The 144,179-nt window shown below is 45.9% G+C and overlaps 1 protein-coding gene across 2 annotated transcripts; it reads left to right on the top strand.

Annotated features, from left to right (window-relative positions):
* Positions 1–39,353: 39,353 nt before the first annotated feature.
* asz1 (ankyrin repeat, SAM and basic leucine zipper domain containing 1) lies at positions 39,354–136,222 on the top strand. 2 transcript variants are annotated; one of them, XM_038780835.1, is made up of 12 exons: positions 39,354–39,478; positions 61,985–62,107; positions 80,117–80,228; positions 83,525–83,636; positions 84,026–84,160; positions 85,122–85,249; positions 89,497–89,572; positions 90,129–90,185; positions 104,307–104,419; positions 123,277–123,379; positions 125,073–125,186; positions 135,333–136,222. In XM_038780835.1, the coding sequence occupies exons 2-12, from the start codon at positions 62,029–62,031 to the stop codon at positions 135,480–135,482; spliced, it is 1,179 nt and encodes a 392-aa protein (XP_038636763.1). In that variant the 5' UTR covers positions 39,354–39,478; positions 61,985–62,028; the 3' UTR covers positions 135,483–136,222. The 2 variants fall into 2 exon arrangements, with proteins under 2 accessions (XP_038636763.1, XP_038636762.1); XM_038780834.1 differs by having other exon boundaries at positions 123,274–123,379.
* The last annotated feature ends 7,957 nt before the right edge of the window (positions 136,223–144,179 follow it).

The raw sequence follows: 144,179 nt of genomic DNA, 5'->3' as shown, positions 1-144,179 counted from the left end.
CACGTTCATGGTGTGTGTTATTTGTGGCGGTGCACAGTAGTGACCGTATGGAGTGTAGTGCATCAGGGAGGATCTCCTGCCAGCGAGAGGCTGGGAGGTTTCTGGACCGTAGGGCCAGCTGGACGGCCCTCCATACCGTCCCGTTCTCCCTCTCTACCTGCCCGTTTCCCCGGGGGTTGTAGCTGGTCGTCCTGCTGGAGGCGATACCCCTGCTGAGCAGGAACTGATGCAGCTCATCACTCATGAATGAGGATCCCCTATCACTGTAAATGTAGGCGGGGAATCCGAACAGAGCGAAGATTGTGTTGAGGGCCTTGATGACGGTGGCAGACGTCATATTGGGGCTTGAGATGGCGAAGGGGAACCTGGAGTAATCTTTGACCACACTAAGGATGTAGGTGTTGCGGTCGGTGGAGGGGAGGGGCCCTTTGAAATCCACGCTGAGGCATTCAAAGGGGCGGGAGGCTTTCACCAGGCGCACGCGGTCTGGCTGGTAGAGGTGCGGCTTGCACTCCGCCCAGACCTGGCAGTCTGGTGATTGTTCGTACTTCCTCGACGGAGTAGAGCAGGTTGTGAGCCTTGACGAGGTGGTACAGTCGTGTGACCCCCCCGGGTGCCAAAGGCTGTCATGTAGGGCACAGAGTCGGTCTACTTGTGCGCTGACACATGTACCTCCGGAAAAGGCGTCGGGGGGCTCGTTGAGTTTGCCGGGGCGATACAAAATCTCGTAATTATAGGTGGAGAGCTCGATTCTCCACCGCAAGATTTTATCATTTTTGATCTTGCCCCGCTTCGTGTTGTTGAACATGAAGGCTACCGACCGTTGGTCAGTGAGGAGTATGAATCTCCTGCCGGCCATGGTAATGCCTCCAATGCCGCACGGCTTCAATGATAGCTTGGGCCTCTTTTTCGACGGATGAGTGCCGAATTTCAGTTGCACGAAGGGTGCGGAAAAAGAATGCCACGGGTCTGCCTGCCTGGTTTAGAGTGGCGGCAAGGGCAACGTCTGAAGCGTCGCTTTCAACTTGAAAGGGGAGTGTCTCATCTACTGTGTGCATCCCGGCCTTGGCTATGTCTGCTCTGATCTGGGCGAAGGCGTGTTGTGCCTCGGCTGCAAGGGGGAATTGAGTGGACTGTATGAATGGGCGGTCCTTGTCCGCATAGATTGGGACCCACTGGGCGTAGTAGGAGAAGAACCCCAGGCAGCGTTTGAGAGCCTTGGGGCAGTGGGGGAGGGGAAGCTCCATGAGGGGGCGCATGCGGTCAGAATCGGGCCCCAGAAGTCCATTTTGGACTACATAGCTGAAGATGGCTAGGCGGGTCGTGCGGAACACACACTTCTCCTTGTTGTACGTAAGGTTGAGGAGAATGGCGGTGCGGAGGAATTTAGCGAGGTTGGCGTCGTGGTCCTGCTGGTCATGGCCACAGATGGCGACATTGTCTAGGTACGGAAATGTGGCCCGCAGACCGTACCGGTCGACCATTCGGTCCATCTCCCTTTGAAAGACTGAGACCCCATTAGTGATGCCGAAGGGAACCCTAAGAAATTGATAGACCGTCTGCCTCGAAGGCAGTGTATGGACTGTCCGATTTACGAATGGGGAGCTGGTGGTAAGCAGATTTCAGGTCAATTGTTGAGAAGATCCGGTACTGCACAATCTGGTTTGCCATCTTAGATATGCGTGGGAGGGTGTATGCGTCGAGCTGCGTGTACCGATTGATGATCTGGCTGTAGTCCACGACCATTCTGTGTTTCTCCCCCGTTTTTACTACTACCACGGGCTCTCCAGGGGCTATTGCTGGCCTCGATGATATCCTCCCGAAGCAGCCGCTAGACTTCGGACCTGATGAAGGTCTTGTCCTGGGTGCTGTACCGTCTGCTCCTGGTGGCGACGGGCTTGCAATCCGCAGTTAGATTGGCAAAGAGGGAGGGGGGGGGGTCACCCTTGAGGGTCATGAGGCCGCAAATGGTGAGTGGAGGTAGGGGCCCGCCGAATTTGAGGGTGAGGCTCTGGAGATTGCACTGAAAATCCAGGCCCAGCAATAGTGCAGCGCAGAGGTTGGGGACGACGTAGAGGCAGAAACCGCTGAATTCTGCGCCCTGGACAGTGAGATTGACCGTGCAGAACCCTCGGACCTGGACAGAGTGGGATCCGGAGGCCAGGGAGATCCGTTGGTTGGCGGGGTGGGCCACGAGGGAGCAGCGCCTTACCGTATCTGGGTGTATGAAGCTTTCGGTGGTCCCGGGGTCCAGCAGGCAAGAGGTCACGTGGCCGTTGATTTTCACTATCGTCGAAGCGGTGGCCAGGTTGTGAGGACGGGACTGGTCCAGTATCATCGAGGCGAGAACGGATGGCCGTCCGAGGTTTCAGATGTAGAGCATCGGCGACCCAGATCTGGCGTTCCAGCCCCGTGGGAGAGACAAATAGGCAGTGCCTGGGGGTCCTGTAGGGAACAAAATGGCGACGCCCATGGAGCGCACGTTGCGGGGGCGGGGCAATATGGTGGCGACCATGGGCCACATGTGGAGTGAAGGTGGGGATGGCGGCACCCACTGGCCACATCTGGCCCTGGGAGGAGAAGATGGCGGCGCCCACTGGCTGCACGTGGACCTGGGGGGAGAAGATGGTGGCACCCATTGTGCGTTCGACAGGGGGGAGGGGGCATTTGCGGGTGCGATAGCGGCGACTACGTGGGCCTGGCACACAGCTGCAAAGTGGCCCTTTATACTGCAGGACTTGCAAGTGGCGGCACGGGCCGGGCAGCTGTTGGCGGGGGTGCTTCTGCTGACCGCAGAAGTAACAGCGGGGACCCCCGGGGTGCGCGGATTGGCGGGCGGTGCAGGCATATTGAATCGACAGTGCCCCAGCCGGGGAGGTCGTTTGTGAGGTCCAATAGGACGAGTGGGCCGTGCGGCGAGCGGGGTAGGCCTGGACGTTACGAGATGCGACCGTCATGGAGAGCGCAAAGTTTTTGTCTCCGTTAGGTCGAGTGTGGCCCCTTCCAGCAGTCATTGTCGGATGGGGTCCGACACAATCTCAATACGAACGCGTCGCGCATGAGAAGATTGGAATGTTCAGTGGCCGTAACGGCCTGACAGTCACAGTCCCTTACGAGTGGGATTAGAGCCCGCCAGATAGACTCACCAGGGAGTTGAGTGCGAGCAGCGAGTACATGCCTGATGAAGAGCGTGTTTGCTTTCTGTGCGTAGTTCTCTTTTAGGAGTACCATCACTTCCACGTAACCTGGGGCGTCCTGTATCAACGGGAACACGTTGGAGCTCAACCTGGAGTATAAGACCTGAATCTTCTGAGCTTCCGTCGGCGTGGGGTCCGCAGCGTTGATATAGGCCTCAAAACAAGCTAGCCAGCGATTAAAGTCCTTTCTGGCGTCGGGCGAGTGCGGATCCAGCTGCAGGCGATCTGGTTTGATTCTGATATCCATCTCTTAGTAAATCTGACTGTAATAAATTGATGCACGATCAATTGCACGAAAGACTCAGATTAGTACAACTGTGGATTTATTACAGTCAGATGCGTGGCCTCCTACTGCAGCTGGCGAAATGGCTGATCAGAAGGAGGATACGCATATTTATACGGTTCATTGTGGGTGGAGCGAGCCGGCAGGAGCTACCGGCGAACCTGTCGTGCAGGTCCTACCTTACATCCCCTAATGCAGATGCACACAGTGATTCACCACAGGTACATGGAGGGAGAATTCCGAATGTTAACAAGCACGTCTTTTGGGACTTTTGGGAGGAAACCGGAGCACCCGGAGGAAACCCACGCAGACACGGGGGAGAACGTGCAGACTCCGCACAGACAGTGACCCGAGCCAGGAATTGAACCTGGGACCCTGGTGCTGTGAAGCAACATTGCTGACCACTGAGCTACTGTGCGGACAGGCTGGCAGAATGGGTGGACGCGCGGCCACTTAAATTTCATGCAGGGATGTGCAAAGTGATACATTTTGGCAGGGAGAATCAGGAGAGGCGATATCAAATAATGGATACAATTCTAACGGGCGTATGACTTTCGCAAGTATGTGAAGGAATAGCGAGGATGAAGAAGCGAGGGTGAAGAATTATTCTAGGGATGAGTGGCTTGAGCCACATGAATAGATTGGAGAAGGTGCGGCTGTTTTCTTTGGAGAAGAGAAGGTTGAGAAATCTGATCGAGATGTGGGGGGGGAATATTTTGCTCCCATTTTCGGATGCCGGGTTCCGCAGTGGGAGGGGAATCCTGGAGGGGGGGGGCCCAAAATGCAGTTTACGCCGACGGGATTTCCCATAGTGCCCCCCCCCCCCCCCTCCCCCCCCGCTAACGAAGTAACAGGAATAAAGTCGGGATCCACATCTGAATACATTTAAATGTCATCATCAGGCCTTCCTATTTGATAATTTCCCCCTCCCCCATTAGATAGTCCATTCACACCCGATGAATCATGACAGGTTTCCTAGGGTTTGCACCGGTCATCATGTGTGTCAATCACTGCCTGTCTGCATCTCATTATATACATGAGTGGATATTATGACACACCTGGCGAGCGGAGCCCCCTCAGAGGGTTCCAGATCAATGCATTACTCAGGAGTCAGAGGATCATGTCCTGGCACTGCCCCCTGACATGGCCCCTGGGCACTGTCCAGACAGTCCAGGATGGCAGTGCTGGGGCAGTGCCAGAGGGGTGTTTCTTGCATAGGCAAAGGGCGGGTTCCATGGGGTGGGAGGGCAGTGTTCTGTGGAGGGAGGGGGCATTTCATTTTTAATTTATTTGATCTTTTTAAAGCCCCCCCTCCTCATCTTTTCAAACCAAAGTTGCGGGCATGGCAGGCTAAATCAGAGCGTGACATTGTGGGACTTGCTCCTTCATTTTCTTACGGTCATGGGCCAAATGATCCAGTGGGGAAAGCTGCCTTGGGGGCTGGTGGCTTCCTCGCCATTTTTTCCACCCATTCCACCCATTCAAAATTAAGGGTGATTTGGACAGTGTAGACAGGGAAAAATAAGGAGTTGGTGAAGGGTCAAGCACTAGAGACAATGATTTGAAGTGAATGGCAAAAGAAACAAAGACAACAAGAGGAAGTATGTGGAGTCGGAAGAGTTGGATGTGACAAAGAGTCACCCAGACTCGAAGTATCTCTCTCCACAGATGCTGTCAGACCTGCCGAGATTGTCCAGCATCTTCAGATAGGATCGGGACGGGACTGCACAGCCTGTGAATGTGGTGGAGGCAGATTCAGGTATGGCTTTCAAAGAGAATTGGATAATCACATGAAGAGAGAAGAATGGCCAGGCTACAGGGAAAAGGCAGGGGAGTTGTTAGCAGAGGGCTAGCATGGACACAACAGGCCAAATGAGCTCCACCCACTCTATGACTGTATGATTACATGATTACCTCAATCAATACTGCCTTTCCTAAGACGTATTCCCCATAAAAATTAAAATAACAAAGGAATGAAAGGGGTTTATATTTGAAGTCTTCCATACCAAACGTAACTGGATGTAAATGTACACGTTAGCAAAAACTCACTGAGCAACTTGTAAATGGAATTAAACATTTCTCCATTTGTAAATTCTTACTTTGCTCCACTTTGGTTAGAAAAATGTACATTGACCTAAAGCGTCAAGTTAAAATATAACAGGTTCAGGACAGCTGACCTATTTACATTGAATTATGAGTAGAGGTTCCGGTCAAGCATATGTCACGAGCCAGCTGTTGCTTTGAAGAGAAAACAAAAACATACACAGCAAGCCTTGTTTATGCGGTGAAAGAAACAAAATTGTTCATCAGAGTAGCAACAGACTGTAACATTTAGCTCATATTAAAAAGTAGACTCCTGTGAAAAAAAGTATCCTAATAAATTGCAGATTTGTACCATGATGACTAAACATCAATTTGACAGTTTAATATTATTAAAGAACCCAGAATCATTAGCATATAAAGTAGTTTTATGTCATGTACAATGTTTTACTCCAGTGATTACTGATAGTTCTTTGGCCAATGCACCTGTTGATATTGTATTGAACCATCTATGGCAGGACAGTTCCAGGTTTTATGTCTTGTCAGCACTGAAGCAATTGATCCCTTAAAGATGCTACACAGCACCACCGCCAACTCAAATGTTATTCATGAAACCATTCATAGAACCAGAGGTCAGGATTTCTCGCTCCAGTTTTTTTCCGGGCAGGTTTGGTGACGGGAGCAGAAGATTTTGCGAGATGTCTAAATCACGTTTCACACTGATGTAAAAGCGTGACGGAAATGCCCCCCCCCCCCACCAGTGACGGAACGGGATTCCCAATGTCCAACATCGGGCACGGCATTTCCAGACATTAACATCGCATTATCAGGCCTCTAAGGCTGATTCATTCCCCCCCCCCCCCCAACAACACCCCCCCCCCCCCCCCCCACTGATGTGACCATAAATTCACGCGAGACACGATTGGAAGTAAACAGTGGTTTTAATAGACTTACAACTGAGCCTGCCTGCGACCAGAAGAACTGAGGGCAGGCTCACACGGCTGCAGCACTTTGTACTTCCGGTAGTGGGAGGGGCCTTGGGCGCAGCCATGGGCGGAGCCGAGGGTGAAGCCCTGTACAAGTTCCTCATCTCCCCCCTGTGGGCAGAACCGCGCAACAGTTCACAGACAGAGCCCACAAGGACACAATACAATACAGTGTGAATTACATTCACCACACCCACCCCCCCAAGAAAGCCCATTTACGTCGGCGTGAGGGTGAACCAGCATGAATCATGACTTTTTACTCGAGAAGTATGACAAGGGAACTCAGTCCCGTGTTCTGCACGGCCTGCAGTATGTGGGATTCCCTCGACGCTCCATACAGTCTGGATCACCACATTTTCAGATGGTGCCTACTTGAGAGATGGGTTTCCGAGCTTGACCATCAGCCGGTCCAACAGCGTTGCATCCGTCAAGCTGAGAGGTTTGTGAACAGCACGTTTTCAGAAGTGGTCACCCCTCAGCTTAAGGAAGTGCAGTCAGAGAGGGAATGAGTGACTACCGGTCAGTAGAAGGCGGGCAGTAGGTATTCAGGAAAGTCCCAGAGTGCAAAACAAGTTCTACATGATTGATCAAGGAGTCAATTACTGCAGTTAGGAGGGATGATATCTCAGTAAGCTCCTCAATTGAGACCATATGGATGAAAACTAAAACAAAAAAGGGCAACCATGTTGCTGGGAATGTATTATAGGCCCCCAAATGGTCATGGTGAGATAGAAGAACAGATATGTCGACTAATCTCAGTGGTGTAACAATAATAGGAGATTTCAAGTTCAGCAATATTATTTTATTTTACGTATTTTTTAAATTCAGATTACCCAATTCTTGTTTTTCAATTAAGGGATAATTTAGCATAGCCAATTCACCTTCCCCGCACATCTTTTTGGATTATGAGGGGTGAGACCCACGCAAGCACGGAAGTTCCCCACTATTAATTGGGATCGGCAAAGTCAAAAAACTTAAAAGGGGCAGAATTCTTAAAGTGCACCCAGGAGAGCTTTCTGAGCCAGCACTTAGAAAGTCCCACAAGGGAGTGGTTACTTGATTTAGTTTTAGGAGATGAAGCTGGGCAGGTGGTACAGGCATCAGTCTTGCAGCATTTCGGTAATAGTGACCACAACTCTGTAAGGTTTAAGGCAATTGTGGGAAAAGACAGAGATGGAGCAGAAATAAGGGCCGGGATTCTCCCCTACCCGGTGGGGCAGGGGACCGGCGGGATGGAGTGGCGTGAACCACTCGGCGTCGGACCGTCCCAAAGGTGCGAATTTCTCCGCACCTTTAGGGGCCAAGCCCTAACTTTGAGGGGCTAGGCCCGCGCTGGAGTGGTTGGTGTCCCGCCGACCAGCGGGAAAGGCCTTTGGCACCACGTCAGCCGGGGCCGAAGGGACATTGCCGGCCGGCGGAAGTCCGCGCATGCACCGGAGCGCAAACGGCTGCTGACTTCATCCCCATGCACGCGCAGGGGAGGGGGTCACTTCCGCGTCCGCCATCGTGAAGGCTATGGCCAACACAAAAGGAAAAGAGTGCCCCCATGGCACAGGCCTGCCCGCCGATCGATGGGCCCCGATTGCGGCCAGGCCACCGTGGGGGCACCCCCCGGGGCCAGAACGCCCCGCGCCCGCCCCCCCCCCCCCCCCACCCCCCCTCCCCACCCCCAGGGACCCTGGAGCCTGCTGGCGCCACCTGGTCCCGCCAGTAAGGTAGGTGGTTTGATTCCCGCCGGCGGGACTGGCATGACAGCAGCGGGACTTGGCCCATCGCGGGCCGGAGAATCGCCGGGGGGGGGGGGTCGCCGACAGGCGTGCCGCGATTCCTGCCCCCGCCAAATCTCTGGTGCCGGAGACTTCGGGACACGGTGGGGGCAGGATTCACGCCGGCCCCCGGCGATTCTCTGACCCGGCGGGGGGGTCAGAAAATTCCGCCCAAGGTTTCTGAACTGGGTGGGGGGGGGGGATGACCGATTTTAAAAAGATAAGACAGGATCTGGCCAAAGTGGACTGGGAACAACTAGGGAGATCTACATCAGAGCAGTGGGAATCATTCAAAAAGGAAATAAAGACGCTACAATACTAACATATTCCTGTAAAGGGTGGGACCAACACGTCCAGAGAACCCTGGATGTCAAAGGATATCCAGCATTGGATAAGGAAAAAGAGAGACTCATGGTAGACTCCAGGGGTTTGCTGAGAGGAGGGGTACTTCAAAAAGAAATTAGGAAGGCGAAGAGGAGACATGAGAAAACATGGGCGGGCAAAATAAAGGAAAATCCCAAGGTGTTTTATAAGTATATTGGGGGCAAGAAGGTGACCAGGGAAAGAGAAAGGCCCATTAGGTAGGTATAGAAAGCAAATAGGGAAACTGTGATATACTTGAACAGATTAGCATTGAGAGGGAGGATATGCCAGTTGTTTTAGCAGGCTTAAAAGTGGATAAATCCCCAGGCCTAGATGAGGTGCATCCCAGGCTGCTCTATGAGGTAAGGGAGGAGATTTAGAACAGCACAGTAGCATAGTGGTAGCACAGTTGCTTCACAGCTCCAGGGTCCCAGGTTCGATTCCTGGCTTGGGTCACTGTCTGTGTGGAGTCTGCACGTTCTCTCCATGTGTGTGTGGGTTTCCTCCGGGTGCTCCGGTTTCCTCCCACAGTCTAAAGATGTGCAGATTAGGTGGATTGGCCATGCTAAATTGCCCTTAGTGTCCAAATTTGTCCTTAGTGTTGGGTGGGGTTACTGGGTTATGGGGATAGAGTGGAAGTGTGGGCTTGGGTAGGGTGATCTTTCCAAGAGCCAGTGCAGACTTGATGGGCCGAATGGCCTCCTTCTGCACTGTAAATTCTATGAAATCTATGAAATGAAGGGGCTCTGATCTAATTTTAAAAAAAATAATATTTTATTACGGTATTTGAAATTTTTTATAACAGTAACATAAACAATGACATTAACATGGTAAAATAAACATTTCCCCCCCACAGCCCAATCTTCACGCACATCAACCTATAACCATCTGGGATGGCCACTTCCAGAATACAAAATGGACGCTCGCAAAGAATGTAGGGAACTGTGGACAATGTTAGGAAAACAAGCAGCCACAGTGTCTGACTGTATATTTGGGAAGCAGCTCCCAGACGGAATCGAAACTCTGGGTTGATTAGAATATTGATGGTCCATCTCCAGGAAACAGAGGACTAACAGTTGATACTGTTGCCACATGCGATTCATGGGGGCCGCCATCTTGGCCGCCATCTGCAACACCGCCCGACATGTGCGACCGACGGGGGCAGTCATCTTGGAACCACCCCAGCACCTCCGACCACGCCGGCTACCTGCAACTCAGCGTGGTCACCCTTGACCAGTTGCGACCCAAACGCCTCCGGAGCTCCATGATGACCATCCGGGTAAATGGACACGAAACACCTTGTCTGTTCGACTCCGGGAGCCCGCCAGGCCTTCAGCTGCATCAAGGCGGACATTGCCAAAGCCGCGATACCGCGCGGTGGACGAGTCCGTCCCTTTCCAGGTGCAGAGCGACGCGTCAGAGGTCACCCTTGCCGCTATCCTCAATCAGGCAGGCAGGCCAGTAGCAGTTTTTTCACATACCCTCACCGCCTCCGAAATTCGACACTCCTCGGTCGCAAATGAAGCCCAAGCATTCGTGGAAGCTGTGCGGCACTGGAGGCACTACCTCGCTGGTAGGAGGTTTACCCTCGTCACCGACCAACGATCGATAGCCTTCACGTTCGATAATACGCAGCGGAGCGAGATCAAGAATGATAAGATCTTGAGGTGGAGGATTGAACTCTCCACCTATAATTACAATATAGTATATCGTCCTGGGAAGCTCAACGAGCCCCCAGATGCCCTGTCCTGCGGCACATGCGCCAGCGCGCACGATGACCAACTCCGAGCTATCCACGATGACCTCTGCCACCCAGGGGTCACCCGGCTTCTCCACTACATCAAGGCCTGCAACCTGCCCTACTCCACTGAGGAGGTCAGAGCCATGACCAGGGACTGCCCAATCTGCGCGGAGTGTAAGCCGCACTTCTATCGACCGGATAAGGCCCACCTGGTAAACGCATCCTGGCCCTTTGAGTGCATCAGTATCGATTTCAACGGCCCCTCCCCTCCACCAACCGCAACACATATTTCCTCAAAGACATTGATGAGTTCTCCCGCTTCCCCTTCGCAATCCCCTGCCCCGACATGACCTTTGCCACCGTCATTAAAGACCTACATATTGTCTTCACCCTGTTTGGTTTCCCCACATATGTTCACAGTGACCATATGTTCATTCATGAACGACGAACTGCGTCAGTACCTGTTCGGTAAGGGCATCGCCTCGAGCAGGACTACCAGTTATTTATTTTTTTTTTTTTTAAATTTAGTGTACCCAATCATTTTTCCAATTAAGGGGCAATTTAGCGTGGCCAATCCACCTAGCTTGCACGTTTTTGGGTTGTGGGGGCGAAACCCACACAGACACGGGGAGAATGTGCAAACTCCACACGGACAGTGACCCAGAGCCGGGATCGAACCTGGGACCTCAGCGCCGTGAGGCGGTTGTGCTAACCACTAGGCCACCGTGCTGCCCAGGACTACCAGTTATAACCCCCAGGGAAACGGGCAGGTGGAGAGGGAGAATGCGACTGTCTGGAAGACCGTCCTCCTGGCCCTACGGTCCAGGTATCTCCCAGTTTCCCACTGGCAGGAGGTCCTTCCCGACGCATTCCACTCTATTAGGTTCCTCCTTTGCACAGCCACAAACGAGACCCCTCATGACCGCCTGTTTGTTTTCCTCAGGAAATCCAAATTCGCTTCCATCCTGGCTGAAGACACCGGGGCCCGTCCTACTCCGCAAACATGTCAGGAGCCATAAGTCCAACCCCCTGGTTGAGAGGGTCCAGCTCCTACACCAGTACGCATACATAGAACACCCCAACGGCCGACAGGATACGGTTTCCTTCCTGGGCCTGGCACCCGCAGGTTCCACTACCACCGCCACCCCAACTTACCCTGCCCAACCTACGCTGACCACCCTTACATGGCACCTGCACCCCCTCCCGCCCTCCATTCGCCCTTCACCGACCCACAGGAACGAAGCTCCAGAAGACACGCTCCCGGAGTCCGTGTCTGTGCCCGCACCGGCGACTTCACCACCCAGGCCTGCACGGATGAGTTCAACACCCGGGCCAGCTGCGATACCAGAGCTTCAGCGATCACAGCGCACGATACGGGCGCCGGGCAGACTGAACCTGTAAACCCTTCACCCCCCCGGACCTCAATTTTTTAACAGGGGGGTGAATGTGATGAACGTATTTTATTAACCATTCACCATGTATTACTCTGTATCACGCTGTTGCCCATGTGGGCTCCACCTATGGACCATTATACGCTATTGCATAGGATGTATCATGTTGGTGCCCTTGTGGGCTCCACCCCTGGCTCCGTCCCTTGAGGGGAGGTATAAAGAGCAGCAGCTCTGTAGGCGGCCACAGTTTACATCTACTCTCTGTTTCGCATGAATTGATGGTCGCATCACGGAATTACGCAAACACATGTAATTCAAATACCATTTATGTACAAAGTTATAAACAGGTTTTACTTGTTTACCTTGGTGCAGAGTCCTTGGAGAGAGAAACCTTGGTTTAGGGCCAAGCTGATAACTTTCTGCTCAGCTGAGATCCCTGGAAGCGACTCCCTTTTCGAGATAGACCTGACCCTTCCCATTAGCTACAGCAGCTGCACTCAAAGCACACATAAACACAATACCAGAAATGGAAGCACGTCCCTCAAGCCTGCCCTGCTATTCAATGTGATCATGGCTGATCCATGCCAACCTCAACTCCTTTTCTGTGCCATTTCCCCATCGCCCTCTATTTCTCAATCGATCAAATATTTATTCACCTACACTTTAAATATATCTAATGATCCAGCCTTGATGACCCTCCAGGCCAGAGAATTCCAGAGATTCACCACCCTCTGCAAGAAGAAATGTCTACGCACTTCAGTTTTAAATGACCAGCCCGTCATCTTGCAGCTGCGTCCCCTTGGTCGAGACTCTCCCACTAGTGGAAACATCTCACCATCGACCCTGACAAGCTCCCTCAGGATCTTATATGTTTGAATCAAATCACCCCTCACTCATCTAAACCCCAAGCAATACAAACGCAGACAATTTAGTCTCTCTTGATAGGACAACCCTCTCATCCCAGGAATTAGCCTTGTGAATATCCTTTGAACTGCCTCCACTGTTCCTATATCATGTTGTAGGTAAGGGGACCAAAACTGTATGCAGTATTCCAGGTGAGGCCCCAACACCCTGTACAATTGCAACAAAACCTCTCCCTTTTTAAACTTCAAGCTCTTTTCAATAAAGGCCAAAATGACGTTTGCCTTCTTAACTACTTGTTGGACCAGCCTGCTGTCTTTTTGTGATTCATGCACTAGAACATCTAGATTCCTCTGTCCATCATTCACCTGCAGTCTCTCTCCATTTAGATAATAATCTGCCTTTTAATTCCTCCTACCAAAGTGCATGACTTCACACTTCCCCACATTAAACTCCATTTGCCCTCTCACCCAATCTATCTATATCCCGTTGCAGAATCACAATATTCCCATCACAACATGCCCTTCCACCTATTTTCGTATTATCAGCAAATTTGGAAACCTTACATTCTGCTCCTTCCTCCAGGTCATTAATTTAAATAATGAACAATTGTGGGCCAAGAATTGATCCCTGCGGTACTCCACTAGTTACAGCTTTCCCTTCTGAAAAGGACTTTTTTTTTTCCCAATTAAGGGGCAATTTAGCATGGCCAATCCACCTACCCTGTACATCTTTGGGCTGTGGGGACAAAACCCAGGCAAACACGGAGAGAACGTGCAAACTCCACATGGACAGTGGCCAGAGCCGGGATCGAAACTGGGACCTCGGCGCCGTGAGGCAGCAGTGCTAACCACTGCGCCACCGTGCTGCCCTAGATTATTATTATTTTTAAAATGATCCAGCAATATGAAAACATGGCTTCATTTCCCGAAGCCTTAACCATGTTGGATGTTCAATTCTTCTTCCATTTCAAAGTCGTAGTAAAGCATATTCAATATGGTTCTCTCTACCTCCTACATGTATAATCTTTCTTCTTTTTTTCAGACTGATCTTTTGAAATGGTTGTTTGTGATTGTGTCGGATTCTCACCCAGAGTGACACTGCCACCTTGGATCTCACTGAAGCACTTCTCACAGAAGTGAAACCTGTCAGGAAGAAGATCATATTTGGGTGAACTGTTCTGATAGCTGAAAAATGCGGCATCACGAAGCGTTGCACAAAGCGATTTTCCATAACTGCACAATATTTGAGGAGAGAACTCATACTTCCGTCCACAGCAGCAGCCAAGAGATTTTGTGACTGGATGAATTTCCAGCTCAAAGACCTCAGCCAATTTTGGACCGTATTTATCTGCACGTGAGGTCTTGCGGTTGTCCAACCATGCATTGCTGAACATCAACCATATGTCTTCCACATACTACGAAGGCCCCCAGCACTGCCCAGTGGCCAGTTTGCATTTTATTTTTGATAAATCATAGAATTCTTCACTATGTCACAATAGTCTAGAATTTCTAAAAGTGAAGTGTTCATAGGTTGCCGGCATAACAATGATTCTGGATCCTGATGGTACAATGCTTCAAGTGTGGGCTTGCCTTACTTCCTCTGGGTTGAAGAACTTTCGGTGTGACTGGGGTGATAATGCCAATGACTGAGAGGTGCATTGGCTCCAGCCATCTCCTCCTCTTTGGGCCCTTGCTTAGTCTCAAGACTCTCTTTACTCCCTTCCTTCAACTGTGGACACTTCATTATTTTCAATAATATCATCTTAACCATGCCTTCAATATCCTTTTGAACCTGGGCCAACTTGAGTGGATTCAGTTTATATGGATGTTGCTTAACTGGATCAGAACTTCCTACATCTACATCATGTATAATCATGCTTGTTCTTCCTAATTTGTTCCCACAAATAGCTCCAAGTGAATGGAATAGCTCTTTCAGGTCATTCTGGTTTTACTCTGGAAGGTAGCACAGTAATTTATCTCATTGTCCATTCTAATTAATAATAATATAATAATCGTTTCTGTGAAAAGCCCCTAGTCGCCACATTCCAGTGCCTGTTCGGGGAGGCTGGTACGGGAATCGAACCTGCGCTGCTGGCCTGCCTTGGTCTGCTTTAAAAGCCAGTGATTTAGCCCAGTGTGCTAAACCAGCCCCACGTGGCACAATGGTTAGCATTGCTGCCTACGGAGCTGGGGACCTGGCTTTGAATCCCGGCCCTGAGTTACTGTCCGTGTGGACTTTGCACATTCTCCCCATGTCTGCGTGGGTTTCACCCCCACAACCCAAAGATGTGCAGGTTAGATAGATTGGCCACGCTAAATTGCCCCTTAATTGGAGAAAAATAATTGGGTACTCTAAATTTATTTTAAAATGAAATGAAAATGAAAATTGCTTATTGTCACAAGTAGGCTTCAAATGAAGTTACAGTGAAAAGCTCCTAGTCGCCACATTCCGGTGCCTGTTTGGGGAGGCTGGTACGGGAATTGAACCGTGCTGCTGGCCTGCCTTGGTCTGCTTTAAAAGCCAGTGATTTAGCCCAGTGTGCTAAACCAGCATCTGAGAAAAGAATATAACAGCAGGAAGGTTATGATGGAACAGTATAAAATCCTCATTAGGCCTCACCTACAGTACTGTGTGCAGTTCTGGTCACTACACTATAGGAAGGACTTGACTGCACTAGAAAGGGTGTTGCCTGGGTGAGAGCGTTTCAGCTATGAAGAGAAGTTGGATAGGCTAGGGTTATTTTCCTTAGAGCAGAGAGGACTGAGGTGGGAACCTCAGCGGCATGGTAGCACAGTGGTTAGCACTGTTGCTTTACAGCATCAGGGTTCCAGGATCGATTCCTGCTTAGGTCACTGTCTATGCAGAGTCTGCACATTCTCCCCGTGTCTGCGTGGGTTTCCTCCGGGTGCTGCGGTTTCCTCCCACCACCCCCGAAAGACGCCCCTGTGAGGAGAATTGGACATTCTGAATTCTCCCTGTGTACCCGAACAGGTGCCAAAATGGAGTGACTAGGGGATTTTCACAGTGACTTCATTGCAGTGTTAATGTAAGCCTACTTGTGACATAATAAAGATTATTATTATCAAGGTGTAAAAAATTATGAGGGATATTGGTAGGATAAATAGGAAGAAACATTTCCATTTGGTAGAGGGGTCAATAATCAGGGGGCATAAATTTAAGGTAAGGAGCAGGAGACTTGGAGGGGATTGTGGAAAAGCTTTTTCTCCCAGAGGGTGGTGGGAATCTGGGACTCGTTGCCTGAAAGGGTGGCAGAGGTGGGAACCCTCACAACATTTAAGAAACATTTAGATGAGCACTTGAAATGCCATAGCACACAAGGCTATGGACCGTGCGTTGGAAAAGGGGATTAGAATAGATAGGTGTGTGATGGCCGACAGAGACACGATGGGCCGAAGGACCTCGTTATGTGCTGCAAATAGCTATGACTATAGTGCATGCATTTATCATCGTCAAGATTCCTTTCCACTATTTGGTCTCATATAAAATGCGCCCAGTAGCACAATAGCTCCTCTATAGTTTCTTTACTTCAACCAAATATATTTGTTTTAACCATCAAGAACATTCGTCCTTTTTAACACCAATGTTTTCCTTAATCTTGCCTCTTTTTTTGACCTTTGCTATTTTTCTTGAACATCTGATTATTGAGCATTCAATCGATCCCCTTTTTGAGGGGGATCTTTCTTGTGGCACGACAGAATACTCTGACATGGTTATTTTGGCCTGCAGTTCTCCAACCTCGTGGACCACAATTCTTGCATTTACAGAGATGGAAATATTAGGCTCTGTAGTGCCACTGGTGCGAATGCTCCATAGGCGCAAACGTCAGAAAGGGACAGCTGAGGCAGTGTGGCATATTCAGGGTTGAGTATAGTTTAGGTGATGCGGGTTCAGCGCACTCTGCAAAAACTGAGCCATCTCTCCAAGGGCTGCCTGATGATATTTAAGTGCAAATAGGCACTAAAGTGGACAATGTCTGGGCCTCCAATGAAATTAACATCCCGGTGAGGTGGAGGTCGTGTCTCCGAGGGCGACAGCTCTATATTATAGGTAGTGCCACTGGGAGCGATGACTGTTCCCTGTGATACATTGAGCCCTTCAGCAGGGATCATTGCTGGATCCCTGGATGTAGCTAAGTGAGGTAGTTTGGGGGTCGCAGGAGGAGTTTGCTGGTGGAGTAGGGAGGGGTTCAGAGATAAGGATGGGGGGGGTTGCACATCGACTACCTTCCTACCCAATGCTGAACAATTGGGCACTGCATGCCTTTGAAAGAAGAACTACCCCACCCCACCACCAGCACTACTACCAGCAGCTGAAGGGCAGATTTCAGCAGGCACGGGAGATCAGTGTGAGTCAAGGAGAATCCCTGAGCCAGCACTAGAACATGTGGGGCTCAGGGAAAATGGCCTTATAATGGCTGAATAATGAGCCTAATTATCCAGTGTATGGGCCATGTTGGGCCATTCCTGCCACTGACTAAATGGGGGTCAGTATTCCCGGCAGTGGTAATGAGCAACGCGGCCTCCCCTGCAATTATGCAGCCCTGTCCGCCAACTAGCCGTCCCCAAGTGGGCTCCATGGCTGCAGCATATCACGCACCCACAGGAAACATGCAGAGAACGCAGACCGTGATGTTACTCTGCATCTGATTTGGCACAAGGCCTGTTAGTTTACCCTCTCAACACACTCTCAGCACAGTGTTCAGCTGCATGCGAGGCGACGCACCACACAGGAATTATTTAAATACATGGTGGATCTTTCAGACAAGGTGCTTCTGACTTTCTTTGGCTGCTGCAGAGGTAATGGAGAGACTGTGTTCAAAGCTGATGTAGGATTTATGCAAAGTTGTTGGATTCGGGGGAATGTCGTTGCAACTTACCAGGCAGGTCACAGGAACTTAAAGGCCTGTCAGCAGAAAGCCTGCCTGCTATCATTAATGGGGGCTATAGTTGCAGTTACTGGGCTACAGCTTGACAGGTACATGGAGTACAGCCAGTGCAGAGAAGAAGCTGTGCCTAGAGAGAGGAGGAGAGTTCTCAAAAGAGGGCCATACCCACCAACGGTACTCAAGGAGCTCGTCTCTTGTTTCCACGTAAGCTAGCAGCTGTGTCTGAGACAGTTACATTTCACCCCAGGGGTACTTAATGAGCCATGCCAACTCATATAACAGCACCTGCATCACACAATAGGACAAGGACAATGAAGATCATCGTTACCCTCAAATGCTAAGCAGATGGATTCTTCCAGGTGGGAGCCAGCGGACATTGCGAACAATCCACAGTTTGATGTCCATTCCTGCATCGGGAATGCTACACAGGCCCTGTACACCAGGAGAGGATAATTCATAGTCTTCTCTCTAACTGGGAAGAAGCAGCAGCTGTGGACATATGGCTGTGCCAGATTAGCAGGCTTTTCCATGGTGCAGCCTGCCATCAACTACACACACGCACACGTGGTGAGATGTACCAAAACTGCAAAGGATACCACTCATTCAAACAGCTAGTGAGATTTCCAGTGGTGCAGGGAGCCATTGGCTGCATGTGTGTGGTTCAGGGCGCGTCTCATATGAACTGAGACATGTACTACCACTCCCTGAACCTTCACTTGTTGTGTGCCAATGCACAGAACGTCGCATCGGCAATCCCGGCAATAATATTTGAGCTACAATGACAATCTACAGGGTAGCTGCTTGGTGACAGTGGCCAGAACCTGAACACCTGGCTCATGGCTCCCCTCCATCACGTAACCATGCATGTACAATGAGAGTCACATTGCCACTAGGAACGTCATTCAGAGAAGGTTGATTTCTGGGATGAAGAGCTTGGGCTACAAGAAAAGGTTGGCCAGATTGGGCCTACACCCATCGGAGTTTATTAGAATGAGTGGCGATCTTATTGAAATTGATACGAGTTTGATTGGGCTTGATTGATAAGGTAGATGCTGAGGAGGTGTTTTCCCTGAATCTACAACTGGGCCGCACAGATCCAGAATAAAAGATCGCCCATTTAAGGAAAATAATAATTTCTTCCATTTGGATCTCTCTACCTCTGAGAGCTGTGGAGGCTGAGCCATTGAATATATTGAAGGACAAGAAAGACAAATTTTTGAATTGTCGGTATGCTAAGGATTATGGGGAACAGGCAAGAAAGTAGAGTCGAGATCACGTTCCAATCAGCCACGATCTTATTGAATTGTGGATCAGGGGCTGGATTCTCCGCCCCGCCGGCAGGATGCTCCGTTACGCCGTCTGGTCAATGGGATTTCCCATTGTGGGACAGCCCCACGCCACCGGGAAACCCCCAGGCTGCCGGCAAAACAGAGCATCCCGCCGGCGGACAATCCAGACCCAGGTTCCTACATCTTACGCTATTATGTTTCTCAGCCTGGCTTGTTCAATTGAATAGTGTGACTGAAGCTAACAGAGCTGTAGTGGCTGGTTTAGCACAGTGGGCTAAGTAGCTGGCTTGTAATGCAGAACAATACCAGCAGCGTGGTTTCAATTCCCCTACCGATCTCCCCGAACAGGTGCCAGAATGTGGCGACTAGGGGCTTTTCACAGTAACTTCATTGAAGCCTACTTGTGACAATAACTGATTATTATTATTAGATAGGCCAGCAAGACTCAGTGAGTGATAAATAAAAATTGCCAGGTAATTCATTGCAGACACGATGGGCTCTTCCCCTGCCAATTCAAGTAGATATGGTTAGATACTAATAAGTGGTGACTGGAATCTAGTGCGGCATTGATTCATTTACTGTTTGGTAAACTGACGGACTGCCTATATCCCAAGTGCAGCATGTTGTGTAAACTACAGTTTAGCATTTATCCTACTGCTCCCAGAAGTCAAGAAAGGCCGCATGGAGTTCCACAATCATTAAGCCAAAATACATTGACAAAGATTTTTCTGATCAGTTTCTGGGCTTATGACAAATTAACTAGATGGTAGTCAGATAAAGGCACATGCTGAGCCACAGAAAGGGAGTAAATACCTCCAGGAGAGGCTGCACAACTGAATTCAAGAAAATAATCCTGAGTAAACACACAGAAAATCACAACTTTACCTTGTCCATATCTGTCCATTTCTAAGATGCTTAGTAACTCCAGGGTATCACTGTGACTACTATAAGCAATAGTTTGTCCAGGTGCAGGTTAGGTGGGTTACAGGACAAGGGGGATAGGGCCGGTGAGTGGGCCTAGGTAGGGTGTTCTTTCAGCGGGTCGATGCAGACTTGATGGGCCGAATGGCCTTCTTCTGCACTGTAGGGATTCTATGATTCTACATTCACAGATCAATATGATGTTCCTGTTTCACAGCCCCTACATGTTCGTCTTCCAGCAAAGTAATTTAGGGGAAGAATGTAAACCCAGATCACCATGGTGAAGGTTGGCACTGCTTCAAACCCCAGGCGAGTTGAATACTAACAATTTTATGAAGGTAGCTTTGAGAGGGGATTTTTTTCTGTTCACTATCTGCAGGGAAGTTCGAAACACATCAGTAAATAAGCTGTTACAGTATTGGTGTGAGTAGCAAACAGGTTAAATTGTTTTGATTGGAATGTTTACTTTTCAAATGATGAAGGTAGACAAGTGCCAAAGAGTGATAGCTGCAGAGATAATCATAGAATCCCTACAATGCAGAAAGAGGTCATTTGGCCCATCAAGTTTGGGGCAGCACGGTAGCATTGTGGATAGCACAATCGCTTCACAGCTCCAGGGTCCCAGGTTCGATTCCGGCTTGGGTCACTGTCTGTGTGGAGTCTGCACATCCTCACCGTGTGTGCGTGGGTTTCCTCCGGGTGCTCCGGTTTCCTCCCACAGTCCAACGATGTGCAGGTTAGGTGGATTGGCCATGATAAATTGCCCTTAGTGTCCAAAATTGCTCTTAGTGTTGGGTGGGGTTGCTGGGTTATGGGAATGGGGTGGAGGTGTTGACCTTGGGTAGGGTGCTCTTTCCAAGAGCCGGTGCGGACTCGATGGGCCGAATGGCCTCCTTCTGCACTGTAAATTCTATGACTACAAGTCTGCACTGACCCTCTGAAAGAGCACCCTAACAACGCCCAAGTCCCCAACCTATCCCGTACCCTCACCTACCACTAAGGGACACTAAGGGCAATTTATCATAGCCAATCCACCTAACCTACAACTCTTTGGACTGTGGGAAGAAACCGGAGGAAAGCCACACAGACACGGGGAGAACGTGCAGACTCCATGGTCAGCCAAGGCGGGAATCGAATCCGGATCCATGCAGCAGTGTTAACCACCGCACCTCCATGTCCTTACTCAGAGGACAGGGGCTAGGGGAGAGGCCAGATGGCAGGAATGGGGAGGGGCAAATGGACACGGTGGGCTTGGGGGAGTGGCTAGGCCACATGGGGTAGGGCTGGAACCCGTGGTGGCAGGGAGGGGTGAGTGCCCATGGGATGAGGCTGAGGGAGGGACCAGAGGCCCATGGGATGTGGTTGGGGAGGGGGCCAGGAGCCATGGGGTGGACCTGGGTGAGGGGACATGGGGTGGGGTGGGTGAGGAGCCATGGGGTGGGGTGGGGGAGGGGCCATAGGGTGGGGGAGGGGCCATGGGGTGGGGCTGGGTGAGGGGCCATTGGGTGGGGTGGGGAAGGGGCCATGGGGTGGGGCTGGGGGAGGCCAAGGGGTGGGGGAGGAGCCAAGGAGTGGGGCTGGAGGTGGGATACGGCAAAGGGGGCAGGGCTCCGGGAGTCTGGTCAGGGCAGGGCTGAGGGTGGGGTCCAGGGGGCGGGGTCAGGGTCTGGGGGGGGGCGGGGCTCAGGGAGCCAGCTCGGGGCTGGGCTGAGGGCCGGACCAGGGTCCAGGGTGTAGGGCCAGGGCCCAGGGGCGGGGTCAGGGTGCAGGGGGCGTGGTCAGGGTTTAGGGGCGGGGTCAGAGCCCAGGGCTCTGGGAGCCATATTGGGGCGGTGCTGAAGGGCGGGGTCAGTGTCCAGGGGGCGGGGTCGGTCCAGTGGCGGGGTCAGGGTCTGGGGGGCGGGGTCAGGGTCTGGGGAGCGGGGGCAGGGCCCGGGGCAGGGCCCGGGGCTCTGGGAGCCAGCTCGGGGTGGGGCTGATGGGCGGGGTCAGGGTCCAGGGGGCGGGGTCAGGGCCCGGGAGGGCGGGGTCAGGGTTCAGGGGTGTGGTCAGGGCCCGGGGCTCTAGGAGCCAGGTTGGGGCAGGGCTGAGGGCTGGGGTCAGTGTCCAGGGGGTGGGTTCTTAGTCTAGGGGGAAGGGCCAGGGCCGTGTGGGGGCGGGGTCAGGGTTCGGGGCTCTGGGAGCCAGGTTGGGGCAGGGCTGAGGGGCAGGGCTGAGGGGTGGGGTCAGTGTACAGGGGGCAGTGTCATGGTCCAGGGGTCCGGGTCAGGCACTGGGGGGCGGGGTCAGGGTTTTGGGGCAGGGTCTGGGGGCGGGGCCAGGGCCCGGGGCGCTGGGAGCCAGCTTGGGGTGGGGCTGAGGGGCGGGGTCAGGGTCCAGGGGGCGGGGCTCTGGGAGCCAGATTGGGGCAGGGCTGTGTCAGGGTCCAGGGGGTGGGGTCAGGACCCAGGCGGGTGGGGTCATGGTTTGGGGGCGGGGTCAGATCCCAGGGCTCTGGGAGCCAGATTGGGGTGGGGCTGAGGGGCAGGGTTGAGGGGCGGGGTCAGTATCCAGGGAGCAGGGTCAGGGTCTGGGGCGGGGTCAGGGGGGTGGAGTCAGGGTCCAGGGGGCGGGGTCAGGGTCTGGGGGGCGGGGTCTATGGGGTGGGGTCAGGGTCCAGGGGGTGGGGTCAGAGTCTGGGGGCTCTGGGAGCCATGTCAGGGTGGGGCTGAAGTGCGGGGTCAGGGTCCAGAGGGCGGGGCTCTGGGAGCCAGATCGGGGCGGGGCAGGGCAGGGCTGAGGGGCTGGGTCAGGTTCCGGGGGGTAGGGTCAGGGTCCGGGTGACGGGGTCAGGGTCCGGGGTCCAGGGGCAGGGTCAAGGTATGGGGGTGGGGGCGGGGTCAGGATATGGGGGCGGGGTCAGGGTATGGGGGCGGGGTCAGAGTCGGGGGCTCAGGGAGCCAGGTTGGGGTGGGGCTGAGGGGCGGGGTCAGTGTCCAGGGGGCGGAGTCAGTGTCAGGGGGTGGGACCGGGGGGCGGGGTCAGTGTCCAGGGGGCGGGCCAGTGTCTAGGGGGCGGGGTCAGGGCCCGGTGCTCTGGGAGCCAGGGTGGGGCGGGGTCAGGATATGGGGCGGGTCAGGGGTCAGGGTCCGGGGTCAGGGGCTCAGGGAGCCAGGTTGGGGTGGGGCTGGGGGGCGGGGGTCAGGGTCCAGGGCGCGGAGTCAGTGTCAGGGGGTGGGACCAGGGTCCGGGGGGCGGGGTCAGTGTCCAGGGGGCGGGCCAGTGTCCAGGGGGCGGGGTCAGGGCCCGGTGCTCTGGGAGCCAGGGGGCTGAGGGGCGGGGCTGAGGGGCAGGGGCGGGGCTGAGGGGCGGGGTCAGGGTTTAGGGGCGGGGTCAGGGCCCGGGGGCTCTGGGAGCCAGGGGGCTGAGGGGCGGGGCTGAGGGGCGGGGTCAGGGTTTGGGGGCGGGGTCAGGGCCCGGGGGCTCTGGGAGCCAGGTCAGGTCGGGGCGGGGCTGAGGGTCGGGCCTGCAGAGGAGGAGCTGTGATGGCGGCGATCCGGTGCGTGGCGGCTGGCGCGGAGCTTGACGACTCCGATGACGGCTGGTACCTGGGGTGTGACACGTACGACGACCTCCAAGTAACGGTGAGGCAACCGGAGAAAGAAGAAACTTCCAGAACCAAGGAAAGCCCCACCCAGAGAGCGCGAGTCCCCCCTCCCAGTCCCCATGGAGAGTGGTCTCCAGCCTGGGACATGGAGCAACAACCCTGGCACACACCCACTCCACAGTTATACTGCAGGGGACTACCCCACTAACACCTGGGGTGGGAGATAAATGTCCCAACTTTGGAAAAAGGGCATAAATATCCCCACCAAACTATAAGGGAGAGAGAAATACCTGACGCCACTTGGGGAGATATAAATGCTAGTCACCCAATCCACACTGTGACAAAAATGAGACCATGAAGGAGGCAGCAAAATCCTATAGACTCCATCCCATCGAGAGAGACGAGTACCATGTAGGACAGTAGATGGGCTGTACCAGGCTATGATGTATCGTACATGCCAAGGTTCACATTGTGGAGAAATAAACATATATATTTCCTGCTGGCGCCTTTAATGAGCGGGGGACTACACAGCCTAATCTTTATTCGCTGAGGAATGAAGTGGCAGTGAGCCATCACGCCCAATCCTACTACAGGAGGGAGAGTGAGCCCACTTCTCCCTTTCCCCCAGCACATGGTGAGAAATTGCTTCCATGTCTTGCTGGCTGGAGGGAGATTCATAGTGATGACTCTCCCACCCAGCCCACTCTAACAAAGATGGCAATAAACTATCTTAATGCAGTGAAGAGGCCTCTAGGACATTAGAAGCTTCCTTCCACCAAAATATGATATAAAAGTATTCTCGTGCATAGTTATTAATGGTGTCTGTGTCAGGTTCCTGTCCTGGTGACATTTTGCTGACCTAGACAAAAGAGTGAAGAGAGAGATACTAAAACCATTGCCCTGCTTCAACACACAAGGCAGGAAGACACAACGGTACATTTTAGCAGCACCATCTCAAACAATGCACACGTGCACAAGCCCAAACACACATCAGACACAAGGGAAGTAACAATGAGCTCACCATTAAAATGCATAGAAAAATAAAAGAATGACAGCTTTTCTTTAAGATGTTCAACCAAGATTGAACAGGTTCCCGTTTATTTAAATGCTGAAGATTCATTGTATGAAAAAATGGGTGTCCTGTCCAACATTCCGCCCTCAACAGATACTAAAAGAAAAGAGGATATTCATTGATTTCTTATTTTTAGGTTGCTACATTGCCTGCCTAATAATGAGCAAATTATATTCCTGTATTCTAAAGGAAAAATTAACCTGTTTAAGCAGAACTTCCAATAAAATTGTGAAGGAGCAATGTCTCCTGACTATTATCACTTCTCCATTGCTGTAGCAGTAATTTCTATCTAATAACTCATTGTGTAAAGTCTTTTTTCAGATATTTATATGTGTAAGATGCTCTATGAATGTAGTGTTTTATAAGTTAACAAGTATAATTTATTAGTTTTATTTAACAAACACCTTGTGGTATCGACTTCACTATGGTGACTGCAGTTTTAACATAATGTCTTCAGAAATGATGTATCTTGAATTGTATCAGCCAAATCTCTCTTGTATCAAGGTTAATCTGTGGACCCTTCCTCATATACCTGCTGCCTCTAGGTGATGTTGTCCTAGACACAAGATCTAAATGTATTTTGATGATGGCCAGTTTTGCCTTTATCCCTTTCTGCGGCATTGTAACAAGTTGTGACCGAGTGGAAACTGAACATCAGGGAGACCAAAGCCATTGTCTTTTCTTTAAATTTGTTCTTGGGATGTGGACGTTGCTGGCTGGGCCATCATTTGTTGCCCATCCCTAATTGCTCTTGAACTGAGTGGCTTGCTAGGCCATTTCAGTGGGGGGCAGTTAAGAGTCAACCACATCGCTGTGTGGGTCTGGAGTCACTTGTAGACCAGACCGGATAAGTAGGGAAGATTTTCTTCCCTGAAAGACATTCGTGAACCAAAGAGAAAATGCTGGAAAATCTCAGCAGGTCTGGCAGCAGCTGAAGGGAGAGAAAAGAGCTAACGTTTCGAGTCCAGGTGACCCTTTGTCAAAGTGAACCAGATGGCTTTTTACGACAATCGGCAATGGTTTCATGGTCATTCCAGACGTTTATTGAAATCAAATGTCACCATCTGCCATGGTGGAATTTGAACCCAAGACCCCAGAACATTGCCCTGCGGCTCTGGATTACTAGTCCAGTGACAACACCATCATGCCACCAGTTCCCTACAGTGGCCTTCCATAAACTCCATGGCTGTGCCTCCCTGACTGTATTGCATTCTCGTGGGACGTTTTGTCAGGCAGGACACAAATGTGAAATCTGGGCATTCCCATCAACCCAGAACTAAATTTCAAGAGCCACATCTTTCCCTCTACCAAGTCCACCTCCATAACCTTGCGTGCCTCAGGCTTTCTGCTGCTGAAAGCCTTGTTCGGGATTTTCTCAATTTCTCGATCATCCCTTTGCTGGTCTCCCATGCTTCAAAATCCATAAATTCCAACTTTGCCATAAAGTGTGTTTACGTGAATGTGGAACCAGGGCTGCAAGAGGACTTCACTTTTTTCAAAAAAACCTAGTGGGCTGTTCCAACAGGTGGCAGTGCAGTACAGAAAAAAAAACTTGTGTTTATGCACTAAGGGCATGCAATAGTTTTTCATTGTCAACGTATGCAGCGTCTCTGTATAAATACTCACCAAAAGATGCATTATAAATTGATAAGAGTATGATTCATGTCCACCTCCCCCCCCCCCCCCCCCCCCAACCCCCAAAAGCATTTTCTTTGGCCATATTTGAAATGATGCAGAAATGGGCAAGCGTAAAAAAGATGAGTTCAATGAAATTAGTGTCTTTACGTATCATGAGTGCTGCTGATGTGGTTGCTGCGTTGATTTAGCACATTTAAGCTTTGGGCATTCTTTTAAATTTTCAGCAGCAAACTGTTTTAATGACACAGTAATAGGATCGCTATGTTTTTGAAGATGAGCATGTCGGTGGTATGTTTGATACTTGTCAAAAAGGTATGTAAGCAAGGGACAATCATTAAAATGAATCGCAAGTGTGAGTGCCACTGTTCTCTATGGAAATTTCTCAATTTTCGAACGGAAGTAACCCATGAGCAGGCTACAATCATGTGCGTACAAAAATCAAGTCCCATTGAAATCCAGTAGAGACAGAGGGGTCCTGCTTTTCCTGTTCTTGCCCATTAAATTTTCTTGAGTTACTGTATGTAGACATGTAAGTGTATGCATATCTTAAACTTTCAATTAGCAACATTTGCAGATAGCTGTTCAATTCTCCGCCATTGGTGTCAGTTGCCTGCTTTTCCTGCCCTAATAATTCTTGATTTTTGTGGATGTAGGAGATAGGAAGTTGTTAACGGGTGTTGGGTAACAACCTTAGAAGATGAATGGAACCAGATATTTTCAGTAATCTACTGAAAACATTTCGGAGATAGAAAAGGAAATCTCACATTTTTCAGAAGTGAATATTTGTACTGATCTATTTCACGGGATCAGGTGTATGAAAATAGATGTGTATTTTATATAAAGAAAATGGCAGTTTTAACTCCATGAAAAGCTTTGCTGAAGAAATTAACATACTGTAGAAATATCATGCAGTTTGCAATCTTATGCGGTCTCTTGAGGCTACTCCATTTTGCTGAGTTCTACATTCATGATCTTATCTAGTTTGGAAGTTGTGCGTACTTACATTTGTTAATTGAAACATGAATGTTTTCTTCACCTCTGACCTGTGCCGTTCCTTGCTTTGCAATAGTTTTGAACTGGGTGTCATATAGCCAAATACTCTGAAGTTACTGGTTGCCATCTACAACCACCAATTGGAGTCAATAAAGGAATGTTATAAAAAATGAAACATGTTTGTTTCAAACACTAGCTTTCGGAGTACTGCTCCTTCCTCAGTGCTCCGAAAGCTAGTGTTTGAAACAAACATGTTGGACTTTAACCTGGTGTTGTAAGACTTCTTACTGTGCTCACCCCAGTCCAACGCCGGCATCTCCACATCAAAAATGAAGATTTTGGATTAGATAATATTTAATATGCTGACGTAGAAAGGCAAGGAGGCAATAATGTTATATTCAAATCCAGTGTTTTCTTTTACTTATTAGACCTGAGAAGTAGCTCCAGATCTGAAGTTGTGGCCTAGGGGTCCAGTTCCTCCTTGTATGGGAGTGTAATAATTAGTCACCTGTGTCACAGAGTCCCTACAGAAAGAGGCCATTCGGCCCATCGAGTCTGCACCAACCCTCCGAAAGAGAACTCAACCCAGACCAATCCCTGCAATTTTGGATGAAGTCAGGTTTACAGAGGATAAATATGAGAGGCTGATTTGAAATATTTTAGAATAGTCAAGTGTAGAGGTAACAAAGGCAGGAATGAGGAGTGTTGGTACTGAAGTTCAGCGAGCAGTTCCATTTAACATCTGCAAGACGAGCCCAAGCTTCTTCCTCTATTCACCCAACTCGGAGTGAAGTGGAGTGAAACTCCTTGGGATGGGCATGTGTGGCATGGTAGCAAAGTGGTTAGCACTGTTGCTTCACAGTGCCGGGGTCCCAGGTTCGATTACCGCTTGGGTCACTGTGTGGAGTCTGCACATTCTCCCCGTGTTTGCATGGGTTTCCTCCGGGTGCCCGGTTTCCTCCCACAAATTCTGAAGGACGTGCTGGTTTGGTGACTTGGACATTCTGAATTCTCCCTCAGTGTGAACAGGCGGCGGACTGTGGTGACTAGGGGATTTTCATAGTAACTTCACTGCAATGTGGATGTAAGCCTACTTGTGACAATAATGAAGATAATTATTATTATCTTTCCCCACTTTAGTTGGGCATAGCAGGAAAGTCAATCCAATGCAGTGCCAAAGTTGTTGAACACTGTGGATGGTTTGTAAAGTATTTAGAAAGTGAATTTTCTCTTCTCTGCTTTCTAAACATTTACGTTGTTGTTTACCACAAAAGAACTCTAGTGCCTACAAGTTGTAACAACAAAATAAGTTTCATTGTAGTTCTGGACATCTTTTAACATTGCTACTATAAATTCATTAGTGCAAAATAAATTCATTAGTGCAAAATGTATAACTTTGTAATGGCGTTAGAATTACACCTCCCTACCCTTGTATTACTGGTCTCCATTGTCTAATTTCTCCTTCACCTGAGGGCTATATTTGATCCTGAAGCCCATGGGAGATCAACTAATAATTAAATTTGCAAATAATATACTCATCATGTAAGGGTCCATCCTGTTGATTCCCTTATTTCCCTTTTTATTTTTGCCATTATCATGCATGGTTGCGTAATGGACATAAGGCGAGCAGGGGAGATGAGGAATCAAAACTTACAAAAGCTAACTTCAGACAGCAAAATTCAGACTTTGTGGCACCCAAGAGATGGGGTGAGACTCTGTTCAACTGGTTGGTTGGTGGCCAATGAATTGGCCTAAAGGCTGTATACTGCCCGGTAACAGGTGGTGATTAGATCTGCCTGAGTGTGATGATTTCTAGAGATCTAAGGAAAGCAGAGTTTGATTGCTGGGAACTAAAAGGGAAGTACCTGCTCTCTGTCCCTCGTGTTCTCTCCAAAAACACTGCTGTATTTTTGAAACTTCAGAGACCTGAATGAATCTACAGTGAAAAACTTGAGCTGGAAGCAAAGTTTGACGAGAAGAAAGGTGCGAGAAACAACCAGCTGAAATAAAGACTCTTATCTTTTTCTTTCACCCGTATTATTTTCACCCCTCTTGTTTGTTTGTCATTTGTGTGTGTGTATATAGAATATATAATATAGAGTGTGGGGGAAAGTTAAAGTTGGGGTGAATTAGGAATCAGATGATAGTTAAACAGTTGTATTTGCTGCATATCTCACTATAGTTCTTGTTAGAAGAAAAACATAATTCTGTTTAAATTTACAGACCTGGTGACTGTAATTATTGGGCAGCCAATGGCCAAAGACTTTGGGTATTTGTCTAAGAATTATATAATTCAATTGTGTTGCAACTGCAGGTCAATGGGGCTGGAATTGACCGCGCCCGAGTCCAGGGTTCGTAACAAGTAGTAGTAATCTGCATCTGGGCATCTAACCAAGCATCATTTTGGGTCCCTGAATAGATACTTAATTTGTAAAATTTTGAGTTGAATTATAAAGACTCCTATAGAACATGAATTTTTAACCACAAAACACAAACATGGCAAGAGCTACTTTGTTAAAATGATATTTTGCAAAAGACTTTTGGAGAAATAGCTTCTTTAAAAATGGGCTTCATTGAATACCAGTGGAATATTTCTTCACTCATGCTATCAGAATGGGCGAAGAAAAAATACATTTGTCTCATTGTTCTTTGGTTATGTTGAATTGGAACAGTGGAAAAATTGAGCACTTAGTCTCAACTTCCATGGACTTTGGAACAGAAGTGATTAAGGTGATTTTACATCTTATTACATTGTGGAATGATTTGTTGACATCAATGCACGATACAATTTTAACATTTAAACTTTGTTTTCCTCATTTTCCATCCAATTTAGAGAACGATTGGGAAGAAGCATGTGTTGTAGCTGTTCTCCTTTGTTGCTTGATTGCCCCCCACCCACCCTGTATATAAATGGTGGCTTGACATACGCTGGGGATCTCATTGGCTGAGAAATTTAAAGCTGAATATTAGCGTACAAGGTCAATATTTCAAAATCATTCTGTCATGGTTCTGCATCAGAGCTGATGTTGCAAAGTCGCAAGATATGTTCAAAGAACTATAAAATATATTAGAATGATTTTATGCTTGTATAAAGACCCATGGGTCTAATGCCAGAAATAATATAAACTACCTAACCTTAAATTTCAAGTCACCACCACAGTATTCAGTTTTCACATGTTCCGGATTGCTTTTGATGTGGTTAAAACTTTGAATGTAAATGCACTTCTCCATTCATTATTGCCTAAATTTAGTAGAATTTATGTTCATTTAGCAGGCTGGGCTAGCTGGATGCATTGGGACGTAGTTCCAAAGTCAGAAGCTACACATATGTAAAACCAAGTAGTAAGCGTGTGGTGTATTAAAAATTCTCAAGTAGGTTTCTCTGACTTAGCTGGGTAAACCAACAATTCATTGAGCAAAATACCAGTAGGCTGGGGCATGTTTGATCCCCATTCTGTGCTGAGTAAGGGCAGTGAAATCGTACCGCCTCTAGGTAAGGGAGAGGAAAATCAGCCAGATTTCCTGCAACCAACCACGCTTGCAAGGAACTGCGCATGTGTGGAGGTCACGTGAGATCTATGTCTGGTTTAGATGTGTGCCCAAGTTGGCTGATTGTCCAAGAGAATGTCAACGATTACTGTCTTGGCACATAACAAGAAAGGGCATTTGGACGAGGTACTTGAGGGTGTCCGCTTCTCTGGACTATGCACCAGCAAGAATCAGGTTTTCAAGGTAGGAGAATATTAATGGTAAAGAGGAGAAAGTTTTTTGTAATCTATGCATGGAGAGATTTGTGTAATTTCAGCATTTCATTTTGGACTCTCGAGGTGACCAGTTTTTTTTTTTTGAGACCACCTTTATCTTTATTTGCCTGCCTAATGACTGAGCCACTGCTGTAGAATGTGCTACTCGTGTGGCAAATAAGCTACTCGTGTGGCAAATAAACTGCTTTAATAACTGCTTGTTAAAATTTATAGTTAGGATGAATAAATTGTGAACCATTGTGAATATAATATCTTTGTTCATCAAAGGTAAAGCTTACTTTTACTGCTTGCTTTTCAAAAAACTTCAGATGTTTAATGCTTGTTTTAACTTTTGCCCACGTGTTGACTTCATCTATCAATCTTGTGGTTTATATTTTTAGAACTGCCTGATTCAGATTCTGGTACCTGTAAAATAACTTTCAGAGTTCACTGTGCTAAATTGAGCTTCCATATTCTCACAACAAACTTATAGATTCAAAGGAAGTCAATAGAACTACAGGTCTGCTGCCAGGATAAGCGAGCCAGATTTGGGAAGGCATCAGCTAGGGCTGGTGAACAGCTATTGGCAACTGATGGAAAAATTAACATGTCTTAAAATAAATGCAGCATATTTTAGATTCTATCTCATTCTAGAGCCTAGCTTTGTTACCTGTTGGAATTTTCGATCTTCCGGTCAATGTGATGCACTTTTCCTGCCGGCAGTGCACCCATGCCCGTAGATTTCCTGGCAACGTGTGGTGGCCTGAATGGGATATCCCACTGCCAGCAGGGGAAAGACAGAATCCCGCCGCCACCAAATGGCACGCCCCAAGAAACACGCGGCTGGGAACGGGAGAACCCCTTGCATTGTTTGTAATGATACAGCAGTGCAAGAGAAGACACAAAGGTTCCAGCTGGGAGAGTGAAGTTTATAATATATACTTAAAATTTTCATCTCTCACTTTATAAGTATACTTGTGTGTCAATCGTGAGCGCCCTAAAGGATTTATTTACATGCACACTAGTACATGTAGTCCGCTTGCTGCTACTCAATGAGCTGGCAAATTAGACTAACAGTACTACAGTAGTTTTATATTTGCTTGATGTTCTTGGCATCTGAAAGAAAGCTCTATTGCAGGTACATGTTTGTAGTTAACTATTGTTTCCATGCATAGTAGTTAAGATCAAAACCTGTTGATAATTTTGTCTTTATAATTTTGGAAGGCCTTCTTTGCCAGATTTGAGTAGTTTAAGTCTATTCCATAAGTAGTTTTATGATAGACATACCCAGTTGTTGTCTTAGTTGTGTACACTTTGTTTATCAGCATACTAAATTATTGCAAACATGCCAAGTACTCGCAAATCTTATGAATAATTGTCTGTGCTTTTCATGGATATCTGATGGTTTGTGTAATACAGTAATGTATTATAACGTGTATATTTACACATCTCACAAGGAGAGTTGAGTCAGTTTGGTGACATCCACAATTTTTACCTAATAATTCTAATTTATAATTACCCTTTTGTTTTGCTTGTTCCAGATGTGTAGTCATGCCAAATTTTATGGAAGAAAATACAAGAGGGCCTTATCTTATGTAGTAGTTTAATTAAAAAATGAAACCGTTTGCAACGCTAGTTTGATCTTTCAGCTGCGTACATAGTTGCTATAGCATGGCAAGAAGTACAAAATTGAATGACTTTTCCCATCATCAGCCCAAGCAGGATTTGGGCATTTAACTTTGTGTTATACAAAAAAAAAATCAACTCTATCAAATGATTGTATGTTTGACAGTGTTTTGTACAAGCTGCCATTTTGCATGACACATTGATTAATTTTACAGTATTATGGGTTTAGAGAATCCCAAAGTGTATCATGGAGTGCACCTGACCCACAACGTCTAATAGATTGTGGTATGGGAAGCACACTATCACTGGAAAAGTATTTTTTAAAGCAAAACAATGTTTATTCTATGAGCTCAAGTTAATCTTTTTTTTTAAAATAATTTTTATTCAGATTTTCCAACAACAAATTTTATCCCAACAGAGAAAAAAGAAAAAACAGAACCCCCCCCCCCCCCCCCCCCCCCCCCCCAATACAAAGCAAAATATTAACAACAAGAAAAAGTAATAAACATAGAATTGTAAGAACAAACCCCATTACCGACCCATAGTGTCCCCCCCCCCCCGGGTTGCTGCTGAAATTGACCACCCTCTAACACTCCGCCAGGAAATCAAGAAAGGGCTGTCACCGCCGAAAGAACCCTTGCACCGACCCCCTCAGGGCAAACTTGACCCTCTCCAGTTTAATGAACCCAGCCATGTCACTGATCCAGGATTCCGGGCTTGGGGCCTCGCGTCCCTCAACTGTAGAAGGATCCTGCGCCGGGCTACTAGGGATGCAAAGGCCAGGATACCGGCCTCTCTCGCCTCCTGCACTCCCGGCTCCGATACCACCCCAAAAATAGCGAGCCCCCAGCCCTGTTCCACCTTGGAACCAACCACCCTGGACAAGGTCCCCGCCACCCCCTTCCAGAAACCCTCCAGCGCCGGACAAGCCCAAAACATATGGGTGTGATTCGCTGGGCTTCCCGAACACCTCCCACACCTGTCCTCACCCCCAAAGAACCGGCTCAGCCTGGTCCCAGTCATATACTCCCTGTGTAGCACCTTTAGCTGAATTAAGCTAAGCCGTGTGCAAGAAGAGGATGAATTCACCCTCCCCAGGGCGTCCGCCCTCGTCAATCGCCTCCCCCAGCTCCTCCTCCCACTTCGCTTTCAGCTCCTCCACCGAGGCCTCTTCCCCCTCCTGAATCACCTGATAAATTGCAGAGATCCTGCCCTCACCGACCCAAGTCCCCGAGAACACCCTATCCTGAACCTCCCTTGGCGGCAATAGCGGAAACTCCGCCACCTGCCGCCTAACAAACGCCCTAATCTGCATATACCTGAAGGTATTCCCTGGACGAAGACCCCACTTCCCCTCCAACTCCTCTCGGGTCGCAAACTTCCCGTCGAGGAAGAGGTCCCCCATCCGCCTGATACCTGCCCTATGCCAGCTCAAAAACCCTCCATCTATCCTCCCTGGTATAAACCGGTGGTTCCCCCGTATCGGGGACCAAACTGAGGCCTTCACTTCCCCCCTATGACGCCTCCACTGACCCCAGATTTTGAGGGTAGCTACCACTACTGGACTCGTTGAGTACCTTGCCGGGGGAGTGGCAGCGGGGCCATCACCAGTGCCTGCAAACTCGTGCCCACACAGGACGCTGCCTCCATCCTCTTCCATGCGGCTCCCTCCTCCTCCATCACAAGTTAATCTTTTTAAAACATAGTGAACATCTTAGCAACCATCAATTCAAATACAACCCTAAAAGAATACAACACTAAATAATCCTTAATAAATTACCAAACAACATTCCGAAGACAAAAGAAACACCTTTTAACAGAATCACATCAGGTTTAAATTCGCTACTGAAAATGGTTATAATTCTGAATTCATCAAATGGTCAAGAGATAGTCTTTTCATGGCAGAGAGAACAACAGTACACCTGCTTTGTCTGGCTTCAGCTCCAACACTGAAAATAAAACCAAATAAACACAGACACACCCAAGCTTTTCTCAGTGAAACTAAAAAGCAGAGCCAGAGCTTAACTCCACCTACACTCTGACATCACTGCAGTAACATGAGCATTCAAACATTTCCTAAAGTGACATTCTCATGACAGTGTAAACAGTATTGATAAGGCTGGTGTTCCTCTAGCTTTCCTTTGACTGATTCAGTGTTATGCTGTATCTTAAGATATTTCAGGCAGTCTTGGGTTATCATGATCTTTGGAGATTAAATATCCTTGCTTTAACTTGAATCAGTTACCTTTAAATTTAATTCTAAGTGATAGCATGGTTAATTCTTTGCAAATTAGGCTTTAGGAGAATTTAAAGTAGGTATATTATTCAACATACTCTATTGCTTCTGCCACTGCAACTGACTGAGTGACAGTAAATGTGTGGCACTGATGCTACATAAGGGTGAATAATGGAGGTCACTGTCTTCACTTTGATTATTTGGTATAGAGACCAGAATTTGTAAATCAGTAGTATTGGTGCACAATACAACATTGCAGGATGGGACAGTAGCATCAAGGGTGGTGATTTAAGGTTTGAGGGGTAATTGGTAAAAGTTGGTATTCCATATCTTTCTTCACTTCCCTCCATCCTGGCTCCCTTAAATTCCATCATCACCTTGAAAGAGGCAAAGCAACAGAATAGAGCAGAAAGACATTGTCCCAGGTATTCATTATTGTGCGGCTGTCAGTGCTCACTGTTGATGCCGTGTAAATCTCACAGCAACTTCGACCATCTGCATACATGCAGATAGACACAACAAACCAGGGGTTGCTGTGAGTGATATCCTGCTCCACTGGGTTCACTGATGCATACTTTGCAGATGCATACAAATCAGAATCATTTATTTATCGAACGTGTACTATTTTCAGTGGAAAATCAACAAAAGCTTTCATTGTTGTTCAATCAGGATTAATAGCGTACTACGTAATTCTGAGCAAACCCATTGGCCCTGAAAAGCTCATTTTATACCTGTGGAGTCCCATTTCCCTTTAAACATTGCAGATATTAAATTAAATAGATGTATTTTTTAGAAAAGCTTTTGTTCCAAAATTGAAGTTTCTTCCTTAACCACATGTGTGTACCCAACCTTTCTTTTGCTTTCAGTTCAATGATTTAAATTCAAACAGACAAATTTGGAGCAGGAGTAGGTCACTCAGCCTCTCGAGCCTCCTCCGCCATTCAATAAGATAATGGCTAATGGCTGATCTGATTGTAACCTCAACCCTACATTCCTGCCGACCCCTGATTACCTTTCACCACCTTGTTAATGAAGAGTCTATCTAGCTATACCTTAAAAAATATTCAGACTCTGCTTCCAGTGCCTTTTTGAGGAGGATAATTCCAGGGACTCACTGTTAAGAACCCTCCTGATATTAGATGCAAAGATATCCCAAAACCCAGAAGGGTAACTTGGAACACCAGTTCTTAGTGGTGTATATTTTCAGTTTGACATACTGCGAGAAAAGATATGCAAAACCAGGGAGGAACAGTCCAGTCGTTTTGTGATCATTTAATAAAGAATATTTATTCATTTACAAGGGGAAACACGACGAGAAGGACTATAATACACTACAAGCATACACTATTATGCCAATGGCTGTACACATACAGTATCTCATGAAGTTACCCTTTTGTTCTCAACTACTATGTTTCCTGGACTCTGAGACGTCCCTTTTTCCCAAACAAAATCCAATATTAGCCATGAACTAAATCCGGCAGATAATTACCATGCACAGGTTATTTGTCCACGTCTTCAGTTTCAGCGAAGGCATGATCTTCTCTGTTCGAGTTTTGGATTTTAACCAGCTGCATTTTAGCAATAACTTGGTTTCAGAGGAGACCACTTTCTGCATCTAGGTGTGGTTATCATGGTAGTTGCCTCTACTGTGTCTCTTTCTCCAGTTATTGCACTACGGGTACATCATTCTTGATACCCACCCGGTGGACCCGGCCGTTAGCATATACATGCCAATTCCTTTATCTTCACTTTGAAGTCACCTCTTCTACACCCCATTGTTTTCCCCCCAGTCACATAGGTAAACACTTGTTTTTCTTACTCGTATGCTAATTCACATAACAAAACACCCCTTCAGACAGCTACACCTATCAATCCCCTTTCTTTATTTTATCCCAATTTCATTTGGTCAATTTGTAACTTGTGTCCCTCTAAGAGAATAGAATTCTCCTAATTTTTGTCTTAAATTTGCAACCCCTTATTTTTAAACAGTGACCCTTGCTCTAAATTCTCCGACAAAAGGAAACATCCTCTTCACATTCACCCAGTCAATACCCTTCATATCCTAAATGTTTTGATCTCGTGGCCTCTTATTTTTGTGACAATTTGAGGATTTCAGGAATATTGACTTTTAAATGTTCCGACAATTTAAAGTTAAAAGCCTGGGGTTATAGTATGTTTGACTGCAGTGGTTATGTTTTTAAAAAGTGTTTTGTTTTGCCAAGGCCTGGGAACTTCTAGGGGTGAGATTGCCCAGAGGAATGTGGTTTGAGTGGGAAAGTCCTTGGGAGTTGATCTGCTTTTCAGCCTGGGGTGATGAGGTCATTTGCTGGGCAGAGCCCAGGAATGCAGAGACGCAATGAAGAGACGCAATGAGTTTTTTGGAGAAGCCTTGGGAGAGAGACATGCTGAATTCTGATCTGCCTGACCGAATCTACAATTCTCTCACAATAGGATAATTGTAAAAGAGTAATAATATGTAAAGCAGTGTAGTCTTGTCTGGGGACAAAGGTGAAGCTGAAACACGCAAGGTGAACCAACATTTTGACTACATTCAGCCAGAGTCTGAAGGGGTTCTAACAGGAGCCAAATCTGTTTTATGAAGCATATATCACTCTATGCCATGCTAATTTTAAGATTGATTGAGAGGCACGTGTTTCTTTCCCTGGTGTTTAATAGGAAATTGAGTAGTGTTAAGGGGTTACATTGTAAGCTGTTCTTTTAGGTGTGAAATTAAAATATTTCATATTGTATTCATAATGTAGTTTTGTTTTAGAAATACAAAAGCCCTTTTTTCATGCAATTACTCCTGGAGCAAATCATTCTTTATGCACAGTCTTCCAAATAAACAAAAATATTGGGGCTTTTTTCCTGTATCCTAGTCACTGTTGGGGTCTGGTCTGAGATCTTCTGAACTCTATGCATACAAACCTAACCTCTCCAATCTGTCCTCATAAGACAACCTGTCCAGTCCTAGACTTAGCCCAGTAAATCTGCTCTGAACTGCTTATGCATTTACATCTTTTCTTAAACAAGGAAACCAATACTGTGCACAATACACCAGATGTGGTCTCACCAACACCCTGCACAACTGAAGCATTACCCCATAACTTTTGTAACCAATTCCTCTCACAATAAATGATGACGTTCTCTTACCGTTCTTAATTTCTTGCTGCAGCTCTATGCTAGCCTTTTGTGATTCATGCACGAGAACACCCAGGTCTCTTTCCACCTCGGAGCTCTGCAATTTCTCACCATTTAGATAATGCCTTTTTATTCTTCCTGCCAAAATGGACATTCACATTTGCCACATTATACTCAATTTGCCAAAGTTTTGGCCACTCACATAACCTATCTATGTCCCTTTTATGTGTCCTCTTTACAATTAACTTTCCTACTTACTTTGTGTCGTCAGCAAATTCAGCAAACATACCTTCAGCCCCTTCATCCAAGACATTTATCTAAATTGTAAAAGGTTGAGGCCTCTACACTGATCCCTGTGGCACATCGCTCTTCACATCCTGCCAACCAGAAAAAATAACCATTTATGCCAACTCTATTTCCTGTTTAGATAGCCAATCTTTAATACATATCAATATTTTACCCCCTAAACCATGAACTTTTATTTAATGCAATAAGCTTTGATGTGCACCTTATCAAATGCCTCTGGAATCTAAATACAGTACATCCTGGATTCCCCTTTATCTACAGCATATGTGACCTCTAAAGCACTCTAATAAATTGGTTAAACATGATTTCCCTTTCACAAAACCAGTTGACTCGCTTGATTGCATTGATTTTTTTTCCTGTGTCCTGCTATAACATCTTTAATAATAACGCCTAACATGTTTCCAATGGCAGATGTTAGGTTAACCCTCCTGTAGTTTCCTGCTTTCTGTCTCCCTCTCTTTTTGAGTAAAGGATTGCTTTGTTACCCTTCCAATCTAATGGAACGCTTCCCTAGCAATCTTGGAAATTTTGGAAAATTAAAACCAATGCATCAGCTATCTCTTCAGCCCACTTCTTTCAAGACCTTGGGTGAAGTCCATCAGTAACCGGGGGAACTTGTCAGGCCTACATACAAACGACTTGGCTCAATACCACTTTGACAAAGCTTTGACACAGAGTCATCGGACTTGAAACATTAGCTCTTTCTCTCCCTAACAGATGCTGCCAGACTTGCTGAGATTTCCAGCATTTTCCCTTTTGGCTCAATACCACTTCCCTGGTGATTGTAATTTTCCTTGAGTTCCTCCCTTCCTTCCATTTCTTGATTGAAGATATTTCTGGGCTGCTTCTTGTGTTCAGCTATAGTGAACACAGATGCAAAATACCTGCTAATTTATTTCACATAGCCCTACTTTTCATTACCAATCCCCCAGATACACAGTGATTTCCGTTCCCTGCTTTTTACTTCCTGCTTTGCTGTCTATGAGAATTCTTAATTTGTCCCTCAGACTGCTTCTGCCTGTCCAGTTGTTGGACAACATGGGCACACTGTAGAAAGGGACTAAATTGAAAGTGGACATTGAAAGAGAGGAAATCTATGCTCTAGAGCTAGCTGGCTGTGGACAGCTTTTTCGAGGTCAGTGCCAATAGCATGCCTTTGCGACGTGCGAGTCTGGGTCAATTGAACAGCGGTGACTTGCTCACTCAATGTTACTTTATTTCTCTAAATGCTTAGTAGATGTCATTCTGTTTTTTTTTCAGGCAGTAAAACTGATTCAGAAGTCGAACTATCAAAAAGCATAAGGAGAAAGGGAATGATAAGGTGACAGACACTTTGAAAGAAGCTTAGCATCACAAAAGCTACATCTGGTTGAACAGATTTTAAATTCTGGTAAGGAAAAGGTTCTTTTAGTTTTTATACTGATTTATTTTGGTTGCTGCTTTTTCAATATACTGAACGAAGCACTTTCAACTAGTTCTTCAAAAATAAATGTTGTTTTCGCTACCCAATGGAGGGTAGTATATGTGACATATAAAAACATCTCCAGGCAGCTATAGAGGAGATATTAGGACTACCAAACAGGTTTTTGGTTGCATAGTGCTGCCCATTTTCTTATTGTCACAACTTGGATCAATATAGTGTCTAGAACAAAAGTAGCATTCTCTTCCTCTTAGCTGCCCATTTGATGGTAAGGGCTGATTCCTCATAATGTTGTGAAGTTTGCAGCATGTGATTATAAAGTATGTCAAACATATACTTGAAGCTCTTCCCAATAGATGCTACTCAGTTAAATGTCTGATGACGGCATGACTCTCGTATGCCATCTCTGTAGTTGTGCTTGGGTTCCTGGCAGGACGAATGAGCTATTTTCGAAGAGGACACTCCCTGTCACTTGGTAACCGGCCTGTCTGGAATAAAGGCAGCACAGAGTACTGGTGCAGGATGAATGAAACGTGACTGCTGCTTGGACGCCGGGTCTCAAACATGCCCTAACGTGCTATCTGTGGCCGCAGCCAACCTGGACATTAGGAAGTGGAATCAATTTCAATTCGGAAAGACGGTGGTAGCACACAAAGCAATTTGGGTGCAGTAAATAGAAGCCTCAATGCCATGGAATGCCTTGCAATGAAGACAAAGCCTAGTGTTTCGTTATACAACAGAGAACAGCAAACTGGGAGATGTTGCTGATGCCACCCGCTGAAGCCTGTAATGACTCTATAGCACAAAGATGCCCTTAAACAGAGGCAGTGTCGCTGATTCCCTGGTTCCAGTCTGCAGCTAGTGACATAGCTTGGCAATAGCCATGTTGTGAAATGATGTCTGAAGACAAAGTAGAATAAGTGTTTTCCAAAGACCCACTGTGTCTATAGTATCCTGCAGAAAGCCCACCTTTTTCCAGATTATCTGCATGTGCCTGTCTTGGCTGATCTTCCTCAATTTCCAGCTCGAAAAGCAGATCTGCCAGACCACCCATGACTGTCAGTTACAATTTTGAACAGCGTATAATATAGTGCAGCACGGAGAAAAAGGTCCAAAATAGTAGTAGAAGGCAAAAACAAACAAAAGGTCTTGCAGTTAACCACACGCCGGAAAGGAAACGAGCAAATAAATTCTACACGGCAATGAACTCTTTAAGTAGCACTGTGAAGGGTTGTTCCTGCTTTCGTTCAATGAGTTTATCATATGAGCCGAACACTGAGTCAGACCGATTTTCCAATGGTATCCTGCAACCTGCATTCAGACCTTTTAATTAAATAACAATGTGACTTTTGACACATTGGTGCAGTGCACTCTAGTGTAAAATGAGTGTGATGCATAGTAACCTCCTCTATTAGACCCTATAGCCACGGTTTTACACCTACATGATGGATTTTTAGGGCCAGAGCCGAAGAAATATCAATGAGAGAAATGTCAGGAACACTTGTGATTTGTTCCTTGTGAAACAAATCAATGTCACATTGTATGCAGGCCAATTTTATGCTTAGATTTCATTGACCATTACTACCATAGGTCTTCAGTACGCTTTTGTGTTTATGTGGTGTTACGATCCAAGTTGATGTTATAACTGGGCGGGTTGTCTGTAACCTTTTTGTATAAAACGTTGAGGAACAGTGTCACGTAACCACTATTTAGTTTAACAACAAAAGAAAAAATAGTTATTAAACATGAACGAATTGGATTATAATACAATACTACTTTACTTCCCTTTAGCTTAACAAATACAAACAGATTTAGAGATAACGGATACAAGCAAATCTTAGCTACAATGGTCTCATTAACACAAAATGTCCCTTTTAAGCATACAAGATGACTCTGGTCAAATTCACATTCCACTCTGAACCCAAGTTAGTGTCTGTGCCTGTCTCTTCAGAAAGCCCCAGATGATTGTCACATGGGAATTCCAAATTCCACTCCCCAAACACACTTTAAATTCTTCTCTCTAATAATGCTTCTCCTTGGCAGTTTGCATTCTGGAAATCCAGTCCAGATTTACAAATGACACTTTCAAACAAAGCTTCCACCCTACTGTTAACAACAAATCCAGTCCAGGATTTCACACTAACCCCTTTAGGATTTATTTTACTGCCTGCTGTGCGGGAATGGGACAACTCATCGCCGCCGACTCATCGCCAGCCCAACTCATCGCCAGCCCAACTCATCGCCGCCGACTCATCGCCAGCCCAACTCATCGCCAGCCCAACTAAAAATTGTAATTCATGGTAAAAGCTGTCGGCGGCGGGTAACTTTTGAACGGCCCCGCACCAAGCATTTGATAGATAGACCGGCCCGGCGAACCAAGTTATATCACAGTTCAGACCGGTGGTATTTCAAATTTAATTAATGGTAAAAGCTGTCGGCGGCACCAACGCTGCTTTTACGTTGGCGCTCAGAGTCGGGAGATTTCCTAGCACGATGGGCCCACCCTTAAAAACTGTCCGGCTGCAGGTTGGATTTCGGTCAATGCTGGGTCGGGTTGAGGTAGGGAGTCAGGTGGACGACTTCAAAATTAATTTGGAGGCAGGCTGAGCAGAAGGCACTGCGTTGAGATAATTACAATAAAACATAAAACACCGCCCTTCAACCCTATGCCCAATCCTGGTTAACCTATCCAAACCCATGCCCCTGTTAACCACCGCTATGGGTCCTCAAACCCCCATGTCACCATGCCAGCTTCATGCAAATCCATGCAACCCCCCGTCCACCCCACCACTCTGTGCCGGTTATCCCCTCTATTGCCAATTTAGCAAAATAAGCTTGACAATTCCTTTATAGTTACGACAATTCCTTGACAGCTTTGAGAGTTCTTTCATAGTTCTTTGGCAGTTGGACTGTGTGTAAAAAGTGCATAATCATGTTCACTTTTACAATCCCAAAGACGACCTTACCTCTCTCAAAGGGGTCCCAGGGGCACTATCCAAACAGTACCTTACCATCTCCAAAGGCTGTCCAACTAAATCCACCAAGTTCAGACCTTCTCTTATTTGGTGTAATCTGCACACTTGGTGTTCAAACACTAAGCTGTCGGCAGCGGGTAACTTTTGAACGGCCCGCACCAAGCATTTGATAGATAGACCGGGCCGGCGAACCAAGTATATCACAGTTAAATAAGTCTTTTAACCTCCATTAATTTTTATTGAATTTGAAATACCACCGGTCTGAACTGTGATATAACTTGGTTCACCGGCCGGTCTATCTATCAAATGCTTGGTGCGGGCCGTTCAAAAGTTACCCGCCGCCGACAGCTTTTACCATGAATTACCATGAATTTCAATTTTTAGTTGGGCTGGCGATGAGTTGGGCTGGTGATGAGTTGGCTGGCGATGAGTTGGCTGGCGATGAGTTGGGCTGGCGATGAGTCAGTGGCGATGAGTCGGCCGCGATGAGTTGTCCTAGACCCTGCTGTGCAAGCTTTTGACAATTGCTTTAACTCTCAATTCTCAAATTGTGTTAAAATGACATCATGTTTCATCTGCGTCTGAATTCTACTGGCCCACTTGAAATCTAGTTGCTGCAAATGTCTCTTTAACTCAGAACATTTTGCTTAATCTTCCTTGAATTTTTCTGAACAATACCTTGGTCTATATTTTCTTAACTTCGGGTAGCTTAAACATTCTTTCTGTCCCAATTCACTGGTGATCTGGATTAGGGAAACTTGTGCTTTAGGAAGCCTTCCTCTTTGTAGCTCCCGTCCTGTCCTGTCTCTCTTCTGGCAGAGTTGAGAGATGTTCCCTCCCCAAAATCCTGTCTCCAGCTGCTCTCAAATTACCTAAATTAAAACTTAAAAGCTTTTTATCTTACAAGGACTTCTAGTTGCTAAACAATGACCACATGCTTGTGCCTTTTATTTATTTTTCACACTGTAGCCCTCTCGAAGCACATTAGAAACCCAGCTAAACCTTAACACAGATCCTGCCCATCAAACACTTTTGTCCAGCATGAATCTACCTATAGGTTTTACCCTTCCCAGCACAGAAGCATTAAATTAAATAAGCCTGGAACTATACCTTATTTCTAATGTTTAGCAATACAAATATCAAAACTATCTTTGCTTTCCTAACAGTGGTTGGGAGTCCATTCTGTTTTAGAACAACAGATTTTCTTCTCAAAGGCACGGTTAATTTCAGATTGTAAGAGTTATCGGTCTTGGATATTTCTGTTAAAGTTAGTTATAGTTTTGACCAAGGCCCGATGTGGTGGAAGCAATAATTCATTACGTAGCTGGAAAGTCCTACACAATTCTTAAATGACTGCAGCTGAATGGGGTTTATATGAAGGTAACGGTTTACAGTCTATCACTTCAAAGTCTGCAAAAGAAAAACGAGGCCACCGAGAAACTCAAAAAAACATTTTGGATTGGATTTGTTTATTGTCACGTGTACCGAGGTACAGTGAAAAGTATTTTTCTGCAAGCAGCTCAACAGATCATTCAGTACATGGGAAGAAAAGGGAATAAAACAGAATTCAATAAAATACATGAGAATACATAATAGGGCAACACAATATATACAATGTACTACATAAGCATTGGCATCGGATGAAGCATACATGGGTGTAGTGTTAATGAGGTCAGTCCATAAGAGGGTCATTTAGGAGTCTGGTGACAGTGGGGAAGAAGCTGTTTTTGAGTCTGTTCGTCCGTGTTCTCAGACTTCTGAATCTCCTGGATCCAATGGAAAGAAGTTGGAAAAGTGAGTAAGCCGGGTGGGAGGGATCCTTGATTATGCTGCCTGCTTTCCCCCCGGCAGCGAGAGGTGTAGATGGAATCAATGGATGGGAGGCAGGTTCGTGAGATGGACTGGGCGGTATTCACGACTCTCTGAAGTTCCTTGCGGTCCTGGGCCGAGCAGTTGCCATACCAGGCTGTGATGCAGCCCGATAGGATGCTCGATAGTGCATCTGTAAAAGTTGGTACAGGTTAATGTGGACATGCCGAATTTCCTTAGTTTCCTGAGGAAGTAAAGGCGCTGTTGTGCTTTCTTGGTGATAGCGTCGACATGAGTGGACCAGGATAGATTTTTGGTGATGTGCACCCCTAGGAATTTGAAACTGCTCACCATCTCTACCTCGGCTCCGTTGATGATGACAGGGGTGTGTACAGTACTTTGCTTCCTGAAGTCGATGACCAGCTCTTTAGTTTTGCTGGCATTAAGGGAGAGATTGTTGTCGCTGCACCACTCCACTAGGTTCTCTATCTCCCTCCTGTATTCGGACTCGTCGTTATTCGAAATCCGGCCCACTATGGTCGTATCGTCAGCAAACTTGTAGATGGAGTTGGAACCAAGTTTTGCCATGCAGTCGTGTGTGTACAGGGAGTAGAGTAGGGGGCTAAGTACGCAGCCTTGCGGGGCACCGGTATTGAGGACTATTGTGGAGGAGGTGTTGGTGTTCATTCTTACTGACTGAACACTTTTGCACAACATTTTTGCCTGTTTCAAGCTTTTAGAACATAGAACAGTACAGCACAGAACAGGCCCTTCGGCCCTCGATGTTGTGCCGAGCAATGATCACCCTACTTAAACCCACGTAACCTGTATACCCGTAACCCAACAATCCCCCCATTAACCTTACACTATGGGCAATTTAGCATGGCCAATCCACCTAACCCGCACATCTTTGGACTGTGGGAGGAAACCGGAGGAAACCCACACACACACGGGGAGGACGTGCAGACTCCACACAGACAGTGACCCAGCCAGGAATCGAACCTGGGACCCTGGAGCTGTGAAGCATTGATGCTAACCACCATGCTACCGTAATTGAAGACATCTGTGTTTTGTGCTACCTGACACAAGTTGTGCTTCTATTGTGAACACTAAAAGTGTGACTAATCCATTTGGAAATTAAGTCTGATTAAATTGTCTGATGTAACAGAAATCAATCTTCCTGAGGAGCAGCATGGGTGTGTAGTGGAAGCCCATGTGTAAAGTCCGAGACAATAAACAGGCCATTGTTTTCCCAGGGTGTGCTATCGGAAATCACTGTGTGCAGTAGGTCACACGATGAATCATCAGAGCAATAGGGCTTGCCTGTGGTCACCGAACTTTGCAGCACATCAGGCAAACATCTAAACATCTTGTATAAACCTCTTCAGATATAACCCAACAATATCAAATAGGCAATGTGTCCTGTTTGTTCAGAAGGTGGAGATAAAGAAATGTAAAACTGAAGAACTTGCAACTTTCTTTGAATCAGATATTGCTGCCTACTGCTCACAAAATTTTTATGCTTAAAGAAAACATTTAACTTATTCAGTGTTTCCTTGCAATATTACATGACTGTAAAATTCTGCTGCTCTGTCTGCTATTTATAACGTTCTCCCTGAGAAACAAATGCATGAAACGTACTGCCTCTAATCATTTAAAATAAAAAATATATAAATTCATGACAAAATGTCAAGTGTGTAACATATGTTTATTAAGTAATTTTTTGAGTATAACATTTAATATAGTTGAGAGGTATTGGGGGCGGTGGTTGTTCCTTCATTGAAGGACAGTGAATGGGATTAACAAAAAGCATATTCTGCCATGCTGTCACTGTTCAGTCACATAACCACTAATTAGTTTCAACAGCAAAAGAAAAAATATTTCTTAAACGTGAAAGAATTGGATTATAATACAATACTCCTTTACTTCCTCCCCTTTAGCTTAACAAATATAAACAGATTTAGAGATAACATGGATACAAAGTACATCTTAAGCTACAATGATCTCATTAACACAAAACGTCCCTTGTAACCATACAAGATGATTGTGGTCAAATTCACATTCCACTCTGAATCCAAGTTAATGTCTGTGGTTTTCTCTTCAGAAAGCCCCAGATGATTGTCACATGGGAGTTTCCAGATTCTACTCCCCAAAACACACTTTATGTGCTTCTCTCATAATAATGCTTCTCCTTGCCAGTTTGTATTCTGAAATCCAGTCAAGGTTTTACAAATGACACTTTCAAACAAAGCTTGCACCCTCCTGTTAACAGCAACTGCATGCTGAAAGTTGTAGCTGGTTAACCTCGTTGAATCAGTTCCGTTTGCTTGGGGACGCCGAAGTTTCGAAGTAACACCAGGCTTCCCATCAAAAACACTTGAACCTCAGGTATAGAAAATGCTATTGCGAAGGTAAAATCATTCATTTTCTTCAAATGCTTTGGTTTAAAAATAATTGTTACGTCCTTCATAAGTTGCAAAATTCTTCTGGAAGATGATCCTCTGATTCGATAAGAAACTACATGTTTGGAACATGGTTTACTCTATTTTTCTGATTGATTACATGTTTGATTTTAAACATACCAAGTAGTTATTTGTCATTTTTATGTTTGTTTATCCGCTGCCTTACCTGTCAGTTTTTTCTATTTTATAAAGATGGAACTTGACCAAATAGGCTGCATAAAGGATTATATGTGTAGATGTAATGTCGGAAGGTACCATGACAAACTCTCTCCAGATGCAAAAGTTATATGTAGTAATCTTCTGTCTTGTATTTATTTCCTGTTTGTCATGCTTAACCAACAGACTAGCATTCAGGAATAATGTTATAGCACTAGTAATCCCCAGGTGTCTGACCTAATAATTCAGGGAGTACAAGTTCAAATTCCACTTTGAGAATTTAAATTTAGTTTAACATATGTCCATGTGTGTGACGCACGTGCATGTATACACACACACACACACACACACACACACACACACACCCACCCCCCCTCCCCCCCCGGACTGGTTCGCCATGTTGACCTTTCTGTCCTGTGCTTCTCTGCAGTGAAGTTCAATGTTAGCTTGCGTCACAGCACCTTATCTTTCACTTAGGTACTTGAAAACCTTCTGAACTTAACATTGAGTTCGGCAATTTTAGACCCTAACTTCAGCTCCTCTTTGCCGGTTTCAGCCTTAACTAAAGCAAAAATTAGAAAATTAAAGTTTTTTGCTATTCTGCCGTTTACACCTCCTCAAGACCAATCTTTTGTTATAATTACAAAATTATAATAATCTTTTATTGTCACAAGTATGAAGTGAAAGGCCCCTAGTCGCCACATTCCGGCACCTGTTCGGGTAAATTTATTTGTCTCATGTCCACTCTCTTTATCTATTCCCACAAATAGTTCTGCAATTTAATGTTTCCTGCCTTCTGCCCAACCACAAACCTTTTTTTCCCATCCTCTCCCATTTACCTCCCAGAGTCCTGTTTTCAACGTGAAAAGTGGGGTGTTTCTAGGCACCTGCAGTGCCGAGAACGCTCCCGCTATCAAACGGGACTGTCATTTTTGGCCTCGGTCGGGAACGCCCCACCTCGGATCCTCTCGGACTCCCCTCAGCAGCCTCTTCCTTCACCCCCGGGCCCAATTCCTGGCATTGGCAACCTGGCACCAGGTACCTTGGCAGTGCCACCCTGGCAGTGCCCCTGCCAGCCTGACACTGCCACCCGAGCATCCTGGCCGTGCCCGAGTGGCACTGCCCGGTGCCAGAAGTGTCAGGGTACCACCCTGCTTAGACCCTGACCACCTGGGGGCCTCCGTGTCCTGGGAAACACCCCCCCCCCCCTCCACCCCACCTCACCCCACCCCTCTACGTTACCATCACACCTGCTCCATGTTTGTGTGGACCAGTGTTAAATATTGCCTTGCCGAGGTCCCCCAGATGCGGGCAGTTGTTCACGGGCCTTGGGAGAATCGGCCGCTGACATATTTAAATGAACCAAATGGTTCACTTAAAGATGTAGATCTGGATCTTGCCCAAGAGGGCAAGATACAGGATGCAGCATCTTATCAGATCTCGTTAGACCTCGCGAGGCATTCTGACCATCGCAAATCTCGCGAGTATCGTCACCAGCCCCCCCCCCCCCCCCCCCCCCCCCACACACCCCACCTACCGCTAACAAAGTTGAGCAGCACTTCAACTGCACTTGCACAGCCAACCCCATTCAGCCCGCAGCCATGGTGCCGAGACAACCGGCCCCAAGGTTTGGAGACGGGGACCTGGGAAGGCTCATATATGCGGTGGAGGACAGAAAGAATCGCTTGTTCCCCCGAGGGACCCGGAGGGTGAGCCACAAAGCAGCCAGTGCTACCTGGGACGAAGTGACAGCGACTGTCAGCTGGGGACCCATGACCAGGAGGACAGGCATCCAGTGCTGCAAGAAGATCAACTACCTGCATCGGGCAGCACGGGCGAGTTGACACTCTCCCACCGCCTCCCCTTACCCCCAATGCAACCAGCACCCCCCTCCCACCCCAAACCCTCCACTTGCCCCAACCCTCCCCTTCACCCCCCTCCCCCAATCTGAACGCACATGTGGCTAACGATGCACTCTGAGTCTGCACAGGAAAATCTCTCTCAATCGTTGGGAGAGGGTCCAGACTGGCGCAGGGGTGCTGGACATAAGAATCCTTATGACCTTTGAGGAACGAGCCCTGGAAGTTATGGGGGTTGGCTGAGGACAGAGCGGTCAACACACATCGCAGAAGTAAGGATACACCGGGCCCCACCCAGATGGACTGTCGCACGTGAATTATTATTGTCGTACAGATTGACCCATCCCTCCCAGAAACCCGCAGGTCCTCCAGCCGAAGGTGCCTGCCCATCCGGGGTGGCCCCCTCCCCCCCCCCCCCCCCCCCCCATGGGACCACCTCGGAGGAGAGTTCTGGGATGCCATAGTCGATGCGTCACAGCTGGCATCCCCACCCTCCACCATCACAGAAACGCGCACCTCAGTGGGCAATGTTAGTGGTCAGGCTTCTGGGGCACAATCTGATAAGTACCACTTAGTAGCTGTTGCACATCTGGTGGAGGCAGGACCCCCAGGCGAGGCAGCAGTCGAGGGCTACTGGATCCCAGGACCCAGCTGAGTCCCAGCCATATGCTGAGCCTCTGGAACAGGTTTACGTGGAGCAGATGGAGATGTTAGGGAGCAGCCGGGATGTTCAGAGGGAGATGTTGGTGACACTCCAGCAGGTTCGTAGCCGATTGGAGGAGTTGCAGAGCCTGCGGGTGCAGGATATGTCGTCGGTGTGGTGTGGCACCAAGGCCAACACCGCTAGGGTGGTGAGCGTAATGGACAGCCTCGTGCACGACTTCGGCACCATAAGTGATGTTGACCAAGGTGTGGCGTCGTCGGTGATGGCCTCGGTAGACTGTGCAACTTGATGGGGGATGTGACCCAGTACCAGGCTGACCTTGATGTCCCGCTCTCAGATGGGAATGTCCGAGGCATTGTTGAGCTTTCACAGTCACAGGTGGGCCGAATCACTGCAGAGGATGGCCCAATCACTGAGGAGCATCACCGAGGGCGTCAACACCATGTTGCAGACATTAGGGAGCCACCAGGGCTGGCAGAGCCAGATTACAAATGGGCAACAAAGACTCAGTCCAGCTGTTCCTCCATCCCGAGCTAAACCCCAGGACCCTATGGGCACTGACTGGGAGGAGAGGGTGCTTGCTGGCAACCTGGTTCTGTCCTATGGACTGGCGATGGTGACAGCCAGCTCCTCTGAGTTCCAGCCCTCTGACAAAGCCTCGACCCACAGCCAGCACTCGGAACGGGAAGGCATGGCTGTGCATGTGCCACCGACAAGTATGCTGGGACCCTCCAGCCCCAGAGCCCCCCATAGGACGCTCACCAGGAGCATCAAAGGCCACGGGACAAGGTAAGCAGCTGGCTGCCTCCACCTCTCATGTACATCCTGAGGATACACCTAGACGTTGTGATAGAGCAAGGAAGGTCAAGCACATCGAGGATCACTGAGGGCACGTGGACAGGGGGGGTGGCTGGTGAGGGTAGGTGGGGAGATAAAGTATGGAGTATGTGTCAGGGTGGGGGGGTTTTGGAGGAGAGGGAGGGTGGGGATAGTGGAGCAGCACCATCAGGTGGGTGGGGCAGTAGTGTAAACTTGTACAAGTAGCATTAAAATATCCTCACCACAACCAATCTTTGTTCCACGATGCGGGCCGACCACCAATCCCATTCCGCCAGATATGGGCCGCTTCCCGCACCTGACATGCTCTGCTCATGTGGCCAGGGCTGGTCCCCATCCCCTTGGTGATCGAAAGTTGGTGCTGCCTCCCACAGTGTTCAAGCACAGTGTCCATGCATCAATACAGTAAGAAGTCTTACAACACCAGGTTAAAGTCCAACAGGTTTGTTTCAAACATGAGCTTTCGGAGCGCAGCTCCTTCCTCAGGTGAATGTCCACATCTCCACATCCATGCATCAAGGTGTGATTGGGATGCTGGGCAATGAGCCGCACATGCTACATGGCCCGTCCACCCAAAGGAATCCACTTGGGATCACCTCACCAAGACTAGAGGCCTCCATGGTCTGTGGGAGTTATGGACAGTAGGTGGGGCAGACAGGCAGGGGCTAGGGTTGCTCCCGGAACAGGAGGTTGGCATGGCAGACTTATGCACATCTGCACCCCCCCCCCCCCCCCACAGTTTGCCCCTGGGCTCATTGTCTGTGAGCGAAGTTGGCTGCTTACCTCCTCCGCTTCTGTAGCAACCCATCCGCCAGGTTCATGATTTTTAAAAGGAATACTAATCAGCGCCAACATGACCACTTGATGGGAAGGCCGCTGAATCACATAATGACACTGGATGTCAGGCGGCTCCCGTTAATTGTATAGAAGTAGGGCTGAAGTGGTGGTAATTGGTTTCCCGATTTTCGCCTTCAGGAGCCAGTTGGTTGCATCGCAAACAGTTTGGCACCTGGCGCGGTTCTCATTTTTGGCCTCCCCCGTAATTCACCGGCATCGTTGCGCTCAGGTGAGAGCGCAATGAGGCCGGAGAATTGCGCCTGATGTAAATCAGGTTCACTAATATTCAATGCTGTTAATACTTAAAGGTAGTGGCCAGCTAACAATGGGAAAAGCATTGTGGGCTGGCGAATTTGATCTTTTTCCATTTGGAGAAATTCCAATAGGTCGGACAGCCAGTCTGCAGCTTTAGGTGGTGCTGCTGACTGCCGTCGAGCAGGAATCTATGGCAGGCGATCAGAGAGGCAAAGGCAAGGGCGTCGTCCGCCTTCCTCCCATGAAGACCGCCATTTTCGGGCATGGTTGTACCCTCGCCCCTACCACTTTGGACATTGCTTCAAAGAAGACTGTCCAGTACCTAGAAAGTCTGGGTCAAGACCAGCACATGTGAGCGTGGTTGGCCTTGCCTCCTTGGCACCATTTACATCTGAACTTCACCTCCGGGAAGAACCTACTCATTCGGGTTCTTATTAAGTGGGCTCTATGTACCACTTTTAGTTGCATTAGGTTGAGTCTTGCGCGTGTAGAGGTGGAGTTGACCCTATGTAGTGCTTCGCTCCAGAGCTCCCACCCATTTCCATACCTAAGTCTTCCTCCCATTTTCTCCTTGTCGTGTCCAGTACAGTGTCGACCCCCTCTATTAATCGTATGTACATGTCACTACAGTTCCCTCCAACTAAAATGTCTGCATTCAGTAGTTCCTCTAGCAGAGTCCATCAAGGTGGTCGCAGGGTTCGTCCTTGTCTCCTTCCGTAGGCAGTTTTTAAGCTGCAGGTATCTGAGTTTGTTGCCCTTAGCTAGCTGGAATCTCTCCGTCATTTCGTCCAGTGTTGTGACCGTGCCATCAGTGTATAGGTCCCTGACTGTCAGTGCCCCCCCCCCCCCCCCGTCTCCCCTTTTTAAAGGTGGCATCAGTGAGCGCCGGGGTGAACCTATGGTTATTGAAGTGGGGGGCTTTGTCGGACACAAACATTTTAAAGAGCACCTCTAGCTAAACCTGAAAGCACTTTTGCATCGGCATCCTATCGAGATAAGTATAAAATTGAAGAAAGGGTAACATAAAATAGACTTGAACTGTTTTCATTAGAATGACCGAGGTTCAGTGGTGACTTAATCTGCAAGATTATGAGGGGCATGGATAGAGTGGATGGACAGGCACTCTTTTTATCTTCCCAGGGTGGAGGGGTCAGTCACCAGGAGGCATAGGTTTTAAGGTCCGAGGGGCAAAGTTTAGAGATGTGCGAGGCAGGTTTTTTTACACAGGGTGGTGAGTGCCTGGAACACGTTGCCAGGGGAGGTTGTGTATCTGGACAGATTTCCATCCTGTTAAAAATAGGAGTGAGTTCCAATCTAGGACCGATATCCCAGTTGATTTGAATCTGCTGTAAGCGGGATTGAAATAAATGAAATTAAAATCGCTATTGTCACAAGTGAGGCAGTTACGGGAATCGAACCGTGCTGCTGTCCTGCCTTGGTCTGCTTTCAAAGCCAGTAAGGGGTTGGATTTCCCCATGAATTCAGACAGAATGGTTTGCATTTATTTAGCATCTTTTAATAGTAAAACCTCGCAGATCATGAAACAATTTCTGATTGTGAGCTAATAATAGGGATGGGTTTTAAGGAGCAGAGTAAATGAAGTGAGAACGGTGGACAGTAGGTTTTTAGGGAGGGAATTCCACAGTTTTGGGCTTGGACAACTTGGAACGAAGAAAATCAGGGATGCGCAAGTAGTCAGATTTGGAGAAATGTAGATATCTCAGCAGGTTGGAGGATGTTACAGAGATGGGGAGTGACGATGGAGGAATTTAGAAACAAAAAAGATTTTCTCTTTTACATAATGGGGTGGCCAGGCAGACAGCTATTGTAAGTCAGTGGGCATAGGGATGATGTGTGATCAGGACTTGTTGGGAAAGGGCAGCAGAAATTTGAATGAGCTGAAGGGTACAGAGGCTGAAAGGGAGAGTGGGGGGAGGCTGGCCAGGAGAGCATTGGAATAATTGAGTCCACAGGGCATGGATGAGGGTTTCAGAGCTGCATATGCACTGGAGAAGGAGCAGAGGCAGGGTTTATATTACGCAGATTGAGGTACACAGTCTTGGGGACAGAGAAGGAATGGAGCTTGAAGTTGACCATTGTAACAAATCGGGTGCCAAGGTTCTGAACTGGATTGATAGACGTGGAATCAGATAAGAACCATTCCAAACAACCAGACAATGGAGGAGCGGTGAAAGCAGGAAACGCTCAAAAAGTCAGCAGTTTTAGCAAAATTAGTGGAATGCGAAACACAGCTAACGTTTCTAACTCCTGACTCCACAAATGCTGCCAGACCTGCTGGGCTTTACCGGCATTTTATGTTTTATTTTGCTTTTTATTTAATGTTGGAGAGGTGTTCGAGGAGGAGGATGATGTGGTGACCCATATCAAAGGCTACAAGGGTTGCGAAAGATGGCGTAGGGGAGGTGGGCGATGGTTCACCAGTGTCATTTGTGGAGTATAAGGGTCTGGCACATGCAGGGTTAATGTGGGACTGAGTACAGTACTGCCTGCATAGTAAGTTAAGAAGGCACATGACTGAGACCCAGGGGTTGGGCAGAGGCTGGTAAAGATCGAAGCATGGGGATAGCTCCTCCCCTGTATCCTGCACCGTGCATGTCGTTATAAAGACGTAGTTAACCTGCTGAAGACTCTGAAGACATCTTTAAGTGTCATCTTTCTGTAACCAACACCCCTCCAACAATTTGTGAATGTTTCAGTGCTGTAGCAGGGCCAGACGTTTGGTTGGAGGGATCAAAGCGTGGATTTTCGGGAATGATGGGCAGATTTGGGGAACGACACTCATTAAGGGACTTTGGGAGGAACCAGTGCAAAAGATAGGGAACTTGAAACACAAGTTTAAGTTGAAAACAAAACCACTGTTTTTTGCGATCCTTTCGGCTGGCTCATAATCTATTTACCCGAATCAGCCCCAGTCACTAGACGGGCCACATCCCCAGGTCAAAATGAAAATGAAAACTGCTTATTGTCACGAGTAGGCTTCAAATGAAGTTCTTGTGAAAAGCCCCTAGTCGCCACATTCTGGCACCTGTTCGGGGAGGCTGTTATGGGAATCGAACAATGCTGCTGGCCTGCTTAGTCTGCTTTCAAAGCCAGCGATTTAGCCCTGTGCTAAACAGCCCCAGTTTAAGAGTCCAATAATAATAATAATAGCTTATTGTCACAAGTAGGTTTCAATGACGTTACTGTGAAAAGCCCCTAGCCGCCACATTCCGGCACCTGTTCGGGGAGGCCAGTACGGGAATTGAATCCCGCTGCTGGCCTGGTTCTGCATTACAAGCCAGTGGTTTAGCCCACTGTGCTAAACCAGCCCCTTTAAGTCCACCAATCAATCGCACTGATTTAGAAAGGCCCTTCAAATTGCAATCATTTTTGTTAGAGGCACAGGCACTAGTGAGCACATTTTAAGTATTCATAACAAGAAAATATTTAATTTATAAGAAACTCCGGGGTGGGGGGGGGGGGGGGGGGGGGGGGGGTGGGTATGGAGAGGTGATTGTCGTGCTATGAACACCAATCAGAGCCTTGGTAGCTCTAAATTTGCCGATAGGCTCAAGAATGAGCAAGCACAACGGAACAACATTGGGCTCTGATTGATAGACACCCCTGCAGGCCGGGAAAACCGTTTGCCAGACATTGGGAGGTGGTGGAGCCTTGGAGCAGTTCAGACATGGATCTCCTGAATTGGTTCTGGATTTTCATTGAGTAAGCGTGCAAAGCAGCAGTCAGGTTTCTGACAATCGGTCTGGCAGGCAGCCTGAGGCAAAAGTGAGGTTGCCGATCTAACATGGCGGAGCGAGCCTACAAAGCCTTCAGCGAGGAGTGGGGGAGGCCATGGCCAACGGCTGTCAAGGGGAGCAGCGGGGCGCTCTCGACACTCAGGCCAGGGCTGAGAAGGGCAGGCGGGCAACCAACCAGAAAGAACAGAGGCCACTTAGCCAGATAGCCAGGTAGCCAGCCAGGGGCACGCAGTCATCGATTCTTGAGGCCCGGCCACCTGAGTGAGAGCCGGGAGGTGAGCAGAGCAGCAATCTAGAGGTGCGAAGAAGGTCAGGCAAGCACTGACATCGTGTCTCGGGGAATTGGGGAGCAGCGGCCAGTGGGAGCAGGGCAACTCAACCAGAGCCAGCGGACTTCCGGTTGCGGCTATGACTAGCTAAGCCGCACATTTGGAAGCTCCTGCAACAAAGGTGTTTTTGGGCCAATTGGAGGGCCCCAACGGCGCTGAAAAAACGAATCCCGGTGGGGGAAGGTCCCCTGAGGAGAACTAGACCGATTTTATGGTCGGTACCCGGAGCGGAGCGGCAAGAAAAACGGCAGCAGCTCCCCAAAAAAAGCGGGGGAAGAAAATCAAAATGGCGGCCGGCGGTGCACCGGAGGAGTGGAAGAAATGGGCGGAGGAGCAGCAGGCCGCTCTCCTCCGTTTTTTCACGGAGATGAAAGTGGAACTCTTAGAGTCCATGAACGCGACGGCCACCAGGTTGGTGGGAGCCCAGGCGATCCAAGAGGCGTCGATTAAAGATCTGCAGCAGGAGATGGCCGCGAGGGAGGAGGAGGCCACAGTCATCGGGGCAAAGGTGGAGGCGCACGAGGCACTCCACACGAAGTGGCAGAGCCGCTTCGAGGAGCTGGACACTCGGATGAGGAGGAAAAATTTGAGGATCCTGGGCCTGGAAGAAGGCCTGGAGGGGTCGGATCTCCCGGGATATGTGGCGGAGATGTTGAGCTCCCTGATGGGGGAAGGGGCCGGTCCGGCGCCCCTGGAATTGGAAGAGGCATACCGGGTCATGGCCAGGAGGCCTAGGGCAAACGAGCCCCCGAGGGCGGTGCTGGTGCGGTTCCAGCGGCTAAGTGATCGAGAGAAAGTCCTGAGGTGGGCTAAAAGGGAGAAAAGCAGCAAGTGGCAGAACTCGACGGTAAGGGTGTACCAGGACTGGAGTGCGGAGGTGGCAAAGCGGAGGGCCCGGTACAACCGGACAAAGGCGGTGCTACACGCGAAAAAGATCAAATTTGGAATGTTGCAACCGGCGCGCTTGTGGGTCACCTACAAGGACCAACATCATTATTTCGAGTCCCCAGAGGAGGCCTGGACCTTTGTACAGGAGGAAAAGTTGGACACGAACTAAAACCTGGGAGCACCGGCGGTCGTAGCCGCCGGGGGACTCTTGATTGTGCAAGTGGCCCTTTTCTTTTTCAGGCCAGGTCGGAACTGGGTAACAGTTTCGTGGAGTGTTTGGGGTGTTTTTTCTCGAACGGTTGACTTTTCTGAATATTTTGAAGGTTTCGAGTTGTTGGGTGTTTCTGTATATTTGTACTGTTGAAATCTCTATTGTGGGTCGTTGGCTTCTTATGGGGTGTTTTTTCCCGTTTCCAATTTCCCTTAGTTATTTACCCCTCCTACCCTTTTTCTTTGGGTGCTTGGGGGGGTTTTTTTTGGTTCTCTTTTTTCTTTTCGGGTTATGGTTATCTGCGGTTATTTATACTGTTTGATGGAGGGTGATGGTTGGGCACGCGGTTAGTTGATAGTTAGTTAATTATTTTGTTATTTAAGTATGTAGTTAAGTATTTATGTATTTAGTTGCCATTGGGTATTTGTATTTATAGCGTTAAGTTGGGGAGACGGGACGGGGGGGAGCGGGTTGATTATGCGGGTCTTTCTCGGGGGTTTTAAGGGGATCTTTCACGGGCGCAGATGGGGTGAACCGGGAGGAGTCGGAATGTGGCAGGAGCAGCCGGGTCAGCGGAGACCAGCTGACTCTCGGGAGTACGATGTGGGGTACATCGCGGCTAGGAGGGGTCCTAGCCAGGGGGGGGGGGGGGGGGGGGGAAGGGGAGGGGACTGGGGGGGGACACCGGGTTGCTGCTAGAAAGACCAGGGACGAGAAGGGGAGAGCCGGGGGGGGTGGGGGGGGGGGGGGGGCCATCGCTATGGGAAGCGGGTCAGAAAAGAAGGGATGACCCGGGGCGAGCAAGGGACAAGACATGGCTAATCGACAGGGAGTAGGGACGGGTCGCTCTGCGACCCGATTGATCACGTGGAACGTAAGGGGGCTGAATCAAAAGATCAAGGGTCTTCTCACACCTGAAGGGACTGAAGGCTGATGTAGCAATGCTGCAGGAGACTCATTTGAGGGTAGCAGATCAGGTCCGCCTGAGAAGGGGGTGGGTGGGACAGGTGTTCCACTCAGGCTTGGATATCAAGAACCGGGGGGTGGCGATTTTGGTGGGAAAGAGAGTGTCGTTTGTGGCGGCAGAGGTGGTGGCAGACAAGGAGGGCAGGTACGTGATGGTGAGGGGTAGGCTGCAGGGAGAGAGTGTGGTACTGGTAAATGTGTATGCCCCGAACTGGGACGACGCGGGTTTTATGAGGCGCCTGCTGGGCCTCATCCCGGGACTGGAGGCAGGGGGCCTGATCATGGGAGGGGACTTTAATACGGTGTTAGACCCTGGGCTGGATAGATCGAGTTCCAGGACGAATAGGAGGCCGGCAGCGGCAGAGGTGTTAAGGGGGTTCATGGAGCAGATGGGAGGGGTAGACCCATGGAGATTTGGTAGGCCTAGGGCGAGGGAGTATTCTTTTTTCTCCCACGTCCACAGAGTGTACTCTAGGATCGATTTTTTCGTATTGAACAGGGGGCTGATACCGAGAGTGCAGGACACGGAGTACTCGGCCATTGCGATATCGGACCATGCACCACATTGGGTGGACGTGGACATGGGGGAGGCGCGGGACCAACGCCCGTTGTGGCGCCTGGATGTAGGGCTGTTGGCGGACGAAGAGGTGTGCAGAAGGGTGAGAACGGGCATTGAGAACTATCTGGGTACGAATGACACAGGTGAGGTGCAGGTGGGGACGGTCTGGGAGGCCTTGAAAGCAGTGATTAGAGGAGAGCTGATCTCCATAAGGGCACACAGAGAGAGGAAGGAGAGGCAGGAAAGGGAGAGGCTGGTGGGGGAGCTCCTAGAAGTAGATAGGAAATATGCGGCGGCGCCAGAGGAGGGGCTATTAAGGGAGCGGCGTAGCTTGCAGGCCAGGTTCGACCTACTGACCACTAGGAAGGCGGAAATGCAGTGGAGAAGGGCGCAGGGTGCGGCGTATGAGTACGGGGAAAAGGCGAGCAGGATGCTGGCACACCAGCTTCGTAAGCGAGATGCAGCCAGAGAGATTGGGGGAGTGAGAGAGAGGGGTGGGGATGTAGTGCAGAAGGGGCAAGAGGTAAATAGGGTCTTTAGGGACTTCTATAGGGAATTGTATAGGTCTGAACCGCCGAAGAGGAGAGGGGGAATGAAGAACTTTCTCGACAAATTGGGGTTCCCAAAGGTACAGGAGGAGCTGGTGGAAGGGTTGGGGGCGCCGATAGAGCTGCAGGAGCTAATTAAAGGGATAGGCCAGATGCAGGCGGGGAAGGCGCCGGGGCCGGATGGGTTCCCGGTGGAGTTTTACAGGAAATTTGTGGACTTGGTGGGTCCAGTGCTGGTGCGAGCCTTCAATGAGGCGCGCGAGGGGGGGGTTCTGCCTCCAACAATGTCGCAGGCCCTGATCTCCTTGATTTTGAAGCGGGACAAGGACCCGGTCCAGTGCGGGTCCTACAGGCCTATCTCCCTCTTAAATGTAGATGCCAAGCTGTTAGCAAAGGTCCTGGCAACCAGGATAGAGGACTGTGTGCCAGGGGTAGTCCATGAAGACCAGACGGGGTTCGTGAAGGGACGCCAACTTAACACAAATGTTCGGAGATTGTTAAATGTGATTATGATGCCAGCAGTGGAAGGGGAGGCGGAGATAGTGGTAGCGCTGGACGCGGAGAAGGCATTTGACAGGGTGGAGTGGGAATACTTGTGGGAGACGTTGGAAAGGTTTGGGTTTGGGGAGGGATTTATCAAGTGGGTAAAACTGCTCTATTCAGCTCCGATGGCAAGTGTGGTAACAAACGGGAGGAGGTCAGAATATTTTGGGCTCCATCGAGGTACCAGGCAGGGATGTCCCCTATCTCCCTTACTCTTTGCATTAGCGATTGAGCCGTTGGCGATGGCACTGAGGGGTTCAGGGGGGTGGAGAGGACTGACAAGGGGAGGGGAGGAACATCGGGTCTCGCTCTATGCGGATGATTTGTTGTTGTATGTGGCAGACCCGGAGGGGGGAATGCCGGAGGTAATGGGGATACTAGCGGAGTTCGGGGACTTTTCGGGATATAAATTAAATCTGGGGAAAAGTGAGGTCTTTGTAATACACCCGGGAGACCAAGGGGAGGGAATTGGGAGGCTCCCCTTCAAAAGAGCAGTTAAAAGTTTTAGGTATTTGGGGGTGCAGGTGGCAAAGAACTGGGGGACCCTACACAAGTTGAACTTTTCCAGACTGGTGGAGCAGATGGAGGAGGAGTTTAAGAGGTGGGACATGGTGCCGCTGTCGCTAGCAGGGAGGGTGCAGTCAGTTAAAATGACGGTCCTCCCGAGGTTCTTGTTTTTGTTCCAGTGTCTGCCCATCTTCCTCCCCAGGGCCTTTTTCAAGAAGGTAACGAGTAGTATCATGGGGTATGTGTGGGCACATGGCACCCCGAGAGTTAGAAGGGTCTTTTTGGAGCGGAGTAGGGATAGTGGAGGGCTGGCGTTACCCAACCTTTCAGGATATTACTGGGCGGCAAATACATCGATGGTACGAAAGTGGATGATGGAAGGGGAGGGGGCAGCCTGGAAGCGCATGGAGAGGGCGTCCTGCGGCAACATAAGCTTAGGGGCACTGGTAACGGCACCATGGCCGCTCCCTCCCACGAGGTATACCACGAGCCCGGTGGTGGCGGCCACCCTCAAGATCTGGGGGCAGTGGAGGCGACACAGGGGGGAAGTGGGAGGTCTGATAGGGGCACCACTAAGAGGGAACCACAGATTTGCGCCGGGAAACATAGGAGGGGGATTCCAGAGCTGGCAGAGGGCGGGTATTAGACAACTGAGGGACTTGTTTATAGAGGGGAGGTTTGCGAGCCTGGGAGAGCTGGAGGAGAAATTTGGGCTCCCCCCGGGGAACACGTTCAGGTACCTCCAAGTGAAGGCATTTGCCAGACGACAGGTAGCGGGGTTCCCCGCGCTCCCCGACAGGGGGGTGAGTGATAGGGTGCTATCAGGGGTCTGGGTCGGGGAGGGGAAGATCTCGGACATCTATAAGATTATGCAGGAGGTGGAGGAGGTACCAGTAGAGGAGCTGAAAGATAAGTGGGAGTTAGAGCTGGGGGAACAGATAGAGGACGGGACATGGGCAGACGCCCTGGAGAGGGTTAACTCGTCGTCGTCATGTGCGCGACTAAGTCTCATTCAATTTAAGGTACTGCATAGAGCCCACATGACGGGGACAAGGATGAGTCGGTTTTTCGGGGGTGAAGACAGGTGTATTAGATGTTCGGGAAGCCCTGCGAATCATGCACATATGTTTTGGGCATGTCCGGCACTGGAGGAGTTCTGGAAGGGGGTGGCAGGGACGGTGTCGAGAGTGGTGGGGTCCAGGGTCAAGCCAGGATGGGGACTTGCGATCTTCGGGGTTGGGGTGGAACCGGGGGTACAGGAGGCGAGGGAGGCTGGAATATTAGCCTTTGCGTCCTTGGTGGCTCGGAGGAGGATCCTGATTCAGTGGAGGGACGAAAGGCCTCCGAGTGTTAACACCTGGCTAAACGACATGGCAAACTTTATCCAATTGGAAAGGATCAAATTCGCCCTGAGAGGGTCGGTGCAGGGGTTTTCCAGGCGATGGCAACCCTTCCTAGACCTCTTGGATCAGAGATAGAAACTGAGGCCATGACAGCAGCAACCCGGGAGGGGAGGGGAGGGCGGGAGGGGGGGGGGGGGGGGGGGGGGGGAGGGGGGGAAAACGACGAAGGAAGTACGGTAGCGGCGGTGGCACGGGCAAGGCCTGCCCGAGGACGCTGCTAGAAATGATAAGTTGGTCTGACTGTCGGTTCGCCGGCGGGGGGGGGGGGGGGGGGGGATGCGCGGGTAGGGGGGGGGGGGGGGGGGATTCTTTTTCTCTTTCTTGTTAAGTAGGGGGGTTTGACTTTGTGTTGTTATAATTTAAATGTAAATGTAGGGGGGGTTAAAATGTTTGTATTTTGAAAAATTCAATAAAAATTATTTAATAAACCAGAGCCAGCGGCCAGCCACGCAGCAGGACTGGGAGTGAGAGAGCTGGGCAGCAACCGGGACGGGCAGCGAGGGCCAGAGAGAGAGCAGAGGCCAGGCCACGTTAATTATACAAATACATTATAGTAGAAATGTGAAAACTGTAACATAACCACAATTTTAAAATGTACAATTAGATTAAATTCTACGTTGAAATATTCAGACATTGAGCAGTTCCTGGGAAACTGAATTGTGAATGCTTGGTTACGGCCATTATGAGTAAAGTGGAAATTAAACTGCAATTCTTCATTGATCTTTGTTGAAAGGTTTGTAAATGATCTCCACAGGGCATATGTAATCCCTCCAGCATGAATAAATGTTTCTTGGGGCATGAATAAATATTAGAAATGAAGGATATTAAAATAATTGTAGTAGCCATTCTGGAATATGAACTTTAGATTTATTTTTAAACCTGATGCTCTAATCTACAAATTTTACTCCAGGCATAGACGTGGAAACACGTTTTGGCTTTGGCTGGACTCCATTGATGTATGCTGCAAGTGTAGCTAACTTTGAAATCACTCGTCTTCTTCTCGACAGAGGTGCTAATGCAAGTTTTACTAAAGGTAAGAACTTTTTATTCTGAACTGCAGATTGACGACACTGCCTGTGCAGTTTATGTGACAAGAATGAAAGAACCAGCATAATTTAAATACAATTTAAGTGTAAACTGCAAAATGTGTTCAACTTCAGAAACTAGAACTACATTCTCAGTGGTGGACTGCAATTGTGTTATCATTGAGGGTGAGGTGTCTAATGTTGGTGCTTAGTTCTGCATGAAACAGTATGAGGCAAATCCTTAAAGACTGGACTGTTTTGAAGTGCTTGGTTGTGATTCAGTTTGTCAAGCAACAAGATGATTCAGCATGAATGACCGAAAAAGTATTTTCTTCGAATAAGCCTCGAAGAGCAAATATTTTGAAATCAAGGGCGAAATTCTCCGACCACCCGGAGGGTCGGTGAATCGCCTGGGGCCGCCGAAAATCCCGCCCCCGCCGTGGCAGAAATTCTCCGCCACCCGGGAATTGGTGGGGCGGGAATCACCCCACGGCGATCGGCGGGCCCTCCGCGCCGATCAGCGAGCCCCCTGCGGCGATTCTCCGGCCTGCGATAGGCCGAAGTCCCACCACTGGAAGGCCTCTCCTGCCGCCGAGGTTTGAACCATCTCTGGTGGCGGCAGGATCGGCGGCGCGGGGGGTGCCCCCAAGGTGGCCAGGCCCGCATTCGGGGCCCACCGACCGACGGGCGGGCCAGTGCCGTGGGGGCACTCTTTCTCTTCTGCCATGGCCTCCACCATGGCGGAGGCGGAAGAGAATCCCCCAGCGCGCATGCGCCAGTGGTGACGCCGCTGACGTCACCACCAGTGCATGCACGAACCAGCGAAGGCCTTTCGGCCAACCCCGGCGGCAGGTGGCAAAGGCCGCTGGTGCTGGTTTTGGCGCCAGCCAGCGTGGTGCCAACCGCTCTGGCGCAGGCCTAGCCCCAAAGGTGCGGAGAATTCAGCACCTTTGGGAGGCCTGACGCGGAGTGGTTGGCGCCACTCCGCTCGCCGGGACCCCCCGTCCCGCCAGGTAGAGGAGAATCCCGCCCCAAATCTCCACTAATACCTTTGCTGCTGTGTGTGATTGTGCAAATTACATTGGATTAAACAAAGATGAATTATGGATGTGGGTGACATTGAAAGTTGACTGATAGGAATATGTAATTTTATAGGATTCTTCTTCAAAATAAAATGGCATCAAATTTGTGAGGCAATGAAACCTAATGAATTACAATTAACGGAAAATGGAGACTGCCCATTGTGAGCGGGATCACTTATTTGGCAAATCTGCATATTAGAGCGAGACAGTTGGTCTTGAGGTAACTGAGGCATTGGTATCTCCTCGTAGACCTCTGGCGTGCTGTTCAGTACTCATCCTCGTTTGGTTAGATCGGGCCCAATGTTTCCCCAAATGTACTAAAGTCTCACAAATTTGTCTGGCCTCTAATTATCAAATGCCCTTTCAGCTCTGTGACTTTACTAAACAGTAATATGTTCTGGTTCCCGGCTTCCTCTTCGGTTACCTCCAGACGTCTTGGAAACTCCTCTTCATTTTTCTAATTTCCTTAACTAGCTAGATTTTAGATATCCGTCATCTGTTCTCTTAACCATTACTCCATGGTATGGCTTTTCTTTTATCAAGGCTGAGAGAAATGTTCCCTCGTTAGCCTTCTAAAACCAACTGCTTCCAGCTCCTTGGGCAGTCTATTCAGCATCAAGGATGACGTGCTTCTAGTCTGGGGACATGGGTTCTGCGGTGATTGAATAGTCTAATCCTGGATCCACACGCTCCGTTGCAGGTTTGGCAGGTGCTGTTTGCTGAGATGGGTGGGTGGAACGCTCTGTATTCTGTGCTTTCTTTCCGCTGTTTACGCTTCGCCTCCGAGTTCTACATCCTGCGATGCTCGAGGTGATTGGTGCTTTTGCGGATGCGTTTCTCCAGTTTGTACTTTCTACGGAAAGCGATTCCCATGTGTTGATGGAGATGTTGCATTTATTTAAGAAGGATTTCAGAATGTTCTTGTAGCTTTTCCTCTGCCCTCTGTTAGGATATGGTTAATCTATTCTGTGTTTCCTTTTTAATTCCTGTGCTGCTGACTGCTTTGATCTACAAACTTCTTGCTAGCTGCCACCACACTGAGATCTTTGCTTAAAACTACAGCTTTTAGTCAAAGTTGAAACACCCATGTTCTAATGGACCAGACCAGGGCTTCACTTTAGGTTGTATGGCAGAACCCGTGATGCATAGAATCATAGAATTTACAGTGCAGAAGGAGACCATTCGGCCCATCAAGTCTGCACTGGCTCTTTGAAAGAGAACTCTACCCAAGCCCACACCTCCACCCTATCCCCATAACCCAGTAACCCCACCCAACACTAAGGGCAATTTTGGACACTAAGGGCAATTTAACATTGCCATTCCACCTAACCCGCACATCTTTGGACTGTGGGAGGAAACCGGAGCACCTGGAGGAAACCCACGCAATGGGGAGAATGTGCAGACTCCACACAGACAGTGACGGAAGCCGGGATTCGAACCCTGGACCCTGGAGCTGTGAAGCAATTGTGCTAACCACTATGCTACCGTGCTGCCCCTCAGTTTGATAAACTCGTAAGCAACCAATCAGCTTGTTGGAAATCTGTGCCTTGGGCCGATTCTTTTTTGGGATTGGTGGAGCTTTTTAGAAACTTCTGGAGCAGGAGAAGCCTGCGCAATTTTGTCAGTTCTAAGAATAATTATCTTCGTGTCACAACTAGACTTACATTAACATTGCAATGAAGTTACCGTGAAAATTCTCCAGTCACCACACTCCGTCACCTGTTCGTGTACGCAGAGGGAGAATTCAGAATGTTCAATTCACCTAACAGCACGTCTTGTGGGAGGAAAGCGGAGCACCTGGAGGAAATCCACGCAGACACTGGGAGAATGTGCAGACTCCGCACAGACAGTGACCCAAGCTGGGAATCGAACCCGGGTCCTTGGCGCTGTGAAGCAACAGTGCTAACCACTGTTACCATGCCGCCCTTAAGATCCCAGCCCAGATGCACCTTAAAGGTGTTCTCTCTGTTCTCTCTCACTACCAGGGGCTTTTAGAAGCTGCCAATCAGACCTGTGAAGCCTCTCATGGTTAAAAGACAGAAACAGCAAATAGAACTTTGTAAGAGATCTCTGGAATGAGAAAGTTCAACCTGTTTATCCACAGGTCTGTAACACTCTAACTCTTTGTCTGAGGAACTGGTAAGAGCTCAAATTATAGCTTAAACTAAGAGCATTCTTTACAATGCAGCCGGAGTTGCTGCACAGAAATCAGGCAAACGAAAGGTTTGCAAAAGTTCTAATTCAAAGCCCAGCAAGATCTCAGGGAAGTCGATACTCCATCTGGTGGTAGAGGGTCAGAATTGCATCAACCTGAATCCTGTGTAAAACCCCACCTGATGGTAGAAGGACAGAAGTGCAGTGACCTGAATTTGGTGTAGAGCTGCTCCTGGTGGTAGAAGGGTAGAATTGCACCAAAGTGAATCTCTTATTTAAACCAATTCCCCAGAGGCCACAGCAGCGAAGTTTCATCTTTCCTAATCCTTCACTGCATGTTTGTTTTGTATGTGTCTAGATGGAGGGGGACGGAGTTTGGGGAATAGGTGGACTGGTGGACCATAGTGCCAATTATTTCCTTTAAATGTTCATCTTCTAATCTTGCTATAAATAAAAGTCTGTTAATGTTTTACTTATAAATCTGGTGTCTGTAACTCATTGGAGCAGTCAAAGGTTAAAGGTCTCAGAAAAACAGGAATTATTGGTTATGTTGGGACTCCAGGGTCTGTGGGGCTGGAACTGACTGCACTCGCTCAGTATTATAACACCTCCTCGTGATCGCATGCCATTGCGGAGTGTTGTACCTTTAAAACCTCTGATGCGTTCGACCTGTTTACTTACTCAAACGTTTTACTCAGATACCCTTATTTGCGAGATGAACAAAGGACAGAACAGGTTCACAGTTTAATGCAATTTTATTCACAATTCCTCAAGAAAATTTGACTCAGACTCACAGCTGAGCTTTGGGTTTTACCTGCACTTAGTAAAGGAGGCTATGATCACTCGATGTTGATGTCTTCTCTAGGTTCAAAACCCAGGGCCCTTTCTCCTTGTGATGGTTGTGTTCTTTGTCCTGCTACAAAGTTGATCACTTGTGTCTGGAAGTTTGTTACGTATTCATAGACTTTGAGTGGGTAATCACAAAGTCTATATCGCAATAACAGGTTTATGCCTTGACGTGGGTGCTGATGGCCAGTACCGATTCCAGCCAGGGTCCCAGGAGAGATTCTGTTTCTCGCTAATGTGTATCTTCTCAGTCTGTTTTCAGTACCATTGCAGCTGGCCACAACGGCTTCTAGCAGAGCTGTGAGAGCTGCCTTCTCTCTCACTCACTATCTCCAACTGCCAATGAATTCAGCTAAAACTAATAATAAAGAAAATTCCTTCACTCTGAAAGTGGTTCCTTGTTGCCGAGCAACGACTTATTCTTCTCTAGGCTTTTATTTACCCTTCACACTGCAGCCCTTTCCAAGCACAATAAAATCACAGTTGGAACGTAACCAATCCCCACACGTACAAACGCCTCTGTCCAGCATGGATCTAACTATCCTTCCACAGAAACATTAAACTAAAGACACCTAAAACTATACTGTGTTGCTAATCCTTACCAATACAAATTTAAATCCTTAAAAACTACCTTTGTTTTCCTAACCGTGTCCATAACTAATGGAAATAGGATCAATAATAGTAATAATAACCTTTTATTGTCACAAGTCTGAAGTTACTGTGAAAAGCCCCTTGTCGTCACATTCCAGGGCCTGTTCGGGTAAGCTGGTACGGGAATTGAACCCGCGCTGCTGGCCTTGTTCTGTATCACAAACCAGCTATCTAGCCCACTGAGCTAAACCGGCCCTCTCAAAATGACTTCTGAAGACTTATTATTTTGGTCAAGATCAGATTTCACCTGAGGTCACAGAACTGGAAGGATAGCTAGTTAATTCACTTTACCACAACGTTACTGATAATAAATGCAGCTGGTATTTATACCCAAAGCACACCAAGTTTTGAAATTGTGACACCGACCTCCAAAATAATAGGATTTATAATTGTTAGTTTCAAAATGAGAATAAAAGAGCACCAATGACAGCATATTTAGAGAGTATCGTTGCAATAGATTTAAGGTAAGGGGCAGGAGGTTTAGAGGGGATGTGAGGAAAAACCTTTTTACCCGGAGAGTGGTGGGAGTTTAGAACTCGCTGCCTGAGGGGGTGGTGGAGGCAGGGACCCTCCTATAATTTAAGAAGCATTTAGGTGTGCACTTGCGATCCCAAGGCATATAAGGTTATCGGCCAAGTGCTGGAAAATGGGATTAGAATAGTTAGGTGGTTTTGACCGGAACAGATGCGATGGACCGAGGGGCCTTTTCTGCGCTGTCCGACTCGAAAACTCTAATCTTCACTGACCCCCTGATGAACTGGTTCCTGAGTTTGCCCTTTCTTGTCACTCCACACATCCATCTCACCATCTGCTTCTTATTAGTATCCAGTTGTCATTCCTCTCTCGTTTTCCCAACTTTCTGTACTACACAACAAAACCTGTTTCACAGCTGTCTTGTAGATTCTTCCATTTGATTTCAGCAATACTTCTCTACCACATAACACTCCACTGCGTTACTTTAAGCTAATCCATTGCTTACTTTTCTTTATCTTTTTAAGGAGCCACTTCTTTATTTTGACGGTACTTGGTGTTTTTACTGGACTACCCAGTTTCTTTTCCAGAGTTTCTCCTCCTTGATGATTTTTCTCACACACAATGAAGAGAGCAGGAGGGCACGTCAGGAGCAGCACGAGGCATACCTAAAAATGTAGCTCCAACCTGGAGAAGCTACAACACAGGACTGATGGCATGCCAAACAACAGAAGCAGCAAACAATAGACCGGGCTAAGCGATTCCACAACCACTGGATCAGATCAAAGCTCTGCACTCCTTCCACATCCAGTTGTGAATGGCTGCAGACAGTTAAACAACTCGCTGGAGGAGAAGGCTCCACAAATATCCCCATCCTCAATGTTGGGAGTGTTGTGAATGGTGGCAGACAATTAAACAATTCACTGGAGGAGGAAGAGGCTCCACAAAAATCACCATCCTCAATGTTGGGGTTGCGCAGCACATCACTACAAAAGAAGGCTGACGCGTTGCAACATTCCTCAGCCAGCAATGCCAGGTAGATCCATCTCGGACTCCTCTGGATGTCACAGGCATCACAAATGTCAGTCTTCAGCCAGTTCAGTTCACTCCACATGATATTAAGAGATTATTCAAGGCACTAGATACTGTACAGGGAATGGACCCTAACAGTGTTATCAAGCAGCACTTGCTTAACAATAATCTGCTCACTGACGTTCAGTTTGCATTCCACTAGGACCTCATTACAACCTTGGTTTAAACATTGGCAAAAGGTTAGAATACCAGAGTGTGACTACCCCTGGTAGCATTGGTTCCTTGATGAGTGTGGCATCAAGGAACCCTCGTAAAACTGGAGTCAGTGGGAGAACTCTCTGCTGGTTGGAGTCATATTTAGCACAAAGGAAAGTAGTTGTGGTTGTTGAAGGTCAGACATCTCAGTTGCAGGACATCACTGCAAGAGTTCCTCAGATGGAATACTCTCCACTGGCTTGGATGTGTGCAGCTCCAACAACCCTTGAGAAGCTTTACACAGCCTACACACCATCCATAAACATGTACTCCCTCCAACACCAATCCACAGTGGCAGCAATATTTACCATCTACAAGATGGACTGCAGGAACTCATCAAGGCTTCTGAGACAGCAGTTTCCAAACTGCTACAACAACCAAAGGGCAAGGACAGCAGATGCATGGGAACACCAGCACCTAATATAATGAAATATAATAACCTTTATTGTCAAAAGTAAGGTTACATTAACACTGCAATGAAGTTACCATGAAAAGCCCCTAGTCGCCACATTCCGGCGCCTGTTCGGGTACACAGAGGGAGAATTCAGAATGTCCATTTCACCTAACAGCACGTCTTTCGGGACTTGTGGGGGATAACCAGAGCACCCGGAGGAAATCCACACAGACACAGGGAGAGACCCAAGCTGGAAATTGAGTTTGGGACCCTGGCGCTGTGAAGCAACACTATGCCGCCCATTGCAAGTTCCCCTCCAGGCCACTCACCACCCTGACTTGGAAATGTATCGCCGTTCCTTCATTGTCATTGGGTCAAATTCCTGGAACTGTCTCCCTAACACCATGTACCTACATGGTGTTCCTACACCATATCGGCTACAGCAGTTCACGAAGACAGCTTACCGCCACCTTCTCAAAGGCAATTAGGGATGGACAATAAATGCTGACCGAGCTGGCGCCGCGCACATCCCGTGAACGAATTTAAAAAGTTTTCAGCAGTTTCCCTAATTAATTCTACCGAGTTCCACCAGTATTCCATGGTTTCTGTCGTGGTTCTTCTATTTCCTTTAGCTGTCTCACCATTTGCCCCCTGAATTCTCCCTTCACTTGCAGATCTTTGAGCTTTCGCCACCTGATGTTCTGTCCATCTCTTGTCTGTAGAGCTCTGCTATCAGCACTCCTGCCTTGATTGGGAAGACTTTGCAATGACTTGAGTTTAAGTATAGATCATAATTTCTAAGAAAAAAGTAGACATTAAGAGGACACAGAAAAGCCCATGGACATGTAGCTGCCAAAATTTAATCCTAAGAATGTGTGAGATGATAATTTGAGAAGTATTTTAAATAACATATTTAATTAACATATTTTCCACAGATCTTGTTCAGGGCTTGACTAAAATAATGCTTCTCTTTGACCCAGGCTTTGACTAGGGCACTTTACTTTGAAATGCAAATGACGATGACAAGGTGCTTGCACCTGAGCAAACACTGAGCCATAAATGATCCATAAATTAGAGCTCACTGTATAGCAGGTGTTTCAAATCAGTGTCGTTTAAGAATCCGTTTAAACCACCTAGAGCAACAACAGTAGCCTGCATTTATATAGTACCTTGAGAAGAACTTCTCAAAGTATTTCACAGCAGTTGACTTTGAAATGCTATATTTTGGTGGAAAGATTTTTTAATGTTTTAAGATAAGACTGGTGCTTTGATTGTGAATCAACACATGCCCCGTTTTCAAAGGACACTTTGCTTTGTATGTTTTTGAAAATGAGAATGATAGAAAGTTCTCAGATCCCTGGTCACCAAATAGAGTGCAGCAGGATGGTTTGGTGGAATTTATAAAACCAGAACCAGTCGTCATAGGTTAACATTACTTTAGTCTTTAGTCAGAAGTAGGTTTACATTAACACTGCAATGAAGTTACTGTGAAAATCCCCTAGTCTCTACATTCCGGTGCCTGTTCGGGTACACTGGGGAAGAATTCAGAATGTCCAATTCACCTAACAGCATGTCTTTCAGGATTTGTGGGAGGAAACCGGAGCACCCGGAGGAAACCTACACAGACATGGGAAGAACGTGCAGACTCCACACAGACAGTGACCCAAGCTGGGAATCAAACCTGGGAACCTGGCGCTGTGAAGAAACTGTGATACCGTGCCGCTATTTAACTGGAATGTATGCTTCCTAAATCTGATCTTTTGTTTTAATAAATAAATAAGTGTTGTAGTTTTAGCATTTTACCAAAGAACCGTAGAATATATCTATTTGTGTAAACTAGCAGCAGCACCATACCAGAGTACCTGCATCGGCAGTCAGTTGCCGTACTCCACTTGTGAAATGCATGACATTTAAATGGCAGCACCCCCTCCAACCTCTCGCTGAGTGGGAACGAAACAAACAGAGCAGACACTGAAAGGACAACTTGCTATTTACATAGCACAGCATTCAGATTGACTGAATTAAATGTGAGAAGCCATGGAGTGCAACTGGAGCGCACGCAGTTAAGGGAAAGCTAAGTACATAACTAACTAAGGAAGAGAAGGGTAGCTAGGCTAGCTGAAGCAGCATGGGAAGGAGGGTTGTGTGGAGCTTAAACACCAAATATGCCATTTGGGCCAAATGTATGTTTTCTGTGCTAATAAATTAAAATCATTTATCACAACAGCCAACATGCAAATAGTCTCAGTGGATAGACCTTTTGCCCCCAATTTTAGGCAAGTCACAGACTTTTAGATGCATGAAATGAAAAATGAAATTAAATGAAAATCGCTTATTGTCACGAGTAGGCTTCAATGAAGTTACTGTGAAAAGCCCCTAGTCGCCACATTCCGGCGCCTGTCCGGGGAGGCTGGTACGGGAATTGAACCGTGCTGCTGGCCTGCTTGGTCTGCTTTAAAAGCCAGCGATTTAGCCCAGTGAGCTAAACCAGCATATTTGGAAAGGGGAGAGGGCCACCTTACACATGGGTTTCTTCACATACCGGTTTAAAGATGTTGAAATGACAACACTCAATGGTTTATTAAAATAAAAGATCAGATTTAAGCAACATACTGAGTTAGGTGGTGGTAACCAGGGATCTGAGGATTTTGTATGATGTTTGTTGGTAACAACTTTCAAAGCAGCTTCCTTTGTACATGGGCCAGGTACATTACCAATGCACTCCATTAAAACCCAGTTTTTCAAGTGCAATTCTTGCGAAGCACTTCGGGAAGTTCTTCTTTCTCATATGAAAGATGCCCCACAGTTCTCTATCCCCAAACCTCAACCACATCATCTACATGGAACGACCTCTCCATTTGATCAGGGATGAAACTGTCATTAATCTTTTCCTTTTGCCCTCCACTAGCATTCTTCCATACATTCCTTCAACCCCACTACTGTTGCCAACCACCCTTTGCCTAACAACAGCTTTTCAAGTGTAATAAAAGGTTCCAAGACACTTTGCAAGTCTTGTCAAACAGAATTTGGCATTCATCATGTAAGGGTAATTAAATCAAAGCATTGCTTATCTGGGAGTCAATGTAGGCCAACTTCCTCAAAATCAAATTTATCAGTTTCTTTCCTCTACGCTTCTACTTCTGCTGTATCTGGCACTGTTGACTGTTGACCAACAGAATAACTCAGTTTTCCAGTACGGCCATTAACTCCTTTAAGTTCTTGGGCAACAAATTCAAGTGCGCCTGCCTACCACTGTCAGTCATGCATTGTAGATCTAGTGTGATCACAATAATGCAGGTCTCCTTTCTTCCATCATTAACCATCTTTTTAAACCCCATCCTTCTCACGCCCTAACTTCCAACTACAGTACAAAATCGTCATCTTCAGGTTTGAGACTACCTGGGTTGCCTATCCTGTGGGCAGACCTCCAGGTCCGGATCAGTTGTGCCCCAGGATACTGTAGGAAATAAGGGAGGAGATTGCAGAGGCTCTCACCCAAATTTTTAATTCCTCTCTGGCCAAGGGGGAGGTGCCAGAGGCCTGGAGAACAACTAATGCCCCACTATTTAAGAACGGTTGAAAGATAAGCCAGAGAACTACAGACCAGTGCGTCTCAACGTCAGTGGTAGGGAAACTACTGGAGAAAATTCTGATGGAGAGAATCTCTCTCGACTTGAAGATGCAAGGTTTGATCAGGAATAGCCAGCATGGCTTTATCAGAGGGACGTCATGCCGAACAAATTTGATTGAGTTTTTTGAGCATGTGACAAGGTGTGTAGATAAGGGTAGTGTAGTTGATGTAGTTTACATGGACTTCAGCAAAGCCTTTGACAAGGTCATGGGAGACTTATAAAGAAGGCAATGGGATACAGGGTAACTTGATAAGGTAGGTTCAAAATTGGCTTAGCTGTCGGGTGATGACAGACGGTTGCTTTAGTGACAGGAAGCCAGTGAGATCTGTGAGATCCCACACAGATCTGTGCTGGGTTCCCTATTGTTAGTCATTTATATAAATGACGTAGATGACTATGTGGGGGGTAGGATCAGTAAATTTGCAGTTGACACAGAAAGTGAGGTTGAGTGTCTTGGGTTACAGGAAGATATAGACGGGATGATCAAATGGGCAGAAAAGTGGCCGATGGAATTTAACCCTGAAATGTGTGAGATGATAAACTTTGGAAGGAGTAATGTGACAAGAAAGTATACAATGAATGGTCTGACGCTGAGAAGTTCCGAGGAACAAAGTGACCGTGACGTGTTTGTCCATAGGCATCTGAAGGCAGAAGGGCAGGTTAATAGGGTGGTGAAAAAGGACACTTTTATAGGTCGAGGCATAGATTATATGTGCAGGGAGGTTATGTTGGAGTTGTATGGAACTTTGGTGAGGCTACAGCTGGGGTACTGGGTGCAATTCTGACTGCCACATTATAGGGAGGATATGATTGCACTCGAGGGGATGCAGAGGCGATTCACCAGGATTTTGCGTGGGATGGAATATTTAAGTTATGAAGAGAGGTTGTATAGGCTTGGGTTGTTTTTGCTGGAGCAGAGAAGATTGAGGGGTGACCTGATGAGGCAGTGGGATACAGGGTAACTTGTTACGGTAGGTTCAAAATTGGCTTAGCTGTAGGAGACAGAGGGTGATGACAGACGCCTGTTTTAGTGACAGGAATGAGGCCAGCTTGCATATGATTGCTGGTTACACATGAACGTCTGTTGATCCATTAGATTACGTTTCTGCTTTCACCTCCAAATAGTCACCATCTCTGGCCTTTCATCACTCCCAATGCCATTTTTGAGGGGGGGGGAATAAGGGGTGTTTCATCTCTGAGGGCTTCAAGCCATCTTTAAATGTTGTGGATACCCATAATTGGGGCAGCTGCTGCCTATCTGTCCTACCAAACACTTCCAGGGAAGAGCCCTGTTCTTCGTTATATACTGGCTGTCACTTTAACTCCCTTTAACTGTGAGCAGCCTCTAGTTTCATGCGGAAGTGGCCTTATTACTTGTGAGAGCATTTCATAATTGCAGGTTGTGTCTGCTGCTTGCTCCTGCTGGTGGCTGTTGCTGTTTCCTTCCTTTTCTGTAGGCTGAAAGAAGGACAGTTTTTAAAAAGATACTTGGGACCTGGAACACTGGGCTCAGGAGGACGTATGAGTCCAGAGACAATCTCGTTTGAAGCAAGAAGACACTGTGGGACCTGGTGTACAACATTATTCCAAATGGGCCACCTGCATTGCAAAAATGCTCTCGCAGATTGCTGATAATTTTGTTGCTGGTGTGGTGAGTGCTGTGTGTAACTGGCACGTCACCACGAGTTAAACGTGCAGGAAGTCAAGGACGTTCAACTACACCTTAAGCACTAGTGAAATATGTGGATGCCAGGATTTGGTTCCAGTGAGATTGGGCCGTGTGGGAGGGGCCTACACAGCTGCGGTTCCTGGACAGAGAATGGCACTGATGCGTGGAACAAGTCACACATTGATGGACGGATCGTTGGCAGCATTCTCTGAAAATGGGGCTATGGGGTCCAGATAGCTAGGAGCTGGGCGGCGGTGGAACAGATGGAGGAGGAGTTCAGGAGGTGGGATGCGCTGCCACTCTCTTTGGCGGGTAGGGTCCAGTTAGTTAAGATGACGGTGCTCCTGAGGTTTTTGTTTCTTTTCCAGTGCCTCCCCATATTGATTCCGAAGACTTTTTAAAAAAGGGTTAATAAGAGCATTCTGGGGTTCGTGTGGGCGCGGAAGACCCCGAGAGTGAGGAGGGTGGAGCGAGGCAGGGAGGTAGGCGGCTTGGCGTTGCCCAACTTGTGTGGGTGTTACTGGGCTGCGAACATGGCAATGATTCATAGGTGGGTGATGGAGGGGGAGGGGGCCGCATGGAAGAGGTTGGAGGTGGCGTCCTGTGTGGGTACGAGTTTGGAGGCATTGGTAACGGCCCCGCTCCCACTCCCCCCGGCAAGGTACTCTACGAGTCCGGTAGTGGTGGCTTCCCTCAAAATATGGGGGCAGTGGAGGTGGCATGGGGGGAAGCGAAGGCCTCCGTGTGGGCCCCGTTACGGGGCAATCACCGGTTTGCACCAGGGCGAATAGATGGTGGGTTTATGAGTTGGCATAGGGCAGGCATCAGGCGGTTGGGGGACCTTTTCCTCGATGGGAAGTTTGCGACTTTAGAGGAGTTGGAGGGGAAGTGGGGCCTCCCCCCCGGCAATGCTTTCAGGTATATGCAGATTAGGGCGTTGGTCAAGAGGCAGGTGGCGGAGTTTCCGCTACTGCCGCCTAGGGGGGTGCAGGATAGGGTGCTCTCGGGGACGTGGGTCGGTTAGGGTAGGATCTTGGCAATTTATCAGGTGATGCAGGAGGAGGAGGAGGCCTCGGTGGAAGAGCTGAAAGCGAAGTGGGAGGAGGAGCTAGGGGAGGAGATCGACAATGGGACATGGACGGACGCCCTGGGGAGGGTGAACTCGTCCTCTTCTTGCGCACAGCTCAGCTTAATTCAGCTGAAGGTGCTGCATGGGGCGCACATGACTGGGGCCAGGCTGAGCCGGTTCTTTGGGGGAGAGGACAGGTGCGGGAGGTGTTCGGGAGGCCCGCCGAACCACACCCACATGTTCTTGGCTTGTCTGGCGTTGGAGTGGTTTTGGAAGGGGGTGGCGGGGACTTTGTCCAAGGTGGTCGGCTCCAGGGTGGAGCCGGGCTGGGGGCTCGCGATCTTTGGGATAGCATCGGAGCCGGGAGTGCAGGAGGCGAGAGAGGTCGGTACCCTGGCCTTTGCGTCTCTAGTAGCCCGGCGTAGGATTCTCTTACAGTGGAGGGACGCAAAGCCCCCGAGCCCGGAGGCCTGGATTAATGACATGGCCGGGTTCATCAGGCTGGAGAAGGTCAAGTTTGCCCTGAGGGGGTCGGTACAAGGGTTCTTCCGGCGGTGGCAGCCCTTTCTCGAGTTTCTGGTGGAAGGTTAGAGGGTGGTCAAGCTTAGCAGCAACGCGGGGGGGGGGGTTCGGAGTCTGTTAAGGGGGTTTGTTCTTGTGACGGTGTGTTTGCTATTTTCTTCTTTTTGTATTGTTATTAATTTACTGGTTTGTATGGGGGGGGTTCTTCTTTCTGTTTATCTTTACACCGTGTTTACTTTATTGTCGGGAGAAAATTTGTCGTTGAAAAATTTGAATAAAAATCATTTAGAAAAAAAAAAAGAAAATGGGTCTATGTCCCCACGCTGGTGTTAAACTGCTGGCAACGACTCCGGCGTCAACGGCCGCCCCCCCAAAGGAATTCTCACCTTTCTAGGGGGCTAGGTTGTCGCTGGAGTCGTCCTCCCCGCTACAGCCGGCGGCGGAGGGCCAACGCAAGTTCGCGCATGCGCGGAACGGCCGGCATGATCTCGTGCATGCGTGGACCGGCCGGCGTATTCCGCGCATGCGGGGGGGGGGGGGGGGGGAGGAGCGGGGGTGGTGGTTCCCTTCTCCGCACGGGCAATATGGCGGAGCCCTACAGGGGCCGGAGAATAGGGAATCCAGCGGCGGGGCAGGATTCACATCATCTCCCCCCCCCCCCCCCCCCCCCCGTGGGTTCCCCAACCCGGCGCAGGGTTGGAGAATCCTGGCCCATATATAGGACAAAGTTGTGGACATGATGACACATTCTTGGACTTACCCTCGGTTTCTGTTGAGGAACCTGCGAGGGGTGATACCGTGTGTTTGTTTTCTTTGTGAAAATGGGCTGATATAGCTTTGTATTGGTATCAATATGGAACGGCGACATTTCCTTGTTGTTCAGTGGTTAGTTTTATATGTGGATTGTTATGCAATTGACTTTCAAATCTTGTACTGTTAACCATTTAATAAACAAAATATTCTGAAGCGGTTTCTCATGGGTACACGTGCCATGTCCTAGAGAATGATTATTGCATCGTATTTCAATCAAGCTTTGGAGCCTGAGTTTACCTGGCCTCGAGAGTGTCAGCACCATAGAGACAGCAGTCAACAATCAAACACTCAAAATTTGGGTTTCAACACTGGGGATATCCTCGCGACCACAGGGTAAGTGTGTAGATCAGGAGATCCTGTGAATCAATGGACATATAGTCAGTGAGAGGGAAGGATCGTTTTGTCTGATATGAACAGCTCACTTGCGTCAGGCCATTTGGGTGAAGGGGCAGCGGATCCTCACCACTGCAGCCAACCCCGCTATTGGTGACTGCTCTCTCCTCGGGCATCCCCGCGATCTCCCGGGCCCGTTCCTCAGGGGGGGAAGGACTCTAATCTCTGGTACTCTGCCCCCCATCTTGACCCTTTCCCGCATATTATGGGCTATCTTCTCCTGCAGAGATAAAGAGAGGGCATTGTGAGCCGCACGCTTGATGGGTCGCGGAGGATGGGGAGCCTATAGCAGGTGGCATGTGTGGGTACTGCATTTGGGCACAAAGGGGCTGTCAGTGGGTTCTGAGGAGCAAAAACGAAGATTGGATGTGGGGAGGATACGAGGTCTCAGCCAGTGATTTGGGGGATTGGGGATTTGAGGGGCGGCAGCCAGAACTGATGCCAGAAGAGGGTTGGTAATTTACCCTTGTAGCTCGATGGAGGTCATTGGTCTCCTTCCTACATTGGACGGCGGCCCTCCTGGTCATGCTGTCCACTCTGACAGTTGCTGCCACTGTCTCCCAGGCGGTATTGGTGACTCTGCTGCTGGTCCTCTGACTCCCTCAGGGGAACAGCATGTCATCTCTTGCATTCACAGCATCTGGGTGCCAGGCCAGGTTGGTATTCCCAAAGCAGGACTGTGTGTTGCCATGCTTGTGTGTTGACTGGGAGTGAGTGGTGAGGGTGCGCTCAAAAGCAGCTCCCGCTGGTTAGTGGTGAGGCGCAGGTCTGGCAAATCAGTTAGCCAGTCACCCAGTGATGCCGAGAAGCTCGTGGAGGCTCATCCCTAGCACAAAGTGCCGTTAAATACGGGCCGTGATCTCACCAACGCGGCCAATCAAACCCAAAATGACACTTCAAAATGTTTCCGTTAAATTGAGCCCATATTCTCCAAACAAATAAGATCACTGCTCTGAAGAAGTCATACAGTCTCAAAACGTTAACTTTGATTCTCTCTCCACAGACGCTGTTAGGCCTGCTCAGTTTTTCCAGAATTTTCTGTTTTTAATTTCAGATTTCCAGCATCTGCAGTATTTTGCTTTTATTAAACGAGATCCTTTATTATTCGCTTATCTTTTAAATCTGTCATTTTTGCATTTTGTATAGTGAAAATTAAGCTTCTAATTAATCTGTTTTGGAGCTGATGATGATGTACAATATATTCTGTTTCTTTAAACTTGTCTATCTCCCAGTGGATTTTTGTGGAGTAACAGGAACGGTGCTGTGAAAACAATCAACTACTTGTAGCATTGTGAAACTATTCCTTCTGTTCCCTTATAATTCGCTTGGAGAAAGGGAAATTCTACACCTGTGACCTTATCATACAATGATTCAATTTTCCATCGCCATGCGAGTGAACCTATTTTACATTGTCCATTTCTGAATTTTTTTACAGGATGTGAGGAAGTAATTTTGAGAATATATGTTTAATGATTTTGATCTTTAGAAATGAGTTGGGGCAAGATCTCAAAGTTGAGTATTTTTCAGAGCTTTAGCTGTTGACAACTTTGAGACGTGACAATGGTGAGTAATGGAATAGGCTCACGGAGTTTTTCTGAGGGGCGGCACGGTACTGTTGCTTCACAGCACCAGGGTCCCAGGTTCAATTCCCGGCTTGGGTCACTGTGTGGAGTCTGCACGCTCTCCCCGTGTCTGCGTGTGTTTCCTCCGGTTTCCTCCCACAGGTCCTGAAAGACGTGCTGTTAGGTGAATTGGACATTTTGAATTCTGCCTCTGTGTACCCGAACAGGCGCCGGAATGTGACGACTAGGGGCTTTTCACAGTAACTTCATTGCAGTGTTAATGTAAGGCTACTTGTGACAATAATAGATTATTATTACAATTAAGATTATTATAAAGCTTATTATGTGGGTGAATGTTGCTGCAATTTGAACAGAAAACTGGAAAGAACCCCAAACCAAGAATTCACAAACTCTGTTGCCTATTTAATTTTCTGAATGGCTATGACGTAGGTTTGTGTAAAATCTCGGAGCTGCTTTGTTCCGTTGTATATGTTTCCACTTGTAAATTCTGCTTTTTAAATTGGCCACATCTGTGAACACAAGTGGATTCATGTAATTTGTAGTTGCTGAGCTGAAAGACGTTGCATGTAGTGAGCAGATGGTTACGGGTACGTTCAAGAGGGTAATCGGTGCTTGAGGCTGCGAAAGGAAGCAATTATTGTACATGCGTCAAAATTCCACCTCGGCTACTTTAACAAAAATAACTGTGCACAATTCATGCATTCATTCTGTGAATCCTGCCAAATATTTACATGGATTGTTAAATGTATTTTATATCGTGAACTGAAAGCTACTTGCTCTAAGTAGCCAGACTGCCTTTCCTACGTAAAATGGCAATATATTTTTTAAATTAGCTTTTTTTATATTTAGCTACATCAACTAAAACTTGCCAAACAGGTCTAATAGTTTTGATTTAACAGTATGTTGCATATTGAATTTGTCAGGGGGGTGCCTAAATCGCTGTGTTTCATCACACCTAAACTGTTTAATTCTTTAACACGTCAATATCACATTTAGTCAATAAAAATGCACTAGGGCAACACGGTGGTGCAGTGGGTTAGCACTGCGGCCTCACGGCGCCGAGGTCCCAGGTTCGATCCCGGCTCTGGGTCACTTTCCATGTGGAGTTTGTATGTTCTCCCCGTGTTTGCGTGGGTTTCACCCCCACAACCCAAAAGATGTGCAAGGTAGGTGGATTGGCCATGCGAAATTGCCCCTTAATTGGAATAAAAATATGAATTGGGTACACTAAATTTATATTTTTTTTAAATGCAGCAGTATATATTTTGCTTGAAGATTCAAATTTAATCATTAATTAATATTGGTGCAAATAACAGGTAGAGCTAGCTTAATTATCTGCATCAAAATGTTTAACAATATTCCTTTCCAGCTTTACATTTCATATTTTTTATATTTACTCTTGGTTTCCCTTTTTACAGTAAAATATTTTGTGTTTTTTATAAATTCTGTAGATCAGTATACAGTATTGATGGCTGCCTGTGCTAGTAACGAGGCAGAAGAAAAAGTGGCGAAGTGTACAGAGTTGCTGTTGTCCAGAAATGCAAATCCAAATACCTTGAGCAGGTATGAACATTTACTTTATTGCATTGTGGAACGGGACGAAGGAAGTGTTCAATCCTGCTCCAAGATTTCTGTCCTTTTCTAATTATGAAACTCGGCATGGTGTTACCATCGATCTAGAAGCAAATTTTTAGATGGCTGCGGCAGAGAGAATTAAGATGATGAAAGCAAGGAAATTAAGCAGGATACTTGCTCTCTATAATTCCTCATTCTTACAAAACTTTGTTGAATATCACTGGGATAGCCTGGTCGTTTCAGCTGATAACACACTTGAATTTCATGCAGCTTTGGGGCCTGTGTCCAAATACCAGGCTTGACATTTGCGGTCACGTCACCTTGGCCATGTATCTGACAACTTTGTGAGAGTCTTCCCCTCCTGGAATGTTTAGACCCTCCATGGAGATATCCATGGATAGGAAATCATAGTCTTTCGGGAGAAATCTACAATTCAAAAGCAGGGGTAAGAACAAGGCTGAAACAGCCCATATAAACATGTTGGGAATTTTAAAAAGATTTGGTTAAAATCAATGTGTTAGGTATTCTTATCATAACAATCCCACATATTTAGTCATTGTTTGGAATGGGTGTCGAGGCTGTGGTGCTGGGGAAAGCCCCTTCAGGACCTTCTGCGTCGAGGTAAATTACTCCTTCATTTGTTGCCATTTAATCTTGGTCATTCACACATGCAACTCTTTTTTAAAAAAAATTCCAATCATGGGACAATTTAACGTGGCCAATCCACCTACCCTGCACATCTTTGGGTTCTGGGGGTGAGACCTACGCAGACAGGGGGAGAATGTGCAAACTCCACACAGACAGTGACCCGGGGCCGGGAATGACCTGGGTCCTCGGTACCGTGAGGCTGCAGTGCTAACCACTGTGCCACCATGTTGCCCTGACACATGCAACGCTAACCAGTTACTTCACTGAATCAACTCTTTGCATAATATTCAATTATAGGTCCCTTCTTTATTTTGCAACCTTCAATCCTTGCTAAACAGCCTTTTTTAAAGGAGTGAGTGGGCTGAGTCTGTCCTATTAGCTGGTATTCTGTGGGTGTTTTAGTTATATTAATCTCTAATTTTGAAGTTTGCTAATTTTGCAAACAACTTTATATCTGTATATTCCCTCTCCTCGTTTTCACAAACCAAACTTATTAATGTCCTCCTGCTTTATTTGATATCTGCATATTTCCTTTTGTGCAAAATTGTTTTGGTTCTCTAAAAGGAAGGTTATAGGAGATAGGATTTCTGAAGTGATAATAACTAGCTTTCAAATAGTTTTAAAGTACTACAGAAACAAAAGCATGCCCATAAAAGCTCAGAGAGGACCTCTGGTGGTAGAAACATTTAAGACGTCATAGTACTGTACTGAATGGACCTCATGATTTGAACATTTCAAAACAGTTTTGGACCATGGTTACCCTTTCACCGACCGTGTCTTACAAATAAGCATTCTTGCCTCAGTCATTTGGGTATTCGGGAACCTTTCAACCAGTGAACATACAAAATCAAATCTGGCAACACCATTGCCATTGTGGGTTCTCTCATGATCACTACTTTCATAAACTCTTTGGGTGCCGCTGTTCACTTATACACAATTTTCAGAGTTCTATCAGGCTGAGTTGACTTCAGAGCTACTGTTAATGTTCCTCTGATTCTAAGAGCGGGTACATTTTATTCCAAACCTCACGTTAACTGTTAGAACATAGACATACAACATACAGTGCAGAAGGAGGCCATTCGGCCCATCAAGTCTGCACCGACCCACTTAAGCCCTCACTTCCACCCTATCCCGGTAACCCAATAACCCCTCCTAACCTTTTTTGGTCACTAAGGGCAATTTATCATGGTCAATCCACCTAACCTGCACATCTTTGGACTGTGGGAGGAAACTGGAACACCCGGAGGAAACCCACGGAGACACAAGGAGAATGTGCAGACTCTGCCCAGACAGTGACCCAGAAGGGAATCGAACCTGGGACCCTGGCGCTGTGAAGCCCCAGTGCTAATCGCTGTGCTACCATGCTGCCCTTGTGCTACCGTGCTGTTGAAAGCTTGATCCTAATCCCACTCAATGCTCATACATGTGGACTTCCAATAAAAGTTGAGCTTCTGTAACTCGGGGGTGCTGATGCTGATAGTGGCTTCTTTCACCATCCTTGCTGAGTTCAGCTAACTGGTTCAGCCTGACCTCGGTACTCATTGCTTTAACCAGTTCAGCTACCTGGAGAATGGCCCACTTTTCATTTCTATTATTAAAGTTTTATGCCAATTTTATCTTTCATTGTCGTTCACTTGAACACAGGCTCACACTGCTGATTACAGAACAATCTGTGGCTTTAGTTCAGTTACATGTAACTAACCATATTTTTGTTTACAGAGGTGTTGACTATCCTAAGCTTAAACACTACAGAATTTACTATTAGCTCTTGTACATTTTTGTGAGCTGATTGTATGGCCGGGGTAAAATGTTAGTTTGATTGAAGAAAACATTAAGGTTGGCAGAGTGGCACGATATTGGGAACCAATGGAGTAATCTATTGGGAAAACAAATCTAAATTAAATGGAGATTTACTTTCTTAATTCGGATCGATCTTTTTTGCCTGCATTATGTTGTATTAAACTGCTGTGCTGTACCATGTTTTAATTACTCGGGAAGGGCAAATTCAAACTTACGATGAGCATTGGGAACTTGTGATTTAAGTCACAAACTTCAGATGGTTGCTGACTGTGTTAAAAGAAGTGTTACCCAGAAACAGTTAGAAGAAGTAAAACCACTTTGCAAATCGCATCTCTCTCTTGGGCAGCACGGTACCACAGTGGTTAGCACTGTCGCTTCACAGTGCCAGGGTCCTAGGTTCGAATCCCAGCTTGGGTCACTGTCTGTGTGGAGTCTGCACGTTCTCCCCGTATTTGTGTAGGTTTCCTCCGGGTGCTCTGGTTTCCTCCCACAAATCCCGAAAGACGTGCTTGTTAGGTGAATTGGACATTCTGAATTCTCCCTCTGTGTACCCGAAGGGGCCGGAGTGTGGCAACTAGGTGCTTTTCACAGTAACTTCATTGCAGTGTTAATGTAAGCCTACTTGTGACAATAGAGGTTATTATTAATTCTCCAAGAAATACGATGGCTGAATCATTCTTAGTGAGTGATTAGTGATGGCACATTGAGTTTTAAATGATTCACATGTACAAGTGCGGTTCTGCGTTAAATGTACATTTTTAAAATTAAGTGCATCTGTGGTGATTTTAATGTTTCAGAAACGTGCATTTTGATGACAGGTTTTATTCTCCTTTCAGAAATCAGATGAGCCCACTGATGTACGCAGCTAGAGAAGGCCATACTCAGACCATTGCACTGCTGGTGGCTCAAGGTGCAGAAATAAATATCCAGGATGAAAATGGCTATACAGTATGCACCTCCAGTCAAGTTTCATTGTTTGCAATAAAATTTGAAAAATACCTTTGATTGAAAGTAACTCGACCCTATGCATGACTGCATTGTAACAAAAGCCAATTTTAAGTTACCTCATTCTAAACACATTTTGCTTCGGGCGGGGCAGGTGTGGCTAAGCTATGGCTCGAGCATTACCAGGTTATGGAAACATTACAGTCTGTGGATTAATTTTACAGAGGGAATAATTTTATTGTTGCATCCCATTCCTTGATAGGATTTTTTGGCTACTTTGTGAAAGTATATTATAGGTATGATAGCTGCAGTTGTTTAATCTAAAGATTATAATGGCTTGGAAAATTTTGTGCAGCCTCTGAAAATAGCCTTTTCTTTCCCATAACATTTAGGCGCTGACATGGGCATCAAGTCAAGGCCACCAAAGTGCAGTGCTGAAATTAATTGAGTTAGGAGCTGATAAAACATTGAAGACCAAAAATGGAGAGATGGCAGCTAATATTGCCAAGAAAAATCTTCATTCACAGGTAAGCACCAAGAATGCAAACAGGAATAATAGGAGTTGAATTTGTGTCAGCTGACTTTACTAGTGAAGTAGCAGTACTATTAGCGCTCTCTATAATATTTCATATTGGATTGTAAGAACCAATTGAAGAATAAAATTGGTTCTAGAAGAGCAGTAATCAGTTAAGCAATCGAAAGTCACTTTGTATGGGCAAAATATCAGATCAAACCAAATCCATTACCCCAAAATAAAAGTAAATTGATGGATGTGCAGTGGCTGCCCAATTTGAGCTACTGATGCCTGACTGATTGTGTTCGGCACGGGTAATTAAAATTTCTAGTTGAAAGTTCTGTTGTGCAACCAAATAATCCGTACGTTCTGCTTCGGTGCGGAAGGAGGCCATTCGGCCCATCAAGTCTGCACCGACCCTCTGTAAGAGGACCAACCTTGGCCTACTCCCCCGCCCTATAACCCTTGCACAACTTAGTCTGGACATCCCTAGGCAGTAGGGGGCAATTTAGCATGGTCAATCCACCCAATCTGCACATCTTTGGACTGAGGGAGGAAACCCACGCAGACATGGGGAGAACGCGCAAGCTCAGCACACACCCGAGACCGGAATTGAACCCCGGTCCTTGGCACTGTGAGGCAGCAGTGCTACCCTGTGTTGCTGTGCCGCCCATACCAGTAATGCTTGCGTTAGAGAAAGCAAAACAAAAAGCACAATACGCTTTTGCAATGTATTCGATTTGTTGTTGTCTGTGCTGATTAGCAGGCATGAAATATGTAAACTAGTGTAATAGGCTTTATTTTTGCCAAAATAGTTTATTACAAATTTAAACATGCTTAATTTTCAAATTTTAAATTAGTTGTTTGGAGATGGATGTGTGGACCCACTAATAACAAATGATGTATAATAAAGATCACTGTTTGATTCACTACAATTAAACAAAACACTTTATAAGGTTTCTTTCTCCCTCCAGTTATCATCGTTACTCACAGTGACTTCAAATTCATCTTTATTGGGAAAACTGCAGAATGTATCTAAAGAGGAGGCGATTTTCAAATACTTCGTAAATAATTCTAATATAGGAAAGAGCAACAAATTATGGTAATGGCTTGTAAGAGTCCTTCCTGTTTATTTCCTATTTTCTTTTATTACTTTTGGTCCATGGACCCATATTCGGAAAGTGCCTTTAAGCAGAGGACTCGCACTGAAGCAGCTTGCTTGTCAGGAAGTTGTGTTCCTAGGTTTTTATTGTGGAGAGGAGAAACAGACTCGTCAGCACCGGGTGAATCTGAGGAACCAGCTTTGTAGGAAGTTCGTTCGATTGGTTGGCTAGCAACTGGTGGGTTGTCGAGGGACAGTGTTCTGCCTGACAACAGTTAGTGATTAGTTCCTGCGTGATGCTTTCTCAGAGAACTTTGTGTCAGTGTTTGGACCTCCAAAAGTGAAAGGAACAGTCTCTCTTTGCCCGCTGCTGAAGTACAGAACTGTTTTGTTGTTTTAAAACCCGTGAATTCTTGGGATATCTTTGCTGTAAGCTTGAACTAATCCTGAATCTACAGAGAAAGTAGACAACTTTGCCAAAGAAAAACCTTCTCAAGCCTAGAAGGAAGAAGTACCGAAGTGAAAGCTTTAATGTCAGAAAGACATTAACTGGAAGCCATCCTTGTGTGTGTGTGTGTGTGTGTGTGTGTGTGTGTGTGTGTGTGTGTGTGTGTAAAGTTGCAAACCTGGTGACTTAAGTTTATTGGGCTCAGCTAAAGACCTCGGGTATTTAAAATAACATCTAATTTCACTTGTGTTGTGACTCTGGGTCAAGTGGGTGTGGAATTGACCGTGCACTAGCCGAGGGTGTTGTGACAGACTAAATATTGGTCAGCTTAAATCAGAGCGAGAAGAAATTGTTGGATGGAAATGGGTCTAGATGATAACTACTGAATATAAAGGGAATTACTATCTTAGTCCATTTTAACCTCGATTAAGTCATGAATTATGCAGTAGTTACAGGCACGTTCCCCAAGGAAGGGTGGTGGTGGTGTCCCCATGCATCTGCTGCCTTTGTCCTCCTAGGTGATAGAGGTCGCCGGTTTGGGATGTGCTATCTAAGGAGCATTGGTGAGCTCCTGCAGTGCATCTTGTAGATGGTTTACAGTGCTACCACTGTGCAGAGATGGTGGAGGGATTAAATGTTTTTGGATAGGGTGGCAATCAAGTGGGCTGCTTTGTCTTGGATGGTGTTGAGCTTCATGTGCGTTGTTGGAGCTGCACTCGTGCAGGCAAGTGGAGATTATTCCATCACACCCCTGTCTTGTAGATGGTAGACAGACTTTGAGGAGTCAGGATGCAAGTTACTCATCACATGATTCCTAGCTCTGACCTCTTGTTGCCACAGTTTTTAATATAGAAACATAGAAAATAGGAGCAGAGATAAATCATTCCACTCTTTGACCCTGTTCTGACATTCAATATGATCATTTCAATTCTCTTTCTCAATGCCGTAGTCCCACTTTCTCCTCCCGTACTCCTTGATGACTTTAGAGTCTAGAAATGTATCTATTTGCTTCTTAATCAGTGACTTCGCCTCTACAGCCTTCTGTTGTAGGAAATTCCACAGGTTCACCACTCTTAGTGAAGAGGTTTCTCCTCGACTCACACCTGAATGACCTACCTTGTATCCTGAGACTATATTCTAGACCCCCCCCCCCCCCCCCCCCCCCCCCCCCCCCCCCCCCCCCCCCCCCCCCCCGAGCCAGGGGAAGCATCATCCCTGCATCCAGTATGTCCAGCTCTGCCAGAACTTTAAATATTTCAATGCAGCCCCCCTCTCATTCTTTTGAACTCCAGCAAATGCAGCCCTAGTCGGCCCAATCACCTCCTCAGACAATCCTGCCATCCCAGGAATCAGTCTGGTGAACCTTCACTTCCAGCCCTGTGTTATAGAAGTGGGTTAATTAAGTTATGTGCATTGAAGTTGTGTGCAATTTCTCTTTAAGATCCAAGCCACGTGACATGGGTGACACCATCAGCTATTGTGTGGGCTTTTGGGCAGTCCAGTGCCAAACCTTGTACAGTGAAGAACGTCTCAATAAACCTCTGTTAATCTTGCATCAAGCCCTCGTGCAACGGCAATCTACTCCTTTGGTAATGTTTGCCTAAAGACATGGCAGTTCACAAAAAGAAAACTGCCGACGAGGGACAGATCAGAACAAAGAAAATCATTTTTTTTTCGAAAAGCGTTGGAGTGGAGCAGCGTCATCAGAACAACCAATCAACAGATAAACATAAGGTCTGAAATCGCTGGCATTGGAACTGGCAAGGTTTGGGGCCAGAAAATGCAAAGGAAAGGCCCGTACTGATTTTAAACCAGCAATCCGAGGAGTCAGGCTGCGGGGCTCACCAATTGCGGCTGAGTATGACAGGGAGGTAGAGCGGGAAGAGAACAAAAGCTGATCACAACTCGCATGGAAGTTAACGCTGATGAAAGTTAAAGCTGTTACAAATTGGTAATCCATCTTAAATTAACTAGACCACTGAATTAAGCGAAGGGGAGAGCATTCCGATACTGTGAAAAATGGTGGGAAATTTTGGCTTAATGGGCTCTTTTAGTGAAGACTTGGAGAACTGGAAAGCATATGCAGAGATGTTCCATTTTAGCCAACAAAATATCAGAAGAAATTAAAGTCCTTAAGTACAATCGGATGCAAAACTTTTAATTTGCTAAGAAGCTTTGCTCAGCCAGGGGTCTCCGGAGATAAGACATGAAGAACTGGTGAAAATACTAGAAGATCATTATTTACTATTGGGAAGAGGTTTCGATTTCATTGAAGGAATCTGTTGTAACAGGAAAATATTAGCAGTTCATTGCAACCCTCATGCGACTTAGAGTTTTTATGAATGTGGCAGTTCATTAGATGACATAATTCACAGCTCCAGCGTCCCTGGTTCGATTCCTGGCTTGGGTCACTGCCTGTGTGGAGTCTGCACATACTCTCCGTGTATGCGTGGGTTTTCTCCCACAGTCCAAAGATGTGGGGGTTAGGTGGATTGGCCATGCTAAATTGCCCTTGGTGTCCAAAGGGGTTAAGTGGGGTTACTGGATTGCAGAGATGGGGTGGGGGTGTGGGGTGCTCTTTCCAAGGGCCGGTGCAGACTTGATGGGCCGAATGGCCTCCTTCAGCACTGTAAATTCTATGAATTAAAGATTGTTTAGTGTGTGGTTTGACAAGTTAGACCATTCAAAGAAGGTTATCAACTAAGCATATTAGATATTGCTGTTTCAGTGGAGTTCGCAGCTGAGCAGACTTCTCAGCTCGGAGAAACCACAAGGATCTATAAACTGGCTGCCGCCCAGAGCTCTACCCAGCAACAGGCGTGTCTCGCTATGCAAAAGCGGGCCATTCACAGACTCATTGCTGGAGCATGGACAGCCAATGTAAAAATTGTAGTAGAACTGGCCACACAGCAAGAGCTTACTAGACTAAAGTAACTTCTCCAGAGAAGAACGCTTAAAGGAAGACACATAACTCGTTCAAAGGAAGAAACAAAACAGATTCAGCTAAGAAAATTCCTAATGTGGAAGAAAAGAACAACCACAATGAAACTAAAACAATTCATTCGGATGAATTAAAGTTGAACGTGCTATCAGTCCAAAGTGAGTCACACCGTTTTTGGGTAGTGCCAAAATTGAATGGGCAACCCTATTAAAATGGACGTCAATATGGAGGCTGTCATTTCCCTAATCCCTGACACCATCTATGAACGGAAACTTAAAACGGATATCCCAGTATGGAGGGATTGTCTTATGAGAAAGGTTAAACATGTTGGTTCTGTATTAATTGGAATTTAGACGAACAAGAGGTGATATCTCATTGAAACATATAAGATTCTTAAGGGGCTTGATAGGGTAAATTCTGAGAGGCTGCTTCCCCTCACAGGAGAGTCTCGGACCAAAGGGAATAGTCTCAGAATAATGGGGCGTCAATTTAAGCCTGAGATGAGGAGGTATTTCTTCTCTTGAGGGTTGAGAGTCTTTGAAACTTCTTGCCGCAGAGAGCTGTGGGGGCGGAGTCCTTGTGTATATTTAAGGCTGAAATAGACAAATTGTTGATCAGTAAGGGAATCCAGGATTACGGGGAAAGGGCAGGAAAGTGAGGAATGTCTCATCAACCAAGTTCCTATTGAATGGCGTAGCAAGCTCGAGGGGCCGATTGGCCTGTTCCTGTTCCTATTTCTTATGCTCTTATATGTACATAGAACCCCATGGTATTTAGATTTTTGTAAATAATGTTTGATGTTTTAACCATTGTGCTTTTTCCTGCTGTATATTAAAATATTTGATCAATTTTGTATAGTTCAACTTCAAACTTTGGTGATGTAGAACTGTTTCTATCTGGGCTTGAACTTGAACACCTTCAGGGATTATTTGAGGTACGTTTGTTCATTTTATTGATAACTGAACATATTTATTTTAACATTGGCATTTTGTATAAACGCTGAGCTATCTATTAAATTTCCTTTTGTGATTTCTACATTTATTTTGGATAAATGCCAAACCTTTTAATAAATGTTCTGAAGTACAAGCAAGCCTAATTATTAAAATTTGATGCAAAAAGTAATTTTGTTATGAGGGATAGCTTATCAAAGTTTGAGATATTTTACCAATTACATAATAGAACTCCCAGGAAGGCCGATATAGAAGTTCCAGGAAGGCCAATATAGAAGTTGATTTGTGAAAAGTTTGCTAGAGCTTCTTAAACCTAAAGTATCTAATTACATAGTTTATTAGGATATAATAGAAGATAGAACTTAGAATTAATTGATTATGCAAAGGTGAATGATTGTTTTACAAGCTGCTAAATTGGCATTTTATAATATAGTCGCATGTTACTGTCCCTCACTGGTGGTTTGATGCCATGTCATTAAAAGAGAGCATCTGTAAAATATACTGACTTTTTAAAATGCCTTCTATTATTACTTTCTGTAGGAGAATGATATATCTTTCAGAGGACTCCTGACAATGGGGAAAGAAGATCTTGAAAAGGTTTGCTCACCAGTTTTTAAAGAAAAATATATATTTTAGTTAAAGAACTAAAGCAGCATGGTAGCACAGTGGTTAGCAGTGTTGCTTCACAGCGCAAGGGTGCCAGGTTCGATTCCCGCTTGGGTCATTGTCTGTGCAGAGTTTGCACGTTCTTCACATGTCTGCGTAGGTTTCCTCTGGGTGCTCCCGTTTCCTCCCACAAGTCCCGAAAGACATGCTTGTTTGGAGAATTGGACATTCTGAATTTTCCCTCTGTGTATCCAAACAAGCGCTGGAATGTGGCAACTGGGGGAGTTTCACAGTAACTTTATTGCAGTGTTAATGCAAGCCTACTTGTGACAATAATAAAGATTATTATTAGTAGTAGTAGTCATACGTCTTCACAAAGCATGACTAAAAGAACTTGATTTCTCCTTATTGCCAGTGTAATTATTATTTTGTTTTTGCCAAAACGTATGATTTCTTATTTAGTATTAAGAGTTCTGGGATCGTTTAAGTATTCTTCTAAATGAAGTATTTTTAACATTTATCAATTTGAACACATTGACCCCACGATAAGGAGTCAGTTCCTTTGTTAACATTTGAACAGTTGCTCCGTGCCAGTACAGGTATAAGGGGCTTGACAGTATCGGTATATCTATGACACCCACTATAGTAAACCAAAATATCTGGCACCATTCTGCTTCTTGATCTTATTTACAAACTTTGAACCATGTTTGCAATGGTCTTTCACCAGAAATAACACCAACATTTTGTTGTAACTGAAAGAAGTGGTATTATGCAACCTTACAGTGTTTAAGCTGTGCATCACTTAATTCATTTGTGTTATCATCCTATCAGGATGTCACTTATAAGAAGGAGCAGCTGTGATCAGTATGATCAAGGTGGTAAGGCTGGTAGAAGGAGGGAACCCTGGATAACCCTAACCCTAAATTATTGAGGCCATGGTCAAAAGGAAGAAGGAGGCATATGACATGTATAGGCAGGTGGGATCAAGTGGATCCCTTGAAGAGTATAGGGCTTGTGGGAAAAGCCCTATACCCCGGGACCTGATTCAATGAATCTCAGGATATTGTGAGAAGCTAGGGAGGAAACTGCCGGCCTCAAAGCTGAGATATTTTAATCATCGACAGCCGCAGGAGAGGTGCCTGAAGATTGGAGGGTAGCAAATGTTGTGACCTTGTTTAAGAAGGGCTGTAGGGATGAGCCTGGGAACTACAGACCGGTTAGCCTTACTTCTGTAGTGGGTAAATTGTTGGAAGATATTCTGAGGAACAGGATCTATCGCCATTTAGACAGGCAAGGGCTAATTAGGGAAAGTCAGCATGGCTTTGTAAGGGGAAAGTCATATCTCACCAATTTGATTGAGTTTTTTGAAGGGAGCCTTTCCCTTTTCCCAAAGGTAGAGGAGTCTAGAACTCGAGGGCACAGGTTTAAGGTGAGAAGGGAAGACACAAAAGAGACCAGAGGGGAAATTTCTTCACACAGAGGGTGGTGAGCATCTGGAATGAGCTGCCAGAGGCAGTGGTAGAAGCCAGTACAATTTTTTCCTTTAACAAACAGACATGGGCAGGGTGGGTATAGATGGATATGGGCCAAATGTGGGCAAGTGGGACAAGCTTAATGTTAGAAACTGGGCAGCATGGACAAGCTGGGCCAAAGGGTCTGTTTCCATGCTGTAAACATCTATGACTCTAAGATGAACGCTATGAACTTTATTTGCTGTGAAAGGTTTACAAGAAAACCACATATACTATTTGGGCGAAAAGTTGTGAAAACTGCCTGTTCATCAAAAAGCTTAACAGGTAATAACATTAGAGAGTAAGCAAAATCTTACTCATGGGGCAGAAGTAAGAGATTGTTGGGGTTGAATGGAAAATATCAACTCGTCTAATATCACAGATCAGTAAAATGGGTGGAATAGCCTTCAGAAGGTAAAAACAAATCATCAGGGATCAAAGGGGAAGGTGTTAGAACAAGGGATAGAGTGAGCAACTTGTCCTGTCCCAGCTGGGTAGTGTAGAATTAAAATTCCTACAGTGCCAAAGGAGGCCATTTGGCCCACTGGGTCTGCACCGATCCTATGAAAGAGAACCCTTCCTAAACCAGCTCCACTGCCCTATCCCCATAATCTAACTTGCACATTCCTGGACATTTAAGGGGCAATTTTATCATGGCCAATCCACCCAAACTACATATCCTTGGATTGTGAGAGGAAGCACATGCAGTCACTGGGAGAACGAGCAAACTCCACACGAACAGTCACTCAAGGCTGGAATTGAACACCTGTCCCTAGCGCTGTGAGGCAGCAGTGCTGACCACTGTGCCATCCCCCTATATATGATCTCCCATGCCTCCCCCTTGAACAGGTTAAGAGATGCATAACAGTTTCATAGTAACAATCGAAACAAACCTGTTGGATTTTAACCTGGTGTTGTAAGACTTCTTACTGTGCTCACCCCAGTCTAACTTCACTTCACTTCACGTTTAGTCTGTGAGGTCAGGGGTGAGATTTTTCTGTGAGCCTATTGGGATACTTCATCAGTTGCAACTTTTACTATCTAAATTGTCTTGGACTGTCAAACCCCTAGAATTATGTGGTACACCCATGTTACTGTCCTACAATCTCTACTGTGCTCAGAACCCAATTTGATAATTACAATGGCTCACACATGGTTTATCATTTGTGTTATGATCACCGTAGTGGCTGGTAACATTTAAAAAGTAATTCAAGCTTTCAGATAACAGCTGAAAAGGATGGCACAGGAAGATTTCACATTTTTAAGACCTTTTCTGTAACACATGATTAAAGCACTATGGACTAATACCTTTTTTGTAGGCGGGTGCATAACGTTTTGAAGTAATCTCTTATGAATGAATGATGGCTCAAATGTGCTTCATGACATTTGTAAAACCTCCGAACTTCTTTACAGTTTATGGAAACAAATGTGACTTTTTCATTACTTAAAATGTCTTTGGAAAGTCAGTCGCTCAAAATTACTTTGTTAATTATAAAGAGCAAGGGGAAGGGGCTGCGGAAAATTCTCCAAGGTTTGAGATGCCCTGCTCCCGTGCATCCAGCTGGGAAAATGATGAGCCTAAGCAACAATTATATTAATTATTTATGTATGAAGTGATAAAATGCAGTGGGACAGCCTTTTAATAACTGATCTATACAGACATTTTTGTTTGATTCAGCCAATGTCCTTTTAGTTGGACAAATTTAGTCAAGTAGGCACAATGCACAATGTACTTCACTGCTGCCTTAGAACCTCATGACACCTGATGTGGTAGTCACTTCCTGACTGCCATCGGGACCAAAATGAGAATACAGTAAGCGCACTTGAATTGCTTCCTGGCTATCGCCTAACTCAAGCCATCAAAGCAACGATGTTTTGATAAACAGGTTAGGCTGTTTTCTGGATAGTAAACAAACACAGGTGATGTATAATGCTTGTAACCATTTGGTTAGGGCAGGCACCCTATCCAATTTACGTGATTGTCCAGACAAGCCATGCAAGTGAATGTATTGTAAAAGGAGAAAAACATTAGTCTATGACAAGTTAATTGTTTAAATATTTAACTGAAAATAACAGCTCCAAATCAACACTTTTTTAAAGCTGGAATATTATTTAATGTTTTCAAAAGTATTACAACGCACTTTGCAAGATCATCGTTTTTAACTTTGTCTTTGCCCTTCATCCAGGTTTTTGAATATTAAATAAAAGGAACAAAGAATGAGAGTTTTGCCTTGTTTTTTTCTTTTTGTTAGTAGCAACTTGCACAATAGTGTAATCCAGGGCATAACACTATTATCCTCTTTTGCTATGAATAGCAAATTATTTATGTATGAAGTGATAAAATGCAGTGGGATAGCCTTTTAATAACTGATCTATACAGACATTTTTGGTTGATTCAGCCAATGTCCTTTTAGTTGGAAAAATTTAGTCAGCCATGGAAGTAGGCACAACTCACTGCGGAGTTGGAGCTCTCTGGCACTGTATCTCTGTCATGTCCAGGCATCTGGATCGCAGAGTGTGTACTCTGCCTGCTGGATATTGCCACCTTCTCCTGCCCCTTCTCCCTTGCAACACGTGCCAGGCTTCCACCTCTTGACCCTGAGGGTAGACTCTAGGTCAGTACCTGTGGGCAGCTGCCCCCCCCCCCCCCCCAAAGATGCAACCCCCATATCGGACCTGATGCTTGCACAAGCTTTGGCAAGGAAATGGCCTTCCTGCAGAAGACCCTTGCAAATATTTCATCCCTCTAGAATGATCCAAATAAGCATTAATATTCCAAAAACTATTATCTACACGCTAGCATTGGACTTCAAAACTCCTAACGACTCACCTGCACAAACTCTTCTGGGCCTTCTATCCCACCCTGGATGTAGAATGATTGAAAAAGAGGGGAGGGCACAGTTTTTGATGCTGCCAACCCAGTCAGAGGTCAGGGATTGCGAGTTAAGCCCCTCTGATCAGAGGAGAAACACTTCTGGTTGGCTCCCATGCCACTACCCTCGCTCTCCCCTCCCTCCCAGAACAAGGATGGAGTCCACCACGTTCTCGCATTTCATCCCACAAGCACAGTATGCAAAGCATAATCCTCCGCCATTTTCGCCAACTCCAGCGTGATGCCACCACTAAACACATCTTCCCTTCACTCCCTCTGTCAGCATTCCACAGAGACCATTCCCTCCAAGATAATCTAGTCCACTCCTCCACCATACCCAACTCCTCTCCCATCACCCATGGCACCTTCCCATGCAATCGCAGAAGGTGTAACACCTGCCCCTTTACCTCTTCCATGCTTAACATCCCAGGCCCAAAACACTCATTCCAGGTTAAGCAGCGTTTCACTTGCACCTCATTCAATCTGGTCTATTGCATTCGCTGCTCCCAATGTGGCCGTCACTACATCGGAGAGACCAAGCGCAGACTGGTGATCGCTTTGCTGAGAACCTTCAGTTTGTGCGCATTCAGCACCCTGACCTACCCGTTGCTTGCCATTTTAACACAAGACCCTGCTTCCATGCCCACATGTCTGCCCTTGGCCTGCTGCAATGTTCCAGTAAAACTCAACCCAAACTGGAGGAGGAACATCTCATCTTCCGGTCTCAACATCGAATTCAACAACTTCAGATGATTAGCTCTACCCCACCTCGACCCATTTGTTTTCATCCCCTTTCTTTTACCATTTCTTCTTGTCTTTCTTTATATATATTTAACCCCACCCCATCTTATTCACCTTTCCTTACTCTTTCTCCCCTTTGCTTCCCCTCCCCCTACATCTGTCACAGTTTACCCTCTGATGTTAGTTTCTCTGCTGTTTGGCCTTACACGCCTTTTGTTCTCTCTGGGGACTGCCATTAGCACTCTTTCCCGTGGTTTCTGTGGCTATTAGCACCCCCTTTCCCTGGGTTTCTGTGACTATGACTCATCTTTCACTCTCATTCCACAGTATAAATATTTCCCACTTTCTCACTCTTATAGCTTTGACAAAGGACTCAAAATGTTAGCTCTTTTCTCTTTCTACAAATGCTGCCAGACCTGCAGAGATTTTCCAGCATTTTCTCTTTGCTTTTAGATTCCAGCATCCGCAGTAATTTGCTTTTGACCTATCAGTTGCTCCTGGTCAATGAATGGAAGCCATTTGGCCAGTTATGAATGGCATGGTGAATTGCAATGTGCCATAGCACGAAACAAGAGCGTTGCAGCATCACTGCAGGCAAGCTGTGTATGTTGCACTCACCTCTAAATCACGAGCAAACTGAGGTCTAATTTGTTCACGCCACACCCGGGCCCTCAGGAGGCCATATTCGGGGTGTCGGACCAGCCGAGGTTGGAAACGGGCGTGGAGGCAGATGTTGTAGCCTTCGCCTCGTTGATCGCCCGAAGGTGGATCCTGTTAGGGTGGAGATCAACCTCTCTACCCTGTACCCTGGCGTGGAGTGCGGACCTGCTGGAATTCTTTTTTTTTTTTAAATAATTTTTATTGAAATTTTTCGATACAAACATTTACCCCTACTACATTTTAAATTATAACACAACAAATCCCCCCTGGAAAATCCTCCCCACGCCCTCCCCCGCGCGCACCCCCCCCCAACCCTCTCCCCCCCCCCCCCCCCCCCGCGCTACCAGTCTAGCAACCAAACCGTTTCTCCCTTTCTGCCGATGGCCTCGGGCAGTCATTGCCCGCGACCCCCCGCTGACGTGCTCCCTTCGTTGCTATCCCCCCCCCCCCCCTCCCTCCCCCCCCCCCCCCCCCTTTCTCCCCGGGTTGCTGCTGTTTCGGCCTCCAGTTCCTATCTCTGATCCAGAAAGTCAAGGAAGGGCTGCCACCGCCGGAAGAACCCCTGTACCGACCCTCTCAGGGCGAATTTGATTCTTTCCAATTGGATGAAGCTTGCCATGTCGTTTAACCAGGTGTTAACACTTGGTGGCCTTGTGTCCCTCCACTGAATCAAGATCCTTCTCCGAGCTACCAAGGACGCAAAGGCCAATATTCCGGCCTCCCTTGTCTCCTGTACTCCTGGCTCCACCCCAACCCCAAAAATCGCTAGCCCCACCCTGGTTTGACCCTGGTTCCCACCACTCTCGATACCGTCCCCGCCACCCCCTCCCAGAACTCTTCCAGTGCCGGGCACATCCAGAACATATGTACATGGTTCGCAGGGCTTCCCGAACACCTAACACACCTGTCCTCACCCCCGAAGAACCGACTCATCCTAGTCCCCGTCATATGGGCTCTGTGCAGCACCTTAAATTGGATGAGGCCCAACCTTGCGCACGACGACGACGAATTGACCCTCTCTAAGGCATCCACCCATGTCCCATCTTCTATCTGCTCTCCCAGCTCCGCTTCCCACTTGTCTTTCAGCTCCTCTATCGATACCTCCTCCACCTCCTGCATTATTTTGTAGATGTCCGAGACCTTCCCTTCTCCGACCCAGACCCCTGACAGCACCCTATCACTCACCCCTCTATCGGGAAGCAAGGGAAATCCTTCCACCTGTCGTCTGGCAAATGCCTTCACCTGCAGGTATCTAAACGTGTTCCCCGGGGGGAGCTCAAATTTCTCCTCCAGCTCTCCCAGGCTCGCAAACCTCCCCTCTATGAACATGTCCCTCAGTTGCCTGATGCCCGCCCTGTGCCAGCTCTGGAATCCCCCGCCAGTGTTCCCCGGGACAAATCTGTGGTTCCCTCTCAGTGGCGCCGCCATCAGACCCCCCACTTCCCCCCTGTGTCGCCTCCACTGCCCCCAGATTTTAAGGGTGGCCGCCACTACCGGACTCGTGGTATACCTTGTGGGGGGGAGCGGCCATGGTGCCGTTACTAGCGCCCCCAGGCTTGTATTGCCGCAGGACGCCCTCTCCATACGTTTCCAAGCTGCCCCCTCCCCCTCCATCACCCACTTGCGCACCATCGATGCGTTCGCCGCCCAGTAGTATCCGGAAAGATTGGGTAGCGCTAATCCTCCACTGTCCCTACTCCGTTCCAAGAAAATCCTTCTCACTCTAGGGGTGCCATGTGCCCACACATAGCCCATAATGCTGCTAGTTACCTTCTTGAAGAAGGCCCTGGGGAGAAAGATGGGCAAGCACTGGAACAGAAACAAGAACCTCGGGAGGACCGTCATTTTGACTGACTGCACCCTCCCTGCTAGCGACAGCGGTACCATGTCCCACCTCTTGAACTCCTCCTCCATCTGCTCCACCAGCCTTGAAAAGTTCAGCTTGTGGAGGGTCCCCCAGTTCCTTGCCACCTGCACCCCCAAGTACCTGAAGCTCTTTACTGCTCTCTTAAAGGGGAGCCGCCCAATTCCCTCCCCCTGATCTCCCGGGTGTATCACAAAGACCTCACTTTTACCCACATTTAATTTATATCCCGAAAAGTCCCCAAACTCCGCTAGTATTTCCATTACCTCCGGCATTCCCCCTTCCGGGTCCGCCACATATAACAACAAATCATCCGCATAGAGTGATACCCGATGTTCCTCCCCTCCCCTTGTCAGTCCTCTTCACCCCCCTGAACCCCTCAGTGCCATCGCCAACGGTTCGATCGCTAATGCAAATAGTAAGGGGGATAGGGGGCATCCCTGCCTGGTACCTCGATGGAGCCCAAAATACTCTGACCTCCTCCCGTTTGTAACCACACTCGCCATCGGGGCCGAATACAGCAGCTTCACCCACTTGATAAATCCCTCCCCAAACCCAAACCGTTCCAGCGTCTCCCACAGGTATTCCCACTCCACCCTATCGAATGCCTTCTCCGCATCCAGTGCTACCACTATCTCAGCCTCCCCCTCCACTGCTGGCATCATAATCACATTCAACAGTCTCCGGACATTTGTGTTAAGTTGTCGTCCCTTTACGAACCCCGTCTGGTCCTCATGGATTACCCCTGGCACACAATCCTCTATTCTGGTTGCCAGGACCTTTGCCAACAGTTTGGCATCTACATTCAAGAGGGAGATAGGCCTGTAGGACCCGCACTGTACAGGGTCTTTGTCCCGCTTCAGGATCAAGGAGATCAGGGCCTGTGACATTGTCGGGGGCAGAACCCCCCCCTCTCGCGCCTCATTGAAGGCTCGCACCAGCACTGGACCCACCAAGTCCACATACTTCTTATAAAATTCCACCGGGAACCCATCCGGCCCCGGCGCCTTCCCCGCCTGCATCTGGCCTATCCCTTTAACTAGCTCCTGCAGCTCTATCGGCGCCCCCAGCCCCTCCACCCGTTCCTCCTGGACCTTTGGGAACCTCAATCTATCGAGGAAGTTCTCCATTCCCCCCCTCCTCCTGGGCGGCTCAGACCGGTACAATTCCCTGTAGAAATCCCTGAAGACCCCGTTCACCTCTTGCCCCTTCTGCACTACGTTCCCTCCCTTCTCTCTCACTCCCCCAATCTCTCTGGCTGCATCTCGCTTGCGCAGCTAGTGTGCTAGCATCCTGCTCGCCTTTTCCCCGTACTCATAGACCGCGCCCTGTGCCCTTCTCCATTGCGTCTCCGCCTTCCTAGTGGTCAGTAGGTCAAACTGGGCCTGTAAACTGCGCCGCTCCCTCAACAGCCCCTCCTCTGGTGTCTCCGCATATCTCCTGTCCACTTCTATAAGTTCCCCCACCAGTCTCTCCCTCTCCTGCCTCTCCTTCCTTTCTCTGTGTGCCCTTATGGAGATCAGCTCTCCTCTGATCACTGCTTTCAGGGCCTCCCAGACTACCCCCACCTTCACCTCGCCCGTGTCGTTCGTGCCCAGATATCTCTCAATGCCCTTCCGGACCCTTCCGCACACCTCATCGTCCGCCAGCAGCCCCACATCCAGGCGCCACAACGGGCGCTGGTCCCGTGCTTCCCCCAGTTCTACCTCTACCCAGTGTGGTGCATGGTCCGAAATCGCAATGGCCGAGTACTCCGTGTCCTGCACTCTCGAAATCAGCCCCCTGCTCAGTACAAAAAAGTCTATTCTGGAGTACACCCTGTGGACGTGGGAGAAAAAAGAATACTCCCTCGCCCTTGGCCTGCCAAATCTCCAAGGGTCTACCCCCCCCCCATCTGCTCCATGAACCCCCTTAGCACCTCTGCCGCTGCCGGCCTCCTATTCGTCCTGGAACTCGATCTGTCCAGCCCAGGGTCGAGCACTGTATTGAAGTCCCCCCCCATGATCAGGCCCCCTGCCTCCAGACCCGGAATGAGGCCCAACAGGCGCCTCATAAAACCCGTGTCATCCCAATTCGGGGCATACACATTCACCAGCACCACATTCTCTCCCTGCAGCCTACCCTTCACCAACACGTACCTACCCTCCTTATCTGCTACCACCTGCGCCGCCACGAACGACACCCTCTTTCCCACCAAAATCGCCACCCCCCGGTTCTTTGCGTCCAAGCCTGAGTGGAACACCTGACCCACCCACCCCCTTCTCAGGCGTACCTGGTCTACTACTCTCAAGTGAGTCTCCTGCAACATTGCCACATCCGCCTGCAGTCCCTTTAGGTGTGAAAAAACCCTTGATCTCTTGACCGGCCCATTCAGCCCCCTCACGTTCCAAGTAATCAACCGGGTCGCGGAGCGACCCGTCCCTTTCCCCTGTCTATTAGCCATGTCCTGTCCCCTGTTCGCCCCGGGTCGACCCTCCCCTTCTGACCCGTTCCCCATGGCGATGGCCCCCCCCCCTCTCTCCTCCCGTTCTTCCCTTCCCGTCCTCGGCCTTTCCAGCAGCAACCCGGTATCCCCCCCTAACCCCCCTTCCCCCCCCCCCCGGCTAGGACCCCTCCTAGCCGCGGTGTATCCACCATCGTACTCCCGAGAGTCAGCTGGTTTTCGCTGACCCGGCTGCCCCTGCCACACTCCGACTCCTCCCGATGTGGGGGGGGAGGGGCCTCCCCCCCCCCCCTTGCCATCCCTCTCTGACCCCGCTTCAGCGCGGGAAAAGCCGCCATTGCTGGCCACACCCCACTCTTCTCTCCTCCCCCTTCCTCCGTCCCGCGCGCGGGAAACAGGGGAAAGCCCGCGCTTTCGCCCGGCCACACCCTACCCCGCCATCTTCAATTCCACCCCCGTCCCCATCCACGCCGATAAAAAAGCCCCCTTAAAACGAGAGGAAGAAAAAAGAGAAAAAGAAAACACGCATAACCAACTTGCACCCCCCCCGTCCCGCCTCCCCAACTTAACAATATAACAATATAAATAACAAATCTCAAATAAATACATAAATACATAACTATGCCTGCATAACTAAATAACTAAATAACTACCCAATAATAACGTATTTAACCATCACCCTCCATCGAACAGAACAGTAACCATAACCCTTAAAGAACAGATCAAAAAACAGTAAAAAAGCCCCCCCTACAACAACAATAATTAAGGGAAGTTGGCAACGGGAAGAGACACACAAAAAGGAACAAAGAAACCCCCCATAACACAAGTTTCAAAGAAACCAAACGATCCATCAACTTTAACCAAGTTCCGACCTGGCCTAAGAAAGACATGGGCCACTTGATCAGTCAAGGGTACTCGGGCGGCCTCGACCGCCGGCGTTCCCAAGTTCTAGTTCAGGTCCAGCTTTTCCTCCCGAACAAAAGTCCATGCCTCCTCTGGGGTCTCAAAGTAATGGTGCTGGTCCTTGTAGGTGACCCACAAGCGCGCTGGCTGCAGCATTCCGAACTTGATCCTCTTTGCGTGCAGCACCGCCTTCGTCCGGTTAAACCGGGCCCGCCGCTTTGCCACCTCCGCACTCCAGTCCTGATATATCCGCACCGTCGAATTCTCCCATTTGCTGCTTTTCTCCCTCTTGGCCCACCTCAGCACTTTCTCCCGATCACAGAAACGCTGGAATCGCACCAGCACCGCCCTCGGGGGCTCGTTCGCCCTAGGCCGCCTAGCCATGACCCGATATGCTTCTTCCAGCTCCAGGGGCGATGGACCGGCCCCCTCTCCCATCAGGGAGCTCAGCATCTCCGCTACATATTTCGGGAGATCAGGCCCCTCCAGGCCTTCTGCTAGGCCCAGGATCCTCAAGTTCTTCCGCCTCATTCGAGTGTCCAGCTCCTCAAAGCGGCTCTGCCATTTCAGGTGGAGTGCCTCGTGCACCTCCACCTTTCCCACGAGGACCGTGGCCTCCTCCTCCCTTGCAGTCATCTCCTGCTGCAGCTCTCTTATCGACGCCTCTTGGGTCGCCTGGGCCCCCATCAGCCTTGTGGTCGTCGCGTTCATAGACTCTAAGAGTTCCACTTTCAGCTCCGTAAAACACCGGAGGAGAGCGGCCTGCTGCTCCTCCGCCCATTTTCTCCAATCTTCTAGTGCGCCACCGGCCGCCATTTTGGTCCTCTTCCCCCGCTTTTTTCGGGGAGCTGCTGCCGCTTTTTTTGTCGCCCCACTCCGAGTACCGACCATAAAGTTGGTCTCACTCTCCTCAGGGAGCCTTCCCCCACCGGGATTCGTCTTTACAGTACCGTCGGGGCCCTCCAATCGGCCCTTAAACACCTTTGTCGCAGGAGCTGCCAAATGTGCGACTTAGCTGGTCATAGCCGCAACCGGAAGTCCCTGCTGGAATTCTTGACGCTTGAAAAGGTCAAATTTGAATTGAGGGGAAGGATGAAGGGGTTCTACAATTCATGGGCGTTATTAGTTATGCACTTTCGAGAATTGGATCACATCGAACGTTAGGGGGGTTGGGAGGGTTAGGGGGAGAAGGACTGTATGTGTTAATGGTGACTATGGGTGATTCCTGATTCCTTTTCGTTAGTTTATATTAACATGTGGGCTGCTGTTTGGGGGTTTGGTGGGAGGATGGGAGTGTTGTTATTGATATGGGGATTGACATTACATTCGTTACTGATTGTTGTTTATTGTTGGGTGTAAATTTGGGAGAAAATGTCAAAAAGGAGAATAAATGTTTTTTTTTTAAAATGAGTGGAAAATGAATGTTATTGGTATTCACACCACCAGGCAGCTGGATAACTGACCCGCCATTAAAACCCCATTGGGAGAATAGCAAACTTTTTATGCTGGTAAGTTTCTGACTTCATGCTTGCCATGGGAATTTGCTTGGAAGGGAGTAAGGACATGTGGATGGTGAGGGATACAAGGGAGTGACCAACGATAGCTTTGTCAATTTGATTTATTTTTTTTATATAAATTTAGATTAGCCAATTATTTTTTCCAATTAAGGGGCAATTTAGCGTGGCCAATCCACCTACTCTGCACATTTTTGGGTTGTGGGGGCGAAACCCACGCAGACACGGGGAGAACGTGCAAACTCCACACGGACAGTGACCCAGAGCCGGGATCGAACCTGGGACCTCAGCGCCGTGAGGCGGTTGTGCTAACCACTAGGCCACCGTGCTGCCCTCAATTTGATTTATTTAGGCGTTCCAGAATTCTAACCCAGCAATGAAGAAACTGTGTTACATGTCCAAGTCAGGGCAATGTGCGACGCGAGAATGTGTTTTCGGGGGGTGAAATGGGTGGTGGGGGTAGTGATGGGTGGTGTTCCCAAGCACTGTTATTGTTCCAGTTGGAGTAGAGTAAGAGGTGCTGTCGAAGAAACCTTGGTGAGTTGCAGTATATCTTGTACACGGCACACTGCAGATAAGGTGCATCGGAGCCACTGAAGATGGTATGATTGAAGGGTTGACCTTGAATATGGCAGGGAGAGTCTGAATGAAGGCAGGGTTTTAGAGAGGACAGGAGGGAAGTGATTTCTGAGAAACAGAGAAAAACATAGCTGATTTGAAGATTGAAGTCGTTGAAGATGACCCACCCCCACCCCCGCCCATTCTGAGAATCTAGTTTCCACAGTCGTGGTTAAGGATGAGAGTCAAGTCTCCTAAACACTAGAATTAGAATTTACAGTGCAGAAAGAGGTCATTTGACCCATTGAGTCTGCACCGGCCCTTGGAAAGAACACCCTACCTAAGCCTACACCTCCACCCTATCCCCATAACCCAGTAACCCCACATAACCTTTTTGAAATTAAATTAAATTAAAATCGCTTATTGTCACAAGTAGGTTTCAAATGAAGTTACTGTGAAAAGCCCCTAGTCGCCACATTCCGGCCCCTGTTCCGGGAGGCTGGTACTGGAATTGAACCGTGCTGCTGGCCTTCCTTGGTTTGCTTTAAAAGCAAGCTTTTGGACACTTAAGGGCAATTTAGCATGGCCAATCCACCTACCGTGCACATCTTTGGACTGTGGGAGGAAACGGGAGCACCCGGAGGAAACCCACGGACAGGGCGCAAATTGATGCAGACTCCACACAGACAGTCACCAAGCCAGTAATCGAACCTGGGACCCTGGAGCTGTGAAGCAACTGTGCCAACTACTGTGATGCCCCACTAGGTTATTTGTTCATCTCCATTGAGAAATTATGAATTATAACTTCAAATTGGCAAAAGTATGCATTTGTGGGTCTTATTTTGAATAAAGCTAATTATAAAATAATTTACATGTGAATGGCTATACACACGATTGAAATGTTCGCTGTTGCCGAGGGATTCTGATGAAACATGAACATACGTTTAATAGTCAATGGTAAATTTGCAGAGAGTTATAAGAGCATGCTGTTTTCTACATTTATTCTGGTCTGAGCATCAATTATAGACATTTTAATTTTTATGCAGATTAAAATTACTGATCCGAATGATCAAAGGAAAATTCTGGAAGCAGTTTGTGAGATGCAGCCAGAAGACCTACAGGTTGCCCTGTTACCTTCACTGGACAATTTTGATTGCAGGTAATAAAAATAAACTACTTCAAAATAAAAGATAAAGTAGATACTTTTCTCACAGAACAGTGGCTGTTTTAAAAACAAGTGCCACACTAAGTACCCAAGTGGGTTAGTGGTTTTGCCGCTGGACTGGTAATCCAGGGGCACAGAGTCATGCTCTAAATATGGCAGGGAGAGTCTGAATTAGGTCATGCCCTGGGGACCCCGGTTCAAGTCCCACCACAGACGCTGATGAAATTTTAATTCAATAAAAAAAAAATTTGGAATTGAAAGTCTAAAGGTGACCATGGAAACCATTGTCGATAGTTGTAAAACCCCATCTTATTCACTAATGTCCTTTAGGGAAGGAAATCTGTCGTCCTTAACTGGTCTGACCGACATGTGACTCCAGAGTCACAGCAATGTGGTTCACTCTTAAATGCTCTTGGGGATGGACAATAAATGCTGGCCCGGTTAGCGACGCGCACATCCCATGAATGAATGAAAAAAATTATTATATTTTGTAGCTGTCCTGCACATTGTTATTCATTTTAACATCAATCTCTGTTATCACTGTTGCTTTAAAAGGGTAATTCCACAATCGTGAGTGAGTGTTACGTTGGTGGAGCTACCATCTTTTAGAAAGCACATTGAAATGTCTGCTTATTCACAGGCACTTAAAAGATCCCATTGCATACTGTTACAAAAATGGGATATTTCTCATGAAATGCTGAGATTAACTTCTGTTTTTGTAGAAGAGTTGATTGCCATGGTTTTCTACATAACAGTGCACTTCACAATTCAAAAGTAATTCTATGGCTGTGAAATGCTTTAGAGGCACCCCAAAGAAGCAGTGCCATAACAGTTTCTTTATTCTTTCATGAGAAATGGGATGTTGCTGGGAAGATCAGCATTTGTTGCCCATCATTGATTGCCCTTGAACTGAGGGCAGTTAACAGTCAATTGCATTGCTGTAGGTCTGGAGCAAAATATAGGCCAGACCAGGTAAGGATAGTGGATTTCCTTCCCAAAAAGACTAGTGAACAACCAGTGAGAGTTGCCATGATGACCATCACTGAGACTAACTTTATTCGTTAATGGGAGATATGTGTCCCAAATGTGGGATATCCTGAAATGTGGAAACACTAATTAAATGTGTCTTTTCTCTCCCTCAATGTCCCAATCTTGCACACACCACCCCTCCAAAATGATACGTACTTCTGTCCTCCCCAGATCCAGCCAGGTCCTTGATCTTTGATTTGATTTTGATTTGATTTATTATTGTCACATGTATTAGTATACAGTGAAAAGTATTGTTTCTTGCATGCTGTACAAACAATGTATACCGTACATAAGGAAGGAAAGAGAGACTGCAGAATATAATGTTACAGTTATAGCAAGGTGTAGAGAAAATATCAACTTAATACGAGGTAGGTCCATTCAAAAGTCTGATGGCAGTAGGGAAGAAGCTGTTCTTGAGCTGGTTGGTGCGTGACCTCAAACTTCGGTATCTTTTTCCTGACGGAAGGAGGTGGAAGAGAGTATGTCCGGGGTGCGTGGGGGCCTTAATTATGCCGCTGCCTTTCTGAGGCAGCGGGAATTATAGACAGAGTCAATGGATGGGAGGCTGGTTTGCGTGATGGACTGGGCTACATTCACGACCTTTTGTAGTTTCCTGTGGTCTTGGGTAGAGCAGGCTCCATACCAAGCTGTGATACAACCAGCAAGAATGCTTTCTATGGTGCATCTGTAGAAGTTGGTGAGGGTCGCAGCTGACATGCCAAATTTCCTCAGTCTTCTGAGAAAGTAGTTGTTGGTGGGCTTTCTTAACTATAGTGTCGGCATGAGGGGACCAAGGCAGGCTGTTGGTGATCTGTACACCTAAAAACTTGAAGCTCTCGACCCTTTCTACTTCGTTCGCATTGATGTAGACAGGGGCATGTTCTCCACTACGCTTCCTGAAGTCAATGACAATCTCCTTCGTTTTGTTGACATTGAGGGAGAGATTGTTGTCGTCGCACCAGTTCACCAGATTCTCTATCTCATTCCTATACTCTGTCTCGTCATTGTTTGAAATCCGACCCACTACGGTGGTGTCATCAGTAAATTTGAAAATCGAGTTGGATTGTCTTGAAGAATAATGTTTCCCTTTTTACTGAATGCAGCTAATAATGTGATTGCTTTAAAGTCACTTGAAATCTTAAAAACAAAAATGCCACCATTTTTTTCTCCATCAAATGTCAATTGTGAAGGCTTACAAAGGGAAATTAGCATTGCATTAGTTTAAAATGACTTCCACTAGTTATAAAGTAGAAAGATTTTTAATATTTTTAGTTACTTATTGCTAATGAATGAAAACTCTCAGTCAGGAAAAGATTATAAAAAATTACTTATTGAGACAAAGTTAAGCAACCTGCAGGGGAACATGGATGTTCTAACTCAGCAATGAAAATTTGCTTCAAAGGAACATGAAGCAAAACTAAAACCGTTCTCATTTGCAAGTTTTTCCTCTTAATCGTTTTAAAGTTAAAGTGAATAATTTGGTCTCCCAAAGGTATTGGTATTTGTAGACATTAAAGACTAAAGCTTCCATTCAGATATAAAGATTGTGACTGTCACCATGAGAATTATTTTGCAATAAAAAATCTCTGTCTCCGTTCATGCCATGTCCTCAGAATTCATGGATCTGCTGAGGGTCATTCATCAGTAACAGATTATTGTCAGCATGTGGATGTAGTTTCTGGAATGTTCACATTATTGATGCTCCTCAAGCAAATATTGCAATTAATTATGTGCCAGGGAAGAGCTTGCCGTAAGCAGACAGGCATTGAAACCTTAATTCCTCTGCCTCTCTGCAAATATGCCTAGGTTCACAGAGCGTCCCTGAGATTGTCAGAAAGTTTGGATTTAGGTTATGGATGACGGAGGGAATGAGACCAACTATTATCCTGTCTCCCAAAATAAGCTGTGCTTGAATTAATCCAACATGAGCATCTTAACTACCTCCCCTTTGCCAAAATGGTTTTTGAAATCGTTCAAAACAGTTTTGCTAAAATAATGTTTATAATAATTTGTAATCTAAGTGGTTGACACAAGACCCGAGTTGTTCCGTTTTCACATCTAGAGTGTGCTTGTCGTGTTTGTTTTCCTAAAGTCCCCAAAAGGAGGTATTTCTTGATCAATTTCTTTAATTATCGAACATTTATCACCTATATTCCGCGTTGAAGTTACAAAGAAAATTTTAACAAAATTTATTCTATCCCTTGATAAAAAAAGTATTTTTTTAAATGGATGAGCCCACTGACCTTTTTAATGTTAAGCTAGGTGTCAGAATGAAGCAGTCCAAACAACTTCAGTTGGTATTGGTGTTGAGTTTATGGGGAAAAAAAATTGTTAGACAACCAGAGTTCAGGAATCTAACCTTGCAATCTGTTTCTGGGATGTGTTTACGTACTTTGTTTAGTAAGATCTGGCTTTCCATCTATCATGGGGCTTTCCATGGTACACCTAAGGTAACCATTCAGTGTTTTAACAAAACATTGTGGAAATGTGCATTTGTTGTTGGTGGTGTTGGGGGGGGGGGGGGGGGGGGGGTGAGGGGTAGGGGTGGTGAGGTGGGAGTGGAGTGGGAGTGTTTCAGAAGTCATGAAATTTCAAATGTGTACAGTAACTATTTTTCACATTGTCAGATCAGAAATTGGTCTAAACAGATACCCAGATGTCACCAACCATCACAAAATTAAAGCAGCAAAATTTAGAAAGCATTATAATCTACAAGTTTGTCATTACTTATAACTATTTTTAGAAAGGTGCCCCAATGGTGAAAATGTTTCCGTAAAAAAAGGTAGTAGATTTCTATTGCTTTTTGTGTTTTAATTTGGATGTAAAATAAACAATAGTGTCCTTTATAGGGATAGATGGAAACAAGAATGCAAGTCCTTTTCCCAAATAATAGTGAAACCTTAGCCGATAAGTAACGCATCAATTATGAGTTGCATGAAATCTGTTCTAGGAGTTCTACAAGCAATCAGTTGAACCATCATTTATTGAAACCTACATGACTGAGCTATGAATAAAACATGGTCCACTAACGTCCACTTTCTACAAATGAAATCTGCAAATCTAAAATCGTCAACAATAAATGTTTTGCTTATTTATGCAAACTGACTAATTATAGGTGGTAACTCATTTTGAAGCGATCATTCCCCCCCCCCCCCCCGCCCCAATATCACTTTGCGCTACAACTTGTATTGTGCACTGGTGTAATCTGTTGCCTGACTTTTAATTCTAAATTATTAAAAAATGCAATAAGAAGTGGAATGTTCAAAACTTAATTTTAACTTATCAGAAAACTGTATGGCAGGAATTTCTAAATTGCCCATCACTGTTCTTTCGCTTTTCTTTCTGGTACTGCTCAGTGATGCATCAGGAAATTACATCGTAAATCGCAACACCATAGGTGGTCCATGTAAATTATTATAATTATATTCTCTTTAAATTTTTCCTTGCCCTCGCCCAGTTTTCTTCCTCCTTCCTCACTGGGTTATGGTTTCATTGTTTTTTAAAAAAATTTAAGAGTACCCAATTATTATTTCTCCAATTAAGGGGCAATTTAGTGTGGCCAATCCACCTGACCTGCACATCTTTGGGTTGTGGGGGTGAAACCCACGCAGTCACAGGGAGAATGTGCAAACTCCACACGGACTGTGATCCAGGGCCAGGACTCGTACTCGGGTCCTCAGCGCCACAGTCCCAGTGCTAACCACTACGCCACGTGCCACCCTGGTTTAATTGGTTTTGATAGTTCTCGGAGTTCATTCTCTCTGTATCATTCCATTTTTCCCTGCTGTCCTCTCTATACATCATATGTCAGATTTCCATGCAACAATAGATTAACATATTTGAGGTCAAGTAATTGAAGAAACATTTAAGCAGAGAATATCGTAACCAGTAATAACTTTGATGATTGCTTGACAGTTAACCTAGGATCTGTAATTGATACAGTAACTGAGTTACTGAGTAAGTATCATCTCTTTCTCCGAGACAAAGCAATACAAGAACAACTTATTCCAATCAGACTTCAAAGCCTGATTAACCACTTCTGCTTTCAAGCGAACCTAAAACAGATGGCCCCCAACTCTGAGATGTTACTGTACCTTCCCATTCCTCCTCTTCAAATTCACCTGCTGAAAATGTTGTCTGACTGCTAACTACTGTCAATATCTTAGTTAACTAAGGATTTGACACAAAAGATATTGATGGCTTGGCAAGGATGGTACATTTTCTCGATCCGAAGTAACCCAAGATGTCCTGGTACCTCCGAATGATTTTCCCCAGATTCGCTGTATCAGACATGTGAAAGTCTTCAGGCACTAGGCATTATAACTTCAGAAGCTTAAAATTTCTATCCAAGAGTCCTGTATGGGTGCTTGTGGATAGTCATTCATTCAATAAACATAATTTGCAATGTAATCAGTCTAGAATCAGCCTTGACTTTAAATAGATGGCTGCTGCTGAAACTTATTGGCCAGAAAGTTTTACAACAAAAGTTGGAGTGGTAAAGGAGAATCAAGGCACATTGAATTGAATGCAGATGCAGGCAAAGAAATGTTCCTAAAGGCTTTGTAGCGATCATAAATGGTGTAACTATTAACACCTTTTATACCCAGTTAGTAGCTGACGAGTAGATTTGAAGCATCTGTTTTATAAGGAACTCTTGGGATAGTCATGGAATTCTGTCAAGTGACTCGGCTTATTACACCTCTTGTGAAGTATTTTCGGAAATTTTTTAATGTTAGTGGTACTATATAAATACGGTTTGTTGCTTTGTAATTGTGAGGCCTCAGCTAGATCTAATCTGCAGTAAAAAGTGCTAAGCATTATATTTCTCCTCACCAGCCAAAGTTACTTTTGTTCAGTTCACCCATATACGGACCATGGTGTTTAATTTCTTCCAAGCAAAACTAATGATTTGTTTCATTAATACTAGTTGTGATACACGGTCATCATCATCAAAAGATGTTTTCTCTGAATCGCTCCCTTTTTGCACATCTCCCACCATAATAACCTATGTTCTATCTTTTTTACACTCAACTGCCTCGTCCCCAGTGGAGGGAAGAGCTGTAATGCCACCTTCAACAATGTTTATGTTGTGCAATTTAACACAGTAAAATGTCCCAAGCTGCTTCACCGGAGGGTAATGGGATAAAAATTGATACTGAGTCATAGGAGGCATTAGGAGAAATTAACAAAATCTTGTTTGTGGAGTTGGGTTTTAAGGAGGAGACAGAGGTGGAACGGTTTGGAGAGGGATTTCCATAGCTTAGTGCCGTCAGCCGAAGGCACAGCTGCCTATGGTGAAGTGACAAAGGTCGGGGAAAAGTGCTCCTTACTCCTCTGTAGATAGCGCCATGAGATTATTAACATCCACATGAATAAGACCCTCAGTGTTTCATCAGCACAGCACATCAAGCAGCACAGCACCCTCAGTCTGCACTCACAGTAAGAGTCAGTTAAAATTCCAGGAGTGGGACTGGAGTGAGATTGAGCTAAACTGGCACGCTGCTCGGTGAATGGATAACAAGGTGGGTGGGGAAGGAATAAATCAGGATTAACAGAAGAGGAATCTTTACGTAAGTGATTACTAAAGTATGCAATATTTTACTGTGATTATTTGAGACAAAGACACTTGAAAAGTACCCGAGGGTACATAAAAAGATCAGGAAAGTCGGATTGGTGCAAATACACTGTGCCAAAAGGTCATCACCTGACTGGAAATGAGGGGCTTGTTTAGCTCACTCGGCTAAATCGCTGGCTTTTAAAGCAGACCAAGCAGGCCAGCAGCACGGTTCGATTCCTGTACCAGCCTCCCTGGACAGGCGCCGGTATGTGGCGACTAGGGGCTTTTCACAGTAACTTCATTGAAGCCTACTCGTGACAATAAGCGATTTTCATTTTCATTTCATTTCATGTCTATGATTCTGTAAATCTCGGGGTTGTAGGGTGTGACAGATTTGCGTTTAAATTACTGGCACTAATTGTAATCGCCACTAGGTGGGCACATTTACTTGTAGATAGGGTGATGCACTCTGTGCACAAAATTCACTGTGACAAGAATTTGAGCAATAGATGAATTTGAAAGCAAGGGACAGTGTAAAAGAAAGTAGATTGTTTAGCAGATAGAATAAAAATTAGGTCTCCCAAATTTTTACAATTTTTCTTTTTAAACCCATGTGCAGTAAATATGGCTAAAGGTTTATGAGAATCTGTCCCTGCGTATGAATGTGCAAGCTTCCAAATATGAGTGTCAGTTATTTCCTCTAAACTATGACTGCTAATTTTATAACTCATTCACGAGCCCGAGTTGAACAGGAACATTTGGTATACAAAAAGAAAATGTGAAATAATCTGGCTCAAATAATATTCTAGCTGTTGCAATATCCAATCCCCGCAGTCAGCTATGGTAATTTAAATAAACAATTGTTTATTTACTTGTTCATCCTACAAGGCAAAGATGGCATGTTCACTATCTGTGGTGTTTGATAGTGTTCCGGTGAGTAGGTAGGTGCCGATCTGCGCCTGGTAGGTTCTACTGCAAATAGAACAGGGCAATGCAGACAATTGAGGTTTGCATGATTTGCTGCATTTCCTCTGAATTCCTTGGAATTTCCCCTACTTCTATTTTCCCTCTGCCTCTGATATTCACTTGCTTTTGAAGGCAGCCGCATTGTTTTCTATTTGGTTGCACCAGTTGCACCGAAGTTTGATAATAAAGCTCCTGAGTGAAGCCTTAGTGTCTTTAGAGCGCTTCCTTTGACCACCATGCGAGTCGTGCTCCAGACCCGAGTTCTCCATTAAACATTTGCTTTGGTAAGCATGTGCTAGACGTTTTGGCTACATGACCTGCCCAACTCAATTGTGACCGTCTCAATATGGTGTGGATGCTTAGCATGCCAGCTGGGGTGAGCACCACAGTGTGTGATATTTTGCCATCTGATCTTCAGAAGATTTCAAAGTCAGCTCAAGTGAAAGAGTTGAGCTTCTTGACATGGTGCGGTACACGGTCCAAGTCTCGCATGCGTAGAGCAGACAAGATTATTACCCTATGGACATTCACTTAATAACACCTTAAAGTATGTCTGAAAATTATCTCTTGAATCTTCAAATGCAGGAGTTATCTGGTTTCCATGTTTGAACTAGGTCATATGGGAGATTAATTTGTTACAGATAAGGTGCTGGAATTGTTGCTTATACTTTCATTATTTCACCTAATGAAAATCAGAATCCGCTTATCTGATGGGCAAACAACGTGATCTTGGTTAGACTAAAGAGTACTGAAGCTCATTGCAGTTAAACTATTTAGGATTGATGGATTGCCATTTGCTTTCACAAACACTTTTCCCAAGGACCATTAGGATGATTAGTCTCCAAAACAGTTCCCCAAACAGCAAATATTATATATCTGATTGACACTGCAAAGTCCTTACTGTGAAAGTTGTTTAATGATTTGGTTAAAATATATACTGTTGGACTAGTGATGAATTAGAAAGATATAATTTGCTTTGTCAGTGACAAATTATATTTTCCTTGCATTGCTTGAAGTTCTGCCCTCTATTCACTGTTCCAGATTCCAAATCACAGCACCATTTTCCTCATAAAAGCAGGAGAAACCAGGATTTTAACTTGCAAAAATCTTTTTACAATGTTCTTTTTCAAAATATTTATACTTTCATCCCTTTCCAAAATGTAAAAAGAATGCAATGTTGGTAGGCATTTGGCTTCAGCCCAGCTGTTTAGGTTTATTATTATAGAGATACTAAATCTAACTAATATCTTATGGACAGAAGTATAAAAATAAAACAAAGGAGTAAATTTGTGACGCTCAACATATTGAAAGACTTCTCCATAATGATTTGCAAATGGCATAATCAATTGATCTTCCACAGCTGATCACTTCAATCCCTTGTTAAATTTTATAAAGGTAATGGTTGCGACTGTGCTTAAAATAATAGATGTTGTGAGAACTGTTACAGTTCCATCAGAACCAACTATGTAATATAATAACAGGGAACAGATGGATCAGTGAAGAGAGTCATAAACTTCAAAGATATGCTCAATTTTTCAAGAACTAACTAAAAATTGTGTCTTTGTGGTAATGGCCCATCTCTGTTTTGAAGCTGAGCTCTCAGCAGAACCATTTGTGAGCACAATCTAATGACAATCTAAAGAAGTGTTACGTTAAAGAAAAAGTAACATTGATTGACTTTCCATCCTCCAAAATATAGCCAAATCAGGAGTTTACCATCTTTAAAGTGGCTGATTGTCAGGTTGTCGTGCTCAATTTGATTTTTTTTTTATAAGTGGGTGGTTCAACAATCAGTCTCCGGATCACAATCTCTTGATGGAGTACGCAGTCAGTTTCAGGTCAAGAATCTGATGTGAAACCAATTGTATTTATTGGCAACAGACTGCGTTCCCAAGATCCTGAATACGAACCAGAACGAATGATTTTGAAATATAGAATTCACAATTTGATTCAGTGAAGATAAATTAAGTAGTTTTTATTTAGAACTGAGTGTTATGTGCGCAGTACATATCACCACTTCTTTACAGTAATGAAGGATGAGTACCTAACTTTTCACTATCAGTATAATTACATTGTTAAGAGACACATTAAAATATTCCATTGTAAATCAGATTTTATTGTATTTAAGTGAACTATCTAATGGAGTAACAAAGATCAATTTCTACCCGGCTTATTCTATATTTATGCATTTTCCCCCTTTTGACTTAAACATGGTGCAAAAGAGAATGACCTATTCCTGCTATTTCTTATGTTCTTTGATATGTTATACGTCTTGAATATGATTGTCTTTAATTGGCTGCCAAAATGTGTAGAAATACAAAGAAATATCCACATTTCACATAGAAACCCTCCAGTGCAGAAGGAGGCCTATCGCCCCATCAAGTCTGCACCGAGCCTACAAAAGAGCACTCTAATTAGGCCCGCTACCCTGCCCTATTCCCGTAACCACATTGACCATGGCCAATCCACCTAACCTGCACATTGGGAGGAAATGGGAGTACCGGGGGAAACCCACACAGACACGGGGAGAAAGTGCAAACTCCACGCAGAAGGTCACCCAAGGCCAGAAGCTAACCTGGGTCGCTGTGAAGCAGCAATGCTAACCACTGTGCCACCGTGCCGTACAATTGATTTAGCATTTTTTCAAAATCTATAAGACGTGAAGCTTGCCTGCTTGTCCTTGTTTAGGGTAATATCTATAAACCTTAAACAGTAACTTTTTTTTAAAGTTCAGCCTATTCAAAGGAAAGTTGGTCATTCACTGAACAATGATTTTCAGATTTTCCGCTCTTACATTATAATCCTTCTCCGAGATAAAATATATTGTCAAAATGTAATTAGGTGCTGTACTTTTAATGTCATATTGTTAAACCTACCCAGCAAAAATATTCACAACACGCATGGGAAAAGTTGCTGCTATAACGTGACTATATAACCGGAGTGAAGTCAGAAACATTAGAAAGAGTGAGACTGAGAACGGAGCCATGAGACAAAAGAACAAAACTGAGAGTAGAGCTGAGAGGATAATAGAGCATGGAAAAGAGTGAGACTAAGAGTGGAGCCGGGGAGGTAAAAGAGCGCGAGACTTAGAGTGGAGAGCTAGTTGGAGCTCCTGAGATGATGTCAGGTTTCAAAAGTAATGCAGGGTAAGTGGAAACAGGTGATTGGGCAAGTACAGTTGGGTACGCATTTACTACTTTTATCGTTTATATTTTGTAAGTTCTATATTTGTGGTCTATAGTGTTATGATCCCCTGGGCTGTGCATGGTCAATTCCATACCCACTTGAAATTAAAATAATTCTTAGAAAAACACCCAAAGTCTTTGGCCCTAAGCTGCCCAATAACTACAGTCACCAGGTTTATATATGTAAACACAATTTTATTAATAAAGTAACTAGAATTAAATATACAACAAATACAGCCGGTTAACTGCCATCTAATTCCTACACCCCCACTTAAACTCGCCCATATATACACACACAAGATAAAAACAAACGGAAGCGAGAAGAGGGGTAGAATAATAAATAAAAGGGAGAAAATTCTTTGTTTCAGATGGTTGTTTCACCTTTCTTCAAGGCTTTCAGGTTGTGATTATCTGTTTCCAGTCTGTAATGGTTTTCACTGTAGAGTCATTCAGGTCTCTGCAGTTTCAGAAATACAGCTTTTCTGGAGAAAACACAAGAGAGAGAGCGCAAGTCCTTGTCTCTAGGCATCCAGGAATCAAACTCTGATTTCCTAGTGCCTCTGGAAATCATCCCACTCAGGCAGGACCCAATAACTGCCTGTAACTGGGTAGAATGTGGCCTTTTGGCCAATTCGTTGGCCAGCAGCCGACCAATCAAACCAAGTTCCACCGACCTCACAGGTGCTGAGAGGTTTGTGTTCTGCTGTCCAAAACTACTAGAATGTTCTCTTTTGTAACTTTTGAATTCCTCATTTCACTTGCTCGACTTAGATGTATGTCCATTAAGCATCTATCAATCGGAATGACAATAGCAAAAATAAAGAAAGAGGACAAAAGGGAGTCAACAGGAAGGGCTCTTACAATAGTTTGTAGGTGCTATATTCTGTCGTAATAAGGACCAAATTGGTATTATTTGAGTTTAAGTTTCTTCTAAATGGTTTAATTTAAAGGAGTAGGTCGAGGCAGGAGAGCTCGAAGCTGCAATGTGCTCCTCCTGTTCTATGTGGGAAGCCGGGAACATTTCCAGTCCCGGGGCCAGCATGTGTGCAAGAAGTGGGGAAATTGTGGAGCATCGTAGATAGCAACTATAGAGAGGTGGTCACATCACAGGCTAAGACTCCACAGGTAGTAAGGGAATTGGAGACCATCAGGCAGACCAAGAGGACCAGCCAACACTGCAGAAATCTCCAGTTGGCATTTTCCAACAAAACACTTCTCCCACTTTGGATACTATTGGGGGGAATGGCCTCTTGGGGAAAGCAGCACAGCCGGATTTGTTGCACCACGGTTGCCTCTGCAGCACAGAAGAGGAGTAAAAAGTGTAGGAATGCAATGGAGATTCAATTCAATTGGGAAATACATAGGTGTTTCCGTGGCTGCAAACCTGACACCAGGACGTTATGTGCGTCTCTTGTGCTGGAGTCAAGGATGTCTTCGAACGGCTGCAAGATACTCTGGAGGGGAGGCTGAACAGTCAGTGGTGGTGGTACACATTGGTACAAATGACATAGGTTAAAAAAAGAGATAAAATCCTAAAACCAGAATATAGGGAGTTAGGAAGTATGTTGAAAAGTAGTACCTCAATGGTAATGATCTCAAGATTGCTACCAGTGCCAGTCAGAGTAGAAATAACAGGATATATTGGATGAATATGTGGCTGAAGAGATGGTGCAAGTGGGAGGGTTTCAGATTCCTTGGACATTGGGACCGGTTCTGGGGTAAGTGGGACTGGTACAAACTGTACGGGTTACACCTGGGCAGGACTAGGATTAAGGTTCTGGGGGGGTATTTGCTCGAGTGGTTGGGGGGAGTAAACTGAAATGGCCAGGGCACTGGGTACCTTTGCAAGAGGGGGAAACACGGACAAGAACAAAAGACAGAAAGGGAAATGAGAAAAGCGATAGGCAGAGAAATCAAGGGCTAGAATCAAGCCTGGCCATTGTGAAAATTAATGGGAACGGAACAATGAATGCTAAAAGGACACCTTAAGGCTTTGTGCCTTAATGTGCGGAACCATGCACGATCAAGGGGGTGAATTAATTGTGTAAACAGATGGAAACGGATTTGATGTTGTCAGGATTGCAGCGACATGGCTGCAGGGTAACCAGGGATGGGAGCTGAACAGGGATATTCAATATTTAGGAAAGACAGACAAAAAGAAAGAGGAGTGGGGATGCATTGCTAGTTAAAGAGGAAATTATTGCAATAGTATGGAAGAAAATTAGCTCCAACGATGTGCAATCTGTATGTGTTGAGCTGAGAAACAAGGAGCAAATCTACAGTAGCAGGGGTTGTATAAAGACCCCCAAACTGTAGCGGTGCTTTTGAGAATGGCATTAAACAGAAAATTAGAGAAGCATGCGATAAAGCACCATCTGTAATTATGGTTGATTTCAATCTGCATATAGTAACAATACCGTAGAGAAGAAATTCCTGGAATGTATATGGGATGGCTTTCTGGACCAATATGCTGAGGAACCAAAAAGAGAACAGCCCATCCTCGCCTGGGCATTGTATAGGAGAAATTAATAATTGCCAGTCTTGTTGCGCAAGGCCCATTGGGGATCATAGAATCATAGAATTTACAGTGCAGAATTAGGCCATTCGGCCCATCGAGTCTGCACCAGCCCCTGGAATGAGCACCCCACTTAAGGCCATGTCTCCACCCAGTCCCAGTATCCCACCTAACCTTTTGCATACTGAGGGACAATTTATCTTTGCCAATCCACCTAACCTGCACGTCTTTGGACTGTGGGCGGAATCCCACGCAGACAAAGTGCAAACTCCACACCGACAGTCACCCGAGGCAAGAGGTGAACCAGGGACCCTGGAGCTGTGAGGCAGTAGTGCTAACCGCTGTGAGCTGCCCATCTTTATTAAGGAGGGAATTTAAAAGCTTTAGAAGTCAGACTCCCAGCTATGTCTGATTAGGACAAGCCTGCTTTATGATTGCCACTCTACCAGTTGACCTGTTAAGCTACTATAGTTTACCTAGCATAGCATCTGAATGTTGGTAATTAACAAATACTTGATCTTTTACAATAGAGAGATGCATGAGCAATTGCAGGGATGACCAAAAAGTGATCAAACTGGAGAGTGACGTAGTTGATTCCGAGACTCGGATCCAGAATCTAAATACAGGAAACTACGATGATATGAGGCACAAATTGGCTGTGATAAATTGGGGAGTGTTACTTAAAGGCATGGCAGTGGATAGGCAATGGAAAACATTGAGAAGTACATGGGTGAACTGCAACACTTGTTCATTCCTGTCTGGCGAAAATATAGTGGGGTTACATTCACTACCCTATATAACAGGAAAGTTGGCCAAACCATGGCTTACAAGGGTAATATTAGATCCAAGGTAGATGCATACGAATTGGCCAGAACAAACAGCAGACCTGAGGATTGGAGCAGTTTATAATTCAGCAAAGAAAGACCAAGGGACTGATTAAGAAGAAGAAAATAGAGTATGCGAGTAAGCTTGCAGGGTACATAAAGACTGTCTGTAAAAGGTTCCATAGGTGTAGTGAGAGGGAAGAACTGAAGGAAATCAGTATTAGGAGGGAAATAGGGGGGAAATTGATGGGACTAAAGGCCAATAAATCCCAGGGCCTGATAATTTGCATCCCAGAGTACTTAAGGAAGTCGGCCTAGAAATCGTTGATGCATTGGTGGTCATCTTCCAAGATTCGATAGACTCTCTGGAACAGTTCCCACAGATTGTAGGGTAGCTAATGTACCCCCACTATTTACAAAGGGAAATAGAGAGAGAATGGGAAATTGTCACTAGTGGGGAGATTGCTCGAGTCCATGATAAAAGATTTAATAGCAGGACGCTTGGAAAACAGTGACAGGATTGGCCAGCATCAGCACAAGGGAAATCATGCTTGACAAATGTACTGAAATTCTCTGGGAATGTAACTAGTAGAGTTAATGAGGGGAAGCCAATGGATGTGTTTAATTTTGACTTTCAGAAGGCTTTCAACAGTGCCACATAAGAGATTAGCATGTAAAATTAAAGTGATTGGGGGTAGTGTATTGAGATGGAAACTGGTTGGCAGAGAGGAAACCAAATGACAGGCAGTGACTAAAGGGCCATGGGATAAGATTGAGATAAATAGCTGATTCCTAGGAGGACGAGACTGACGTATGAGGAGAGATTACATTCATTGGCGTTTAGAAGAATGAAGAGATCTCAGAAACCTATAAGTTCTAACAGGACTAGACAGGTTAGATGGAGGAACGATTTTGCCGATGATGGGGGAGTCCAGAATGGGGTAAACCATTTAAAACTGAGATGAGGTGTTTCTTCATCCAGGGCCAGTGGAATTCTCTACCACAGAAATAATTTTTGGCAAAAACATTGTATGTTTTCAAGAAGGAGTTAAATGTAGCTCTTGGGGTTTAAGGGCTCAAAGGATATGGGGGGAAAGGGAGAACAGGTTACTGAGTTGAATGATCACAATGAATGGTGGAGCAGGCTCGAACGGCCAAATGGCCTCGTCCCGCTCCTATTTTCTATGTTTCTATCTCACTCATGGTCATGAATCCTGATCAGACCTAAATGTGATGAAGCATCACTGTATACCTACTGCCCAAATAACCGAATAAGAAATAGGAACAAGAGTAGGCCATAAACCATGCTCGAGCATGCTATGACATTCAAGAAGATCATGGTTGAACTTCGACTGAAACTAACTTTATCACCTGATGCCCACATTCTTTAATTCCCATAGAGTTTAAAAAGCCATTTATCTCAATCTTCTGCTCAACAAACAAGCACCCATGGCCCTTTAGGTAGAGAATTCCAAAGATTCACAATCCTCTGAATGAAGAAATTTCTCCTCGCCGTAACCTGAAATGGTTGACACCTTATCCTGGGGCTCTGAGTTAAAGATTCTGCTGCTGAGGGAAACAGCCTCCTGTCTCTCCTGTCTGCCTTCTCAGAATAGCATAGAATCATGGAATCATTGCAGCATATAAGGAGGATATTAAGCTCATCGAGGTCACGGATATAGGCTGAGAGGCGGGAGATTCAGAACTCAGATGAAACGGTTTCTCACAGAGGCTGGTGAATTTGTGGAATTCACTGTCCCATGGTGCGGTGGAATCAGAGTCATTAAATGGTTTCAAGAAGGAGATGATATATTTCTGATTTTTTAAAAAACAGGTTAAACGGGTATGGGGAAAAGATGGGGAGATGGATTTGAGACCAGGAAGAGATCAGCCATGATCTGATGAATGGCAGAGCAGGCTCAAAGGGCTGAATTGCCTACTACTACTCCTAATGCCTATGTTTTTATGAGCCCGTGTTAGCTCTCTGCAAGAGCAGTTTGACTGGTTCCTATTCCTGTCTTTTCCTGACCCTTGATTCTTTTTTCCTTCAGGTGCTTATCAAATTCACTTACTCCACAATTGAATCTGTCTCCATAACCTTTACAGGCAGTGTGATCCAGATTGCAATCATTCACTGCATTAAAAATATCCTCCTGTTGCCTTTGACGCTTTTGCCAACCATTTTAAATGTTATATGTTTGAGATTACCTCTCATTTTCCTGAACTCCGAAGAAGTCTCAACAATCTCTCCTCGCAGGACACTCTTTTCAACCCAAGAGCCAATCCAGTGAGCCTTTAATGCAACATCTCTTTAGTCTTGGGTATCCTTCCTTAGGTGCGGGTACCATAAGTACACCTATTGCAGGTGTTGCCTTTGTACAATTGCAAAAAAAATTGTGAGAACAATTCCGTTCACTTGTATTCCAACCCTCTGGCAATAAACACCAACGTTTACTTTCCCAATTGTTTGGTGTACTTACATGTTTGTGTTTTGTGTACGAAGAAACCCAAATCCCTCTGAACTCCAACATGTTCTAGTTTCTCACCATTTAAAATGTATTTTCTATTCTTCCTACAAAAGTGAATAATCTCATATTTCCCCACATTATACACCATCTGTCACCTTCTTGCTCAGTCACTTAATCTGCCTAATTTCTCTTTGCAGCTTTTGTGCCCTCATAATTAACTTTCCCATTAAACATTGTATTGTCAACAGACTTGGATACATCACGTTAAGTCCCTTTGTCCAAATCATTGATGTAGATTGTAAATGACTGAGCCCACCACTGATCCTTGCAGTACCCCACAAGCCTGCCTCACTGAAAGTGACGTGTTTATTTCTGTCATTTAATCATCTATGCAAATGCATCACTCCCAACACTATGAGCACTTACCTTGTGTGACCACATTTTGTGACATGTTGTTGTGACACACATATGTTGAACCTCTGCTTATACGAAGAAACATCAAAGGTGACAGTTCAACATTGCGATGTTACTTAAATGCAAATGGCTGGCTCCCTAATATACTTCCAACATCTCCAGAAACTCAACTAAGTGGAATATTGTCCAGTTGCATGTCACCTTCATCCCATGTATATAGTAAACAGAGAGCTTTGAGACTTCACTAGCCCACAGTAGTAGTCTCTACTGAAGAAACTGATACCGAGTCCAGAGATAGCAATCTTTGGAGTGTCAGAAGACCCGGGAGTTCAGGGGGCAAAAGAGGCCGACGTCTTAGCCTTTGCCTCCCTCGTAGCCCGGAGACGGATTTTATTAATGTGGAGGGACTCAAAGCCCCCCAGTGTAGAGACTTGGGTTACCGACATGGCTGGGTTTCTCAGCCTCGAGAAAATAAAGTTTGCCGTAAGAGGGTCTACGCTAGGGTTCTCTCGGAGGTGGCAGCCGTTCGCCGACTTTCTCGGGGAAAATTAAAATGTCAGAAGCAGCAGCAATCCATGGGGAGGGGGTGGGGGGAGTGAGTGCTTCATTGGGATGATGTGGGAAGACTGGGTCGCGAGGGGTAATGTCTATTTAATTGTTATTGTATATTCTCTTTTTGCACTGTGTTAATGTTGACTCTAGTTTGTTTGTTATTATGGTTACTACTCTTTTATTATGAAAAATTCTGCAAAACCTTAATAAAAATACTTTTTTTTTAAAAAAAAGGATGTCCCTGACTATGACTATCCATCTTCATTTCAAGGAGGGTCATCTTCTTTCTCCAATAATGGATCAATGATGTTGGGTGTATTTTCAAGGTGGTGCCAAGATACAACGTTAGATTTCGTGCTATCAGGCCTGCCTCACCAAGGAATACAGCGCAAAACCCCAGGTTGCATAATTAAGGAGGTCAAGGCTAGGAAATTTGACATATTTTCTTGCTGACCTTCGAGAAACACTGCACATTCCTGTCCTAACACGGATGGAAGAATTCCACCCTATGATGGTCCCTTTAAGAACTAGGATTATCAAAAAGATTTCTGGTAAACAGCTTGGTTCCAGTGATTGATCAAGTGACCAAGCTGCCTGGGAGATGAACAATAGAAAAAATTAAGGGTCAAACAGAAGTAAATTGCAGGGGTGAGTAGATCTCTGGGTGCGGTTTTACGTTCAAACAGTTTGGTTTTGGGTTTTAGAACAAACTGGCTGGAGGGAACACTTTTTAAAGGAAAATTTAGTTCAAATTCTGTGTGCTCTGGCTAAAAGTTTTTTTTAGCAAACCTCATCTTAAGGACTATCACAACTGAGAGTTGGACTTCTGGGTTAATCAATCTAAGAGAGACACAGAGAGTTCATAGAGACAAGACTCCAGAGTTCAAAGAACATTAGAATCAGGAGAGTTCTGACCCAAGGTGGCTGCGTTTTAAGATGCCCGTGCTGAACACGTAGTCTACAGTTGGAGAAGATTTGAAGGGAAAATCATGTCAGAATTAAACGGATGTCCAAGTAATCTCAACTCTTACACGAATCTTTGAAACAATACTCAGACGATGGTTAATCTTCTAGTTTTTTTATGACTATCAAACCTGAGTTTTGTGGGGTCTTGGTCAAATGGGTGTACAAAGGAGCATGAGTTAAGAAGTTCAACTTTGAGTACTTTTAATATATTTAACTACTTAAGAGTTAGCTGTTAATATTCCTGTTCTTTGGTTTTGCTGCAGTAAAATGAACAATGAACTTTGTAGCTTAATTCTTTCAGTAAATACCTGGGTATCCAGATTCTAAAATAAATTAACATATTATTCATCTCTGCCTACATTTATTTTCTAGCAGTGAAGAACTTAACAAATTTTTGATCAAGCTGAAGAAGCACTGTGGCCACCTAATGGTAACGGTTCAGAACGTGGCAAACCAATTGGCAACCAACTCGGAACTGGTATGTTTCAGAATAAATATTCCATTCTCCTTTATCTTGGTAAAGTGTGCCTGATTTTGAAAATTTACAAAACTGGCAGCGCTACTTCCTCAATTAGACATACGGTTTTAAACACGATGACTAATCTTAAAATACATAAATGTTTTAATTTTTAGGAAATAGCTCCAACTTTGTGCTCACTAGTTTTACCATAATGAGGAAAAGGCAAATATTCTGCCAATCTATTCAGATTTTCTTCATCCAGTTTTCTCCTCTTTCCCCCCTTCCCCTGTAGATAGCAAGTGACTCTTCACTCGTGCTGATTTATTGTTCAATGCACATCAACAACTCGTGGTTACCAGCCAAAGTGCTGATTTTTCTTTTTGATATTCCACCTGGCAGGCCGTCACAATCCCACCATCAGTACGCAAATGTCCATCAAAGCTTACTGAACAGAATTGCTGGCTTTTTTTTTCCTGTTCTTTCCTCCTCCTAGGAATACGGAGTCCTCAAATTTTCCTTAACTAAAAGTCAACCAAATCAGTGATTCGAGTTCATGCAAGGAGCCCTGCTCGTCTCTTTGACTTAGTTCATCCAAACTTTTGCTTATTGGGCTGTCTATTTCATATTTTCATTTCCAACTTTAGATTCCTTACTGCCACACAGCATCCCCCAAAAGGAAGACAAGCAGCTGGGTGAACTTACATAAAATGGTTTTATTCCTTCCTTCTGGGGGAAGTGCTTCTGGAAGGTTTTCCTCTGGTTGGGCTGAGTACTTGAACATGTACAAAGATGTGCATGTTAGATGGATTGGCCATGCTAAATTACCCTTAGTGTCCAAAGATGTGCAGGTTAGGTGGATTGGCCATGCTAAATTGCCCCTTAGTAAGACCATAAGACATAGGAGCAGAATTATGCCACTCTGCCCATCGAGTCTGCTCCGCCATTCAATCATGGCTGATATTTTCTCACCCCCATTCTCCTGCCTTCTCTCCATAACACTTGTTCCTCTTATTAACCTATCTATCTTTGGCTTAAAGACACTCTGATTTGGCCTCCACAGCCTTCTACGGTGAAGAGTTCTGGCTGAAGAAATACCTCCTCACTGCAGTTTTAAAGACGTGCAGGTTAGGTGGAATTACAGGGTGGTGCAGGGGAGTGGGCCTAGGCAGGGTGATCTTTCGGAGGGTCAGTGCAGACTGAATGTGCTAAAAGACCTCATTCTGCACTGTGGGGTTTCTATGAACTTATAGTCTGGCATCTCCATAATTTGCGAGGGCAGTTAGCATGGTTAGCTAGATGGCTAGAGACTGGATCAGATTAGTGCCAACAGCGTGGTATTTGATCTCCATTCCACCTGAGCTAGTTTCGGTGCCTCCCTCTTTGTCATGGCACTTTGCTGTGACTTGGCGAGAAATCACCCAAGAACCTGCCTTTGTGCAGAGAACTGAAGAAGATGATCAAAATAATTACATAAAAATTAATGGCAGCGCCGAGAAATCTGTGACCAGCTGATCTCCAGAAATCAGTACAAAAAATAACTAGAGAATGTATCGCAAAATAGCTCATCTTGAGTGTTCTTCTGGGGAAAGTCTCCAGTGTACACAAGTGACATCAGATTGATTATATTCAAGCTGAAGAATAACACAAAGATTAGATTTTCTTTATGGTTATGCTGTTCAATTCACATCTAAATCTAACCACCTGTTTTCAGAGAGTGCTGGATTTGGACCCCGACCACAAATCTGCTTTAGTCTGCGATGACTTGCTTAAATGTATTCAGGATTTAAATAAAGAAGTGGAGAGATTGAAGAATCTTCTGCAGAAGGTACAGACGATTGTCCATTTTTAAGTTGGTGGATTTTAGCAATGCTAATAACATACATACTTTTTGGGGGGATTAAGTAAAATTTCCCCGATACCCTTGCGTAAGAACGTAAATCAGATATTATCTGGCTAACACTTGAGTGGTGACAGAGATAGTGAGGGTGGGAGAGGTCAAGGCTGTATGTTAAAACCACATCAGTCATTTGGGAACTAACAACATATTGACAGGCACTTGCCAGAAAGTGTCACTTGAAAGTAATTGACTGTTGGGGTGGGAATAAATTTACAGAGATTCGGCAAGTGTAGTATTAGTGTCAGCAAAGAAGCTGTTGCTGAATGAAGCCATGCGGAAATCTAGTAATTAATATATGAGAAGAACCCAGGAAATTTAGAGATTTGATATATAATGTTATGGCACCGAATGGAGCAATGCCTGATAATAGAGTGTTCCATGAAATGTTTTCTGTGAAATCTATAAAGTGTTTTGCTTGAAAATTCATTTGATTTAACCATAGAAGCATTTTTTTTTTTCTTTAATGGAAAGTTCTGTTTTCCTTACATTACTTGAAATGAAAATGCAAGATAGCAACGCTTGTTGAGTAGTACTTAAAATTCCCTGCACCAGCTGGAAAAAATCAGCCATTACGTCTAATGTTGCCCCTGTTATTTAACATGAACTAACTGGAGGAATTGAGCAGTGCAGGGCAATATGTTGTGAAGGCACTTTTTGTTGCCAGAATCACACTGCAAGATTTAGCTAGAAAATCAAACTTCGTCTGTAATTATCTTGGATCAATCGTTATAAAAGTAGTGAAGTTAAAGAGTCAGATTGAAGATAGTAATGATTAAGTAGCACAGTTGTAGCACTGTTGCATCACAGCGCCAGGGACCCAGGTTCGATTCCCGGCTTGTGTCATTGTCTGTGCAGTGTTTGTTTGGTGAATTGGACATTCTGAATTCTCCCTCTGTGTACCCAAACAGGCGCTGGCGTGTGGTGACCAGGGGCTTTTCGCAGTAAATTCATTGCAGTGGTAATGTGAGCCTACTTGTGACACTAATAAAGATTATTGTAAAATTGTTTTAAATTATCCAGGGTTGAAGCGTACATTGCCCTGTTCTCTCCTCTCACTTCTGAAAACAATGGCTTACGCGTAGGATTCTGAGAAAGTTCAGATATTGTAGACCACTAGCGCACTCGGCTTCCAGATCCACAGCCCAGCACAAGTACTACAAGGAATTCAGAGCTATGGGCAGCCAAATTTACTGACTCAAGTGCATGTATCCACTGGGCAAGAAATAAATATTAATGCTCGAGTTAGATCGAGGCCATGGCATTTAAAATGAGCATTCCCCAAATTTAAGGTTGCTGTTCCATTAGTGGCTGTGGCCATATGGTTTCAACACATCTTACACTTCCATGTTGCAGTTCAAAGTGAAAAGAGGTTTGTGTTCTATTACCACTGCTTTCCAGACTGTAGGAGGAATTCTACTTACAACTGGGCAAGTCTTTTGAAATGATCATTCTAGCTATAATTGTTCAGGCCATATATTCTAAGCTCAATGTCTATCATCTTTGGACACAACGTTTGAAGGCACCCCACATCACTTTCAAGAGATGAACACGAAGGCGGCATGTGGCCCAGTGGTTAGCACTAGGACTGCGGCACTGAGGACCCGGGTTCGAATCCCAGCCCTGGGTCACTGTCCGTGTGGAGTTTGCACATTCTCCCCGTGTCTGCGTGGGTTTCACCCCCACAACCCAAAGATGTGCAGGTTACGTGGATTGGCCACACTAAATTGCCCCTTAATTGGAAAAAAATAATTGGGTACTCTAAATTTTTTTTCTTTTAAAGAGATGAACACGAATTAAGAGTGCAGGGTAACTTTCCTCCTGCTTTGCATCTTCTTGAGCTACTTTACACCGCTGGGGGTGCAGGTTTCCTGTTTCAGAATTAACTTTGATCTAGAAATATATTATGATGACTTTTTCCAAACAAATGTCTTGTACCTTTTATCTAGCTCAGAACCTGCCTATAAGTATATAACAATTAATTACATGTATGAAAGCAGTGCTGAGGTTGCCTAAAAACCTAACTTCTGTTTTAACCATTTAAAAAGTTTAGAAAGAATTAGAGAAGTGCTTCCATTCATAAAGAATTTCTCAAGACCATAGGGTGCCCAAAAGCACTTTAGAGCCAATAAAGTATTGTTGAAGTGTGATTACTGCTGTACTGTGGGAAGCAGCATATGGTAGTACAGGAGTTAGATTATTGGGCACGCAATTTAGGGACTGGACAAACAACCCGGAAGCACGAGTTCAAATCTCAACATGGATTTCAATTCTGGAATTAAGTACTAGGATCAGTGATGGTGATCATGAAAGTACTGGATTGTCCTAAACCCCATCTGGCTCACTGATGTCCATCAGGGAGCAAAATTCGCTATTCTTATCTGGTCTCATCTGCAAGTGATTCCAGCAATGTGGTTTACTCTAAACTTCCCTCTGAAAAGCTACTCGGTAGTATCAAACCATTGTGGAAAAACAATAATAAACCAAAGGCATCCCTGCATGAACCTAGACATTAGATGCAAGCTGGAAATTTCCATATAGTTGAGCCCGTAAAATTCTCTTCATTAACAACTGGGGACTTGTACTAAAATTTAGAGCTATCCCACAGACTATTCAAGCAACGACCAGACATAGTCATATTCTCAGAATCAAAAGTTTCAACCAATGCCCCAGAATTCTTATCATAATCTCTGGTATGACTTGACCCACTGGCAGAACTGAGTCACCAGAGGTGCCGACATAGTGGCTTCCAGACTTGAGGGAGTGAACCTGGGAATCCTCAATGTTGATGTTAGATCCCATGAAATCTCATAGCATCAGGTCAAACATGAGCAAGGAAACCTCCTGATTATCACTTACTACCCTCCCTCAGCTGTTTGAATTGGTACCCTTCCTTGCTGCACACCGATTGAAAGAAGCACTGAGGAAAGAAGGGCACCAAATGTACTCTGGAAGGGGGAACCTTACTGTCAATCACCAAGAGTGGATCAGTAACATTGTGATGATATGATCTACATACTCGTCTGCCATTGGGCCAGAACGTCGGCTTACCATTGGCCCTGGTCGGTCATGTGCCTCTCTACCGATTGGCCGAGAGGCTGAGTTAACCACGCCTCTATTAACGAGGTATAAATGCTCAAACACCTGACGATCGTCCCTTTCCACTGTAGACGATCAGAGCTGTGTTCTAGTTAATTAAAGCCAGACTTTGGTAAATCACTCGCCTCGCGTGCAATCGATGGTACATCAAACATCAAGGCTAAAAGGTTCTGAAGGATGTACCTGCCAGTCTGGGCCAGGTGAGAACATCAAAACAAGGTGGGGAAACCCCCTTCATCCTCACTAATCTGTGTCACAGATGCCTCTTTTCATAGTTGTCCTGGTAGCAATTGTCCCTGTGGAGACAAAGTTTTACCTTCATGCTGCGAACACCCTCCATCGTGTTGTGTTGCAGAAATGGGATAAGTTCAGAACAGGTCTAGCAGCCCAAAACCAGGCATTCATGACGCACAAATTGGCAGCAAAATCATATTCCACCACAATCTGTAACTTCATAGCCCAGCACATCCCTGACTCAACCATTACCATGGAGAGACTATCCCAGGTTCAAGAGGAGTATAGAAAAACAGGCCAACACCAATGTTTTCTCTTATTTCTCTTCGACGTGCGCAGCTTATACACTGTGCAATTCTTTTAAGATTGATATGCAAACATGTAGGCACATATCTTAAAGAGAGCATTCTTTCTACCTGACCAGTTTGTTACTTACTAGACACATTCCAAATTATTGCATGGCCGCAGATCCATACAGTTTTGAGGGAACATTGGCCAAGAGCAGCCTAAATATGAGATTCCAATCTAGTGAATCTACAACACGAGTGCATGCATGCGCAATAATAGTAACAGAATGTTCTTGACATAGCTACACAATCCCACAACCAATTAATTAGATTAAAGTTCTTCAGTCCTGCCACATCCAAACATTAATGGTGATGGGAAATTAACAACTATCATGGGGAGGGCATTCCAGGAACATCCACATCCAGATTGATGGCAGCCCTGTCAGTGAGTGTAAAAGATGAGGCTGAAGTAGTTGAAACCATCTTTGAACTGAAGTAGATGCTCTCAGCCTCCTTCTGAGATCCTCACTCTCATGAAAACCAGTCTTAAGCTGATTTGATGCACTCTGCGTGAGATCAAGAAATGGCTAAATTCACTGGATACAGCAGAGCATATTAGCGCCAATAACATAACAACAGTAGCACTGAAGACTCGTATCCCGAGCTAGTTGTGTTGCTAACAAAACTGTTCCAATAATAATAATCTTTATTATCACAAGTAGGCTCACATTAACACTGCAATGAAGGTACTGTGAAAAGCCCCTAGTCACCACATTCCGGCGCCTGTTCGGGTACACGGAGGGAGAATTCAGAATGCCCAAATTACCTAACAGCACGTCTTTTGGGACTTGTGGGAGGAAGCAGGAGCACCCGGAGGAAACCCACCCAGACATGGGGAGAACGTGCAGACTCCACGCGGACAGTGACCCAAGCCGAGAATCGAACCTAGGACCCTGGTGCTGTGAAACAACGGTGCTAACCACTGTGCTACCATCCCCCGCCCCCAATAAAGCCAATGGAAAAATTGCCCTGATGTTCTGCGCAGAAAAAGGACAATTTCAGTCTGGCCAATTTATATCCCATCGCTCAAATTAATCATCAGCAAAGTGATGTAAATTGTCGTCGGCAGAACTATTAACCAGCTCTTTATCACTAATGCTTGTTTTGAGTTCTGCCGGAACAAATTGACGTCACATCTCGTTACAACCTTGGTCCAAAAATGGACAGAAGAGCTGAATTCCAATGGTGAGAGAGAGAGAGTGGCCATCTTTGACATTGTTAAGGCCTCACATGACAGAGTGTGGCATCAAGGAGTCCCACTGTGATTGAAGTTAATGGGAATCCGGTGGAAATCTCCACTGACTGAACTCAGGGGAAGATAGTTGTGCTTATTGGAGACCAATTATCTCAGCCTCAACAGTTCCTTTGGGCTGTGTCCCAGGTCCAACCACCTACAATTATTTAATCAGCGACTTTCCTTCCATCGTAAGCTCAGAATTGGGGATGTTTGCTGATTTCAAAGTTCAGTTCCATTAGAAATTTTTCCCAAAATAAAGCAATCCATGCCCAAATGCATCAAGACCTGGACAGTATTCAGGCTTGCACTGATAAATGGCAAGTAACATTTGTATCACACATGTGCCTGGTAATGACGTCTAACAAAAGCAATTGTAACCACCTCCCTTTGCCATTCAATGGTATTACCAATGTTGAACCCCCCCCCCAAATCAACATCCTCAGAGTCATCGTTGATCAGATATCTAACAAAGAGCCAATAAATATTGTAGAGTAGGTCTAAAGCTGGGTATGCTGCAGTTAGTTACTCACCTCCTTGCTCAAACCATTTTCAACATTTAAAAGGCACACGTCAGGAGTGTGATGGAATATGCTGTACATGTACAGTTCCAACAACACTCGGGAAGCTTGACGCCATTCAGAGCAAAGCAGCCCATTGATTGGCACCCCATCCATCCTGCTGCACTATGTACCATCTACAAGATGCACTGCAAACTGCAAAACCTTGCCAAGGCTTCTTTAACAGCATCTCCCAAAACCCAAGGCCAAGTGTAACAAATGCTGGGGTCATGCCGTGGGATATTTTACATCCATCTGAAAGAGCAGGTGATTAATGTATCACCTGAAAGACGTCACCTCCGATAGCACAGCATTGCACTCGAGTGTCAGCCGAGATGTTTGTGTTCCAGTCTCTGGAGTAGGACTTGAAAGCACAACATTTTGACTAAAACCAAAACTGAACCATGACTGACACCTGCAGGAATTGGTCAAAATGTAGTACATCATTTCTACATTAGTTATCACGGCCTTGAAAATGAGACTGGTGCTTAATAACTGAAGCAACTGTCATGGCATAGCACAAGACTACAGTTCATCCAGTGCACAGATTACTGTCAGTACTGATCCTCATATTATGGAAGGGCAAGTAACTGAAAGGGTGAAATTTTCAGGCAGTAGAACAGAAGGGTTGTTTACGGCTGCTGCTGTTATTGAATCATTAAATTGTAAGAAGTTATCTATTGTGGAAAATCAAACTGCCACCAGCAGGGCAGTGCTGACTGATAACATTTCTTACCCATGAGGAGCCTTTTTTAACTGCTGTTATCAGGATTCCGATTTCACTTATTTCCAAACTACCCAACAGTTAGAAATATCATTGTTGATTTATGTGAATGAATTGGTCAACCAACAGGCAATCGTTCCATCATGAAATATTCTCCATTTTTAAAATATAAATTTAAAGTACCTCATTCTTTTTTTCCAATTAAGGGGAAATTCAGTGTGGCCAATCTGCCTACCCTGCACATCTTTGGGTTGTTGAGGTGAGACCCACACAGACACTGGGAGAACTGTGCAAACTCCACACGGAGAGTGACCCGGGGTCGGGACCGAACCCAGATCCTTGGCATTGTGAGGCAGCAGTGCTAAGCACTGTGCCACCATGACGCCCCCTCTCCATTCTTACTTGACTTATTGCCATTGATAACAAGGCTGGAATGAAGTATCCGTTGCTTAAAAAAATAATCTTTCCACCAGCCGATTAAAAATTTCAGGGTGTGTAGCATTTCAAAAAAGGCAGGCATAATGGAAAAGGAGGAGGAGCTCTGAAAATAGAGGATAATGAGTACAGAAGTGAGTAAGGATCTTGGTTCAGGATATCAGGAAGTAGAATCAGTACAGGTGGCCATCATGAAGGATCAGAAGATTTAGCTGGGAGTAATTAATAGGCCTCCTAACAATTGTTATACGATTGGACAAAGCATTAAGCAAAAATGATTAAAGCTTGTAACAGAAGCAATATATTAATCGTAGGGGGCTTCATTCTTATGGGGAGGACAAAATCAAATTGGCGAAAGTGATCTGGAAGAATGCTTGCGCAACAGTTTTTTTGGAACAATATGTTGTAGAGATAACTAGGGATAAAGCTATTTTAGATTCAGTGGCCCATGACATGCTGGGGAGCTAGGATCAGATTTTGGGGGGTGTCCCAAAGATTCTCTGGGGCAGGGATTTTCAAAGTGCATGTCCTGACTTGAGGGTGGATCATGGGCCGGTGTCAAGGGTCGCAGAGCAACCGTTTTCATATGTGACACACATTAACAAATACTAACAAATTTTAAAAGATAACGGCAGTTATCCAAATGGTGTCATCATGGGAGAAAAAAGTAATTCTTAGTGTACAGCAGTATCATAGATTCTACAGTGCAGAAGGAGGCCATTTCAGCCCATCAAGGCTGCACCTGCCCTTAGAAAGAGCAAGACCACATCTCCACCCTATCCCCGTAACCCATCAACAAAAATAATTGGTCGGTAAGTGAGCAAATACGGAAAGCTACCGATAGCACGGAAATATGACCATCCGTCTCCTGGTAACTTCTTGCAGCTCATATGATGCACTGGTTGCTAGGTTTTTGAGGTACGCTTGTGCCGTGGTCGACCCAGCAGTGGGGCACAGGGTTTAAGAGAGGGCCAAAAGCAGGGTCTTGCCACCTGTTTGATCACTGGTTACCACAGAAAATGATGTGATGATGGCAGTAACTTCACACGAGAGATTTGGCGAGAATTGTGTTTTTTTTTAAAAACATGAACAATGTAAATTGTATGGTGAATTAATTAATTCATCTCCCGGTCAATATGACATGGGCTTTCTTTCAAGTATTATGTAGTCTGCTATGTGGAAAGAAGTGGGCGATTCAAAAAGCCTGCAAGTGGCACAGTGGTTAGCACTGCTGTCTCACAGCACCAGGGACCAGGTTCAATTCCGACCTTGGGTGACTATGGAGTTTGGGCTATACTTCATTTCCCTAAGGCACAGGTGGATCCTTCTCACTGAGGTTTTGTTTTTCATTCGAATGTACTTCTGGTGAATACTGAATTGTTTCTGCAAATGTTTCCCACTGTTTATTTACCACCATACCTTTTATCCAATGAACATTAGCCAGCTCTCCTCTCTTACCTGTGTAATCGGTTTTCTTTAGGATTCTTGTTTGGTACTGGAGAATGGCGTTCTCAGACTTTAGATAGGATTCAATTGTATTATGCTCATTTTTTTCCCCAGAGCGAAGTCTTCAGTCTGTTTTCCCTACTGAAGACTTTCTTGACAGCGTCACTGTCACTTGCAATCTCACTCTCGTGGCTAGGGCCGCCTTGCCTTGAAATAGGTTGCCCATTTTGCATTTCCAAAAGGTTCTGGGTGGGTCTGTCTGTGGCAGCCATTGTTTCGTTACCCATACTTTGAATTTTTAACATCTCTTAGACAGTTCGAAGTTTTCTGGTATGAATTATAGGAAATATCTCCTCACACTCAGCTTGGAATGTGGCCTTGTATTATTTACTAGTCTTCTCTGTCTCAGTTTAAATTGCAAACCTTCCAATCAGTTGAAAAACCCTATTTTCAAAAATATAAGGGCATAGCCACGTGACATATTTCATTTATTTTCAGTGCACTTTATGGATCAACAAATGACCGACGGAGCACATTTATTATGCAGCCATAATATGTGTTGCAATTATGGGGATTATAAGATATTTTGGGACTGTAGCTTTACATTTATGGCAAATTAAGGGGATCTTGTGATCTGTTCTGCAGTATGCCTGACTAGCCTAGGAGGTTTGATTGCTGGAAAATATAGGAAGGCTGAGATTGTTTCACTGAGAAGGAGGAGCAAGATATTTATGCTTTGGGGACAGTGGCAGCAGTCTCAAAATTTACATGTGTAGACTCTGGTCACTCAAAAGTCCCACAAAGATGTTAAGTATCGAGCTGGAAACAGTTGTGCTGTAAACTGTCCATTTACTTTTGAGTTGTGGTCAAGAATAGCTTACTGGTTGCAAGGAAGAGGGAAAAGCAAGCTATTTTTGAGATCATGTTTGCAGGCTTCCCTACGAAACACCGAATATCCCAGAGAGACAGCCATTTCTGTGTGATCAGCAGAGAGGAGAGGCTGCTTGGTTCTGTGAACCATCCCAGCTGGGTGCGGGAGGGAGACGGTCTCTGGTGGGAAATGCATCCTTCAATCGTTAAGCATTCCAGGAGATTTGTTCTGGTACGGACGGGGGCAAAATAATCATCGGACCAGAGTTCGATGCTGGCAGTGGATTTAAGAAATTCACCAAAAACTTAGGAAGGTGTCTGAGACGGTCATTCGAAGTTCCTACTCGACAAAATGGGGATCGGAGAACCCACTGGAACCTGGGATAGCAGTGGACTGTTTGCTGTGAGGGCTGTAATTCTGTGGGGTGTGAGATTTGTGACAAAGGGGGAATATTCCTCTCTCTAAGTTAAAGTATAAGGTGCCTGCAAAAAGAAAATAGTGTTTAGTCAATCGTGTTTTTTAGTCACTCATTAGAGTAAAAGTTTTAAAACATGAAATATTGCAGTGTCAGTCTTTCAGCGAGTAACTGGATGTTCAAATCTCTTTTTAAAAAGTTGTTGGTCTCTACCGATCGGACCCCATTCATTAAAATGGATTTGATAGAAAAACCTTTGTAGATTGATCTACATCATATAACTCATGCTGACTTGATATTAAACTTGGCCTTCAAGTTTGGCCTCACGGTAGCATGGTGGTTAGCATCAATGCTTCACAGCTCCAGGGTCCCAGGTTCGATTCCCAGCTGGGTCACTGTCTGTGTGGAGTCTGCACGTCCTCCCCGTGTGTGCGTGGGTTTCCTCCGGGTGCTCCGGTTTCCTCCCACAGTCCAAAAGATGTGCGGGTTAGGTGGATTGGCCATGCTAAATTGCCCATAGTGTAAGGTTAATGGGGGGATTGTTGGGTTATGGGTATATGGGTTACGTGGGTTTAAGTAGGGTGATCATTATTCGGCACAACATCGAGGGCCGAAGGGCCTGTTCTGTGCTGTAATGTTCTAAGTGTTTTCAAAAAAGCTTGCACCTGAGCATTTTCCATAAACATCATGCAATCTCCTGTTTCCATTCTAGTTGCAGAATCACCACGAGCAAGCTCCCAGCCGCATGCCGCCAGCCCAACGCTATTTTCATCGCAATCACTACCTAAAGAAAGTGGCGATTGGCCTGTTTGGAACTGGATTTATTTTCTTCCTGATAAAACTACGTGTTCTGAGGAATTAAGCTGGAAATAAAAGTTATATTTTTGACTCTTGGTTTTATTTATTTTAAAAGATTTTGGATTTTTAGCGTGGTGACAGAGGGCACAGTGCTTGTATTTTTCAATTACTGCGAGTCCTTGGTTTGATTTGAGGTGGTGTCTGTCGTTTAAATGCACACTTTAGTTACTGCAGTGGTATCTATGGGATGAAAGCATTGCAAAGGTAGGACAATCTCAGCCATTCAGAAGAAAACTCTTGTCATTCAGTTTTTTTATTAGAATGCAGCCACAAAAGCGATATAGTGGTAATTCAACAGTAAGTCTGATGATTGACAGATTTCTGGTCACCATGCAGGCATCTGGGGACTGAGTTTGAAAACCAATGAGATAATAGAACTAATGGACCTTTCACCTGATAGTTCGGTGCACAATCAATAAATACTTGATGCCGGAATATCAAATTTACTGCATAATGTCATTAAATGTGTATTAGGTTGTACAAATGTTGGCGGCTTGAGGTGCAGTGCGTAGTATCCTTGCCCCAGTTTTTTTCCTAATGTTGGGAATTATTTGATCCAGCAGGGTAGAAAACAAACATGAGAATTATGTTTCTATTCCAATTATGGAAGATTGAATTACATAAGAACTTTCTGAAAGGTTTCTTCCAACATGTAAGCACATTCAGGTCCATTTGAATTTGTTTTTATTTGGGCCAAAGATATTTTTGGATATAGAATATTAAAACTGATTTCACTGTTCACTGATGTAAGGTTACATCCCAAAGGCTGGCCCACCTCGGATAAGCCAAGAGAGCTGGTCCCAAATCCACTCCATCTGGAACGGACACAGTGTTGACACCAATTTGGTCCGCCCCAGCCATCTAAGTCAACCAGTCCCCCCGGGAGTCCGAGTTACAGTGACATTTTTACTTGTAGCCTACAACTATGGATAATGATGACGGAGGCTCCAGTTTCTTTCCATCATATGGCAGACTAGTAATCTATCCCGCACTTACCACCTGACACTGGCATATGTTGGAAAGATTTACAAATTGATACCTATTTGGACGCATTATGAATGCTCCTTCCTTGGCCATCAGGTCCTGGGTTGGAACTCAAACATGAAGCTCCTAACTCTGGGGCAAGGGTACTGCGCACTGCACCACAAGATGTATTTCACTGTTACATTGATACTAATAAATGATCACAAACATGTTCAAATTTCACAAGCTTGGTTATCTGTTTTGTGTGTAAGAGGTTTCCTGAAGCTCCACATGCATTCTGAATTTTTAGTGGCCAAATAACTGCGTTGTTAAACTTATTGCCATGATTAAGGTATTAGGCTGCATGGCCAGCACAGCAGCATAGTGGTTAGCACAGTTGCTTTACCACTCCAGGGTCCCAGGTTTGATTCCTGGCTTGGGTCACTGTCTGTGCAGAGTCTGCATGTTCTCCCTGTGTTTGCGTGGGTTTCCTCCAGGTGCTCAGGTTTCCTCCCACAGCCCAAAGATGCGGAGGTTAAGTGAATTGGCTATGCTAAATTGCCCTTGGTGTCCAAAAAGGTTAGTTGGTGTCATGGGGATAGGGTGGAGGTGTCGGGATAGGGTGGAGGTATGGGCTTAGGTAGGGTGCTCTTTCCAAGGGCCGGTGCAGACTCAATGGGCTGAATGATCACCTGCACTGTAAATTCTATGATTAAAATAGTTACCAGTAGGGCAGCACGGTGGCGTAGTGGTTAGCATTGCTGCCTACGGCGCTGAGGACCCGGGTTCGAATCCCAGCCTTGGGTCACTGTCCGTGTGGAGTTTGCACATTTTCCCCGTGTCTGGGTGGGTTTCACCCCCACAACCCAAAAGATATGCAGGATAGGTGGATTGGCCGCGCTAAATTGCCCCTTAATTGGAAAAAAAAATTGGGTACTCGAAATATTTACCAGTTGGCAAATGATTGGATTGTTGTTAGTCGCACCTCCATGTGGCTAGAATTTCATTGGTTTTTTTAAGCATCTTTCAATATTACATCAGACTCCCTAATCCTACTATTGAGAGATATAACATTTAATGAGCAGGGTGAAACACTTTAGGGTTATTTGATTCCCATAGGACAAAAATAGACATAGAATAGGATCATAGAATAGGCACAGCACTGAAGGAGGCCAGCTCCCCCAAACTCCCCGACCCTGTCCACGTAGCCCTTCCTCTTTGGGTAATTATTCAATTCCTTTTGACATTTGTGATATTGTCTGACTTACCCACCTCGCACTCCGGTCGTGCATTCCAGATTCTAACCACTTCATGTGTTTGTTTGTTTTTATTTCTGATTTTGCCTTTCGTTCTTTTGCTAATCACCTTAAATCTGGGTTCTCTGCCCTTTCTCTGATGGGAGAAGTTTCTCTCTAACTGCTCTGTTTAGGCCCCTCACAATTTTGCACACCGCTATCAAACCTCCTCTTAAACCTCTGTAAGGAGAATAACTCCAGCTCCACCGTGTAACTGAAGTCCTTCATCCTTGGAACCATTCGTGAGTCTTTTCTGAGTCCTCCCGAAATGGTTCACATCTTTCCCAAAGTGTGGTGTCCAAAATAATACTGAGATCCAACTAATATTTTATTAACGTTCGCCATAACTTCCTTGTTTACGTTCCCTGTGCCATAGAATCCCTACAGTGCAGAAGGAAGCCATTCAGCCCCTCGAGTCTGCACCGACCCTCTGAAAGAGCACCCTAACGAGGCCCACTCTCCGTCCCTATCCCATTAACCCCACCTTGACGTTTGGACACTAAGGGGCAATTTAACATAGCCAATCCTACTTACGTGCACATCTTTGGACTGTGGCAGGAAACCGGAGCACCCAGAGGAAACCTACGCAGGCACGGTGGAGAAAGTGCAAACTCCACACAGACACCCAAGGGTGGAATCGAACCCGGGTCTCCTTGGAGCTGTGAGGTAGCGGTGCTAATCACTGTACCACCGTGCTGACATAGATACCAAGAAAAGCAGTGGTCCAAGTACTGATTCATAGGGAATCTCACTATATACCTTTCCCCAGTTTGAAGAAACAATCATTTATCTCTGCCATTTCCTGTCAGTCAGTATTTGTAGCAGTATTGCCACTTTCCCTTTCATTCCATAGATATTCAATCAGTCTTGAACCAAATACTTAATTATTTCCAGAGAACGTGATCCATAAAGAGCCAAAGATATAATGCTCCACCCTTCCCTTGTCTTCCACTGATCATTACATTACCTTCCTTGACTTATCTGTCACCATCCATCGGAGGACCTGGTGTGGAACATTTTGTTTCCTTTATTCTTTCATGGACTGTGGGTGTTGGCAATGCCAACATTTGTTGTTCGTCCCTAATTGTCCTTTAGCTGAGTGGCTGAGGCTATTTCAGAGGTCAGCTAAGGACACCGCATTGCAGTGGATCTGGGGTCGCGTATAGACCAAACCAGGTAAGGACAGCAGGTTTTTTCCCTAAAGGACATTAGTGAACCAGATGGCGGTTTTACGCCAATCAACAGCAGTTTTTACAGTCACGAAGACTAGTTTTATGTTCCAGATTTTATTAATTGAATTGAACTTTCACCAGCTGCCCTGGTGGGAGCATTAACCTGGGCCAGTGACGTTAGCACAATGCCACAATCTCCCCCATTATATCCACTATAAACATACTAATTCCCACAGGTACTTGATGACACTTCCTCCATCCCCGATTCTGAAGGACTCTTTCTATTTTCTCAGTTTTTCTGTCACCATCGTATCTAATCTGATGATGCCTCCTTCTGTACCAGCCCTTCCATTATGTGTTCCTTTTTCCTCAATAGAGGATTCCCCACTCATCACGGTTGACGGGGTCTTAATATGTCTAATCTATTTTTCTGTTCTCACCCTTTCCCTCCCAGAACCTTGACAGGGTTCTCCTTATCTGTCACCTTCCACCTCACCAGCCTCTATGTTCAAAAGATTATCTGTCTCGAGTTCACGGTGCCATCACCAATCGCACCTTCCCCTCCCCTTTTTCAGTGTCTGCTCCTCAATTACCTGCAACAACTACCCCCCAACCTTCCCATAGCATCTTCCCCAGTAAGCGTAGGACAACAACTCACCTCCGCCAATCAAGGTCCCAAACACTCCTCAGTGAAACTGCGATTTACTTCTACTCATTTATTATGGTGTACTTACTGCTCATGGAACTATCTCCTCCACATTGTGCACACCAAATGCAAATTGGCTGACCACTTTTCAGTGCACCTTCACTCGCTATGTATGTGCAATCCTAAGCTTCCAGTTATCTGTCTTGTTAATGCTTTGCCCCGTTCTCACTCTGACCTTGCCATCCTAGGCCTCCTACACCTACTCCAATTAAGTTCAAGGTAAATTTATGGAACAACATCTTATGTTCAATTAAGCACTTAATCGCTTTCTACACTCGACACTGAATTCAACAATTTCTGATCACAACCACTGCTATTTTTTGATAGATGGCTGCTGTTGGTAACAATTTTACCATTCACACCATCTCCGCCCTTTTATTATTTCTTTACTTGCCTTATTACCATCTCCCTTTGCCTTGCTCCATCATTTTTATGTCATTTGATCTCTGGCACCTTCCACCCTATCATAGATCTTCTCTTTTCCTTCCTCCTACCTTTCCCTCTCTCTGCTTCTTTAATACCTGTTCTATCTCGTTTCCCAGTTTTGACTAACGACCAGCAACTTAAAATGTTAGACTGAATTTTCCTGGCGCTGTGAAGATGGGGGTGCCAGGAAAGTGGTGGTAATCCCCATCAGGATAGCCCACCACCACTGTCTGACAGGCTTTTCCGTGGGTGGACTGCGAGGGGACAAGAGATGGGAGGCTCACTTAAAAAACAGATTCTAAAGATAATGCAAAGCAACGCCTTCCCACAGCACCTACTCACTGCCAACATAAACATTACAGCGACTGTCTTCACCTCTTCCCTTTCCAGCATCAGGACCCCAAACATATCTTTCAGGCTTAACAGTGATTCACTTGTACTTTTTTTCAATTTAGTAAACTATATTCACTGTTCACAACGTGGTCTACTGGGGGGACCAAACACATCGAGTGATTGCATTGCTGAACACCTCTTTTCAGTCTGCAAGCATCCCCCAAGATTCTGCTCGCTTGCCTTTTTCTTTCACTGTGAAAGACACCACAACACTGTTATAAGAGCAGGAAGGTACTCCTGGTGTCCTGTCAGACGTTAATCCCTCAACCTCCCCAAGACCAGTTGGCTACTGTGCATCTTGCATCTGCTTGCAGGTCCTGGTTGGTAAAATTGGCTCCTCACTAGTTTCACAACAGTAACTATGTTTCAAAAGTGGTTGTGAAGAACTTTGGGATACTAACACAAGTTCTCAGGGACACATTTATCGTTGTTAACCATTCAGTTTTTGAACCCCACAGTTCCATATTTGGTCCAAATGTGTTTTTAGTTTTCAAGTGTGCTGAAGTTGAATTTTAATACCAAACAGAATTTTCTAAAACGGTTGGCCAGTTCCAAAAACAAGTACCAAAAATCGCCAACGCTACAATTAAAAATATGTCACCAATAACAGATCACGTTTCCATTCCACAGCATTTCAGAAATACTCCTGAATGTTTGGACCTTCACCATTGAGTTATCCTTTGAGGAAGGGAGTGACTTCATTAATCCCCCTGTGACAAAGTGCGAGAGAAAACGTGCCTTGTGTTTTGAAGGTTATACTATTTAAAAGGGGACGGTAATTGTCCAATTAAGTACATTATCCATATCTGACTTGCAATTTTTTTATTTTTAGCATGTATTTACGGAGTGTGGCAGATACCCATTTTAACTAATTACCAACTTGCTGGTACAGCAAGCAATTAGGAAGGCAGATGTTATATTGGCCTAAATTACAAGAGGATTTGGGAATAAATATGTCTTACTGTAATTGTATAGAGCCTTGGTGAGACTGCTGCTGGAGCAGTGTGTGTACAGTTTTGGTCTGCTTACCGATACAAAATACTTGTCATAGAGGGAGTGCAACAAAGGTTCGCTAAATAATTCCTCGGATGGAGGGTTTGTCCAATGAGGAAAGATTAAATTGACTGGACCTTTATTGTCTGGAGCTTTGAAAAATGAGAGGTGATCTCATTCAAATAGACAAAATTCTTACAGGATAGATGCAGACAGGCTATTTCCCCTGGCTGGGGGAGCGGTGGTTCTAGAACCAGGGGACACAGTTTCAGACTAAGGGGTAGGCTAGTTAGGGCTGTGATGAAGATTTTTTTCACTGAGGATGGTGAACCTTTCTCTGCCCCCGAGGAGACTCGGTCATTGAGTATGTTCAAGGCCGAGATTGATAGAGGTCTACATATTAAAAACATCAAGGGATATGGGGAGGCAGTGGTGTAGTTTTATTGTCACTGACCTAGTAATCCAGGGAACCAGGGTCATTGTCTGGGGATTGGGGTTTGAATCCAACCACACCAGATGGTGAAATTTGAATTCAATGAAGATCTGGAATTAAAAGTCCAGGGATGATCATGAAACTATGGTTGTACAAATAGGGCTTGGTTAGTTTTAAAGCAAAACGTTATGTTAACTACAATATTATACTTTTAATTTCACACCTGAAAAGAACAGCTTACGATTACCCCTGAACACTGCTATACAATTTCCTATTAACAAGAAAATAAGCATGCAGCTCTGAAAACCATCTTAAAATTAGCTGGTTTCAGATTAAAATTTGAGTAATACTTGCTTCATAAAACAGATGTGGCTCTGGCTGAAACCTGTTCAGACTCTGGCTGAATATCTTCAAATAGCTGCTTCAACTCTGTTGTTTCAGCATCTTCCTTGTCTTCAAACAAGACTGCGCTGCTTTAAAATATTACTTTTTTAAAAAATTATCCAATGTGGAAAAACTTATGGACTCGAGAATCAGGCAGATCAGAACTCGGCTCCTCTCTCTCTTAAAGTTTCTCCAAATTCTGCCTTTCTGAGCTCCACCCAACAATGACCTCAGCTCCCCAAGCTGAAAAACACATTGGGCGGGATTCTCCATCGGTGGGATTGTCCGTTTCATTGGCAATACCCCCATGGATTTTACGAAGATGTGGGGATGGCCACAATGGGAAATCCCATTGACTGGCTGCTGGGACGGAGGATCCCGCTGCTAGTGGGGGCATGCCGTACCAACAAACAGGTCTGGTGAACGGAGAATCCCACCCATTATTTCTGTAGGCTGCAAAAGCACATTAACTCCCCAGGGACCTCCCCAATCAATCCACTGTGCATTAGCCCAGATTGATAAACACCTTCCCTATCAATTTCACTTGCTGGCTGCTAAAACCATCCAGCCTCTGTAAACAATTATTTATAAACAAACACATTCTAGCCCCAGGCTTTAAACCCTTAAATTTGCCCTATATTTATAATCTAATTTTCCTAACATCCTCCAATGATCACACGGGTAACTCAGGGAGACTGGGTGACGGGTGAATGTGACTAAATGCCGGTTCGGACAGGGGCTGGAGTTTTAGAAGCACTAGGCTGTGAATCGCGTTCTGTCTGACATTCCTGTTACTGTCATCTTTAGTTTCCAATTGACCATATTTCCGTATCTCGCTTTATAAAACAGTTGCTTCAACAAGAGTTCACCTTCCCTAACATTTTACAGTTAATATTACCCCACCTATTACAAAGTATCTGCAAAGTATGGCTGCCTATTTTATATTTGCCCTGAATGGACAACTTTTCCTGAACATCTATATATCCGCTTAGCGCATTCTAGATTACTTGCCCCATACAGATTCTACAAATGATGAGTTTTGACCGGGAGGCAGAATAGTAGAAGATCTGAGTGAGTGTGTGTGGTCCAAACAGGAGGGACTTTATCAGAAGCAAAAATACTGCAGGAAATCTGAACTAAAGACAGAAAGTGTTGGGAAAAACTCAGTCGACCTGGCAGCATCTATGGAGAGAGGAACAGGGTTAATGTTAATTGACACTTCTTGGGAACTGGGGGAATTTAAATCGGTCCCAGTTTTCGGCATGGTCTGGCGATTTTAACGTTTTCAATCCTTCCTCGAGAGACGTTATTGACAAGAACTTTCTCCTACTTTATAATCTGACCAAATGCACGAAATTAATTATCGAGGTGCAAAGTCTCCATTGAAGATTCAAGCAACAGAAAGGAAGGTTCGCTTTTTGGCAGCATTTAAATGTTGAGCGGATTTTTTCCAATGAAGTAATTGTTTATCCACCTGTTTATGTCCCTTCCGGCTGTAACTTGTGTAACATCAGCAGCAGTATCTTGATCAAAGGCAGCATCTTCTCTTTGCATTCTTATTGCAGACACAGAATTGTTTTTGTTTAATGGTTAGAATTTGGATATGTGCTAAATTATTTCTCAAGTTCCATTTCGATGGAGGACAGGACTTGTGGGACCTCCTTGTGAGTAAAACGCAGCCCTCCCCTCAGTCTGAATGGCCTGGTCCTCTGTGCTTTCCCGCAATGTGCTGTTTAATGACTTCTTGTCAAAATTAACTGGTCCTTTCCAGGCTCGGACCTGGGGTGCGGTGATTAGAATCATAGAATCAACAGTGCACAAGTAGGCCATTCGGCCCATCGAGTTTGCACCGGCCCTTGGAAAAGGGCACCTTACCCACCCTATCTCCAGAGGAAACCCACGCAGACACGTGGAGAAATTGCAAACTCCACACAGA

This window comes from Scyliorhinus canicula, chromosome 20 (assembly GCF_902713615.1).
Source record: "Scyliorhinus canicula chromosome 20, sScyCan1.1, whole genome shotgun sequence".
NCBI lineage: Eukaryota > Metazoa > Chordata > Chondrichthyes > Carcharhiniformes > Scyliorhinidae > Scyliorhinus > Scyliorhinus canicula.
The sequence above is the reverse complement of the archived record's forward strand: the minus strand, read 5'-3'. Positions and strand labels throughout refer to the sequence as shown.

Bases quoted from the DNA above. Each gene is read 5' to 3' on its own strand.
- asz1 (XM_038780834.1), top strand. From the start codon at position 62,029: ATGTATGCTGCAAGTGTAGCTAACTTTGAAATCACTCGTCTTCTTCTC. The intron at 80,229-83,524 runs GTATGAACATTT...TTCTCCTTTCAG, and splicing joins AATCCAAATACCTTGAGCAG to AAATCAGATGAGCCCACTGA. The intron at 90,186-104,306 runs GTTTGCTCACCA...ATTTTTATGCAG, and splicing joins GGAAAGAAGATCTTGAAAAG to ATTAAAATTACTGATCCGAA.